This window comes from Siphateles boraxobius, unplaced genomic scaffold (genome assembly GCF_051911475.1).
Source record: "Siphateles boraxobius isolate OS27281-9 unplaced genomic scaffold, OSU_SipBor_1 7, whole genome shotgun sequence".
In the NCBI taxonomy this organism is placed as follows: Eukaryota; Metazoa; Chordata; class Actinopteri; order Cypriniformes; family Leuciscidae; genus Siphateles; species Siphateles boraxobius.
In genome coordinates this window covers 8,280,441-8,424,619 of record NW_027509197.1, presented here as the reverse complement: position 1 = coordinate 8,424,619, position 144,179 = coordinate 8,280,441, and the positions used below count along the sequence as shown (strand labels likewise).

At 40.2% G+C, this 144,179-nt stretch overlaps 5 protein-coding genes and 4 long non-coding RNA genes across 14 annotated transcripts; 3 read left to right on the top strand and 6 right to left on the bottom strand.

The window, feature by feature from the left end:
- Positions 1-12,922: 12,922 nt before the first annotated feature.
- LOC143723862 (nectin-3-like protein) lies at positions 12,923-21,391 on the bottom strand. Its single transcript, XM_077216693.1, has 5 exons — positions 21,020-21,391; positions 19,271-19,582; positions 17,969-18,077; positions 13,312-13,460; positions 12,923-13,130 (listed from the first exon to the last, which is right to left on the bottom strand). Exons 1-5 carry the CDS (start codon positions 21,084-21,086, stop codon positions 13,096-13,098), a joined length of 672 nt encoding a protein of 223 aa, XP_077072808.1. The 5' UTR covers positions 21,087-21,391; the 3' UTR covers positions 12,923-13,095.
- Positions 21,392-38,522: 17,131 nt separating this feature from the next.
- On the top strand, positions 38,523-46,201 carry LOC143723306 (uncharacterized). Of its 2 annotated transcripts, none has more exons than XM_077215496.1 (6): positions 38,523-38,840; positions 39,336-39,662; positions 39,775-39,822; positions 40,078-40,221; positions 40,327-40,364; positions 41,991-46,201. In XM_077215496.1, exons 1-6 carry the CDS (start codon positions 38,618-38,620, stop codon positions 42,300-42,302), a joined length of 1,092 nt encoding a protein of 363 aa, XP_077071611.1. In that variant the 5' UTR covers positions 38,523-38,617; the 3' UTR covers positions 42,303-46,201. The 2 variants fall into 2 exon arrangements, with proteins under 2 accessions (XP_077071611.1, XP_077071612.1); XM_077215497.1 differs by having other exon boundaries at positions 38,523-38,851.
- Positions 46,202-54,182: 7,981 nt separating this feature from the next.
- LOC143723895 (uncharacterized) lies at positions 54,183-56,388 on the bottom strand. Its single transcript, XR_013197190.1, has 4 exons — positions 56,291-56,388; positions 55,395-55,508; positions 55,139-55,238; positions 54,183-54,205 (listed from the first exon to the last, which is right to left on the bottom strand). It is a non-coding gene; the product is annotated as an uncharacterized LOC143723895 (long non-coding RNA).
- Positions 56,389-61,708: 5,320 nt separating this feature from the next.
- On the bottom strand, positions 61,709-87,279 carry LOC143723887 (OX-2 membrane glycoprotein). 4 transcript variants are annotated; one of them, XM_077216752.1, is made up of 10 exons: positions 87,165-87,262; positions 86,367-86,599; positions 83,006-83,118; positions 82,848-82,923; positions 82,449-82,769; positions 80,743-81,072; positions 76,350-76,634; positions 66,089-66,190; positions 63,385-63,445; positions 61,709-63,182 (listed from the first exon to the last, which is right to left on the bottom strand). In XM_077216752.1, the coding sequence occupies exons 4-9, from the start codon at positions 82,915-82,917 to the stop codon at positions 63,387-63,389; spliced, it is 1,167 nt and encodes a 388-aa protein (XP_077072867.1). In that variant the 5' UTR covers positions 82,918-82,923; positions 83,006-83,118; positions 86,367-86,599; positions 87,165-87,262; the 3' UTR covers positions 61,709-63,182; positions 63,385-63,386. The 4 variants fall into 4 exon arrangements, with proteins under 4 accessions (XP_077072867.1, XP_077072866.1, XP_077072868.1 ...); XM_077216751.1 differs by lacking the exon at positions 86,367-86,599 and having other exon boundaries at positions 87,165-87,279; XM_077216753.1 differs by having other exon boundaries at positions 61,709-63,445; positions 87,165-87,192.
- Positions 87,280-92,511: 5,232 nt separating this feature from the next.
- LOC143723166 (uncharacterized) lies at positions 92,512-93,766 on the bottom strand. Its single transcript, XR_013197059.1, has 2 exons — positions 93,648-93,766; positions 92,512-93,539 (listed from the first exon to the last, which is right to left on the bottom strand). It is a non-coding gene; the product is annotated as an uncharacterized LOC143723166 (long non-coding RNA).
- Positions 93,767-94,150: 384 nt separating this feature from the next.
- LOC143723165 (uncharacterized) lies at positions 94,151-102,931 on the bottom strand. The gene is made up of 4 exons (XR_013197058.1): positions 102,557-102,931; positions 95,121-95,431; positions 94,886-94,942; positions 94,151-94,273 (listed from the first exon to the last, which is right to left on the bottom strand). It is a non-coding gene; the product is annotated as an uncharacterized LOC143723165 (long non-coding RNA).
- Positions 102,932-103,555: 624 nt separating this feature from the next.
- Positions 103,556-112,549, top strand: LOC143723997 (uncharacterized). The gene is made up of 4 exons (XM_077216970.1): positions 103,556-103,802; positions 103,993-104,015; positions 104,312-104,349; positions 112,083-112,549. Exons 1-4 carry the CDS (start codon positions 103,777-103,779, stop codon positions 112,260-112,262), a joined length of 267 nt encoding a protein of 88 aa, XP_077073085.1. The 5' UTR covers positions 103,556-103,776; the 3' UTR covers positions 112,263-112,549.
- On the top strand, positions 104,367-110,931 carry LOC143723998 (uncharacterized). The gene is made up of 2 exons (XR_013197215.1): positions 104,367-109,227; positions 109,454-110,931. It is a non-coding gene; the product is annotated as an uncharacterized LOC143723998 (long non-coding RNA).
- A 7,097-nt stretch (positions 112,550-119,646) lies between the features above and the next one.
- Positions 119,647-125,261, bottom strand: LOC143723889 (cell surface glycoprotein CD200 receptor 1). Of its 2 annotated transcripts, XM_077216755.1 has the most exons (7): positions 124,816-125,261; positions 123,871-123,927; positions 121,877-122,179; positions 121,343-121,618; positions 120,612-120,729; positions 120,435-120,498; positions 119,647-120,311 (listed from the first exon to the last, which is right to left on the bottom strand). In XM_077216755.1, exons 1-7 carry the CDS (start codon positions 124,883-124,885, stop codon positions 120,219-120,221), a joined length of 981 nt encoding a protein of 326 aa, XP_077072870.1. In that variant the 5' UTR covers positions 124,886-125,261; the 3' UTR covers positions 119,647-120,218. The 2 variants fall into 2 exon arrangements, with proteins under 2 accessions (XP_077072870.1, XP_077072872.1); XM_077216757.1 differs by lacking the exon at positions 123,871-123,927 and having other exon boundaries at positions 124,816-125,173.
- Positions 125,262-144,179: the final 18,918 nt, after the last annotated feature.

Here is a 144,179-nt window from a genome sequence, read left to right as displayed (position 1 = left end):
GATCTGTACAAAGACGTTTCCTCCATTAGAACCAAAGTGACATGGGCCACATCAAGTGATGTTGATTACAGCCGCTGCAGTATTGTGTCAGGGAAGGAAAACCTGGACTCATTGTACACACTGTAAGGTTGTTCCCCCACCAACAGGGATAGGTTAGGACACGCAACCAGTGAGGAGCCCCGGGAAGAACCGAACGCAACAGGCTTCGGGGGTTAACCCTGGGGTGAAGACTTCCCTCATAGGCCTTATCCTAGTCCATCCTTACCTCACTGTTCCTTAGGTGTCAAAGGTTTAAGAAATAGGGAAAGAGGAAATCAACAATAGCAGACTCAGAAAAGTTTACAACCCTAGTGTTTGAACAAATACGGCTCCACTGTCTAGCAGACTCAGAAAAAGTTCACAATCCTAGTGTTTGAACAAATACTGCTCTACTGTCTTTTGTTTTTTTCTTTCTTACTCTGTGCAGATACCACTGATGACTTCCCGAGACCCATACGCACTGACCTCGTCATCTGCGTATGAAGCCACAAGAAAACCTCAAGAAACAACTTGACCCACTTCTGAGCCAACTATCACAAAAGGATAAAGAAAAGTAAAATAAAAAAATACACAACGCAGAGACTCACATACGAAACCTTCAGCCATCCATCAACATGATCAAGATTGTCGTACCAGTAACATCACAGACACTCTCGCTTCGCACAAGATAATGATCTTACAGAACAGAGTGGCCTTGGATTACATTCTAGCAACGCAAGGAGGAGCCTGCACCATCATCGGACCTGAGTGCTGCACCGGGTTAATGGATCCAACAGAGAACTTGAACAAAATCCAACAAGACATTCTTGATCTTTCAGCAAAATTACACCAGATGACTGAAGTTAATTTTTCATGGTTCGGAAACTTGATTGGGAAACCCTGGCTGTGGATAAAGGAAATAGCAATTCTGCTGTTATTTCTTCTAATAGCGTACTATCTATGCGTCCACAGCATCAAGTGTTTCATTCAACAAATGACTCACGCCCCTCACAAAGAAATGACAGTTCCAAACAGAAAAGACTATTACCCTTAAGAACTTCACGGACCCTAAATTTGCATGTTTGTTTCTGTGTCAGCATGCAATTGCAGAAACAGCAACACAGAAGCATGAGCCTGTAATGATCACAAGTTACAAGAATTTAACTTTTAAGTGTCTCAATTTGTATTTTGTGAGAGTTATTTAGAACTCTCAAAGGGGGAAATGTAGGATTACAAATTTATTTAAATGTTTAATTTAGATTTCCAATACAATAGTATTTTATATTGAGAAAGTTTAGAAATGATGAGACCAGGAAATCTCTGCAAACGGTAGGGGTTCCCAGCGGGATATTCCTGACTGTCCCATCTCAGTACGAGAAGGCTAGGCTTTTCCTGTTCTCGTTGTTTACCGGGTAAAGAGTCATGCTGAGCAAGTTTGAACACCTGTTATTTTATTACTGAGACCATTTGTCTCATCTCAGTACGAGAAGTCTATGCCTTTTCCTGTTCTCGTTGTCTCAGCTCATTTACATGCTTTGTTCATCACAATGTAATCCCTCCCCCTTGAAATGTATACATGAACTCAATGTATACTGCCTTAGTTAGACTAGACTTGACTTGACTTGGGTACTAAGCAGGCTACAGCAAATAAAGAATCCTGCTTAAATAAGTCTCCTGGTTTTCGCTTCTGAGTTTTTCTACACTGAAGAAGGAAGAAGTTTACAACACTACCAAATAAACTTTTGAATAAAAAAACAGTTTAAAAAGTGCTTTTATGCATAGCGTGTTGGTAATGACAGCTAAACCATGGGACGGGTAGAAATTAAGCAAAATAAAGTACAAAATGCATATATGCTTAATCTGTGCATGTAGTTTATTAGTTCAGGTAACATTTAATTCATATGCATATTTTTTAATCAATTTGTGATAAATAATGTTTGAGATATGGCACAACGTGTGAAAACTCTGGTGGCGGACAAAACCAAAACACAGATATTGTACCACAAAACACCAATAAAATGTGATAAAATCATTAGTAAGAGCAGCCATAAAAAAGTCTAGGCTTGTTTTTGTTTATACTAATTAGTGGTGCTAATATGTATTATATTTAATTCGTTTTTAATAGAAGTACACCCTGTGGACAGAAATAGGCCAGAATTTTAACTGTTAAAATTTAAATAAAATTGTTTCACCAATATTTTGGAATTTGTCATGTTGAAATTGAGTAAATGCTCGAAAAAGGGGTATTCATAATTTTATTCTACTTCACTTTGAATGTAATAAGTAATAATAAGTAGTTTTAAATGAACTAAACAATTTGTAATTAGGCATCGAAAATATAAAATATACTGCATCATCAATACAGTCTATGTATTGAGTTTTAATGATGATTAATTGTTTTTAATTAGTGGTTTTAATTAATCATCAAACTGCCAATCATTTCATTGTTGTTAGCTAGTTTGCTTTCACAATTACAACTGTATTGTTACAGACTTTTTTTTCAGAATGCAAGCAGAGGCTGAAAAAAGCTTCTCTTTTTCTGGTATTTCATTATAGGTATTTCACTATAGTCTATTAAAAACAAAATAATCTGTATTTTTTTTAGGAGGAATAACAGAAGGTTCCTGTAAAGTCAGGGTATGGATAAGGTATGGAAGTACAATGATAGGAGCAATTCCAGAAGAAGGGCACTAAAACTAGTCAGTGAATTGACTGAATATGTGGAACATAGGGAGGGGGATGTGGGGGACGATTCGGAGTTAAGTGTTTGTGTTGATGCTTTGGGGGAATCAGACATGGAAAATCAGTGATGAAGAAAGTGACCACCAGAATATTGAAGAAGATGTTGAGGATAAGGAAGTACATGAAGAGGCTGCAGCTTCTGTTGAGGACCAGTCTGATCTTCGAGATCCTTGTAGTCAGAGAGATTTGCAGAGTTCACTAGTACATTGGGCAATTGAATTTGGAATTTCATTAATTGCTTTGTCAGCACTTCTTACCCTTCTCAAAGTCCATCATTCCTCTCTGCCTAAGGATGGAAAAACGTTGCTGAAAACAAAAACAAGATACAACATTAGCAGTATAGCTGGTGGTGTGTTCCATTATTGTGGAATTCTGAATTCTGTTAGGAAAATCCTTGATAACGTTTGGCATACTGTGGCAGACAAACATGTCTTCAAACTACAGTTGAATTTTGATGGACTACCACTCTTCAAGAGTACTAGTACACAGTTTTGGCCGATTATTGGTTTGCTGCAAGGTCACACTAAGGCACCAGTGTTGATTGGTCTCTTTTGTGGTACTTCAAAGCCAAATTCTTTGGCTGATTATCTTCATGATATGGTTCACGAATTAAAAATGTTGAGGGATGGGTTTCTGTTCAAGCAGAAAACGTTCTTTTTGAATGTTGTTTCTGTTATGTGCGATACCCCTGCCCGAGCCTTCATCAGAGGTGTGAAGTCACACACTGGATATCATGGATGTGACAAGTGTCACCAAACAGGTGTCTGGAAATCAAATCGAATGACATTTCCTGAGGTGAATGCATAGCGCAGAACTGATGAGAGTTTTAGGCAACCAACTGATGAAGAACACAACATTCAGCAGTCACCTCTTACAGACATTGGCATTGACATGGTCACTTGTTTGCCTCACGATTACATGCACTTGGTTTGTCTGGGTGTAATGCGGCGTCTTTTAGACTTGTGGATCAGCACCATCGGTCCCTTGCACTGTCGCATATCATCCATTCAAGCTTCCATGGTGTCAGATAGACTTCTTGCACTGAGAAGTTACATTCCAAGTGAGTTTGCGCGAAGGCCTCGGGCAATGGCAGATCGATGTAGGTGGAAAGCAACAGAGCTACGCCAATTTTTGTTTACAATATTCATGGCCTGGTGCACCTCAGGGAAGATGTCAAAATCCATGGCAATCTAGATCTAATATCAGGATTTCCCTTCGAAAATTTCTTAGGAAAACTCAAAAAACTGGTACGATGGCCATGCAATCCTTCGACTCAGGTTATGCGTAGATTGTCAGAGATAGAAAATAGCAACTGCAGTTGTGATGTAGAAGGGGCAATTAAAAAATTGGATAAAGAACATATGGATGGGCCAGTACCAGAGTGCTTCTCGCAACAAGCTCATCAATTTAAAGTTCTTGCGATTGATGATGTAGTTGTGAAGCTCAATGAGAGAGATTCTTGTGTCAGAATCTACAATAAGTTGGTTTTAGTCCAAAACATTGTTGAGGATAAAGGTGCAGTATACCTTGTGGGCAATGAATATAAACAGGTGGAACACTTCTTTAAGTATCCTATTGATTCAAAAGAGTTGGGAATTTATGTGGTTTCCAATCTCTCCACAAATGTCAAGTGTTTCATGACAGGAAAGAAGCTGCAGAAGTATGTGAGATTGCCATTCCGAAACAGATTTGTTGTTGTTCCACTCCTGCATCAAGAGAAATAACTCTGAAGACGCTTGTGTATAATAGTTGGCTGAGGAATATCATTCTTGTCTTTTTAGATGTTTCACATTGTTGTCTGACAAGACAAATGAGTTTGAAGTTGTGCCTTCAGTCTGGATTAAAAATGGAGATTGCATGTGGCCTCCAAATAAGATTGATATAACAAAAGCTGTGAAATCACAGGAGAGTCCTGGAGATGACTGGAAGCCCCATAAGGCCAGAATTATTTTCACTTCAAGTGAGTTGTTTTGCCACCACTTTCTTCAAATAGAATAGTTATATGTAATAAGTTAAAAGTAATAAGTAATAGTTAAAATCACAGTTTTACTTTGTAAATTTATTTTTGTGATGCTGTTTTTCCAGATGACTACAAGGAAGCTAGACATAAATTACCTCTAGCTGTTGATCACACAGACATTGATCAGACCGATGGAGGAGACTCACCAATTACATTTCAAAGAAAAAGAATGTAAGATTTTAGTTTGTTTGTTTATTGTTTTTCACCACATTTACAAATAAAAGCCTATCTTGAAATTGATAAATGTGATGTTAGACCCAAGAACATTCTTTTTCCTGGAGAAGACGACGACGATGATAATGCGATGGAAGAGCACCTGAAAGAACCAAAATCAAGAAAAGGGTAGGAAGCTTCTGCTTTTTATAATGATAATGTATTTTATCACAGCAGATAAATGACTAAGATATTTTGTACTTTTAAGCAGAAGGTATTCTATACCTGATGCTCAGAAAATTGCAAGACATGCCAACAAATTAGACCCAGGAAAGCCAAACTGCCCTAAGCTCTTCCACAGTACTCCTGACCGCCGCAATGAGGAGATGAAAGGCATTAAAGGAACAAAGTCAAAGAAAAAAATTCAGCCTTTTTAAATTACAGTGCATTTTATCAAAGATGTTAAAGGACTAAGATTTTTTGTATTTTGCAGGAGGTATGCTTTGCCTTATGCTCCAGTGATCTCTAGGGAACAGATTTCTCCTGCAGAAGACAGCCTCCACCTTAGTGGCGAAGCCAGAACTGACCTTTGTTCACATGATCAAAGCAGTCCTGACCTTCATTCACATGGCCAAAGAAGCTCTGATGTTAGCCCACATGGCCAAAGCAGTCGTCACCTTCGTCCACATGCCCAAAAGAGTCCCAATCTTCTCCCAAGTTGTTACAGTCTTGTATGCAGATTGCCACAGCACTCCTGAGATCCACTCAAGTCAGCAGAACAGCATTGCTATGTTATCCTCAGGCCGGAATGTTCTCTCTGAGAGTTGTACATCAAGTAAATCAAGCACTGAGACCCTTTTAAGCCATGCCAACGTTGAGGTCAGAAGACCAGCCCACAAAAGTAAAGAGAACCATAAAAAAAGGCACTCCGAACCTTCAAGGCTCCCTGAGCCACACCAGACCATGGACATTGAGCAAACATCCAGTCACCAAATTTGTGAGTATATTAGTGTTTAGCCCTTTTCACACAGAGAATGCACTGATATTGTGTCATGGGATTAGCCTCAGGATCGTCTGATTTTGGTTAATTCACATTGCCAGCGATTTTCCGAAATCTGTGCTAGAAATGTGCAACAGCGATCGAGTACTCGGCCGTGACAGCGATGATCGATCATGAAAACGATGATCGTCTACACATGGCCACATCAAATGTTCTCTCAGCTGGCCATTTTGTTTTTAGGCATTTTGTCACATTTTTTGGGGGGTTGTCCAACCTCTGAATAATTTATGTCTTCTAATTATTGGACAAAAAACTTCCACACACAATAACCTAGAATACTGTTTAACACTTGATGGCTGCTCTGTCAAGTCTTCGTCGTCAGTAAGGAACCTGGGTGTGCTCTTTGATACCAATCTCTCATTTGAAAGTCACGTATCTAGTATCTGTAAAAGCGCATTTTTCCATCTTAAAAATATATCTAAATTACGTCATATGCTATCATTGACAAATGCGGAACAATTAGTTCATGCGTTCATGACCTCAAGGCTAGATTATTGTAATGCTCTACTGGGTGGTTGCCCTGCACGCTTAATAAACAAACTACAGCTGGTCCAAAACACAGCCGCTAGAGTTCTTACCAGAACCAGGAAGTATGACCATATTAGCCCGGTTCTGTCAACACTGCATTGGCTCCCTATTAAACATCGTAAACATTTTAAAATATTGCTGATTACTTACAAAGCACTAAATGGTTTAGCTCCCCTGTACTTGAGCGAGCTCTTAATCCATTATAGTCCTTCACGTCTATTGCGATCCCAAAATTCTGGCCAGTTGATAATACCTAGAATATCAAAATCAACTGCTGGCGGTAGATCCTTTTCCTACTTGGCACCAAAACTTTGGAACAATCTTCCTAACATTGTCCAGGAAGCAGACACAGTCTGTCAGTTCAAATCTAGACTAAAAACACATCTCTTTGGCTTAGCATACACATAACACATTATAGATTGCTATAATTCAAAGTTAGGCTTCATAGTTTAGATCAGCCGGAACCGGGAACACTTCCCATAAATCCTGATGTACTTTGTACATCATAAGAAGGATGGCGTCTATGCTAATATTAGTCTCTCTGTTTATCCCGAGGTTTACCGCAAACCACCGGATCCAGGCCATATCCAGATCTGATGAAGGACCATCACATGGACACGATGACAACGCATCCCTGAAGTGCCAGCCTCATCAACACTGTGAAGGCCTCATGGACACCTCAACAAACTCATCTCCATACCGGCGTGATGACTCCGACCCATAACCAGATGAACTGCATAAATATTGTGAAAGTTTTGATCCAATCTGACTTCTGACCTATTATGCCACCTAAATCATAATCATACACTGTTCGTTCGTTGGCCAAAGGAGGACTGGCCCCCTGACTGAGCCTGGGTTCTCCCAAGGTTTTTTTCTCCATTCTGTCACCTGATGGAGTTTTGGTTCCTTGCCACTGTTGCCTTTTTTTCCGCCTTTATTCGCCATTGGCTTCTGGCTTGCTTAGTTGGGGACATTTAACATTTAATTTTGAATTTAACAATACTATTACAACTTTACTTTCCTGTTATCTCTGTAAAGCTGCTTTGAAACAATTTGTATTGTAAAAAGCGCTATATAAATAAAGGTGACTTGACTTGACTTTAACTTGGTATCTCTAGGTGTTGATGCCATTATAATCTAAATTATTATCTCTGTATGTTTCACACCTTTTTACTATACCTTTCTAATCCCTGCTTGCATCTATTCTTAACTAGTTATCAGCAGGATGGTCAAACTATATTAAATTATTAAAAGTTACTCAATGTCGGGTCTTCTGTTGGGGATGACAGTTACCAATAAATTCTCTCAGAGTGTTGACGCTGATGGCGTTCACATGCGCATTAAGAATTGATTCTATAGTTATGTGCGTTTGAATATATGTGCGCAGGTTTGTAATTCTTTACAAACCATGCCTAAACAAATGACTTGTCTATGAATTTTGATGCAGAATTTTATTTTATTTTATCACTTCAGGTAGTTACGCAAGCCGAAAAATTCCACAATGCTTTATCTGTAGAGTGGTATAGGGATCCTCCATAGGGAGAGGCTAGTTGGCACTTCAGCACTGCATTGTCATCAGGTCCAGGCGAAGGTCCTTCGTCAGATCTGGAAACAGCCTGGATCCGGCAGGCTGCGGGAAAACCTCGGGATAAACAAAGACACTAAAATTAGCGTAGATGCCATTCTTCTTATGATGTAACGAGTACATCAGGATTTAAGGGAAGAGTTTCCAGTTCCGGCTGACCTACTCTATGCAGCCTAATATTGAAATTATAGAAGTCGATAATATATTATGTGATTGTGAATGCTAGGTCAAAGAGATGTGTTTGTAGTCTAGCTTTGAACTGACAGACTGTGTCTGCTTCCCGGACAATGTTAGAAAGATTGTTCAAAAGTTTTGGTGCTAAATAGGAAAAGGATCTACCGCCAGCAGTCGATTTAGATATTCTAGGTATTATCAACTGGCCGGAACTTTGAGATCGCAATAGACGTGAAGGACTATAATGTGTTAAGAGCTCGCTCAAGTACTGGGGAGCTTAACCATTTAGTGCTTTGTAAGGAATCAGCAATATTTTAAAATGTATACTATGTTTAATAGGGAGCCAATGCAGTGTTGACAGAACCGGGCTAATATGGTCATACTTCCTGGTTCTGGTAAGAACTCGAGCTGCTGCATTTTGAACTAGCTGTAGTTTGTTTATTAAGCGTGCAGGGCAACCACCCAGTAAAGCATTACAATAATCTAGCCTTGATGTCATGAACGCATTAACTAGTTGTTCCGCATTTGTCAATGAGAGCATATGACGTAATTTAGATATTTTTTTAAGATGGAAAAATGCGGTTTTACAGACACTAGACACGTGACTTTCAAATGAAAGATTGGTATCAAAGAGCACACCCAGGTTCCTAACTGACGACGAAGACTTAACAGAGCAGCCATCAAGTGTTAGACACTATTCTAGGTTATTACGTGTGGAAGTTTTTTGTCCAATAATTAGAATCTCTGTTTTTTTCAGAATTTAGTAGTAGGAAATTACTAACCAATTTTTTATATCAACTATGCATTCCGATAATTTTGTGAATTGGTGAGTTTCGTTCGAAATATAGAGCTGAGTATCATCAGCATTACAGTGAAAGCTATTTCCATGTTTCCTAATGATATCTCCTAAAGGTAGCATGTACAGAGTGAACAGCAGCTGTCCTAGTACTGAGCATTGTAGTACGCCATACTGAACTTTTGAACGATAAAACATCTCTTCATTTAGTCCTACAAACTGATAGCGGTCAGATAAATATGATTTAAACCATGCTAATGCAATTCCACTAATGCCAACATAGTTTTCTAGTCTATTTAAGAGAATGTTGTGGTCAATGGTGTCAAATGCAGCACTAAGATCAAGTAACTAATAGAGAGATACAACCACGATCGGATGATAAGAGCAAATCATTTGTGACTCTAATGAGAGCTGTCTCAGTGCTATGGTGCGGTCTAAATCCTGACTGGAAATCCTTGCAGATTTCATTTCTTTCAAGAAAGGAACACAGTTGTGAGAATACTGCCTTTTCTAGTATCTTTGACAGAAAAGGTAGATTTGAGATCGGCCTGTAATTGACTAATTCTGTGTAGGATCAAGTTGCGTTTTTTAACAAGCGGTTTAATCATAGCCAGCTTAAAGGTTTTTGGTACGTATCCTAGAGACAAAGACAAATTAATGATGTTAAGAAGAGGATCTATGACTTCTGGAAGCATCTCTTTCAGTAGCTTAGTCTTAGTATTTATTTTCTTATAATAGGGTTGAAAAATAAGCAGATCTAGCAGCTTTTAAAGCCTCTCTGTAAGCAATCGAGCTCTCCTTCCATGAAATCCGAAATACCTCTAGTTTTGTTTTCTTCCAGTTGCGCTCAATTTTTCTGGCTGCTCTCTTAAGGGCCCGGGTGTGCTCGTTGTACCACGGCGTTGGACTATTTTCTTTAATGTTCTTTAAGCGCAACGGAGCAACTGTGTCTAAAGTGCTGGAAAGGAGAGATTTAAAAGTTTCTGTTCTAATATCAAGTTCTGCTAAGCAATCTGGGATGCTGAGATGATGAAACTGATTAGGAAGATTATTGATAAAGCAATCTTTACTGGCAGAAGTGATAGGTCTAACATATTTGTAACATGGAGTTGGCTCTGCAGCCTTGGCTAAATGCAATTTACATGAGACTAGATAATGATCTGAGATGTCGTCGCTCTGCTGCAGAATTTCAACTCTTATGCTTATGCTCTTATGCAATGTAATCGTCTGGTTTTAGCCAGGTTTCTGTCATACACAGCACATCTAGGTTATAATCTGAAATCATATCATTAACTATGAGCGCTTTTGAAGTAAGGGATCGAATATTCAGCAACCCAAGCTTTATCGTTTGCTCATCTGTATTATATCTATTTTTTAAACTTTTAATAAAAGACCCATCTCATCCAAGCCATCACCTGTTTAACCTTCTGCCATATGGGATACGGGAATATCACTGCTTGGACTTCGAGGAAGAAAAATAGTTTCTTTCCCAGGGCTGTGTAGGGTATGAACCAATAAGACACACACTAATTATTCATTATATACAAAGGTTTATGAAACTCCAAAACTAACAGCCCAAATGAACAAACACAAGGGCAGAAACAGTGTCATGTTACAGGGCATGATAAGGAGATTTTACGACCTCCGAGGAATGTGGCCACATACTCAAGAGAGAGACTATGGAAGACAGAAACCCTCTTTAAAACAGACTTTGCTGCATTAATCATAGACTAACTGATCTATAAATGAGCATGCATAAAACTGTGAAAGAAACAGTGTAAATGGTTTACTGTCTCTTGTACTATTAGGTATATATTATGGTATGTATCCTGGTATACAACCAAGTAACGATCAATGTAACCTCACCTGTATCATGCCTCCTACCTAATTAATCCTCATTTTATGACTCACACTTTGATGTACATCACCTTCTTCTAGAATGCAGTGTGGATGTGGTATAGCTATCTGGGTATTTATGAAGGTATAATCTTGCTAGGGACAAAGACCCATAAATCAACTAAGAGCCACTTTCCCTCTCAGACATGTCACCTTTTCGATTGGTCGAGTTCAACCCTTAGGGGAGGATCTTTTCCAGGCTTTATTAGAGACAGTCCACATGTGACCTGCCTCTCTTAGTTCTTTCATCCAGCCGCAACACTGTTCTGGTGATTCTGGGGAACCCCCTCCCCCTCCACGGGGGCCCCAGGGCCCAGCAGGCCTCGATTCCAACCAGATATGGGCTCAGGCAGGAGAGAGATGACTCTCTCACAAAGAACAAAGGACAATCTCAGGAGTTTTTGAACAAAGACTCCAACCAACAACGACTCCAATCACCCATCCTTCCGACTTCCTCACTTCTCCTGGGTGCTCGGCATGGCCTCAACAGGGCCTCAGGCCTTGAACAAACCAGCCATGCGTTCCTGGAGAAAGAGAACTCTCAACCAACTTCCACTTGACACAGCTTGAACCATCAACGACTTAAAATTTCAACAACTTCAAGAATTGTTCCCACTACAAATGCAAGTATTCAATTCAATGAAATGTGAAAATGAAATTCTGATGGTTCTTCTCATAGTCCCTTTTTCCAGTTTCCAATTTAATCTTATCACTAGCCTATTTCTGTATATATGTGTGTTTAGTTTATTTATGTTTATGATTTAGTTAATAAAACTTATGCACTTTATGTATTTGGTTCTGATTCGCTTGCAATACGAAGTCCCTTCACGGTTTGTTCTTGCTACATGCTCATAACGCTGTACATCCTAAGAAATAATTATTCTTCTGTGGCCAGGGAGGATACCCTTTTCTTAGAATAAATTAATAATCAAAAGAGTTCGTTGGACAAACTGATTAATTGATTGTAATATTAATTTAGCCATGTCAAGTTAATCCAATTAACTGACCCAAATATTCATAATTAATCATAACAAGTTATTATTGATATTAATATTTCATATAGCTAGGTTCCATACAGCTGTGACAATACTGAACATGTTAATGTTAATAACATGTTAATCACATCATTGTATATTGATGCTCTTTTTCATCCCATGTTTACTTATCTAATTTCTTGTTATTTAATCCTATCTTATGTTATTTTTTTAAATTTTATATTAACCCCTTGTGTTATTGTCTTCTAATGTTTGGTGTTTGCTAAGCATGGTGACTTTTTGTAGTCTTGTTGTTTACAATGACAATAAAGCTCTATTCTATTCTATTCTATTCTATTTCATTACTCAATATGTCATGAGACTGTTATATACTTTTATATTGTTGATGTTATCTAGCCAGCATCTCAGTTTCCATTGGTTTTAACACATCAACCTTAAATTTTGCTCTTTGAGTGTTAGAATGTTAGGCTTGTAGGAGAAGTGATGTTAGATGTTCCAATTATGATAAGTTTACTATTTTATTAAAAAAATCCATCACACCATCTATTTTCGAAACGGCTTGTCCTTTATAGGGTCACGTTGATGCTGGAGCAATTTAATGAATTCTATATCTACTGTATACAGTTGTTACACATATTCAGTTGTTTGTTCTTAGTTTTCATTTTCATGGACTTTTAGTTTGTATTCATTAGCCACATTTGTTTCTTTGTTTGAGATTCCCGCCACTCATCAGTTTCCATGGACACTGCTTCACTTAGTGTCTGTCTAGTCTTGTTTGAGTTAGTGTTTGTGAATGGGTTGCCATTATCTTCTGTTATTTTGCCTGTAGGATTATTATTAAACCCTGCATTTGAACTATATCCTGATCTTCATCTGTCTGTCTGCAACCTTGCTAACAACAGTGGGGTCCAAAGTCTAAGATCATTGTGAAAAATTTAAACAAAACAAAAAAGTCATAACTTGAAGAAAGTTTATTTTAAGATTCTTAAATTAAGCACAATTTCTTGCTCATTAAACAAATAATTAAATTAATATATTGTTCTTCTAACCTGATATTATAATTATGGTAAATATGTTTTATTATATCCATGATGAAGTTTCATCCAGATAACATCCAGGATGAAGGACTCAAAGCTCAGAATGGTAGGCTTCTGTCTTTTCTCCTAGAAAAGAGATAATCCATGATAAATACTCTAGTCTAACAAACTGCTTTATCTTCTTTCATCAAAACATTCACTCTCAAAAATAAAATAAAATGTGTGGGTTATGTCAGACATTCCACATTACCATTATCTCAATCTCTTGATAAATATTGTTTTTGTAAAGTAAGCAAAAGGAATTCACCTTTTTGCCAGTAGAGTGAGCCGATTCCTGCACCATACTCGTTTGAAGCTTCACAGATATACAGGCCACTGAGGTCAGATGTCAGTTTCAAGAAGAAGAGTTTATTCCCTTCTGTTTTGATGGCATCATTGGGGATAATCTGGTGTGTGCTGCTCAATTAAAAAGAATATGAAATCAGATAAGTGCAGTCTGCTGGTTTTTAGACTGTAGGATGAAAATGCATGCTGCCATCTGAATGCTTAGTAATTTACAAAACCTGGCAAAAGACTGAGTGAAATATTAGGGCCTGTTGTCAGGTTACTCTTAGCTCTTTTTTGAGTAAGCAAAATTGTGCCTAGATATCCACTAATATCCAAATGATTGGATGCAATTCCTTTCCCCATTTAACCATGTTTCTGTTACTATATTTATTACCATGCATTACTGTACATGTTAGTGATGCTCAAGGATCTACAGCAGGGGTTCCCAAACTTTTCAGCCCATGACCCCCAAAATAATGGTGCAGTGATTCGCAACCCCTATATCCTCGGAGGTGGTTAAAGTATACAAACATTGCGTGAAACTGTGCACATGCACTAATAGGCATACTTACAACACAAAATAACACAACAGTCAAAACAACCATTATATTATTTTATATTAAATATTAACATCACCTAATGAGATGGGTGCATAGACGTTGGAACAGGGGGGGCACGGCCACCCCCTAAATTTACACAAGTACTAAAAAAAACAATACAGTTTGTAATATACACACTGATGTTTATGGAAGAGGTAATAATAATCCTTTCCATTATAATTCGACACGTTTTATTAATATCAGATACACATTGTATAAGTAACTTTAATGTTTACTCTATTCTTCCAGTTCACCAGCCAGTACTAGTATTTTGGGAGTGGATGAATTCACATGTTGTGCATCCTCTCCCTCGTTCATTTCACCTAGGGGTTCTATTTAATTACCATTTGTTCATTTCATTCATTGCGCCTTGACACCAGTCCCAAAAGTCCGCGCAAGAAGCATAACTGTACGTTCACACCGCCGCCGACTTGAACGGCAAAGAAACTCTGGCCGCCCTGTCGAGGACGCTTGTCAAAAAGTACAGGGAAGCTTGTTGAAGCTTGTTGACGCTTGTTAAAGCTTGTTGACGCTTTGGTCGCTCTGAAGTACCAGCATTATGTTCGAGAGAAGAGAAGTGTCACAACATGAAATGTAAACAGAAAAACAAGCAATACATTGACACTAGAAACCTTTTATAATGACAGCATTTTTATATTGCCAGCTTTTCGCAAAGAACCGGCCAAAGTAAGGATTGTGCATTAAACATTTGAATTGTTTATTAATAAACTAGTGTTTTCTGTCAGTTTTCGGTTCATTTATGAGACGGGGCCATACAGACTAGCATCCTCTGGAGTGTCTTCAGGGATGTGATGCTGCCCACCTGGAAAGACGCGGCCAGGTGTCGAACACAGCCACAGAGTCCAGTTCTATTCCTAGAAAGGAAACTGACTGACTGGGCAATAATGAGCTATTGGTCCAGTCGACCGTGAGGCCCAAGCTTTCCAGATGGCTGAGAAGCACTGTTCTGTGAGATAACAGTTCTATCTCTGACTGTGCTAAAATCAGCCAATCGTCCAAATAGTTCAGAATTTGCAGCCATTTCACTCTCAAGGGGGTGAGAGCCGCATCCATACACTTCGTAAATGTACGGGGTGCCAAAGACAGGCCGAACGGGAGGAGGGTGTATTGATATGCCCGACCGTCGAAGGCGAATCACAAGAATGGCCTGTGACGGGGACTATCGGGATCTGAAAGTATGCATCTTTCAGATCGAGAGAGATAAACCAGCCCATCAGGCGAATTTGCGCGAGGATTTGTCTGGCTGTGAGCATTTTGAACGGCCATCTCATGAGAGCTTTGTTCAAATAGCTCAGATCTAAGATAGGTCTTAGAGCTCCATCCTTCTTGGGTACGAGAAAATAACGGCTTTAAAAGCCTGACTAGCTCAGAGAAGGAGGTACTGGTTCTATGGCCCCTTTGCACAACAGTTTGGCTATTTCTGCGCGGAGTAGATGCGCTACATCCGCTTTCACTTTCGTCTCGTTCCGTGCTCGAAAGTGAGGGGGACGGCGAGCGAACTGAAGCGAATAGCCCTGTCTTATTGTGCTCAGCACCCATTCTGACACACCTTGAATAGCCTTCCATGCTTCTACATGTATAGCTAGGGGCAGAATGGACTCCGGGTTCTGATCACCGCACTTTGCGGGCTCGGGAAACTGAACCGGAGGTGTGTGCGGGGGCGTGCTCACCATCTGATCTCGGGAACGGCGGCTCGCTGACAGCTGTGATTGTCTGTATCACTTGAGATGACCCGATTACTGGGAATGGGGAACATTTTGTGACGATATTTAGTGCGAGCGAAGCCTGGGCCAAAGTGTTTGTCAGTAAGTGTGAGCGCTCGTGAGCGGGCACGTGACTTACATTCATAACTTGGCCGCTGTGAGGCAGTTGTGGCCGTGCAACAGAGCGGCCAGATAGTAGGCGTGGGCACGTAGTTGTGGGAACGTATCCTACATCTAACACTCAAGCGGCATTCGCCAGCTTTAAGAGAGTGGGCTCTGTGAGAGCGAGAGACACAGGTATAGTGCTTGTGTGTATGGGGTGAACACTGAGATGTGGGCACCTTATCTACACTTATGACACCATCGGCCTGAGCCAGATAACCAGACATTATACCCTTCTTGTGAAGCACCAGGCGTTTATAAGTAAGCGTGAGCGCTCGTAAGCGGGCACGAGACTTACATTCATAGCCATGGGCAGAAAAGCCTCCGTGTTCCGATCGCCACACTTCGTGGGCTCTGAAACTGAACCGGAGGTATGGGCGCGCGTAATACGGCGGCTCGCTGACAGCTATGGCTGGCTGTTTCACATGTGACGTCCCGGTTGCCTTGAACGAGGAACGTTTGAGATAACTTTGTGATGCGCGAGCAGCGCCGGGCGTTCATTTGTAAGTGTGAGCGCTCATGAGCGGGCACGTAACTTACATTCATAGCCATGGGCAGAATAGACTCCGGGTTCCGATCGCCACGCTTAGTGGGCTTGGAAAACTGAACCGGAGGTATGGACGCGGGGCGCGCGCTCTCTGTGCTTGAATACGGCGGCTCGCTGACAGCTATGGCTGGCTGTTTCACATGTGACGTCCCGGTTGCTTTGAACAGGGAACGTTTTGAGATAACTTTGTGATGCGCGAGCAGCGCCGGGCGTTACTAGTAAGCGTGAGCGCTCGTAAGCGGGCACGTAACTTAAATTCGTAACCTGACTGATATGAGGTTGTTATGGCCGTGTGACAGAGCGTGCATAGAGTAGGCGTGAGCACAGGGTTGTGGGCACATTTCCTACATCTAGCACTCGAGCGGCACTTGCTAGCTTTATGAGAGTGGGCTCTGTGAGTGTGAGAGACACGGGGTTATATTCCAGTGTGACCTCAGGCTCCGGTGGTCTCTGTGAGCGGCGCTCCTTGTTGCGCGGTCCAGAGGGCAGAGTGACAGCGTCCGTGGTGAAAGCTTCGAGTCGAACCCGCAGGGTCGACAGCGGAAGCGTTTCACAGTGCACGCAGCCTCCCAAATCCAGGTTGAGGCCTGCGTGGTCTGGACCCAGACAGAGAGCGCAAATCACATGGCGGTCTCCGGTGCTGAGCGGGGCTCTGCACGAGCCGCAGGGAAGGCGAGGCATTTTGAGAAAAACGCTCGCGCTCTTTTAGAGAGAGAGAGTGTCGCAGCGGCGAACACTCACAGGATAATGCATTATAAAGGATACTCGACGCCGGATGGAGTAGCGGGCACGGAAGGCTGAAGGTGGCGAAGACGGCCAGCTTCCTCAGGCGCTTTCCAAAGATTGCTGGTCGCTAGATTCGACGGCGGAAAAACTTCTCTCAAAGTCCAGCGATGCGGAGAGCTTCGCTGAAAATGATGAAATCAGTGACGCAGCCTCTGAGCCTGACTTTTATACGCTGAGCCGCCCCCATTTTGGCGGGCTGTGAGGCGTAGAGGGCGCAAAGCGCCCTCATTGGGCGTGACATCACACGCACCAAGCTCAGTGGTAGGCTGCATCAGTTGCCGCATGGCAGCCAATGAGCACGCAAGATGGCCTGCTCTAGGTCTGCTGGCTGCTGCACTGCGTTGACAATAAATGCAAAATTAAGGATAATTTTTGGCTTCAATATCTCGAGAAAAGATGACTTTACCCGTATCGTAAGCTAGCTTACGCAATACGAGAGAACCTCTCGTAAGAGAACCCCAGTTTTTTAAACTTGATTTTTCAGGTCAACAACAATTGAGATCCTTTTCATACAAAATGTTGGAAAAAAAGGTGAGTATACTATGCCAAAATACAGAACTTTTTCCTATTTTTCACCAATTAAAATTAATTTACCCCAATATTAGTTGGATCAAATTTTGTTATTTAATCCCATTAGAATGAGATATATTTATGATCTTTTAGCTCTGCTTTTACTTTTTTTTTTTACCTTTATATAATCATACATTATGGTAAATGCTGTACATGACAAAACTTTTTTTTTCTTTTGAAGTGTTGATAATTAACCAAAATAATTATATTTGAGTCACATCATCTCTACTTGCATATTATATTTCCTACCTGTGCCATCTGAAGTGTGTAGCTGGAGGATTGGCATCTGCCTCACACTGATACACCTCAGTATTAGAGAGATTTTGGAAAGGTATCACAAAGACCAACTGAGGGGGATCTTTAAAACACACAAACATATGCCTTCAAAGTTCTCACATACATTCCAGCTAAACAAATTCCTGTATACAGTTGTGCAAACAGATTAAATTACCAATCAACAACCAATTAATAAATCAAATAATAAATATGTAAACTGCTGGTTAAAAAGATAAATCAACACTTACAGTATATGCCTATGTAAAATGAGAATACAATGCTTGTGAAAAAGAAGTATGCATAATTGTATTGAATGTGCACTTGTACTGTAATTCAAATCTTAAAAGTCTTTTTTAAACTACTCATAGATAATATATTAATTAAATAATAGGCTACTTAGCATACTTAAGGTTTACACTTTTCATTTTTAAGGTGAACAGTAATTTCAAATTAAAAATTTAACTTTAAAGTACACTTTAAATAATTTTGCTTTAAAGAAGTACACTTATTTTGACGTGTTGTCTAACATACTAAAGCACAAACTGAATTCCTTAATTATAATTTTAACTGTAGTGTGTTATTTGATATTACATTTACAATATATGTATTTTAAATGGACTAAATTGCTAGTTCATTGCGAATATATAGTTACAAATATACATGACATACAAAAGAAATGAAATTATATTTTGGTTCACCATAAATAGGCCTACTTGTCAGTACATTTAACCATATTTTAAAGACAATAGAAGCAATTATGAATAAATTATGTATATAAATATGTAAACAAATATGCATTTAAGTCCTTCTTAAGTGGGTCAAAACACTCTTAAGTTCCACTAATTGCATTTAATATAAATTCAAATTAGAATACATTTTTATTTATTATTAAATAGCAGGCAATTAAGTGCCCCAAAAATATTTAATTCAGTTCGCAATTATGTATTTTATTTCTGCAATAAGTACTCTTTTTAAAAGTATGGTAAAGTGTTCTTCTTCTTTCTTTAGGAAATACTAAGTGTACATAATACAATGTACATGTACATGTACAATACAATTTTTAGTCAAATTAAAACTTGATCAAACCATTTGTACTTTAATTTAGCAGACAATTTTATTTAAAGTTATTCTGTTTATTATGGATCAGTGGAAAATGTGTCATTGTTTTTATGTCACTTCCCCTTTAATTACCAATTAACCAGCTGAGGCAGGAATTGGCCCTTTAGTGTCAGAGATGTGTGCAGTTTGTGTCATACAAAGACTCATGTCACTTACAGTGCACAACGATCTTGTGATCAATCTTCAGTTCCTCTTTCAACATAGCATGTCTGATCACACACTTGACAAGCTGTTGATTCATCTGTACAGTTGGATTACCAATCAGACTGCTTTTGACAGTAAACATCCCATCCAGATGTTTCACAGTGCTGGTCGATAGCTTCACAGAATCAGATAAAGTGCCCAAATGCCATGACACCTCAGCAGCAAACTGCTCTGTGGAAGCTGTGCAGGTCGCCAAAGTAACCTCAGAGCGTCCAGCCACAGGGACTGAATCCACAGTCACGCTCACATTCACGGGACTCGTTGCTGGTGGGGACCATGAATAACTAGATCAGTCAAATCAGTCAATAAAATCGTTTAGCGCATTTTAAGTAGAAAAAAAGGGATCTTTTGATAGTTTTAATTGGCTGGTCAAGCTCTGGTCAAACTCTACTGCCCTGCAGAGGGTTACTGTACTTTAGCTCTAATCCTGGTAAAACTCACCTGCTCCTTTTATAGTAATCATAAAGGACTTGATTAGCTGGTTCTGGTGTGTTTGAATATACTGTAGGGTTGGAGCTAAACTCTGCACGACAATGCCCATCCAGGACTGTGTTTGCCCATCCCGGTTTTAAACAAATAATAAACACTTGTAAATGAAAGCGTTTGCTCATGTGGAATTTTTATTGGCCGTTTCCTGTCAGATGTTAAATAGATATTAGTAAAATGTGTTAAAGATGTTTTACGTTTATGATTTATACTTTTTAAGGATGTTCCCATCTAACAAAAACAAGTTCTTAGAATGTTTTGCTAACATTTCCATTAAGTTAGGAAAGTGGACTAATGTATATTTTTAGAGCATATATATATGGTCACACAATAATAATAGTGTACAGTTGCCAAGGTACAGGGGGTGGGTCAACTTACACACTGGCTCATCTAACTCCACTGTCCCCATTTACACATCGAAGTCAGTGTTATGGAACACTGTTATTTAACAGGAAAAAATTATATTTAAAATGTTCTTATCTTTGCTTTTTAAGTTTTATTTATTATACTTAAAATAAATGTGTATATTATTATTATTATTATTATTATTATTATTTTCAAATGTAGGCCTATGATTTTTGGAAGTCCAATTTGATTACCATATGCAGTTTTAATCAATTCGAATTAACGTAACCTTCTGTCATTTTTTCTCTTCAAAGTGTGCACTTGCAGGTGTTGATTTGGCTAATTTTCTGATAGCCCCATTAAGATTAAGGGTAAACATAATGTAATTGTTAAATAATTATAAAAAATATAAATCTAACATCTGACTAACTAAAAATTAACCTCAAAACATAAAATGGTAAATGGGGGATATAGGCCTATATCTAGAATAAAACAAATAAATTGTCAGAACGTCGTCTCTCAGTTGCTGAATGTCGCGCAACAACGTTGCTACAGCCCTGTCGTGTCTACGTCGTTACAATACTTTTCATCATACAAATAGGCTACTTTCCATATAGGCTATATCAATATTTTTAAGTAATATTAAATATTTTATTTAAAATGTCATACTTTCGCATCAAATTCATTTTGAAACAAGAAGAGCGGTAGACAGTATGGTGATCGATCGGTGATCGAAGGTTCCGAATCCCTTCACTTCGCGCAAAACGCGGCTCCACCGCACCTTAATAAGCTCTCTATAAATGGTGTTGTGTGTAACTTCACCATTCAAAAAGAAAACTAAACTAAAAAAAATAAATAATAATCGCTTACCTTCTGTCTTACTGGTGAGAAGAAAATACGAAACAATAACAGTCGTAATAAAGTGACAGCAAAACATGTCTTATATGGCACCTCATCCGCGTTTAGCCTATAGCCTAAAGAAAGTGTCACATTATGATCATAGGCTATATTGTCACCTCCGTTAAGCTTCACCCCGGTAAGGATTGAATTCAGGGCGGAGTTGGATATATATATATATATATAGAGAGAGAGAGAGAGAGAGAGAGAGAGAGAGAGAGAGAGAGAGAGAGAAAGAGAGAGAGAGAGAGAGAGAGTCCCAACAAAGAAGTTGCTCGCTGAAGAAAAGCACCTCTTCAGAGGACCGAAACTCAAGCTGCTACTGTGAACTCGCCACTCAGCTGCAGTGCGTAAAGACGAACAAGAAGCTGAGCTCGTGACGTGAGGCGCTGTCAAAAGCAGTCATATATATATGCGCTTTTATATATCGCTCATTCAAAGCTGTAATATTATCACTGTAATATTATTATTATATTATAATAACACTGTATTATTATTCTCTCTTACTGTTATATGAAATAATGACATTACAAAGTGAAACTATTCCAGGTGTTTTTCATTGCACGTTTCTTTTTAAATTTTTTTTTAATCTTTCCGTTTATGTTTGTTAAAGTTTGGGGGTGGGGGTGGTAAAACATTTTTAAGGTAGGGCTGGGGGGGGGCGACGAAAAAAGTTTGAGAACCACTGCAGAACCTCTACAGCAACCCGGTACTTATAATGATTTAAACATTCCAGCCAACCCAATATTTTCCCCCTAATGTTTAATTATAATAAAGTTACCAAGAGTGCACTGTGCTTTCCATTCTTTCTTGTACTACAAGCCCACAATAAACAGATTTTTTGTAAACAGAAACCCAAGTTCAGTGAATATTTTATCCAACAGTTTAGATTGAGTTAGTCAATCTAAAACAAGAAAAAAAGGAAAAGTAGTTTTCATTAAATTTGTTTAATTTAAAGACCTTCATGGTGGAGTTATTTCTGAAGAAATGGATCAATATTCTCTCCATTTAGTATCAGTACGTATTTTCAATTGAGCATAAAACAGATTTCACACACATTCCATACAAAATGTTTTTAGCACATTTTGAAACAATAAATATTTAAATCCCTTTAATAACAAAGTATTATTTAAATCTTCATCCAATTCAAAACATTTCTACTCTAAGATCAAGTCAAAGACTTTTTACCATTTTCGAAAAAATTTTTTTTTACAAAGGTCAAGAAAGATTGAGGGAAAGATTTTTTAAGATCATCAATTAACCCTTAAACATATCTTTCTGATCTAAGAAAGATCTAAGTAATCTGCAATTAAAGTTCCAGTGTGCCTGATAGTGTTTAGACGACAGAACATTGACATAGAAATGAAATGGTGATCTGACATAGATGTTGGTGAGACAACTACCAAAAAATCTTCATTTATTACGCTCTTCAAAATAAAAATGATCCAGTCTCGCAGCAGACATTATTTGAATTAATTTTTAAACAAGTGTAGGCTACTATTTAACATAAGCATCCCTCCACACATCTACCAGATTGTGTCTATCAAGTCCAGGATTTAATACTGTTGGCCATTTCCTTGGATCTCCTCACCTCCCTGCTGTTGCGTCTGTCCCTCATCAGTTACGGCTACTCTTATGCTGTCTGCCTCCTCCAGCACATTAGCAATGTCCACATCTTCAGTGTATTGGCATGGTCGCTGCTGATGCTTACGTTGCTGTCATCTTGACTTCCAGCGATGGATTTCAAAAAGGAGCCACTTTGTTTCTCCAGTGCTTGCTCTTTTAAAAGCCTTCGTCTTTTTACTCATGTCCAGATAATTTTAATCGTTTTGGCATTTTTAGATATAGCCTACACTAAAGAAGACTGTTCTAAATCTGAGTTAATTTAACTTAAGTTAAATTTAACTTAAGTTTACATTTAATTTAAGTTAATTTAAGTTTATCAGCTCATTTTTTATGGTGCAATAATTCCAAACGAATGTCAAAAAATAATAAATAAATAAAGATTCTTTCTCTGGCTCCCATCCCACCCTGACTGTGGGAAGCGTGTGAGCGGAGAGTGTGTGATCTTGATCGTGATGTTCAAACTTTTCCTTCTTTTCTGTGTTTTTTTTTTATATTGCTTTGGATTAGATGACAGAAAGTCGGAGTGCTGACTTCTGTCAGCATAAATGATAGAAATGGGCTCAAACTCCGATGGTTTTTCCTGTTTGTCTACTCCCATGCAGTGCTCATGTGATAGGCCTAGTGAATTTTGTTTATTAATTTCTTCAGATTGTTCAATGTTATTTTCTTGATATTGCTATTTATTAAATGCTTATTTGTGCGTTTACATAACGCATTTAAACTGCTGATCCTTGTGGAATACCGCACTGATAGTAATTTTGGCAGAGTGCTGTCCAGTGCATGAGAATCAATTAGCTGATGAGTTGGAAACAGAGGCCGTCTTCCCTCCTCAAAGTGCATTACGACAGCGAAAAAGAAAGAAGGAGATGACAGACCTGTCATGGACACAAAACTACAGGGTGACATTCTTTAACCAAGTGCTCGACTGTGTCATCCGTTCCGTGGAAAAGCGCTTTCTCCTGCTTCGAGGTCATGGAAACGTATTTAGATTTTATGACGTCGCATCTCTTAAAGAAAAGGAGAATATGATAGCTCTTCATGATTGCTTAAGACTGGAAAAGGCCCTGACACATGGAGACTCGCGGGATGTTTATGGGCATGAATTGTTTGAAGAGCTGACTGCTTTGGGCAGTGCCTAGTTGCTTTATTTAAACCACTGGATGCGCTTAAATTCATCTGTGAAAAAGGGATGTAATCAATTTTCTCCAAATGTTTCTGTCGCATTGCGAGTGCTTCTCACACTCTCTCTGTGAGCTCTGGAGAATGCAGTTTCTCAAAGCTTAAACTGATTAAAAATTATCTCCGAAGTACAATGACAAAGGACAGACTTAATGGACTAGCAACAATTGCAACTGGGCACGAACTTTCTGAAAACATTAAAATGAAGGACGCAATCAAAACGTTTGCCGCTATGAAAGCCCGACACGCACACGCAGAGGTAGGCTTTTTTTTGTGTGTGTGTGTGTGTGTGGGCTATGTGTTTCACGTAAATGCGTCTCTATAGCACGCATTGTGTATTATCGTGTAATTTATACGCGAAAATTAGTTTTTACGTGCATATGATACGCAGTTTTTGCGTGCATTTGATACGCCATTAATTGCGTGTAATACACACGCACCCCACACGACTAATGCGTAGCCTATCATATGCACGTACCCTACCACTACTAACCTACCCATGCGTATCATATGCACGTACCCTACCACTACTAAACCTACCCATGCGTATCATATGCACGTACCCTACCACTAACCTACCCTAAACCTACCCATGCGTATCATATGCACGTAAAAACTGATTTTGCCGTATACATTGCACGATAAACACCATGCGTGCTATAAAGACGCATTTAGTGTGAATGGGTTTTAGTGTGAATGGGTTGGTTTATGTGTACCAGTCAAATGAAATTGAAACTTGAAAATTTAAAAACTTGAAACCTCTTAGTTCTGAGCTAAGTTTATATTCTGTAGGGCTACACTATTTAATACAGAATTTGTATTTGCAGGTTGATTTTTTTACTATGCAGAATAAAAAGGGCGGCACGACCGGTTTTTGTCTAACGGCAGTTGAGCTTGCGCCGGCCCTGCAACAAACACACACACACACACACACACACACACACAAGCGCGCGCGCGCACGAACACGAACACACACACACACACACAAGGAGCTAAAAATGACAGCAATATTTCAACACAGTTTCATGCCAACTGAATGCTAAATATGTCTACCGGTGCACAGCCCTGAGCCGGACCGGACGTTCATTTGTAGGCCTACTAAAGATAATTATTACACAATATAGCCTACTTTAGCCAGTGGTAGGCCTTAATAGATAATAGATTAAAATTTAAGCTATTATGTGACGTATAGGCTACATAGACACAATATTGTCAATATTGAGTGTTTTGCTCTAAAATAGTTCCAAACAGAGTCACAGCAGAATGTTTTCGTCTCTGATCAACATAGAAGGGTTTCGTTCTTGAATGATTCAGCATTTTTAACCAAATGCCTGAATAAATAATTCAATTGCCTATTTATAAAGATAGTAATTTGCTTCGTTCGAATAAATCAGCCGTTTTGAATCAATCGTTGAATTAATTAATTAATCAATGACTCACATATAATTTATATGACTTTTTGCCACTTACCGGCGGTTTCAGTTTAATGTTTAAAATAGCCTATCATTTCATTTCCTCCCAAAATTTCATATTTCTATATTCAATAAAAAAAAATTTCAAAACATTAATACATTATTTATGAAGGCCTATTTGAAAACAGTCTGTGTAAATATATCTAAATGCTACTTCAGATGCAGCTTCTGTGTCACTTCTGCTTTGTAAAGATGGATTTGGTCGGATTTCATTTATAACAGTCCTACGTCTTATTACAGTTTTTTTTAATTCGCTTTGGTACTATTTTCACAAGATGTACTTTTTCAAAACTCTTAGTGCTAATATCACAACAGATCATCAAAAGTGCACTTTTTTCAAACATTTCATGTTTTCAATTGTGTTAGTAGCCTACAATTCACAAAATCACAATGTATCCTTTTCACAACACAAAATAATTGTTTCATATGGCAAGCCGTTTTAACTTTTATTCATTTTCAGGATATGAATTCATGATATCAACAATTCAATTTTCACTAGTTAAAATAATAGTTATTGATATCAGGAATTAGATTTCTACTAGTAACAATGGCAATTTTTGATATCAGAAATTACATTTCCACTAGTAACAATGCTAATTCTTGATATCCACAATTAAATTTTCACTAGTTAAATTTATAATTCTTGATATCAGCAACTGAATTTCAACTAGTAAAAACTATAATTCTTGATATCTGTAATTGTATTTTCACTAGTGAAAAGTCTCCATAGGCTGCATGCCATTCAAAATCAATTGTTGATATCAAGAATTGATTTCTTACTAGTTGAAATTCCAATTTCACATATCAGATATACAATTCTAGTAAAAACCTTTATTTTTGATATCAAGAATTCAATTGTCACTAGTTGAAATGTCTATTCTTGATATCAACATGTGAATTGCTACTAGTAACAATGTTCATTTATGATATCAATAATTCCATTTTCACTAGTGAAAATGTTAATTTCTGATATCATGAATGCAATTGTTACTAGTAAGGAAGCCATTTTAGATATCTGAAATTATATTGATATCAGAAATACATTTTCAGATATCAAAAATTAACATTTTTACTAGTAGCAATTAAATTGTTGATATCAAGAATAGACATTTCAACTAGTGACAATTGAATTATTGATATCAGGAATTCGCATTTTTACTAGTAACAATGTAATTATTGATATCAAAAATTATATTTCTACTAGTAAGAAATCAATTCTTGATATCAACAATTAATTTTAAATGGCAGCCTATGGATACATTTCACTAGTGAAAATACAATTATAAGATATCAAGAATTCAATTGTTGATGTAAATAATTCAATTGTTGATATCAAGAATTCAATTGTTGATATAAATAATTCAATTGTTGATATCAAGAAATTCATATCCTGAAAATGAATAAAAGTTAAAACGGCTTGCCATAGTTTCATCTAATTAAATGTTTCATTCACAGTATCTGCCTTTCATAAAGCTCTTACTATCAAACTTTTGATTTGCATCTCTTTTTGTTCAGCTTAATAAATTTGTCTATTATTTAATCCAACTGATCTTAATGGTTAATCAATTAATCCTTTGGTACACCTATAGATTTCTATAGATATTGATTCTATATACAGTTTCTATAGAACTTGTTAATTTGCAATTTCCGATATGGATAACCAGATGTAATGAATTATTTTTACATAAGTGATTTATAGATAATAACCACCACTATGTTCAAAGTGTGTGCACACGCAAGTGTGTGTGTGTGAGAGAGATACAGAGAAATTTGCCATTTGTGAAAACACTGTAAAGCCACCCGCTTCGGATGTTATCACCCGATTGAATGGACATTATCAGCGGTTATCGGCCCATTCGTATGGGTCAGTAGGATAATGTCCATTCAATCGGGTGATAACATCCGAAGCGGGTGGTAAAGCAGAATAGAGTATGAGGGAAACGGTCGATGACTGTAAAACATTAGATTGATTAGAGATGCATCAGTAGAAGGGAGACAGATGGCATCAAATACAGCATTTTACATTACAGTATGTATGTCATACATACAGTGATACTGTAAACAGATTACAATGGTAGAGACTGCCACATTACTGTAACTCAACCTTCATCTGTAAAGGTCTACTACAGTATAGATTCAGTCAAATGGTATAGAGTGAAATCATTTACTTTATTGCCAGCAAACTCTGTTCTAGCACAGAACCTCATGGCTGTGTCATACTTCATCACAGCTTTTGATAACACAGTGCAGATACCATTACAAACATTATGAATTCAATTATATAAGTTAGGCAATGCACGTGTATTTTCTAATGTGGCAACTGTAGTCAGTATTGCTGTAATTATTTCAGCAACAAGTGAGATTTTAAACATTGCATTGTTTGCTGTTGAATGACCTGATTTTTAAAAGTACTAAATTGAAAGAAGATCATACTGTTGTGTTTCTGTGATTAAACCAAACATTCTCATTACATATTACAATAATCCTGTGTTTGAAACATTGATTATGTGGACTGAAATGTGTATTACTGTAATGAAAGCATGCGTTCAGGTTTTGAAAGAATGACTAGCTGCGTTACAAGTGTGATCAGTTTGGATTTTTGTACTAAGAGTTTTGAAAATGTACACCTTACTTGTGAAAATAGTACCAAAGCGGTTTAAAAAATCTGTATTATAGGCTAATTTCATTATACACTGTGTGTGTATATATATATATATTATATATAATGTATTATTTATTTATTATCATTTATTAATTTTAATGAAAAGCACAAAAAAGGATTTATTAAAAATTGTAAATGTAACTTATATATCTTTATATTTTTACATAAGTGGTGTTAAAAATAGCTCAGCTCAAAATGGTAACGGAACGGGTTCTGTGGGCCGCTCTGTGCTAGAAAGTCCAGGGCAACTTTTTAGACTCAGTCTGTCACACACACACACACACACACACACACACACACACACACACACACACACACACACACACACACACACACACAGCTTTGATTTTAGAATAAAGAGATATGTTACATAATTTTTTTTTTTACATGGTCCATTGAGATTTTATGTTTTAATGTTAACTTTTTGTGGACACAAGCGCTGTGATTGGTCTGCTCAAACCGCTCCCTCGGGTTTCACATGCTCCCTCTGCGTGCGTCAAAGCGGACAACGACGCAGAAGTATAAATTAAAACCAATGCGTAGTCTACGGCGTAGAGGCTCCAGCGTATGTCTGACGGATGCTGACCACTGGTGGTGGTTGAGGAGAATTTCCCCTTATAATGTAATCCTTTCTACTACTTGCAATGTGCTATTATTATTGTAAAATCCTCAGATACACGCCTGCTGCACACAAATTGCCTGCATATTTTTTTGCAGATGTGTAACCGATAGTCAGAGGATAAATGTCACAGATTGACTTCTTGGCCGAGTTCAAAGAACACAAATTTGAATGTGCTCTGAACCATGCAGGGTTGCCAAGTGGGGCTATACTATACAGGTGCTGGTCATATAATTAGAATATCATCAAAAAGTTGATTTATTTCAGTAATTCCATTAAAAAAGTGAAATTGGGATATTGTATTGATTCATTACACACAGACTGATATATTTCAAATGTTTATTTCGTTTAATTGGGATGATTAAAACTGACAACTATAATGAAAATCCCAAATTCAGTATCTCCGAAAATTCGAATATTACTTAAGACCAATACAAAAAAAGGATTTTTAGAAATGTTGGCCAACTGAAAAGTATGAACATGAAAAGTTTGAGCATGTACAGCACTCAATACTTAGTTGGGGCTCCTTTCGCCTGAATTACTGCAGCAATGTGGCGTGGCATGGAGTCGAGCAGTCTGTGGCACTGACAAAACTGACAAAAGGTCATTGCTAAAGAGGCTGGCTGTTCACAGAGCTCTGTGTCCAAGCACATTAATAGAGAGGCGAAGGGAAGGAAAAGATGTGGTGAAAAAGTGTACAAGCAATAGGGATAACCGCACCCTGGAGGGGATTGTGAAACAAAACCCATTCAAAAGTGTGGGGGAGATTCACAAAGAGTGGACTGCAGCTGGAGTCAGTGCTTCAAGAACCACACAGACGTATGCAAGACATGGGTTTTAGCTGTCGCATTCCTTGTGTCAAGCCACTCTTGAACAAGACACAGCGTCAGAAGCATCTCGCCTGGGCTAAAGACAAAAAGGACTGGAGTGCTGCTGAGTGGTCCAAAGTTATGTTCTCTGATAAAAGTAAATTTTGCATTTCCTTTGGAAATCAAGGTCCTAGAGTCTGGAGGAAGAGAGGAGCAGCACAGAATCCACGTTGCTTGAAGTCCAGTGTAAAGTTTCCATAGTCAGTGATGGTTTGGGGTGCCATGTCATCTGCTGGTGTTGGTCCACTGTGTTTTCTGAGGTCCAAGGTCAACGCAGCCGTCTACCAGGAAGTTTTAGAGCACTTCATGCTTCCTGTTGCTGACCAACTTTATGGGGATGCAGATTTCATTTTCCAACAGGACTTGGCACCTGCACACAGTGCTAAAGCTACCAGTACCTGGTTTAAGGACCATGGTATCCCTGTTCTTAATTGGCCAGCAAACTCGCCTGACCTGAACCCTATAGAAAATCTATGGGGTATTGTGAAGAGGAAGATGCGATACGCTAGACCCAACAATGCAGAAGAGCTGAAGGCCACTATCAGAGTAACTTGGGCTCTCATAACACCTGAGCAGTGCCACAGACTGATCGACTGCAGTAATTGCTGCAGTAATTCAGGCAAAAGGAGCCCCAACTAAGTACTGAGTGATCTACATGCTCATACTTTTCATGGTCATACTTTTCAGTGGGCCAACATTTCTAAACATCCTTTTTTTGTATTGGTCTTAAGTAATATTCTAATTTTCGGAGATACTGAATTTGGGATTTTCATTAGTTGTCAGTTTTAATCATCACAATTAAATGAAATAAACATTTGAAATATATCAGTCTAATGAATGAGTATAATATCCCAATTTCACTTTTTGAATGGAATTACTGAAATAAATCAACTTTTTGATAATATTCTAATTATATGACCAGCACCTGTATATAGGGGATTTCATTTTGCATAATAGTGACAATAAAATATGTATTTTATGGGAATGGCATATATCAATAAGAAATAGGCTATGCTATTTTCATTCAATTTGATGTAAAAGCAATTAGGAATTAAGTCAGTTATGTTTGAAGTGAATGTAAATCAAGCATAGCGTCAGTTCTGGCAAGTCACGTTAGTCAAGCTCGCATCAGCTGACTCAACTGATCCACGACTACCTATAGGAATGCGACGCCTATCATTGTATACATACATATATAAGCTCCTTCAGTATTATCAGCAGCTATCATGTTTCTCAGGAGCTCATTACCCTCCTCCATCCCCAGCTCCTCCTGTCTCCAGTCAGACTTTGGCATTCTGATTCCCCTTGAATCAGAATAAATTCTCGAATTATGTTGTGCATTAAACAAATAATTAATGATATCTGCAATACATTCATGTTGGTTCTGTTCTGTTTACCCTAAGAGGGGTTATTTCTGCTCTTCCTGCTCTTATCCATGCTAGGCTGGAAGGATGTGCAGGGAGTTCTTGAACAGAACTATACCACCAATCCAAACTCTATGCTAATTGTCAATCGTATTTGACGATAGTGGTCCTGACAGAAACAAAAAAACGCATCTGTAACAGTATAATGGATCCGTGGGGCAGGTCTTAAAGTGACAGAAGCCTAATACTCCTGCTGCCAAATTATGAGATAATATTAAACATATATGGCAGTTTTTTGCCGTGGTATTGCAGGGAATTATTTGAATTTCGAAAGATATGATGAACCTACAAATACACTTTCCGATACATACGCACGCAAACACATACGCACACACTCACAAAGAGGCCGGAGGCGCAAAGGACGGAAAAACGCCCAAATTGCCTCCTTGACTCAGGCAACAGATGGCTGATATCACATGATTTAGTTCCTCTGGAAAAAAAACAACAAGAAAACTCCATAAGAACAATGTCAGTTCCCTTTCGTTGTCACAAGGGTTTCGCTTAGAAAGCCTATCAACTTCGAGTATTACAAAACGAGCCAATGGCAAGGAAATGCCATGGGTCTGCGGAATTTGCATGGCGTAACTCCGCCCCACCTCGTGGGTATAAAAGGAGGAAGCCGGCAGCAAGCAGATATGTTTTCGCTTCGGAGCCAAGTGTATTCTTCTCTCCACAAGCCATCTCTGAATTGTCAGCTTTACAAACGAGTACCTCGAGTGTTGGTGTGACGGCGATCTACGGCGAGAGCGTGCTTCCTGCTGATCTGTTGCAGTGGTCTGCCAGTCGGTGCGTTTCTCCCCGGGTGCTTCAACACTTGAGTTTTCTCTCACTAAAAGAGCTTACACGTGGCACGTCTTTTTAAAGATGTCTCGCCCGTGTACTTCTGGTTGCGGCAGATTGGTATCGGACTCTGATGGGCACGAGCGTTGCATAGTATGTGTGGGCATTGATCATGCTAGAGCAGCGCTCGTGGATGACTCATGTTCTCTCTGTGGGAACATGACCATCGCGTCATTACGGTCGAGACTCCGTGAACTCGCAAGAGTGAGAGTCCCCTCATCCACCCCCCGTCCTGCGGCTGGTGTTCAGGGTGACCTGAGGGTTACGGTCTGGAACAAGGCGCCGACTATGTGTCCGCGACCCCAGCCCCCCTCTTCAATGACGGTGCCCGCTAGTGAACTGCTGATTCCCGCGGGTCTACCCTCTGGTGGCCCGCGTGTTTCAGTTGAAGCTACAGAGGAAGATGCCATGTCTGTTGCAGCATCACTAGGCGGGTTTGACTCTTCTGGAAGTGAGGGCTCGTCACAGCTGCCACCTTCCGGTGTGCATACGGCTGTGCTCGAGTCTGATCCGGAGATGACGGCCATGCTTTCCCGGGCAGCCGCGAGCATCGGACTTGAGTGGAGGCCTCTACCCTGTCCTGAGCGCTCGCGGCTGGACGATTGGTTTTTGGGTAAGGCCGCCGACCCTCGTCCTCGGCAAACCCCAATACCTTTCTTCCCGGATGTGCATGATGAGATCTCGAAGTCCTGGAAGACCCCCCTGTCTTCTCGGGACCGCTCGCTGGTCTCATCCGCCTTTCCTCCCCTCGATGAGGCAGCTGCCCGTGGGTACACTGGGCTTCCCCCGGTTGAACGCTCTGTTGCCATGCAACTATGTCCTCAGAGTGCTTCTTCTCGGGGCGAGCCTAAGCACCCATCCAAAGCCTGTAGATTTTCGTCGACCCTGGTGGCGAAGTCTTACAGAGCGCTGCGGGACAGGCGGCTGCTTCACTGCATGCTATGGCCACTCTGCAGGTCTACCATGCCCAGATGCTCAGAGACATGCACGAGGGTAGGACAAACCCAGAGCTCTTTGATAAGCTGCGCGCCGCGACCGACCTTGCTCTCCGGGCGACGAAGGTTACCGCGCGCTCCCTGGGTTTGGTGATGTCCACAGCTGTGGTCCAGGAGCGACATCTGTGGCTGAACCTGGCTGACATGCGGGACGCTGAGCGGACCCGTCTGCTTAACGCCCCCTTGTCCCAGGCCGGCCTCTTCGGCGGTGCAGTTGAAGACTTTGCCCAACAGTTTTCAACTGCCCAGAAACAGACCGAGGCCATCAGACACATTCTGCCCCGCCGGCCCGCTGCTGCCTCCACCTTGCCGGCCGGGCAGACGCCTCGACCTGTTTCCCGCCGAGAGCGCCCTCCTGCGGCTCCCGCCCCTCCCGCCCGGACCACGCAGCAGCCTCCACCCAGGGCCGGTCGCGGAGGAAGCCGTAAGAAGGCGCCACAGCCCTCTCCTGCCCCGCCCCCCGCTAAACGCCGGGCCAAGCGGCGCTCCTGAGACGGGCTGCTCAGGGATGATGGTTGTGTCTCAGGAGGTGGTAGCAGGACCACTCCTTCCCCCGGTGGAGGGCCGGGGGAGAATCTTTTGTTCTCCACTCCCCGCTGCTCACCCACGGGTGGGCAGCACCCTAATGTGGTTAAAGTCAGAAACAATCCCGTCTTCCCTGAGCTCACAGAGTTCTTGGGCGACACAGAGCGCCGCCCACAAGCCGTGCTCTCCTCGCCCCCCTCTGTCCCAGAGGCAGTTGACACGGCGTGCCGTCCACGGACCGCTTCGCCCCTGTCCCCCTCTGTCGCCAGACCCCTGGCAGAGCAGGCCCCCGCGGGACGACCAGCCTGGTCCTCCCCTGGCCCCCTCTGCCAGGGCGCGGTTGCTAACTGTGCCCCCTCCCCGGGCCGCTATGCTGTCCACATCTGGGCCAGTTACTCCGCTTCGCTGCCCTTCCGGGGGGACGCCTGTGGCTCGCATGATCCCGTTGGTTCAGTTCCTGGGAGCCTGGCTAGAGCTTCCCCGTCTGTCCCACTGGATCGTGCGTACCGTCAGGCTCGGCTATGCGATTCAGTTCGCACGGTCTCCTCCCCGCTTCAGGGGAGTCCGCTCCACTTTGGTCGGTGGCAATTGCCCTATCATGAGAGCAGAGATTGCCACCCTGCTGGCGAAGGGTGCAATCGAGACTGTCCCTCCAGCCGAGATGAGGTCCGGCTTCTACAGCCCCTACTTCATTGTCCCCAAGAAAACCGGTGGGTTACGGCCAATCCTGGACTTGCGCGTGCTGAACCGCTCCCTTCACAGGATGCCGTTCAAGATGCTCACCGCCAAACGCGTTTTCGAATGCATACGGCCCCAGGGTTGGTTTGCAGCGATCGACCTGAAGGACACCTACTTTCATGTCTCAATTCTTCCTCGACACAGACCGTTCCTCCGGTTTGCTTTCAAGGGGCATGCATACCAGTACGCGGTTCTCCCTTTCGGGCTAGCCCTGTCTCCTCGCATCTTCACGAAGGTCGTCGAGGCGGCCCTTGTTCCCCTTCGAGAACAAGGGGTTCGCATCCTGAGTTATATCGACGACTGGCTGATCCTAGCTCACTCTCGAGATCAGGTTTGCGAACACAGGGACCTAGTGCTTCGGCACCTAGCCCGTCTGGGCCTTCGGGTCAACTGGGAGAAGAGCAAACTTTGCCCCGTGCAGAGGATCTCTTTTCTCGGTATGGACATCGACTCGGTCGCCATGTCCGCGCAGCTTACGAGCGAGCGCGCGCAGTCACTGCTGACTTGCCTAAGACAATTCGAGGGCAAGAGTGCGGTTCCACTGAAACTTTTTCAGAGGCTCCTGGGGCATATGGCATCTGCAGCCGCGGTCACGCCGCTCGGATTGCTTCATATGAGACCGCTTCAGCTTTGGCTTCGCGACCGAGTCCCGAGGTGGGCATGGCAACACGGCACGTTCCGAGTACCAGTTACTCCGACCTGCCGTCAGTTCTTCACCCCGTGGGCGAACCTCGGTTTTCTCAGGGCCGGTGTCCCCCTGGCACGAGCTTCCCGGCATGTTGTTGTCTCAACAGATGCCTCCACCACGTGCTGGGGCGCCATGTGCAATGGACATGCTGCTGCGGGCTCCTGGACAGGACCCCAGCGGCTGTGGCATGTCAATTGCCTCGAGTTGTTGTTAGTTCGTCTTGCCCTGCACCGCTTCCGGGCGTTGCTCAGGGGTCAACACGTACTAGTCCGTTCAGACAATACCGCCACTGTAGCGTACATCAACCATCAAGGTGGTCTACGCTCCCGCCGTATGTCACAACTCGCTCGCCACCTCCTCCTATGGAGTCAGAAGCATCTGAGGTCGCTTCGAGCCATCTTCATTCCCGGAGCGCTGAAGTGCAGCCGACGAGCTCTCACGGCTTCGGCCCCTCCCTGGAGAATGGCGACTCCATCCCCAGTCGGTTCAGCTGATTTGGGACCAGTTCGGGGACGCGCAGATAGATCTGTTTGCCTCTCACGACTCGACCCATTGCGCCCAGTTCTATTCCCTGACCGAGGGCACGCTCGGCACGGATGCTCTGGCGCACAGCTGGCCGCAGGGTCGCAAGTATGCGTTCCCCCAGTGAGCCTTCTTGCGCACTCTTTGCGCAAGGTCAGGGAGGACGAGGAGCAGGTCATTCTGGTTGCCCCTTACTGGCCCAACCGGACCTGGTTCCCCGAACTAGTACTCCTCGCGACAGCACCTCCCTGGCCGATCCCTCTGAGGAAGAACCTTCTTTCTCAGGGACGGGGCACCCTATGGCACCCTCGTCCCGATCTTTGGAACCTCCACGTGTGGCTCCTGGATGGGACGAGGCAGGTTTGAGTACCCTACCACCAGCGGTGGTGGCTACCATCACTTCCGCTAGAGCGTCGTCCACGAGACACGTCTATGCGTTGAAGTGGAACCTCTTCGTCAACTGGTGCTCTTCTCACCGAGAAGACCCCCGGAGATGCTCGATCAGTGTTGTGCTTTCCTTCCTTCAACAGGGGCTGGAGCGAAGGCTGTCTCCCTCCACCCTGAAGGTCTATGTTGCCGCCATTGCCGCACATCATGACCTCATCGAAGGTAAGTCGGTGGGGAAGCACGACATGGTCATCAGGTTCCTGAGAGGAGCGAGGAGACTAAATCCTCCTCGTCCTCCTCTCGTTCCCTCTTGGGACCTCTCAGTGGTTCTAACTGCCCTGAAGAGTGCTCCCTTTGAGCCCCTGCAATCAGTCGAGCTTAAGTTCCTGTCTATGAAGACAGCGCTCCTGGTTGCACTGGCCTCCATCAAGAGGGTTGGGGACCTGCACGCATTCTCCGTTGACGAAGCGTGCCTGGAATTTGGGCCGGCTTCCTCTCACGTGATCCTGAGACCCCGGCCTGGATACGTGCCCAAGGTTCCTACCACTCCCTTTCGGGACCAGGTGGTGAACCTGCAAGCGCTGCCCTCGGAGGAGGCAGACCCAGCCTTGGCACTGCTCTGTCCAGTACGCGCTCTCCGCGCCTATGTAGACAGAACGCAGTGTTTCAGGACCTCAGACCAGCTCTTTGTCTGTTATGGTGGGAAGCTGAAGGGAAAGGCTCTCTCCAAGCAAAGGTTGTCTCACTGGATAGTGGACACCATTGCTTTGGCTTACCAGCAGCAAGGTCGACCGTGCCCCCTTGGTGTGACTGCCCACTCCACCCGGAGTGTGGCGTCCTCTTGGGCTCTAGCGCATGGCGCCTCGCTAACAGACATCTGCAGAGCTGCAGGCTGGGCGACACCTAACACATTCGCCAGATTCTATAATCTCCGAGTGGAGCCTGTGTCCTCTCGTGTACTCGCTTCAACCAGCTAGTACCGGACCCGCTCAGGTGTCTTCGCTTGCTCGCCATTCCACTCCACGGACTGGATACGTGGGATATTTTCCTCAGGTGAGCTTCTACGAAAGCCCTGAGCTCCTCCAGCACTCCTGACGTCGGCGCCAGTGTCTATTGCCTGCGCGTCGGCTAGGTGCCTCCCGTGTGCATGGTCCCTCCTCTGAGCGACCCCAACATGTGTATTTCCACTGTAAGCCTCTCTGAGCGTGTGTCTTTCCCTTGGCAAGCCACCTTGCCACCCCTGGGGTTGAAATATTCCACCTGCGGCTGGACACCCCAGTGTTTTCCATATGCTTCCTTCGGGTCATATGTGTATTCTCTAAGTCCCCCCCCCTCCGGGCTGGCATTAATTGCATACTTCCCCTAAGCTTGGGATATGCTTCCCAGTGTACCTTGGTATTCCTGTGATAAATGGAGTCCTTTGTCCAGGCTGACAGGGATCTCGATTTACGCAGGGCACTGGAAGACAGCTGAGAAGGTGGCGTGATTAGACTGGTAACCCCATTCGTCGTCATCCGACGTAACTCGGAGTGACAACGAAAGGGAACGTCTACGGTTACGTATGTAACCCTCGTTCCCTGAGTAGGGAACGTAGACGTTACGTCTGCCTTCCACTTTCCGCTGTACCGCGGGGATCGCCTGAGCTCAGTCTTGGCTCCTCAGCGAAGAAACATATCTGCTTGCTGCCGGCTTCCTCCTTTTATACCCACGAGGTGGGGCGTAGTTACGCCATGCAAATTCCGCAGACCCATGGCATTTCCTTGCCATTGGCTCGTTTTGTAATACTCGAAGTTGATAGGCTTTCTAAGCGAAACCCCATTCGTCGTCATCCGACGTAACGTAACCGTAGACGTTCCGTATATATGACTGCTTTTTGATTATTAGTTCGTTGCATTTTTTATTCTGCTGTCATGTGTGCATCCCTGGTGAGATACTTCTCTACCAGTACAGTTTATTAACTGAACTTCTTTTTACTTAAATTGCTCTGCTGTATTATTTAAACTTGAATAACTCTGAGGAGGACAAGTTAATTTGTACATATATTGCTTGAACTGCATACAAGGTAAATAGCCTATGTAATTTTCCACTCATACAGGACTGCCCTGTTGAGATTGGATAATGAGAGATTCTGATGGAGGGTAAGCATGAATTTTATTAAGGGTTGTAAATGATGATTATTGTTTCACCTAGTTGTAGGCATACACCTATATTTTCTTGTATAAGATAAACAAGCTAGTGAGGATTTTATCCTAATCCTGACCTGACAGCAAAAGGCTATCTGGCTACTTCGACACCAGGGGCTCTTCAGGACCTGAGAGAAAAAACAAACCAGCTCTCACCACAGTATAGATGTGAAAATTGTGGCCAGTGAAAATGCTGAGTGGCTTGTAACTTTGGACAAACCTTATATTCTATCCCCTAAACCTACCCATCACAGAAAACTTTTCAAAAAAACATATTTTACTCTGATTTATAAGCTGTTTTACTCATGGGGACCAAAAATTTCCCCGGACGGACACACACACACACACACACACACAGACACAGACACAGACACAGACACAGACACAGACACAGACACACACACAGACACACACACACACACACACACACACACACACACACACACACACACACACACACACACACACACACACACACATTTGTTCTTCCAGTCACCTGCTGGTTGCATGTTGATGGTTGCATGCTTATGGTTGAATGAGCTTTGTATAATAAGTTCAGATAGAAACGGGGTTTAAGTTTAACCAGGCAAGAACCTGTATTCATAATATATCTTTTTAATATAAATTTGGATGTGTATTAGTTGTTGTTTTTTTCACTTGCATTGTAGAAACAGCAAAGGGTGTTTGTGCTCCAGTAAGGTGTAATAACTGTACATCAAGTTTGCTAAACAACAAAACCACGGAGCAAAAGTGCTCTCCTGTCCAAAATCATTTGAAGCTCACTCACTACATGTGCAAAAGCACACGGAGCAGGATGAGTGCATAATGCGTAGGTAAAGGAAATGGAAACCACAAGTAAAAACAATGTCAGAGTGACAGAAAAACGTGTTCAGTTGTGTGATTTAGATGGTGACTGTGAGAATTATAGACTTAAGTTATATTTTGAGACAATTTTTTGTCATACCTGGCTTGTGTTTAAGATGGATTGGCTATACCCAAGGAAGAAAGCTTTGTTCCTGGACGTGTGTGTAGTTTTCATCCTCCATGTGAGCACTGATGCACAAGGTGAGTTCAAGGTGAGAATATTCTATTGAATTAGAATTGTAGTAAAAGTTTAACCAAATGTGGGGGTGCTGAAGGAATTTTTCAAAAGTAAGTTTGCCAGTGGAGTTAAGAACATAAGTTCAATAAATTTCAAATATATTTTACAGGACCAAGGAATATTTTGAGTGACATAACAAGCAACAATTAAAACCACACCTTAGTTTAGATTTTCAGACACTTTTCATTTGTAGACATTATTGCATAAAAAGATGTATGTTATCAAATTCTTGATAACATAAATCAGTGTATCATTTCAGTGAAACAAAAGCTTAAATGCGAATGCTTTTGTTGGACATTTTTAGTCTGTTTTCTATTAGAACTGCTGCATACAGCAAAGCAGAAAGTTTATATGTTCATTTTCAGCATTGTCTCACATGTAATTTTTTTTAATGTTGTAACTTTACTGTTATTATTGTCTTCATAAAATAAAGATAATGCTGCAATGTTATGTTTTAGGTTATGCCCCCAAATGCCCTGTATTTAAAGTTCAGAGAGGGGCTGTTCATAAAGTCTGTACAAACAAGCCTTTCAGGATCTCCTGCAATCTGAAGTTTTGTGATTATCAGACGAGCAATATTACATGGACTAAAGAAAATTCGAAAGGATGGAATCCAGTGTCTGGAGGTCAAATGTCCTCATCACAGAACTATTCAGCACCTGATCTGTTGACTTCATATTTAACTTTCACAAATATATCAGAGAATCATGATGGCCGTTACAGATGTGAACTGCAGTTACAAAACACGTCAGCAGTTAGCCATTTTATTAATATTTCTGTCTCAGGTAACTATTTTCTATCAACTTTTTGATGTTGACATATGAGATTATGTAATGCCGTCAAAACCAGCTGTGGTGATTATATGAAACTTCAAATTCATTTTAATTTTTTCTTTAGTTTCTTCCACAGATGACAGCCTGGGAGATGAAATGGCTTGCACTGGAAGTAAGAGCAGTTTCAAACTAATCGCATAGTAATGTGCATGTTCTTCTCAAAAAGTTGATTAAACAAAACAAAAACACTATGCCTCAATTCAAGAAATAATAAGTATGGGTGAATTCAGGTAATATGCAAAAGGTTTTTTTTTCCTATTGAGAGGAAAGGGAATAAGTCCCAGTTATCCTGAATGAACCCATATGGATGCGATTTGGATGCTGTGTCAGCTTAGAGTAAACTCTGTTTCTAATTTACTTTTCTAAGTAACAAGAGAAGGAGACAACACTGAGACAGACAACACTGATACCAGCTTTAAGTGGCTGCCGTATCTCTTTATCTGTATGGTTGTAGTGATTCCTGTTTTCATATTGATGCTCATCTTTATCCTGTGTATTAATGGATGTAAAAGTAAGTCATTTTTTTAATTATTATTATTATTATTTTTTATTATTATTTTGAGATATTTAAGTTTTAGCATGATCTTCACTTTTTCCCTTTACTGATCTCTGTCAGCTTTGAGAAGAAGGAAAACACAGAAAGCGCAGGCTCAGGTACGTTTTTATATTACTCCGTTTATATTACTCCGATTAATGTTGTGAGAATACTGTACCTTTTTAATTCTTAAACTACCAGCCAGTGTGCCATTCAGAATAAAATTCAGTTTTTGACTGGAATTTCAGAAGATGCAGAATTGTACCTTAATTTTGATTTTTATGAATGTAGAATAACAAAATTAAATTAAAATACATTAATAAACGGCTATATGAAGTAAAATTTAATAATAAATAAAGTAATAACGTTTGTATAAATCACCCATGAACATGTTATCACGAATGAAATTAATTTACCCATGACATTAGCAACCAATTTAATTGTATTTACTAAACGTATTTATTTTTTTCTGTTGTTCCACATATTGGTCCAACACCACACAATTTCCCATAATATTCTAATTAAACCTTTAAAATTCAGTCAATCAAGAGCAGCTTAAAAGATAGAAACCTTAAACTACACAACTAAGACATTTTCTGTAATATTATGTTAACTGTGTTTAATTTCTTTTAATTGCAGTTTAGTATATTCCGCCTTTCATTCCAATTTAAATTCCCCTCTCATGAACTAAATAACATTATTGATAACACTTTACAATACGGATTCACTTAAATGCATTAATCTGACACAGTGGAATCCCGGTTGTAGAAGGCTGGAAATTGAAATCCATGGCTTAGTGTGGATGTCAAAACAAAAATGATATACATAACAATTAGTTCATAGTCATGTGCCCCAACATGTAAAGTAATAGGATAATGATATATTTGCACATCATTAGATAATTATTAATTAAAGCAGACAACTGGAAGTTAAATACATACCTTTGAACAATTATGGTAATTAACACATTCATCTACACTATTACAATATGTTATTAAGGAATTAATACACAAAGAGACATTTAATTAATAGCAATTCATATTACTTAATCTATTCATCATATAATTAATCATATAGATTCTTTATTAGTTGCTGATAAGAATATATCGTTTCACATAATATCGCAATACAAAAATACAGCAAAATGTATCATGGATAGTGGCAATATGTATTTTGTATAGTTCACCCAAAATGAAAATTACTGTGTGAGAAAAATTGTAAGTTTACAGAGTTTAGTGCAGGTACTACATTAAACTATATATAATGTTGAATATAATGTATAATAATGCAATTAGGGAATATTTGTGGGTCCTGATAATACCAAAAAACGAATATTATTTTTAATACATCTAGTCAGTGACAGAGTGCAAGCATATTCATCTAAAATTATTCTGTTTTCAGCTTCAGAATCATGAATATTTTTATTCTGGTGTCGTCATTGTCCTGTGCATTGGGTTTCCAGCACCAAGTCAACTTGTTAACCTTTTCCCATGTGTCTTGGAGTATCGCAATAATATCGTATCGTGAGTTCAGTATTGTGAAATGTATCGAATCGTGACGAGAGTGTATCGTTACACCCCTAGTTGCTGATGCAGTAATCATTAATTAATGGTTTAGTTCTATCTGTCCATGAATGAATGCATATTAACCATATTGTAAAGTGTTACCACATTATTTATTTCTTAAACAATGAAATTTGCACGACCATATTCACTTTGTTAATAATTGTCCTGTTATGTTTGCAGTATACAGCAACATCTGTCTTGTCGTCACCAAGCCCCAGAGGTCTGACACATGATGAATTTGTCTGTGTCCAGTACTCAGAAGAAAGACATCAGCACTCTCGTGACAACAACACATCGAGTTTAACATCACCACCTGTTCAGTCTACATCACATCTGTCAGATTGTGGGGGTGATGATTGTTTGTCCAACAGGAGAGATAACAGATCAACCCAGGTTGTATATGCATCGCTGCATCACCTCACACCATCATCTACTGCACTCCGTCCGACAAGAGAGGAGTTTTCAGAGTATGCATCAATCTGGGTGTCCTGATATCACCTCTGTGGGTTATACAGTACATATCGAGACAAAGTTAAGCAACATTTTCAAGTCTCTAAAATTTAATAGTTAATTCACAGAATGAGTTTTGTGAAGCTGTACAGTACCATGGCTAACAGGAAGCAGGAGATGTTTTCACACCACACAGTACAAATCATCACATGCCGTTACTTTCCTCAATGCATGACGGAAAATTGCTGCGAGTTCAATGTGGTTTCTGAGTGAAACTCACACCACTAATCATAGGTGTCTCATGCAACAAATCCACATCCTGAAGACATGTTAGTCTACATTTTTGAACTAAAATGAAAAAGTTAATACAGCAACATCTATGTTTGTTTCATAATTAAGGGCCATGCACTTAAAGTACGTAGGCACCTATTGAAATCATGGCGTTCTTATTATTCTTCTTCTTATGTTTCTTCTTCTTACGTATTAAAGTCTATGGCAGACCATAGAACCACTTGCAGGAAAGTTATGAAATTTGACACACTGATAGAGGACCGTCTGATCTGTAACCATAGCAAACTTGGAGTCTCTAACTCAATCTCTCTAGCGCCACCAACTGTCCAAGGTTTCACTCATGTTTATGCTAATAACTGTGAACCATACGGACTAGGAACAAAATTCCTTTTCCCACTGATTCCTTGGCTCAAAATGGTTCAATTGCATCATATGACGTCATCTACCGTCATGAAAATCGTTCCAGCGTTTTGAATTTTTTTTAAAACATACTTTTTCAAACTCGTCCTAGACGGTTGCTCCAATTTTCACGAAAATTTAACCAGATCATCTTCAGACCATGCCAATAAAAATTTGTTCACAAAAAGTTGATTCGTCAAACAGTTCTTGACTACCGCACAAACCAATTTTGCATTGTGCTTGCAAAAACAGACGTAAGGCGGTATCTCTGCAACGCTTTATCGTATTCAGATCACGCTTGGAACATGTCATCACAAGCAGGACTTGAGGCTACTTGCAGCGTTTCGGCACAGCACCACTTACTGGTCCGGAGATATGAAAAATGGCTATTTTTGGTTATAACTTCTTAACAGTTTGTTCAGAAATCATAAAAGTGGTCTCTTTAGATTCAGGGCATCATGACGAGTCAACTGGTATCCATTTTTTTCCATATCATCCATTTTGGGCGTTAGCCATTTTGTATTTGGTAGAAAAATGCTGTATTTTATTAACGCACGATCGTATTGTTACAAAACTTGGTATGGGTCATCGGCATGATGATCTGAAAGAGTCAAAAAAGTTTTGGATCAGCGCCACTTAGTGGTGAAAAACATCATTTACATGCTTATAACTTTGGATTTGGTTGACTTATTTTCACGGGAGTCATCTCCTTACATTCCTGAATCCTTGCCGAGTCTAACGATACCAAACATTCTAGGTTTTGCCTCATGGTTAGCGCAATGTTGTAAATTAGTGTTCAAAAAAACATTTGCCAATATCTTCGAAACCGTTAGACTGATCGAGCCGAAACCACCGTAGGAAGTTTAGAAACTTAGGTCGTTGGTTAAACGCTAATACTCAATAGTCACATTTTTGATAGTAAGTGGCAAAAAAAATCCAATCAAAGTCACCCATCGGTCATTTTTATTCTCTCATACATATATATAAATGTCTATAACTCCAAAACAAAATTAGATATTTTCACCAAATTTGACACACACATACAGGTCCTTCTCAAAAAATTAGCATATTGTGATAAAGTTCATTATTTTCCATAATGTAATGATAAAAATTAAACTTTCACATATTTTAGATTCATTGCACACCAACTGAAATATTTCAGGTCTTTTATTGTTTTAATACTGATGATTTTGGCATACAGCTCATGAAAACCCAAAATCCCTATCTCAAAAAATTAGCATATTTCATCCGACCAATAAAATAAGTGTTTTTAATACAAAAAAAGTCAACCTTCAAATAATTATGTTCAGTTATGCACTCAATACTTGGTCTGGAATCCTTTTGCAGAAATGACTGCTTCAATGCGGCGTGGCATGGAGGCAATCAGCCTGTGGCACTGCTGAGGTGTTATGGAGGCCCAGGATGCTTCGATAGCGGCCTTAAGCTCATCCAGAGTGTTGGGTCTTGCGTCTCTCAACTTTCTCTTCACAATATCCCACAGATTCTCTATGGGGTTCAGGTCAGGAGAGTTGGCAGGCCAATTGAGCACAGTAATACCATGGTCAGTAAACCATTTACCAGTGGTTTTGGCACTGTGAGCAGGTGCCAGGTCGTGCTGAAAAATGAAATCTTCATCTCCATAAAGCTTTTGAGCAGATGGAAGTATGAAGTGCTCCAAAATCTCCTGATAGCTAGCTGCATTGACCCTGTCCTTGATAAAACACAGTGGACCAACACCAGCAGCTGACATGGCACCCCAGACCATCACTGACTGTGGGTACTTGACACTGGACTTCAGGCATTTTGGCATTTCCTTCTCCCCAGTCTACCTCCAGACTCTGGCACCTTGGTTTCCGAATGACATGCAAAATTTGCTTTCATCCGAAAAAAGTACTTTGGACCACTGAGCAACAGTCCAGTGCTGCTTCTCTGTAGCCCAGGTCAGGAGCTTCTGCCGTTGTTTCTGGTTCAAAAGTGGCTTGACCTGGGGAATGCGGACCTGTAGCCCATTTCCTGCACACGCCTGTGCACGGTGGCTCTGGATGTTACTACTCCAGACTCAGTCCACTGCTTCCGCAGGTCCCCCAAGGTCTGGAATCGGTCCTTCTCCACAATCTTCATCAGGGTCCGGTCACCTCTTCTCGTTGTGCAGCGTTTTTTGCCACACTTTTTCCTTCCCATAGACTTCCCACTGAGGTGCCTTGATACAGCACTCTGGGAACAGCCTATTTGTTCAGAAATTTCTTTCTGTGTCTTACCCTCTTGCTTGAGGGTGTCAATGATGGCCTTCTGGACAGCAGTCAGGTCGGCAGTCTTACTCATGATAGCGGGTTTGAGTAATGAAACAGGCTGGGAGTTTTTAAAAGGCTCAGGAATCTTTTGCAGGTGTTTAGAGTTAATTAGTTGATTCAGATGATTAGGTTAATAGCTCGTTTAGAGACCCTTTTCATGATATGCTAATTTTTTGAGATAGGAATTTGGGGTTTTCATGAGCTGTATGCCAAAATCATCAGTATTAAAACAATAAAAGACCTGAAATATTTCAGTTGGTGTGCAATGAATCAAAAATATATTAAAGTTTAATTTTTATCATTACATTATGGAAAATAATGAACTTTATCACAATATGCTAATTTTTTGAGAAGGACCTGTATATGGGCTCACTCTGAAAACACACACAAAAAATGCGGTGGAACTGTGCCACTTGGTGGCGCTATAATATAACAAAACAAGGACATTGCCATTAATTACAATATAATATCATGATATTAAATGCAACACTTTAAGAATGCATTGGTGTACCATTACAAAACTTGGTATGTGTCTTAATAATCCATTAAATCATATTTTTAGGTACTGTATATATTATTTTTCAGCCATTTTGCCTAAAATCATCTTTAAATGTCTTTAATTTCTCATTGTTGCAGTTGGTCTAACACTCCCAGCAATGTTGGCATATCTTATTGTCTTTACGTTTGGCCCCGATAATTTCTGCTTGCAGCTATATTTATTATCTGATTCCAATGATATCGTTTCTCTGTGTCATTATTGTTATAATTGTGTTCTGAACTAAATTGTTTTTGTTATACTGTAGTTATTGGTGTAAAATGGCCTTTACTCTGTATAAATGTACTTACTGTACATCCTGTTGGATTGCTTACAAGGCTATAACCAATATTTTCTGTATTGGGATAACATGTCTGCTGAATTAATATGTGTATATAAATGGAAAATAAAGGAATAAATTTGAAGTGTTATCTATACTTGATAACCTCTTTAGCCAATGGTAATAGAACATTTTTACAAACCTCCCTATAATTTAGGTAATAAATACATGTACACATAACAAAAGAGGCTAAACCTTGGAATCTGTATAGACCATCCATTCTTTACAGCAGTGGGGAAAAGGCCTATACCTGGGTCACTTGCCAAGCATTTATAGAGAAAGAAAAGTCAGGACATGAAGCGTGCTTTTTGTGTTAGAATTAGATCAGCAGAGTAACTGACACATAAAAAGAATTTAGATTCTACATACAAAGAATAAAAAAATAAATAAAATAAAAATTCACATATGCGACTGCTGGAGTCACACATGACAAGTATAGATGGTTGGATATGCTAATAACTGCATGAAGAAAGCAAAAAAAAAAAAAAAAGATTTGGACACCACAGACCAAGAAATGTTCTCCTGTCCAAAATCATGTGAAGCTCACTTTGCAAAAGCACACATAACAGGATGAGTGCATGTTGCGTAAAGGAAATGGAAACCACAAGTATAAAAATAAACAGACCAGTGACAGAAATAAGTGTTCATCTGTTGGTTTGGATGGCGACTGTGAGGACTAGACTGGATTCATTTATATTTTGGAGACCATTTATGACATACCTGGCTTGTATTTAAGATGGATTGGTTATGCCTGAGGAAGAAAGCTTTGTTCCTGCACATGTTTGTAGTTTTCATCCTCCATGTGAGCACTGATGCACAAGGTGAGTTCAGATTCATATATGATGTCTAAGAAAAAATCCACTATTGCTGGGATTTTCGCTGACTAATTCTGGACTCATGAACGTTCAATTAAATTTACTTTTAGTAAAAGTGGAGCCAACTAGCATCATGGCTGTAAAGTTTATACTAAAACTGAATAATAACTGTGTTCTTTTGTCATTGTCTCTATACATTTGCTTCAATGTTATGTTTTAGGTCATGGCCTCAAATGTTCTGTCTTTAAAGTTCAGAGAGGGGCTGTTCATAAAGTCTGTACAACAAGCCTTTCAGGATCTCCTGCAATCTGAAGTTTTGTGATTATCAGACAAGCAATATTACATGGACTAAAGAAAACTTGAAAGGATGGAATCCAGTGTCTGGAGGTCAAATGTCATCATCACAGAACTATTCAACACCTGATCTGTTGTCTTCATATTTAACTTTCACAAATATATAAAAAAAATCATGATGGCCTCTACAGATGTGAACTGCAGTTACCAGACTCATCAACATTTAGCCATTATATTAATATTTCTATCTCAGGTAATTATTTTCTCTTTATGTAACAAATACGTGTTAATACACTGTATATTCTGCTGAAGTGTACAGAATCACCTTGGATGATTACATTAAAAAATTATAATTTTGAACTGTTCTAAAATTATCATTATTTTTTTTTTTTTTACTTCCACAGATGGCATTCTGGAAGATGAAATGTCTTGCACTGATAGTAAGAGCAGTTTTAATCTAAACACAAAGTGATGTGCGAAATGTTCCACATAAAGCTTTGATATGATTGAGTTCATAAAAATAAAATATAATATTATATAATAATATATAATTGTGTTATATAAATTTGGTTGGTGCTCCAACCTTGGACATTGCTTCAACTTTTGGAAAAAGAATGGGGATGCATTTTAGAGACAACAGAAAGAGACACAGATACCTCTGATTCAAACCCATGGCTGCCGTATCTCTTTATCTGTATGGGTGTAGTGATTCTGCTTTTCATTGTAATGCTCACCTCAAACCTGTGTATGATTGGATTTAAAAGTAAGTCATTTTGTCATTTTCATAATTTTGAGATATTTAAGTTGTGGCATGATCCTGACTTTGTTCCTTTATGATCACTGCTAGCTTTGAGAAGAAAGAAAGCAAAGAAAGCGCAGGTTCAGGTACGCTTTTATAAATGACTCTGATCAATGTTGTGAACATAATACCTTTTTAATTATTGAACTACTAGCTGGTATGTCATTCAGTACTAAATTGAAAGCCTTTTAAATCCAAGTTAAATTTTTTTTTAAGTCAGTCAACTGGCTAAATTATGAAGAAATAAAGAAAGTTTTAAAATGGAATGCAATTCATCACTGATAAAAATGATTCTGTGGTGTAGTCAATACTACAGAAAACAAACAAATGTAATTTAGTTAGTTCGGGCAAGAATAATAATAAATAAGAAGTCAATTCTATATTAGTTCTCATTTTAAAATTGTAGAAATTAAAGAATTAAAGCGTATATCGTTAAAAAATTACAGCGTATATCGTTATACGTTATAAAATTAAGTAACCCCATTCCCATCATGCACTGGGGATTTTAAATAATTAATAAGGTTGCATTTTCTCTGTTTTCCAGCTGTATTTACACTGTTTTATCATTGCTTTTGTTATTAGGTTTTGTAACTTGCTTTTTTGTGACATCTAGAGTTCATTTTCTACTCAGAATGACACATATGCTAAAAAAAAATCAACCCAGGCTCATGGGAAATACGTTACTCTGCCTACATTTTTGCAAAACCTAAAATACGTACCTCCAGGTACGTTTCCCTGCACTTTTCGGGTGAAAAGTCCACTAGAGGCGCTAAGTGGTATCATTTTTTCTCCGTTCCAGATGGTTAAATAAAGTTTATAAAAACAATAATATGAGTAATGTACAGACTTCTCAGTAGGCCTATACACTCATTTTAATATAAATTAGGATTTTTTCCCACGCTTCTGAGGTGCCACACAGCCCAGTCTCACGGCAGTTCGTGATATGGTCACGTCATTTAATCTACTGGTTCGTGATACGGACACGTTTATTTCGTTATTTTCGTGATATCAGCATTTTTATTTATTTATTTAATATATTTATTTGTTTACTAATGTAATGCACGATTATTTCTGCCAGTCGGGCAGCTGTTTAATCGACATTTATTCACGATATCTTATCATGTTTATGTATTTATTTTAATGTTATTATTTCGGTCTTATTGCCAGGGACGCTGGACTGCTTTGCTGTTTATTGATTTAAAAAAAAAAAGTATAAACGACTACACGAATTTTATCAGTAGGAAATCGCGTTGAAGGAGTCTCCTTCCGAACACATCGCGATATTTGGCATCAGTTCATGTGTCCCAGATGTTGGTAAGTAGTCGAAAATACACTGTACTAATAATGCGTGATATAATGTATATTCTGATGGTCGAAATGAATCAGATTAGCTCATGTTCAGTCACTGCATTATCTGTCATCTCCACGGAGGCTTTGCGTTTCATTGCTTTCTAATTCAAAACAGGGTGATTAAACACTATCTGTCACGTGACGTGCTACAGGACTAGACCTTCTATCAGTTACTCATATTCATATTAGGTTTAAAGTAAGTTAGTACAATTAGTTCCAAAGTGGTATTTGTAGTAGAATCACAGTAAAAACAACACTTACCTTGCTTTTACCACAGTAGCCTTAGTTTTACTGTGATAGATGTGGTAAAAGGACAGTAACCACAAAACTTACCACACTTTTACCACATTATTTGTAGTTTTAATGTGATATTTTTTGTAAATGCATATTAACCACAACACTTACCATGCTTTTACCACATTATTTGTAGTTTTAATGTGATATTTTTTGTAAATGCATATTAACCACAACACTTACCATGCTTTTACCACATTATTTGTAGTTTTAATGTGATATTTGTTGTAAATGCACACAACACTTACCATGCTTTTACCACATTATTTGTAGTTTTAATGTGATATTTGTTGTAAATGCATATTAACCACAACACTTACCATGCTTTTACCACATTATTTGTAGTTTTGATGTGATATTCGTTGTAAATTCACAGTAACCACAACACTTACCATGCTTTTACCACAGTAACCTTAGTTTTACTGTGATAGGTGTGGTAAAAGGACAGTAACCACAAAACTGTCCGTGCTTTTACCTCAGTATTGGTAGTTTTAAAGTGATATTTGTTGTAAATTCATATTAATCACAACACTTATCATGCTTTTAATGCCAAATAATGTAACAAGAAATATTTGTAAGGTAAATCAGTAATTTTTCCATTAAATAATCCAATATATTTTACATAATGATATTTTCTTTTTTCTTTTTTTTTCAGCTGAAAAGACCAAAAGGGCCTTTCGGACTCAGTCAGCTCATTATTGTTTGAGGAGAAGTAAACGGGAGACGAAAAGCTACAAAGGCAAATATTCGCAATGGTATGTATGTGTTGGTTTTAACCCTAAATCAAACATTTTATCTATTATTTATTTTTATTTATTTTATTTATTATTTGTTGTTTCTTAAACCTTTTCTTACAAAACCCATAGCCCAATCAGTACAAACATAGTCTCAAAGTCTTAATAATTCACAAGATTTAACAAGTTGTCAAATTCGTACAATACTTGTACATAATCATGCAGCTTTTACTTCTTGTGCTGTCAATGGCTAGTGCCTCAATTCCTGTACATATTTATCTCCATATTTGTAAATCAGTTGCGCACCTTCTTGGAAAGTAGTCGGACGTCCCATACACTGTCAGAAAAGTTTATATTAATTGCATTGTATTCATTAAAATTATTACAAATTGGACCCTGTCTGTTGATGTTCCAATGATACATGATGTCTCTCCACAACTCATAACCTTCCTCTGTTTGCAAGAGTGGAAAAGCTAATTTGACTTGTCACATGACATCAGATACTCGATTATTATGTCGTAATCAGATCAGTTACACTGCTGATAACTGTCCCGCTTGCATGTAAATCATGTTTTTTTTTTTAAATAAGTTTATATGATTATTGCTTGCTATTAAAGACATACTTGTTTTCGTAGAAATGACCACATATCAGTGAGCTTATTACATAAATGCATTTAACATTTAATTATGCAATACTCCTTACAGAAAAATATCCCACAGTTATGGATAAACTCACAACATCATCATCAAGTCCTGTGCTGGGCACATTGGGCAACAAGTGTCCTCCAACGTATTCGATCCGTGGACCAGTTCTCCTCATCTTCCCATGGGACACTGACATTCTTCTGGTCTTCATGAAACATCTGTCTCCATGTCTTCCTTGGTCTTCCCTGTCTCCTGCATCCTCCTAGTGGTGTCCACTTCATAACTGTTTTTGGGTGGTGTAGTTTGGGCATGCGTAGGATGTGTCCAGCGAGGTGCTCCCTTTTTTTCTGTCACAGTTTCTGAAAGTCTTTATGTGGAGTCCCACTCTTATGATCTCTGATATATGCAGAACCATTATTTAAGTTTTGGTAAAGGACATATTCATTGACATCCATTAGTTCTAGTCATGCAGCGACTTCATGACAATAGTCAAATGTATATTTCGGCAAGTGTATATAGCAGGTGTTTGTCCGAACAATTGAAGATAGTGAGAGTGTTCAGGAAAACCTTTTAAAACAAGCAATATTCATGGAGTTCTGTTTGGTGCTGAAAGAGTATTACAGAAATGACACTTGACAACTGGACATTATTCTGTGAGTTTGTTACCTTTACATTTAGATGGACTTAATGTCTTACATTTAGCTTCATTAAACCTTCGATTACAGTGGTCACTATTTATCCACTATAACTACATCTATGTTATCATTGTATGACTACCTGGTTAATGTAATTGTAATACAGGCCTACCTGTGAATGTATTTTATAGAAGCATTTTCTTGCTGACATTTATAATAATTAACTATTTTAGGTTTCCTTTCATTTAGTTACAATAAAAGTTACCAATAATCACAAGGATATAGAATTAAAGTTGAGAATGTAAAATGTTGTGCTTAAGTTTTCACCTATTTGTTATTTAAAGGGAAGAAACAAATATATTTTCACATAACAAAGTTGAATCTCATATTGTGGTTTGTAAAAATATAACTTCATCAGCGATTTTTTTAAATAACTGTATGTGTCACTATAATAGATTGCCCCTGTATCTGGATTTTATGTTTTGTTTACAATTATCTGATTTTTATTCTGTTGTGCATTAGTTTTGGCACTACATTTGTCTTTAAACAGTTTGACATTAAATATTGGAATTTGTTTTAAAAATTGTGTGCATTCATTATGCTTTTGTTACATTTTGTTATATAATATACTGGATATACTATACATACATTGTAAATGTTAGTAGCACTTTAGTACATGCAATTATCTTTAATTAAAAAACTGCAAACTACCCTGCCATTGCTTTCTCTTTCAAATGTATGCATCAGTCTAATCAAATAAGCAAATTTGTGTCATGATCATATGAATCCAACGTTTTTGGATGGTAACCACAGAAAGGAGTCTTTTTGTTTTTAAATGTGAGTTTTATAATTTAATTAGAAACAATACATATTTAACAGCCCAAATATTAAATATTTAAGGAATCTATCCCTGCAGCCGGAACCGGAAGAGATCTGTCATCATTTACCATAATTGGGCAAGTAAGTGTGACGCATCTGTTCAGCTGGGTTGTTATCGGCTGTGACTTTATCGCAGAACTCGCTGTGATTGGACTATCTTTTAACCCATATAAAACGGCGCTTCATGTTACAAAGTATGTTTTGGTGTTATTATTACGTTAGTTATACCTTAAGGTAACTAGAAAGTGTCTCTATGTTGTGAGAAATTTCTCTTTTACCGAGATCCCAACCCTAACCCTAAGCATGTCTGCACATTTCAATGAACTACAGCACAAGGCTTCCTGTTCCATTGATATAATGACAGAGATATGTGGGTAATGTAGTTTAAAACGTTTAGTAATGAAACAGTAAATGTTAAATAAATAATATCTTTAATGGGCAACTGGATATCTAAATTTGTTAATTGTGCAAACCTTTATGATATATATGAGGGATAGGTTGCAATTTGATATTTTACTGTGAGCACTTTTAAAATAACCTTTATGCCAGCTTGCCATATATGTCTGAAAACTGTGCCCAACATTATTTAGTAAACATAGCATAAGCAGTTGTCCTTCATATTGTCTCTTTGATACACTAACCGGACTTTGAGTTACAGCCATTTGAAATGTGCATTCTTTTGCTCTTCTGGGGGCCATTGCTGGGCCCCTGAGGGTGGACGGGCAGTACAGTCTACACAGATTTTAGATTTTGAACTATTACTATATCACAAGGATAATGCACCGTTCAGTAAAACAACAAAACAGTGCCAAAATATCCTTTTCACCCCATCTGACTGCTGATTATTTGCCTGACATCAGTAATGTCTATGCTTTCATTTTAAATGCAGTAGTAGATGTACTAGAATGATCAACATGGATCATCTTCAATTATACTTAAAGTGTTTGTAGCAAGATAGCCCACTGCAGCCTCTTGTTATTCACACACCTTCTCTTTATTTCACTGAAAACTGGCATACATTCAAGTATGTGCAACTTTTGCTGCATTGTTGTCCCAAATATCATTAACCACGACAAAATGTTTATGTCCTAAGTAAAATAATTATGGTAATTAATTATATTTAGTTGTTTTTAAATTATGAACTAAGCTAAATAAGAAATTCAAATTTCTCAAATAAAATTCTGTCCCAAACACCACTTTCAATACACAATATTCACCATACTTTATTACACAACACTTTATTTGAGGACACAACATAAAGTTGATAAAGTAGCATAAAGACAAATGAGATTCAAGATAAATAACAATGAGCCTTCAAAAATACATTAACATCAAATTAATCCATTCACAGCTGCTGAAGCCACACAAATGAGTGCCAGAGAATCCTATTCAGTCACCTATGATACAGAAAACAGATTTTATATTGTGTTGGAAAAAATTAATTCAATATCACAGCTACACTGGTTTCTTGCTCTTCCCTGTACGTCTCTATCGTGTTCGTGTTCTTCAGTTTGTTCGTGAAAACAGTTTGTTCAGTTGTGCCCTACAGTACAACTGATGAGCAGAAGATGTGATTACTGATGTGGTGTAGCTTTTTCTCAGAGGAAGACGTCTCAACATCTCATCGTCAGGCGTTCTCCAGTCCTGCTCTGTAAGTAAAACAAAAAACACAAACAATTCAAATTAAACTGTTTAATGGACAGTCAGGTCAGCTTATGTTCTGTGTTATTTAAAGCTACATTGTGTAAGATTTTCTCCCATATAGCGGTGAAATTGTATAAGACTACCAACTGAATATTACTTTCTAGCCCCTCCCATTCCGAGGGCGTTGTAACTCCTACTGTGGCCGTATTATTATGAGTAATCTCCCCCTCGCATTCGTCACGGTGCCACTAAGTAAAGGCTCGAAAGGCGAAGCTTGAATTTCCAGGTATGTCCCTCTTTGGCTAATGTATTTTCAAGATGGAGGCGCAACATGGCTGCCGCCATTCGAGCGACTCGCTCATATGTATTCTGAATGGCAGATTCTACACTTACGAGAGTACTTGATTAGTTGGTGGAAGTAATTACACATGAATGAGCACATATAATTTTGAAAGAACAAAGTGTTTTTTTGCAAAGAATCAACATAAAAAATGACACAGTGTAGCTTTATTTAAAGCAGTGATGGGCTACTCTGGCCCTCAGCGTCCACTGTCCTGCAGATTTAGCTCCAACCTCGAACCATCCTGCCTATTGTCTACAAGTAAACCTGAAGACTTTGGTTAAAATTTTCAGATGTGCTCAATTAGGGTTGGAGGTAAACTCTCCACCTCAAAAAGGAGAACGCAAAAGGGCCAGAGTTGCCTGTTCCTTATTTAAATTTACAAAGCAGCAGTCAGTACATTATATAATATACACATTGAAGTATTTTATATATATAATATTGCAGCACATAATATAAGCTAAGTACTGAAGAAAAACAGTTTAACCCATATAAAAATCGAGTGATAATCTGTACAATGTAAAATTGTCAAGATCAAATTATGTAATGCACAGCATTGTTTGAATACAAGACATACCAATGGACTCGCGCACCTTTCTGTCTTCTTTGGGCACCAGATGTTTCTTCCTCACCCGAAACAAAGGACTTATTCGATTAGCTTGCGTTGATATAAGGACTGGTCTTCCTTCTCTGCTGTAAAACAAGAAAGTCTCCACTTACTCTATGTGCAATTACTATTGTTCTTGAAACATACCAATTAACACAGTTATAATTAAGTTAATTTACCATACGATTCAGGGGAGAACATTTGAAGAGTAAATACTGATTGAAATATTGTAGAACATTTACCTGGGAAGGGCTGATCACGGCAAGATTTGCTGCGACTCACTAGTAGATCTTGTGAGGGTTGGTTCCTAAAAGAGCTGTTGAGTTTGATATTGTAGAGCTTTAAAAAAGATAATCCTGCAAAACAGAAAGGAAGGTCATTTTAATACATTACTTGCAAGTAGTCAGTTTATATATAACTTTAGGATTTATTTATGTAAGGAGTGTTGCATAATTATATATTAAAAGCATTTTTATGTAATAAGTTCACTGATATGTGAGCATATCTATGAATAAAAATATGTCTTTAATAGCATGCAATAATCATATGAACTTAAAAAAGTGATTATGATAACATGACATAATATGTTACATGATAACGTAAAAAAACAACAACATGATTTACATGCAAGCGGGACAGTTATCAGCAGTGTAACTGATATGATTACGACAAAATAATCGGGTATCTGATGTCATGTGACAAGTCAAATTAGCTTTTCCACTCTTGCAAACAGAGGAAGGTTATGAGTTGTGGAGAGACATCATGTATCATTGGAACATCAACAGACAGGGTCCAATTTGTAATAATTATAATGAATACAATGCTATTAATATAAACTTTTCTGACAGTGTATGGGACATCCGACTACTTTCCAAGAAGGTGCGCAACTGATTTACAAATATGGAGATAAATATGTACAGGAATTGAGGCACTAGCCATTGACAGCACAAGAAGTAAAAGCTGCATGATTATGTACAAGTATTGTACGAATTTGACAACTTGTTAAATCTTGTGAATTATTAAGACTTTGAGACTATGTTTGTACTGATTGGGCTATGGGTTTTGTAAGAAAAGGTTTAAGAAACAACAAATGCTTGATAAAATGTTTGATTTAGGCTTAAAACCAACACATACATACCATTGCGAATATTTGCCTTTGTAGCTTTTCGTCTCCCGTTTACTTCTCAAACAATAATGAGCTGACTGAGTCCGAAAGGCCCTTTTGGTCTTTTCAGCTGAAAAAAAGAGAAAAGAAAATATCATTATATAAAATATATCGGATTATTTAATGGAAAAATTACTGATTTACCTTACAAATATTTGTTGTTTCATTATTAGAAATTAAAAGCATGATAAGTGTAGTGATTAATATGCATTTACAACAAATATCACTTTAAAACTACCAATACTGAGGTAAAAGCACGGACAGTTTTGTGGTTACTGTCCTTTTACCACACCTATCACAGTAAAACTAAGGTTACTGTGGTAAAAGCATGGTAAGTGTTGTGGTTACTGTGCATTTACAACAAATATCACATTAAAACTACAAATAATGTGGTAAAAGCATGGTAAGTGTTGTGGTTAATATGCATTTACAAAAAATATCACATTAAAACTACAAATAATGTGGTAAAAGTGTGGTAAGTTTTGTGGTTACTGTCCTTTTACCACACATATCACAGTAAAACTAAGGCTACTGTGGTAAAAGCAAGGTTAGTGTTGTTTTTACTGTGATTCTACTACAAATACCACTTTGGAACTAATTGTACTAACTTACTTTAAACCTAATATGAATATGAGTAACTGATAGAAGGTCTAGGCCTGTAGCACGTCACGTGACAGTGTTTAATCACCCTGTTCTGAATTAGAAAGCAATGAAACGCAAAGCCTCCGTGGAGATGACAGATAATGCAGTGACTGAACATGAGCTAATCTGATTCATTTCGACCATCAGAATATACATTATATCACGCATTATTAGTACAGTGTATTTTCGACTACTTACCAACATCTGGGACACATGAACTGATGCCAAATATCGCGATGTGTTCGGAAGGAGACTTCTTCAACGCGATTTCCTACTGATAAAATTCGCGTAGTCGTTTATACTTTTTTTTTTTTAAATCAACAGCAAAACAGTCCAGCTTCCCTGGCAATAAGACCTAAATAATAACATTAAAATAAATACAAATATAAACATGATCAGATATCGTGAATAAATGCCGATTAAACTGCTTTCTCTGCTGCAGCACGCCTGGCAGAAAGAATCGTGCAATTACATTACTAAAAAAATAAATAGGCTAAATGAAAATGCTGATATCACGAAAATAATGAAATAAACGTGTCAGTATCACGAACCAGTAGATTAAATGACGTGACCATATCACGAACTGCCGTGAGACTGGGCTGTGTGGCACCTCAAAAGCGTGGAAATAATTCCTAATTTATATTAAAATGAGTGTATAGGCCTACGGAGAAGTCTGAACATTACTCATATTATTGTTTTTATAAACTTTATTTAACCATCTGGAACGGAGAAAAAATGATACCACTTAGCGCCTCTAGTGGACTTTTCACTCGAAAAGTGCAGGGAAACGTACCTGGAGGTACGTATTTTAGGTTTTGCAAAAATGTAGGCAGAGTAACGTATTTCCCATGAGCCTGGGTTGAAAAAAATACAACAAATTTTACCATTATTGTGTTTTGTGTACCAAGTATTGAGATCTCTGTGTTTAAGTACCATATTACTTTAAATTTGTAGATACGCTGTATTGTTTAATAAGATGCATTAAAAAAAAACATACATTTCAAATGAATTGCTTAATTCAGTTATGTTGCTTGAGTAAAATGTATTTGAAACAAATTATTGCAAAGTGAACTTAAGTAGAAAGTACTCAACAAACTTTATCTGGCCAAGTTAAAGTAACCTTATTTTCTTTGTCAATTTACTTATCTTGGTTAAGTAGATTGTACCTAATTACATGTGTGAAATTTGCTTAAACTGGCATGCAAAAACTTGCATGAAAATGTCTCCTTGGTTTTTTTTTCCTCTTCAGTGATGCTAAAATGTCCACAGCTATGTAGATGTAAATGCAAATTATTTTCAGAACAAACAGTTATATTAACACTAATTCAACTTAGGATATCATTCACAAACTAATTATAAAATACATATACAAAATAATCATATTAGTGCAAAGAGTGTTACTCATGTTATCACACACATTACCATTATCAATTTCTCATATCTATGCTTCAGACATCCAAAGTTTTTAAAACAGTATTGTAGTAAAATATGCGAATGTTCAAAAGAGCACCGTTTTTTTTACAGTATGCAGATCTTCTGAAGTGTGATGAATTTGTCTGTGTGAAGTACACAGAAGAAACACTGACCACAACACATCCAGCTTTACCACCTGAAACTGTCTACACTTTTGAATATGCATCTCTGAGAAGCATATTCAGGTTGTATATGAATCTCTGCTTCACTTCACACCAGTACAATCATCAGCGCACCGTCAGGAAAGTTATCAATAAGACTATTTTTAAAATATGTTCCCATTGACACAAAGCTTTATGTAGTTTTGTACAATATATATGTTTATAGTTGATTATGCAGTGATCATTTAAAAAAATTTTTTTTATTGTTTTGTGTTCTTTTAGAGGCTTATATTTAATACCCTGCTAATGCATCAGGGTCCGTTTTGTACAGAGCTATTGTAAGAAAACAGCAGACTCAATGGAATCCATTTGTAGATTATTATTAGAGATGTCAAACAGGCAGGAATCAACACCAGCAAACAGGTCAAATGGAGAAAAGGCAGAGACAAACCAGATAACAGGCAATGGTCGGGGCAGGCGGCGAGAAGCAAGGTCCAGTGAACAATCCAAGTCAGGTTAGGCAGAGAACGATCAGAAACGGGGTACACAGTCCAAGGTCAATGTCAATGTCAAGGTCAAGGTCAAGGTCAAGGTCAAGGTCAATACACTGGCATAAACACTCGGTAGTGATAGCCAGGGCAAATCAAGACTTTGCACTGGTGTGGTGCGTTGAAGTGTTTTATGTGTGTGTGTGTGTGTGTGTGTGTGAATGAGATGCAGGAGTTGTGTGTGAATGAGATGCAGGTGTGAGCACAATCAGTCCCAAGTAAGAGGCATGATGGGAATTGGAGTTCGGTAAAGTTTAATATTCTGGAGATGGCTCCCTCCGGTGGTGCAGAGGAGGCAGTACGGGAGCCTCTTCTGTAACAGTTACATACTTTTGTTTTTAGTACGAAAATTTTACTTTGCCGTGATGTGATGAGACTGTCAAAATCTCTATATATTTATATAGAGATTTGTTAGATTTTTCCCCCCTGATTTTTTAAATAAAAAAATTTAAGTATAACCATTTAAACTAAAAAAAATTACACCTGTTTTGACCCAAAAGTGAACTGGACACAATACAATTATGACGATATTTTTTCATCTATTAGATTTGCCTTAAATTATTTCTGTAATTACTTCTGAAGCCTCTTTCCTTCACTCACACACATTTTTCCTTCCTTCTGGGACTGCATTTTGTTAATGAACATGGTTGCATATGCATACACACAATGATTTGGAAATTAAAATGAAATGACAAAGTAATGTCTGTTTGTAGATCAAAATTTTATTGACCAAATAGTCTAATTTTATTTTTAGGGTTTGAAAAAGAAATCCACATTCCACTCCACCTTTTGATGAATCATTGCAGCATGAAAAGGAGATTCAGGCTGTTTATCATGTTTCTTCATCTGAAAGTAAAAGTTGATATTGATGTTGTTTCGATGTCATTTTGTTTGAAAAGAATGTGTAGTTTTCATAAATGTAAACTTTTTGAGCAGTCATGCGTTTTAATTAAGGAATTTAATAAAATCCATTAAAGTCAATGTCGAGTTCAAGCTGGTAATTTTCATATTATATGTTCTTATAAAATTCATAAAATGATTCATTCAAATTAAATTTAGTTATTTTAAAGATTTCTCTATTTTTTAATTAATAAAAAGCATGGAAAAAAACAGATAACATTCAAAGCTTTAAAAATTTGACATTTCCTGGTCAGATACAATAATGGTTGTATTTGAAAAATATTTTATAAACATTACATAATATTGTTTTATAAGCTTAAGTTCCACAGGGTTCAAACAGACCCAAGAATGATATACAAAATAGCTTGATCACATCTACTATGATGTTAATGATCATCAGCATTTGTGTAGCTCAAACAGTAGAGCGTTGGTGCTTTCAATGCCAAGGTCATGGCTTTGATTCCCAGGGAAAGCAAGAACTGAGATAAAATGTGTACCATGCAATGTAAATGTTATAAACCAGCAGATGGAGTCATGCCTCTAAATATTGCTCTAGTCTACCAAAAATAACTAGTACGCATGACTGGAAAACACATAAGTGTATTGTATCTTAAATAAATACAACACTGTTTCGTTTTTGCCTATGTTTCTGAGTAATAAGCATTAAGGGAACATAGTGAAGTGACTTATTCTGCGTGAATGTATATAGTGTAGCTGTATTGCCACATCCTGTCTTTTTCATTTTAAGGCTGTACATACATAGATTATTTTTTCTGTAGTTTTTTAATACCATGGCTGAAAAATGACTCACGGATTAGATAACATTAAGTAAATCTGAATCCTTGTAAGATTAATTAACTGTTACAAATACTAAAAGTCACATCAGGCAGTAACAGCAGTCATATCGTCATGATCCCCAGCTGGAGTGCCCTTGAGAGCCACCAGGGGGCACTCCATCCCAGACTTTTGCCATTCCATCAAAGACTTCATTCAATATACAAGATTATAATAATAAAGGTTTGAATTCTCCTTTGAAAACAATTGATATATAGGCTGTATTGTATCTATATAAATAAAGGTGAATTTACTTGACTTGAGCCTAGATTTGTGCCTTTATTTACGGTCTAGAGCAGTCAACAACGCTAGATGCCGAAAGTCAGAGCAGGTCTACAGATTCTGGGTAATCATAGTTCTGATTTTTGCCGACTAGACTTAACTATTGTCCTGTTCAGATTAGTGTATTCTGGCCTTAAAACTCACATGTCTCAGACTAGAGGAGGCCAGCGGAATCACAAGGCCAAAACAAAGTGTCAAATGAAGCAGAATCTGGGCTAGTCACATAGGACAACCCGCAATCTTCTTATCCTCTCTCTGTGATATCATAAACAAACTCCTGTCTGTTTTCACAACGGAACAAAGCTGGTATCAGCAGCCTGACATGAAAACACAAGGGGCAGGTTAAGATCTATTAATCTGGAACTCTTCAGTGTGAAAATTGTTTTTGGAAACATCACAAGTACTGAAACACATTTTTCCTGGAATATTGTCAAAATTGATTACGCACTGTGAGGAACCAAAATAATGCCTATTCATTAAACTGACATCCCATTTACATGTATGCATTTACTAGAAACATTTTTCCATGTGACTTACATTTTTTATGATTTTTGGCATTGCTAGCAAAACGCTTTACCAGCTATAACATATTTAAAAAAGCTCCAGGCATATTTTGTGTAATTTATTTAATCAACATATGATTTACACAACAGAAAAGAAAATCTGAATATTCCATAAATAAAAATGTAAAAACTGCATCTACTGGACATTATTTTTCTCTTTAATGTCTTGACCACCAAAACTGCATCACATTAAATAGGCGCTGATGTGATGAAATAGACACTCTTTGAAATACAGTAGTCAGCATATGAAGTGGATCAAAACCTTTCATCAAAGTTATACATGAATTTTGAACAATACCTATTCTTGTCTTAGGACAACTTTGATGAACTTTTTGATCCACTTCAAATGTTGACTACTGTATGTCAACTTAATACAGTGATGATATTCATTTCAAGAGATCAATAAAAAAAATCTCCTGTTGCCCTCAACACTTCCAAAGCAGCTATGCTACTAGAATGAAACTCCACATAATAAAGTACACGGTGCAACACAATTACAAAGTCATTTAATATCATAACAAATTCAATAAAATCAAAGGCCAGACTTTCTTTGCTTATTGATGTGAAGTTACAGAAATGCATTACATAAACAAGTCAATACAATTTACACAATAAATACAACATCCATATATCACAAAAGGAAAATAAAGTACTTTATTCCATAATGTGTTGAATAGACAGAATTCTGAGGGATTTTCTTTATTCCAATTAAAGGTGTGGCCAGTACTCTCACATTTTCAAGAATATGGCAGAATTATTTAATATACATGGGATAGAATTAAAACTCTTTCATCTTTTATCAGTTGTTATTACACTGACTTGCACATATGCACATGCTTAAAGCCACATGATTTCCCAGAAAGGAAGCCAGCAAAAATGCAATATTCATCAGCCATTTAATTCCACAGCAGACTGCAGATAATGCATTTCCACTGGTATAGTGAACGCTTGGAGAAGCAGTCACGACCTCTGAGTGCATCTCCAGCATGGTTTAGTTTTCCCACCATTGCTCTGGCCTCTGCAGAATCAATGCGTGGAGCTTGGCGTCCAGCCACACCCTAACCTTATTCTACCCTAGTTTTCTTATACTTTTTTGAGTGGATAGTTATTTTTTTCAGAGAATACAAGAAGTCTTTATCGTACTTTTACATTTAGGGATTCAGATCCCAGACAGTAACATAGTGTCGGCCCACATCCGGGTCGTGTGGAATCCACGTGTACCAGATGTGGGCCGGATCTGGGCCGACACTATGTTGCTGTCTGGGATGCCTTCTGGGTGGGTAAAATAACAGTATTAAAACAGATCAATGCTAACTTAATTAAATTTCCTTCTGTGTCGAGATAATACGCCTTCTATGGCAAACTTCATATTAGTGATGGATTTACAAATTGTTCACAATGTAGCATCTTTCCTCATGTAGAGATGTGTCACTGGTTGGAAAAGCACGGAACGTGATAACAGGAGATTTCCGTCTTCATAGGTGTCTCAGCATATCCGCCTGCCACGGTCAAAAGATCCACTCTGTGGAGACCGATCACAGAAGTGACTGTAACATTATAAGTTGTTAAATGCATGTTAAACCTTGAGAACCTTAAAGAACTTGATTAAGTTCTCATTTCAATAGATCACATCTGAAGGATTGGTGTTAAGGGCAGACAAGGCAATCACAGGAAAGCAGAAATAGGTCACAGGAAGAGGCATTGCACTTCCTGAAGACACCTACATTCAACCGTCTGTTTCTCTGTCTTCTCGGCCTCTTCTCTGTAATTGATGCTCTTCAGTCTCTGCTCATGTAGAACATGTGAACATCACAAACATACACACAAAAAAATCATAAGCCACAGCTATATTGGACAATGGTTTCACAATAATTAAATGTTATCTATTATAAATAGATATTACTGTAAATGTGTTATATATAATGTGTAAATAATATATGTGTGTATATATATATATATATATATATATATATATATATATATATATATATATATAGGGTGCAGGCTGATAGGTCCTTTACATGCAACCTGCAAGCATTCACATTATTGGCCTCTGCTGATCCTGCAGCAAATGAGATTGCTTGCTCAAAATGTAACTAGTCTAGTTCTGTGTATCTATTAGCAGTAGCAAGTCCATACTTGCTCTGTATCAGCAGCAGCATAGCAGATCTAGTCCACCAAGACCAAATACATTGATATTACCATATTGAATAACATGCTAAAACTATTCCGAGTTGTCATGATTATATATATAAATTTATATGGCACAGGACAACAGTCATATATTGCAGTACATGGACTCATATTATAGAATAACTTTAATACACCTTTTCTATGATTTTTTTTAAGTCAGGCTAATATTCTGTGGAATAAAACATGTATTTATTATCTTCTAAATGAAAAAAGAAATGAAAAAGATTTGTTTTAAAATGAAGAGGCTATTTTGTTGTAATTCCCCCCAAAAAACTTAGAACCATTTGGTTGGCAAACATTAGATTTGAAATCATGAAAACCTTAAAAAAAAAAACATATTTGAAAACTATCTTGTCTAAATTACAATTTTAGGGGCTGTTAGCATGGAACACATTTTAACACAAGTGCAGAGGAGTGAAACAAAGATGTGTTGAACATCTTTTAACTTGATGGCATTCTAAAAGCGTTTTCCCCATGCGTGAGATGCTGCACAAAAACAAAATGAAGAAAAAAATGCAACGTCCAGCTACTACATGTTTACATACAAAAATAATGGAAAAGCTAGGAGTCATTGAACCATTAACAAAATAAGTTGTTGTTTGTATGACATAATGAATGATTTTCAAAAATAAATCAAACTAACAGCAGTAAAAAGATTACTTTACAAGGTTTGTCCTTTTCATCCTCTTTGGACAACTTAATTTGTCATTGACCCATGTTTGTTTAAAGAACCAGACTGTAATGAACTCTCTTGTCAGAAGCAGCAGCAGTAGTTTGACTTCAGAATCAATATGCTGGGTGTGTTTACATTAAAAACTAGTGCCACTACAGCGTGTACTGGCTTGAACAAGCCTTAGGTAAGTAAACATCATGGCCGCAAATAAACAATCTGCTACGGATAATTTTAATGAGTTATGTTCACTGCCCTGAGCAAAAGGCCACAAAGTGAAGCTGCACTCATACTATTTCCATGAAGCTATTCTCTAGAGTGTTAATTATTATACTTTCAAAACCGGACATCCACTTAGAGCTCAAACTGTAAAATGTAAGGAAAAGTTCGGTATTTTACATTTAAAGCCTTGTTTTAAGAACGTTTCTGATTGAAATTTGGACAAATGCTGCTGGCCCGAGAATTTTCGGTTTCTGTGGTAGCACCCCCCCACCTCCACAATGGTTTCATAGGGGCACTGGAAGAATCATTCATAAAACGCATTAAACTTTAGTTTACAAAGACGTGAAACTCACAGAGTGGTCTGGGGTGTTCACTGATATGCCCACACAAAAATCGCTGCAAAAGAAGCTTTCCAACAGGTTTTATCATTCGTTGTAAAACTGTGTACCTATTATTCCAAACGCCTCACACCCGTACATTCTTCCGTTGAATTCCTCCTCTGAATATTCAGGTTCAAACCTGTAACTCTGTCCATCAAAATCGATCTCAAAACCATCATCGTCCCATACAAATGTCTCGGAATCCATTTCCAAGTTGACACGGATAGCTTTGATCTTTTAAAAATGTTTGGATAGTGTAGCCTACAATACCGCGACTGCATAAGACTACAGAAAGAATACAATCAACCCCATTTCCATTTCCGGCGGCGGAGAAATTCCGTACCTCACAGAACATCCAATATAAGTCAATGGAGTTGGACAAAAACTACGATAAAACCTGTTGGAAAGCATCTTTTGCAGTGATTTTTGTGTGAGCTTATCAGTGAACACCCCAGACCACTCAGTGAGTTTCACGTCTTTGTAAACTAAAGTTTAATGCGTTTTAGGAAGAATTGTTCCAGTGAACCTATGCAACCATTGTGGAGATGGGGGGTGCTACCACAGAAACCGAAAATTCTCGGACCAGCAGCATGTGTCCAAATTTCAATCTTAACCGTTCTATTTCATCAGAAACGATCTTAAAACAGGGCTTTAAGTGTAAAATACCGAACTTGTCCTTCATAGACAATATTTGCTTTTAATTGTGACAAACCATTTTCAATGACAAAACTTAGAGCACGAGCAAAACTGGCGTCAGTTTGTCAGATAACTGGACAGACATCTGAGAGCACAACAGGATATAGACATTTGTATGGTGGGATCTTAAACTGAAATAGGCTGGCCTGATGATGACCGAAATGTGTCCTTGTATATTACTTTGTATGATTTTGACAAAACATTTTGCTGAGCTGCATGTTTTGGATTGTTCTCATTGGTCTTTAAGATAACTATATGAATACTCACCATTCTTACGCAGGACACACTTCCACAAACAGAAACAGAGGCAGAGGACAAGAAGGAACGCTACTGTAGTCACAGAGATCAGGATAGTAAGTGCCGTGCCAACTGGTGAAAGAAGCAGAGAAAAGCAAAGAGAGCATTTGTTCTCAATTACTATTTCACCTGAGGAATTTCAGAATATTTTATTATTGAATGTTTCTTCAACTTCAGGTACTGTTATGTCACAGGGGTTAATTTTTATAAATCCTTTAAAAAATATATACTTTTGTCCTTTTCTTACAAGAAAGCGTTATGTCAAGGTCTTGGATTCATTTAAATCAAAATTAAATTGTCACTCTTTCTGACAATTTGAAGTTTAGACAAATAGAGTCCCATTATTCACGTCCCAGATTTTGGTCATGTTGATTGCAGTTTGAATGAGCTGTGTTTGAAATGTCCCGATGTGTATAGGCGATGCACTATCAGAAGTTTCAGTTTAAGTTCCGATCCAGTTGATTTATTATTCTCGAGGGAAGAAAGTCATGTGGAATCGCGTGGCATTTAATTCTGAGGAATTAAATGATGAAATAGTCATCTAGCTTTTAGGTGTTTAGATATCTACATTGATAAAGTTTATGTAGTCTATCATCCACACTGTGTTTCTTGTCTGGTTGATTTATGGCTGTATTTAGCTCTGAAGAAGAGTTTTAACTTTGGAGGTTGAAAGCACATCTCTTTGGCTTAGCATACACATAACACATTATAGATTGCTATTATTCAATGTTAGGCTGCATAGTTTAGATCAGCCGGAACCGGGAACACTTCCCATAAATCCTGATGTACTTTGTACATCATAAGAAGGATGGCGTCTACGCTAATATTAGTCTCTCTGTTTATCCCGAGGTTTGCCGCAAACCGCCGGATCCAGGCCATATCTAGATCTGAGGAAGGACCATCACATGGACACGACGACAACGCATCCCTGAAGTGCCAGCCTCATCAACACTGTGAAGGCCTCATGGCCCCAACAAACTCATCTCCATACCGGCGTGATGACTCCGACCCCTAACCAGATGAACTGGATAAATATTGTGAAAGTTCTGATCCAATCTGACTTCTGACCTATTATGCCGCCTAAATCATAATCATACACTGTTCGTTTGTTGGCCAAAGGAGGACTGGCCCCCCGACTGAGCCTGGGTTCTCCCAAGGTTTTTTTCTCCATTATGTCACCTGATGGAGTTTTGGTTCCTTGCCACTGTCGCCTTTTTTTTTTCGCCTTCATTCGCCATTGGCTTTTGGCTTGCTTAGTTGGGGACATTTAACATTTAATTTTGAATTTAACAATACTATTACAACTTTACTTTCCTGTTATCTCTGTAAAGCTGCTTTGAAACAATTTGTATTGTAAAAGCGCTATATAAATAAAGGTGACTTGACTTGACTTGACTTGAAAGGAATATTTCCACTGGGCCACAGAACCGGCCCTCTGTGCCACTAAGCAGATAGCCTGTGTTTTCGGTCGCTCAACGCTGATATTGTTGCTGTGGAGAGGCTTCTGTGGTGTAAAACAAAAACAAAGGAAACCTCTAAGGGTTATTTGGAAGAGCCTTGATGCCAGCCAGTTTTTTAGGGGCACTGAATGAACAATTTCCAGCTGCTTCGAACACTGGAGTAGGCATCTCTACTTATCCCGCCACCATTGGTGATTCGGGAGGTGGAGGCGTCTGACGGGCCATTCGCCCCATCTTCACTCAAGAAGGCGAAGGCAGCTTCAGGGCACTTGAACTTTCTACTTATTGACAGAGCTTTCTACTGTCAATATTTTTGATTACCCAAAAAAGGGCGGGGTTTGTGTCAAATTTTAGATCTACGGGGCCTAAACAGTACTCTTTGGACATCCAGTTTTAAGATGCTAATCATCAAACTTTTAGTGCCACAAAATAAATTCTGGGATTGGTTTGTGACAATAGATCTAAAGAATGCATATTTTCATTTTGAGATTTTGCCAGGACACTTGACAGTTTCTCAGGTTTGCTTTCGAGGTCGAAGTTTACCAATATCGAGTACTTCCTTTTGGCCTAGCTCTGTCCCCACGCACGTTCACCAAGTCCACGGATGCTGCTATGGCTCTGCTGCTACAGATAAATATTTGGATTAGTTAATCAAATTAACTTCATGTAGCTGAATTAACATTACCATCAGTTAATCTGTTCATCCAGCGAACACTCAGTATTGGTCATCTATCAACTCTTCAGAAAGGATATTTTCCATGGCCACAGAAAAATAACTCTTTCTTAGCATGTAGCTGTGATCATAATCATTAAATTGACATTGATTTATAAGCAGACCTACACATAAAACACATAATCACGAATACATGGTAAAGTGAAAGTGACTGAAAAACCAGAACAGAGCAGAAAAATGAAGCTATGAAAAGAGTAATTTAAACTCTAGGAAGAACAATCAGTCCCTTAATACAAAGCTCCTTTGTTATCAATTTAGCACATTGTACGATACTTGCATTTGCATTAGCTGTTGAAGAGGGTCCGGATATACAGTCGAGAGGAGAAAGTCTTGATAGTTCGGTACAATGGTGCTGAAGCTGTAACCGATTTCTTCCACATTGAATGAAGAAGCAATGGAGAACGTCCTGGTTGCGTATGCAACCCACCGTTCCCTGAAGGAGGGAACGGAGGACGTAGTCGACGGTCGACTGAATTGGGAGATCGCTAGAGAGCCTGTCTTCTTCGAGTACTATTGAACGAGCCAATGTAATTGGCATTCGTGATTCGCATCACACACTCCGCCCCCGCGGCGCGGGTATAAATACGGAAGTGGATGCACGCACTAGTTGCTTTTCGCTGAGGAGCCGAGAGTAACCCGGGGTCAGCGGTGGTCCAGCGGTAGTGGCAAGGGGACTACGTCCTCCGTTCCCTCCTTCAGGGAACGGTGGGTTGCATACGCAACCAGGACGTTCCCTTTCAGTCGAGAACGTCAGACGTAGTCGACGGTCGACTGAATTGGGATCACCCATTGAACACGCCACTAACGCTGCCACCTTCCAGTGCCTAAACCAAAGCCTCCTGATGCCCCCGCAAACTTAAGGCGGGGAAGGACAGGGCTTAGGCCAGGGAAGTCACTGCTGTTCCTACAGGACCACTGGGAAAGCGTTCCCCGTACGTTGGAAGGAAGGGACACTGCGGAAGCCACATCCAACCCAGAGGGAGGTAATGTGGAGAATACACATATGAACTGGGCGGAAACCGGGCAGTCTAACATATGGAATGTCACTGGGGTGGCTCCAGCCTAAGACGGGGGGAGACACACCGGACAGTGACGGCAGAGAGACTCTGCCGAGGGAAGACACGGGCTCACCGCAGGGAGCCGTATCGTGGAAGAATACACATATGGGGTCACCGAAGGGACCGCAACATATGGACCCAGCCTAACACAGGTTCCACACTGCTTACGAGTGGTAGGCCTAACACCAGACGTTCCGCACGTCCAACGTCGGAGGGGTGTGGAGGAACTCAACAGGGTTCAATTTTAAGGGAACTCAACTGGAGTAAAAAGGCGCACGTATCCAGTCCATAGGAGGGGAATGGCGCAGCAAGCCGACACTTGAACCGGGCTCACGGTGAAACTGGCTTCATGAGAAGGGAGCCCACGTGAGGCAGCGGTTCAACTAGGTGTCGTCCAGCCCCCAACTCTAGAATCTGTTTTAGCAAAGCATATCGTCAACGCCCAGGCGGAGCACTTTACACTCATCATAGAGGAGCTCAACACCTAAGTGGACATGTTGCATCTCGGATCTTTGCCGAAATGAAGGCAAGCACTAAGTGCAACTTTGCATGGAAACAGCCTTCCCTCTCTGCTGAATTCCAACAGATATTTGAAGAGCTGGTCTGAGGTCTATGACTTGCATTCTGTACACGTCCAAGCGAACGGACAGAGAAGCCAGGGCTGGATCTGCCTCCTCCAGGGCAGCGCTTGCAGGCTCACCACCTGCTCCTATTACGGGAGAGGTAGGAACCTTGGGCACAATCCGAGCCGGGGTCTCAGCTTGTGAGAGTTAGCCGGCCCAGACTCCAGGCACAATACGTTGACCGAAACCGAGCAAGTCCCTACCCTCTAGTAGAGACCACGCGAGCAGGAGAACTGATATAACAGAATTTTTAACTCACTGCCTGCAGTGGCTCAGGGGCAGTCTCTGCAGTGCAGTCGCACCAGGGACAAGGCCCAAGAGGATAAAGAGGGACACAAGGATTTACAAGACCTTGCTCCTCAGGAACCTGACGATCAGAACGTGCTTCTGCATACTTCTGCAACACGATGAGCGTCGTTTAAACACCGAGGCAACATCATTTTGAGGGTGAAGGAAAACAGCCTACTGAAACCCATTTTGCAGGAAAGAGAGCACTGAAGTGATCGAAAGCTTTCAGGATCTCCTCTGGAGAGAAGACGCACTCAACGACTAGGTTCCACTTCTAAAGGCGTAAGCACCTACCCAATTCTAGGGGGTGCTCGCAGAAGTGATGGTAACTATCACATGTTCTTGTGATAGCCACTTGAACCTCCGCGTTCAGATGTAAGACCGCCCGGAATCTCCGGGGGAAGAACGCGTGTGCCATCGTGCCCCGTCCCCGAAAGAGTTTTCAGGGGAAGTCAGGAAGGCTGTTGAAGGGAACCAGGTCTAGTTGGGCCAATAAGGGGCAACTATGAAGACCTGTTCCTCTCCTGACTTGGCACGTAGGTGCAAGCGACGGGCGCAAAAGACAGGAGCATTGCTCAACACAACATGTGAAGATCACTGGGCTTCAGGAGCATTTTCTGCTCAGCACTTGGGTGTGACAAGTTCACTGAGCTTCAGGAGCATTCCTGCTCAACACCTGAGTGTGATAAACTCACCGAGCTTCAGGAGCATTTCTGCTCAACACTTGAGTGGGGAAGAACTTCACTGAGCGACAGGAGCATTTCTGCTCAGCACTTGAGTGTGACAAGTTCACTGAGGTTCAGGAGCATTACTGCTCAACACCTGAGTGTGATAAACTCACTGAGCTGCAGGAGCATTTCTGCTCAACACTTGAGTGCGAAGAACTTCACTGAGCACCAGGAGCATTTCTGCTCAGCACTGCGTGTGACGAATTCACTGAGCTACCTGTGATGAACTCACAGAGCTACAGGAGCATTGCTGCTCAACACCTGAGTGCGATGAACCTCACTGAGTTTCAGGAGCAATTCTGCTCAACATGAAGAGTGATGATTTCACTGACTTGAGCAGGCGCAAGGTGACCATGAGTCGCAGTCACTTTTAGAAGGCTCACTGGGGTTAAACGCATTTCTGCGGGCCCCTGGGGCAGCTGAGACCCAGTGTTTGTCCATGGGTAGTCCGCTCGGTTTACCCAAACACTGGCGGAAAAATAAAACCGGGGGGGCAACTGAGCGGCCCCGGAATGGTCATGACCCAGCCGGATCCAGGGGATGGAGTCTCCACTTGCTCTGGCTATAACTGTCGTGAGGCTCGATGGCGGCACGATTGAGTAAGCGGGAGGAGTGGAACAAGGCGCCCTCAGAAGCGTCTGACTCCAAGGAGGAGGTGACGGGTGAGTTTGTGACATGCAGGGGAAGCTTGCGCAACGGTCGCAATGTCTAACAACTCGAGGCACGAATGCCCGTGTAGTCGGGGGTCGCCCAGGCCCCCGTTAAAACACGCCCTTTGTACATGGCCCCTCTGTTGAAGAGGGTTTGGCAGCAGACCGGGATGAACTATAGTCACACAGGGTGAGCTGCTCTGCCACGGTCACCTCGGGACTCGATCGTGAAGCTAGCGCTGAAGCGGTCACATATGGAGGGAGCCAAAGGCTGCGACTACCATATACCCCAGGAGCCTCTGAAAGTTCTTTCAGTCGGACCCTTTCTCACTTCAACACCAGCTGAACACATTCTCATTGGAGAGACATGTTGGACAGAGTACCTCTCCAAAACTAGAAAAGAGATACTCAGCCCGTGGGCGAGATTACTCTCTTCCAGTTGACCTGAAGACCCAACTGGCTCTGGAGCACTCGAGGGGAAGGACACTGTACTGATACTCCACCCTTAGACGCAACACACAGGATGGCCTGCGGTGCGGGAGGTAGAGATCTGAAGCACATGTCTTTCAGGTCAAAGCTGCAGACCAATCTTGGGCCAAGATGGTCACGACCCACCACCTAGTAGCACGAAGAACGAGTTTACAACTGGCCTTCGTACCGGCTGGAGGAGCGGCTATATCAAATCCTTCGCCAGCAGTATAAGATAAGCACGCACAAGTCAGGAGCACTGCTCAACACTCGGTGTGATGAATATCACTGAATTTTCAGGAGCACGTCTGCTCAACACCTAATGTGATGACTATCACTGACTTGAGCGGGGTAGCCGAGCCTGAGGTGGGGCAGCCAAGTAGAGAGAGTGGTGTTAGTGTGCTGTGCAACACTTACCTGTCTCCACAAGCGGCAGGGGGCGCGTGAGAAGGCGGATGACCGGGTCCTCGAACGCACCAAGCTGCCTGCTGGCGACCAAGGGGGAGCTGAGGGGTGTAAGGCTATACAGGGTCACACCCGCCAGACTGGCCCTCTTGGGACCCAGGAACAGATGAAATTGCTCTCTCTTTGAAGTGTGGGTACCGCTTGCTCCGCTTTTTTTTTTCTTTTTTTTTTTAGGGAGCCAGCGGCGGAACAGACACACACACAAACAAAAGGCTCCACCCGGCCCTCACCCGGGGGGAGGGAGTGATCGTGCCACTCCAAGAGCATCTCCTCCATTCCTGGGCGGCCCGCTCCGGAATGCTTTCGCTGTCGCTTGCCACCTGGCTTGGCAGCGCCTGGAGCGGACTGGGTGTCTCTACTGCGGCCGGCTCCATGCTAAGGCCTGGGTCGAGGCTGCTGCGGCGGGCCAGCAGGAGCGGCAGCCGGGGAACGCCCACGGCGACGAGCAGGCGGAGGAGCTGCCACCGGCGGCGGGTGGAGGCAGCAGCTGGCCACCGGGGCAGGACGTGCCGGATGACCTCCGTCTGCGCTTGAGCGGCAGAGAACTGTTGGATGCAGTTCTCCACCGCGTCGCCGACCAGCCCAACCTGGGAAATTGGGGAGACCAGGAACCGAACCTTGTCCGCATCCGCCATACCAACCAGGCTGCGCCAACGAAGGCGCTACTGGACCACGAAGGTGGACATCGCCAGACCGATCACGCACGCTACGACACCCGCACCACGGAGGGTGAGGTCGGATGCAGTGCGGTGCTCACCTATGAGCGCACGGTCTGGATTACCCTCGTGCATGCCATGGGTGCCCTAGCCTGCAGCAACGCCATGGCATGCAAGAGGAAGCGGCTTGTCCACAGGCTTTGTAAGCCCTGCCCGTCGGAACGGACAAAACCTCACAGGCCCTAGGGGGGAGACGAGGATCCCCCCAAAAGGCTGCGGCCGCCGGACACAGGTGCACCTGTGTCGACAGACCGCTCCAATGGAGGGACACCTCGCAACCCTTCACCGTTCCTCCATCAAGGGTACTGAGGGGGAAAAGCTATTCAGGCAGTTTCTGGCAGAGAAAGATGCTGTTCACCACCTGATAAGCTCTCCATGCATTTCGGGAAAGAAAGGCACTGGGGCGGCGAGCTGAGAACCAGCGCGGCCCGCCCCAAGATACCAAACTCCAGATTCCAACCGAGACTGAACGGGACACGGTGGAGGTTCCACTCGAGCCCGGCAGCCTCGGCGGCCCGTTTCAGCATAGCTGATAATTCTGGATCCGGCTCGGGCAACATTGAACTCCCGGAGGGAGACAATGCAGCCGAGTCATCATCTCTAGAAATCAGCTCACCCTCCGATGCTGCAATCGGCGTCCTGTCCTCCAGGGGAGCCCCGAGTGAAATCGCTGGCCCACCAATTACAGATGGACCAGCAGACAACATAGGAGGCTCCAGTGGTTGCAGTGGAAGGGAGGAGTGAGGAGCCCACAGGGAATGGTTACCGGGCGGGACATCCAACACTATCCTCCGGTCACCCATCCCACACAGCACCCGAGGGTGGGGCATGGTAATGGGGACTCGCTCTCCGCGAACGAAGGCGAGTCTCGCCCTCAACACTGCGACAGTCATGTTCCCACAGTGAAAACATGAGCTGTCCACAAAAGCTGTCTCAGCATGCAGTAAGCCCAAACACGTGACACAACAGTTGTGACCATCAGAGAGAGACAGGGAACGACCGCACCCAGAAACGCACGGGCGGAATGACATCTTGAAAAAGACGCAAACGCACCCGTGTTGCTCTTTCAGAAAATAGGACCGTCACCAGTGCCGGAGCACACAGGGGAATGACCGCGGCAACACTGAACAGAGAACTGAAACAGTGAAGCACTCACTTTTCCGCCCTCTAACCAGCCATCAACACACACAAACATTTAGAAATTTGTTGCTGTTAAAACAGCAGTTGAGAGCTCAAAGCTCGCGATCACCGCTGCACTCGCGCTGTAGAACACCAGCACTGGGAGAGTCTTCCTGAAGAACACCGACACACTCGCTCGTTGTAGACAACAGCACTCTCAGAGACATCAAACGATCGGCTCCGAAGCGAAAGGCAACTAGTGCGTGCATCCACTTCCGTATTTATACCCGCGCCGCGGGGGCGGAGTGTGTGATGCGAATCACGCACGCCAATTACATTGGCTCGTTCAATAGTACTCGAAGAAGACAGGCTCTCTAGCGATCTCCCAATTCAGTCGACCGTCGACTACGTCTGACGTTCTCGACTGAAAGGGAACTTGTGAAGTTAGTTGACTCTGTTATGGTCGAGGAAGGTACACATGGCTCGATGTGTGTGAAGCCTGTCAGCGCAACTGCTGCAGCGAGGCCGGATGGGGTCTCACGTGAACAGCAATCAGGAGCAGAAGTCAGCGAGTGCTGAGGGAATTTTGCGTGGGCTTTTAAGTTCCACAGAGATCACAACTTTGAGTTTTGGCTTGACCAATGAGAGAGTTGCCATTCTTAAGCGGGAAAGTTCCTTTGTTTGAAAAGCTGACTCATTTGTATGATTGGAGTAAGCTGGCAGTTTGTGTCCATTTATACTCTGATAAATATAACAAACACTGCATTCTATGATGTGACTCTACCAAAGTGTGAGTTATTAAACAAGGAATATTTTGATTTGAGAAACCACCTAGATGGGACTACATTAACTAGTTCTACCATCAGACATGCATAACACTATACAATATTAAAAGACAATATACAAACAGTAATGATACACAAAGTGTACTTGGGAAATGCATGTTCATTCATTAGACAGATTTGTAAATTAATTAGTGGAAAGCATTCCATTTCTATGGGACTGCGTGTCTGTCTGTTGTAGCCTGTACTTTTCTGTGCAAGCACCATCTCCCAGCGGAGTGTCTTTGAAGTGTATGAGTTGGGGAAAAGGGTGGTAATTCTCAGTGGGGAAATCAGAATACACAGAGTCTCATGGGTTTGGGGTTGTGAAGATTGTGAACTCTCTTCAAGCAGGTGCAACAGATCCTGCTCTGGGCAGAGAACAAGTTCCACTCTGAGAGCATTTTACATTCCGGGGTATATAAATGTGGGAGAAGACATCCTGTCTAGGCAGGGGCCGAGGCCTGGGGAATGACAACTCGATCCAAAAGTAGTGCAGTCCATATGGCAGATATACAACAGAGCAGAAGTGGATCTGTTTGCCTCCAAGAAAGTACAACCCACTATTCCCTCTGATTCTCCCTCACACCTCCAGCTTTGTTGGGGCTGGGCAGCATGGTACAGGCGTGGCCGAGGTTGCGTCCATAAGGCATGTGAAATGGCTTTGCCTCTAGGGGTCAGGACTCACTCCACTAGGAGGATGGCCTCTTCCAAGGGTCTTACCTGCACATACACTGCATGATGTATGTGCTGAGGCTGGTTGGTCCTTCCCACATAAGTAACCCAGTTCACCGAGTCGGGAATTCAGTTCACTGTGTCGCATTATGCCTGTGCATCTTCTTAAGACAAATTTAATCTGACAGCGCACATTTCTGTCGTCGAGTCTATTTCGTATTCCCATATCATCATGCCACGACGCAGCAACTCATTCCCCTCTCAGGGAACTGGGTTGTATACGTTACCCGAGATGTTTTCAGTTCTGAAAGCTACATTAGGTTTTCATAGTACAATGAACCCATTTACCTCAAACGATCAAGAAAAAAAAATGTATTCAATATAAACCATTGTAAGCAAAGTGCATAATAAAATAATTCACACTCACTTTTAGTGTTCATGGAAACAGCAATGGCATTCTCCAGTCCTTTATGATGAACAAGACATTTGACAGAGATATCCTTCAGGAGTCCAGCCTGGATGGTCAACGTACTGATGACCAGAGTCGTCCCGTCACTCTGCTGAATAGTGGTGGTCAGAGGTTGACCAATGATCCGGTCATTTCCCTCCACGTTCCATACTATTTCAGCCTGTGGCCTTGCGACGGCAGTGCAGTTAGCCTCAATCACACCGGGAGATGCGGTCTTGTAGCTTACTTGAGGTTTTGGTAGGACTGTAAATGTATATGATACAATATATGGGTTTTGTTTCTTACTCCCAGAGAGTTTAGTCTGGGGGTGTAAAACATTTTAAACATTTTATTTAGTCAGGATTCACAGCTACATGTGAATGGCCATCAGTAGAGATAGATGACTTGGACCTGCAGAGTGAACAGTTACAGCATCCTTAAACAGCATTAACATTAGAAATTAACAATTTGTCCACCCAACATTAGACATTTTTGATGATACTCTCTTTGTTGTTAGGATGACAAATGTTTTAAAATCAAAATTTTAGGCTGTTTGCCTCAGCGATCTAAATGTGCTCGTACATATAAAAATGTTTGAGATGGTCAATCAAATAAAAGAACAGAACATGAATTCAAGATGCTTCAGTTTTGAATGTTGAAAGAGTGCGAGGTAAGATTTAAATAGCTAAACATGTAATATTTGACACATGTTTTACAATAGAACTGGTGAAATGCCAACAGTGATATCCATTGTGTCAGGGTTCTGTCACTTCTGTCTGGTTTATATCTTGGTATGATGACAGAGCTCTGACACTCCCGGTTTGTCATGTGTTTGTGTTTAGTCTGGTCTGTTGTGAGCACATGGCTTGTCATGTATTTCCTTGTGCCATGTGCTCTCCTGTCACATCTTGTTATCTCATTATTGATGAATTTGTCCCACCTGGCTACCTCGTTACCCTCTTATGTTTGTTTCTCCCTGTGTTTGCAGTCCTGTGCTGGTTAAGACTAGTTCACACTACATGATTTTAAGCCCGATTTAAGCCCGATTTGCAAATCGTTGAGCTCACCGACAGGTCAGGGTGTTATCGGGTGCAAATCGCGAGGGATTAGCGTGGCGATGAACGCTCGCCAATCTGTTAGTATGAAAGAGCCAACAACGCATCAGACCCTCGCAGACGCCTCGCAGACACGTCGCCGAGCCTAGAAAAATATCTAGCATGCTAGATATCCAGAGCTGTCGCACTACTCAATCTCACTGATGTCATAAGCAACAGCCAATCACAGCAAGGCATGAGTTGAGGTCAGCGGGTAAATACGTGATTTTTGCTGTCAGCTAAACATAAACATGCAGCAACATCTCCGATATAAACATGCTGTACTCACCTCCAACTCTCTCTGTAGCACAGACCTGCTCTTCACGTATGCAGATCCACTCTTTCGCCCATACTCTCTTATTTTTTAATTTTTTTGCGTTTTTTCTCTGAGCAAATGATCGCGCAAACAGTTTGCAGCACTAGTTTCTGTCTGACGTCCATATTCGCGTGTTGTTCTTCGCTGTGTATTGGCGCGCGTGCTGTTTCGCGTCAAGATAGACATTAGATGGATAGATTTGTAGACAAGATAGAATCGTTGGGTGACAGAGTTGTTGTCAACTCGTGTAGTGCGTTACCTCCTGTTGTGGATCAATCACGCTGTGTCGTGTGGTGCAAACAGCTCAACAACTTGAACACTCCTGATTTCTCAGAGAGCAAGTCATGTAGTGTGGACCGCACAGTTCAGCCCGACGTTTTAAAATCATGTAGTGTGAACTAGGCTTTAGTTGTCCAAGTTGTCCATGTTCCTTGTGTTTCCTGATTCTGCCTGTTATCGTTCTCGTTTTCCCTCATGAGGGAGTTTTGTTTGTAGTTTATGTTTGTTTGTTTACTTAATAAATATTATCCATTGTTTCTGCATTTGAGTCCTCGCACCTTTAGTCTACCCATTCCATGACACATTGGTGCAAACTACTCAACTTTTTTTCAAATGTAACTGTTTTAAATTAAAAATACAAGATAAATAATTTCAGTGATTTTAGGTAATTTATAACTAAATGTGTTTTTGACATAGTCATATGAATAAGAGAGTATTTGTGCACATTTTGAAATAAATATAATATTTGCAAAGAGTTAAAATTGACTACTTGTTCTTTGAACTTTTTCTTGATTCACTTAAATCAATTTAAATTCTTTAATTGCTTTAAATAAAAAGACATTTACAAATAGTCATCTCAATGTCAAAGACATGACTATTACCTTGACAGCATCTACCAGCAGGGGCCAACAAAGCCATGCTGAAAAGCTAAACCTTGACCCCTTGATCCCGACACATAGGCTGTGTTCGAAAACTTAGGCAGCTGACTTGTTGCCTCGCTGCCCTATCAGGCAAGGACTTTGCAGGCAGCGTTTTCGCACGAAGGCTTCTGAGTCAGCGTAACAGTTTAATGATCTACAACAAAATAGAGCAAGCTTTGGTTAAAACTAAGTGAATATTTAATGACTACGATAGTAATATCTTGCTAGAAATGACATCATAAATGGAAAACGTTGATCAAAAATTTACATTTACACGGAAACTGACTACCAGCCGCAACTTTCAGATGCGATCTTTATTTTTCTAGCTCATCTGTCAAAGAAATGGAAAGCACAGGATTGGGGGATATCAAAGGTAGCGAAGGATACATCTATGCTGCCTTCAAAAATCTATTAGATGAAGGTATCTCAGGACACAGTAAGTCAAACTAACATTGCATGTGGACGTGCCTTGATGCCTTCCAATCTTGGAATGTGTCCTACGAATGCAGCATTTATCAGTTTTCGGAGGCAGTCGTAATCATACATTGACTCTGAATGATAACCATTTGTGTTGGCTTGAAAACCAAGACTTGGTCTTGTTCAAAAACAGATCTGCATGCCTTCTCTGAGTGTTTACAGCCCACATAGTTTCAGCAGTATTTGAAAGCTACAAAGATGCCCATTCAAACCACAGCACAGCCCAAAAAGTGGTATATGCTTGTCATTCCAACAGAGGATAAGCAATTCACATTCTTACAAATCCATGACACCAGAACAATACAAGATTGGTATGAATAAGAGATAAGTGAATGTAATTAAATTAATAGTTGATATACTGTCATCATTTACTCACCCTCATGTAATTATGAACTCATATGACTTTCTTTCTTCTGAGGAACACAAAAGATATTATGAAAATATTGATTTGAAAAACACAAAATATTTGTTCTTCATACATTGAAAGTCTTGCTGTTTTGGTCCCACTGACTGTCATTGTATGAACAAAAACATTAATCAAAATATCTGTTCCACTGAACTGAAGATATAAAGTCATACAGGTTTGGAACAACAAAAGGTTATAAGTAAATAATGACATAATTCTAATTTTGGGGTAAACAGTCTGTTTAAGTAATCATTGGTGGTCGCATACTCTAGTTTGAACAAATGCAACAGTACAGAGCAAAAGCAATAAGTGAACATCAATCAGAGAGAGACAGGGCACGAGAACAAGAGCAGCACATAGAGAAAAGCACTGTGTAAGTGGAACAGTGACACAGTCATTCACTGACACGGTCTGAATAAATCATAGATCTCACAGTCTCACCCTCCTACAATGAGTTTCTTTCATATCTCTCTCTCTGTCTGTTGTCATCATTTTCTCCAGTGCTTTCGTGTTTAGCCTTGTCCTGCCCTCGCTACCACTCTGTGCAACAGCCCAACCAGCTATATACACCGAGCTGGATTTGTGTTTCACTCAGTTCAGAGTCTAAAAATCAAAGTTTGTTGAAAAATCACCATTGAAAAATACACTCTCAACTAAATAATTGGTTAAAAAGTAAAAAAATTAATAATACATAGAATTTATATAATAATTATGTTAAGCTTGCGTGTTTTAGGTTAAAGCTGTTAAAGGGATAGTTCACCCAAAAATGAAAATTCTGTCATCATTTACTCATGCTCAAGTTGTTCCAAACTTGTATGAATTTTGTTCTTCTGCTGAACAGAAAAGAAGATACTTTGAAGAATATGGGTAACCAAACAGTTGATAGACCCAATTGACTTCCATAGTATGGGGGAAAAAATACTATAATAAAATACTATGGAAGTCAATGGGGTTCATCAACTGTTTGGTTGTGAACAGTAAACACTGCCTATGATTTCAATGGCCATCGTGACACTGATGAGTGCTGTTAGCTCGCTGAGACAGACCAAACTAAAATTAAACTTTTAAAACTTATTGTCATCTTAATGACAAATATTGGCATTATCCAACTAATGAAGATTTCACTGTAACAGTTAGACTAAAACCCTGATGGACTTACCAAAAATAGTAAGGCAACTTGTGGCACTCTTTGTGCCATCCGGGTATGTGTGGAACTCACATGTGTAGCAGGCCTCATCTTCAGCTCGGACTGGCCATAAAGTGAGCTCTGTGTCAGACAGGGAAGGGTTCAAGCTTGCACGGTCCACAAACTCTTCTTCAATTACAGGGTCACTCTGCTTTGCAAAAAATGCAACTTCACGGGATTCTGCTTTATTCACAATCTTTTTCCACAACACCTGCTTGACTTTCTCTGGCAGGGCATACCGACAGGCCAGAGAGGCTTGTTTACCACCCACTGCAGTCTTATTACCCTCTGGGATCACCGTTGCTGTAAAGCAATCAAAATAAGATTATAGTATACTAACAACAATGGCATGACAATATACATGTAATCTGTTATACTAATATGTCCCTAGACAAACTTCATTAAACAATTGAGGTAAACTTTGGAAGTGAGCGATCTAGTTAGACCCAGATGAGACAAATATTCAGGTCAATAGATATAGCTATAAAAAGCATCCAAAATACAACCCCCACATGATCAATGATGTAAAGGAGTGAGGGAAGGACAGTAGTCAACACATCCTCCCTAGTAATGATTGGCAGATGCTGAGCATCCATGAGATGATGAGACCAGCTGGATCTCTGATGTTTCTCATCTACATTCACATTCTCCACCAGAATCCACAAAACTTGTCACATCCAAAAACACAACCATTCTATTTTATTGTTCCCACAATGTTATTTTATATGAGCCAAAGAACAGAAACTGATGAGATAAATGAGCTGATTATCAGTGTTTCAAAGCATATATATATATATATAAACTAAAGTAGGTCATATTACTAGTAAGGACACTTGTCTTTCATTCATTTAGCAGTTGCTCTGCATTTCCCTCTGTGGCCATAGCTCCTTTGTCTTAAACTGATTTTCTATCACACTATAATCCCTTGCTATCAATTATTATCTTTATATTGTTATATTATCCTGTATTTTATACTGTATTCTGTATTGTATTTATTATGAGCAGAAGTTGCAATTGCTGCCTATAAAAAGTACAATCAACGTAGATGTTTAAATCATTTCAACTTAAATTGCATTACACTGACTTGCAAAAAATGAGCTCAATATTGTATACCAAAAAAGTTGAAAATTGCTTGATCATATACTTTTTTCAGTGTAATATGTTTCCTGTGTCTGCTTAACTCAATACATGACGTTATGTAAACCACATAGCTGTATATTACTGACATATTGATATTATTACTTCAATATTTTCTACTTTGAAACAAAAAGTATTGCTAGAAGCGCTATACATATAAACTTGAATTGAATTCAATTGAATTGAATTCAATTGAATTGGACAATGTAATTGAATCACTACACAATAGTGGTGTGTTTTGTTCATGAATGAATCAGCATTTTTTAACTAACTGTTTTTTAGTGAATGATTCAATGACACATTCATCTATCAATTCCTGTATATATCAGCATTTTTCAACTAATCAGTTGTGTGAAGGATACAATGATTTACTCATTCAAACTTGTCACCACCTACTGGTGTAACAATACAATCTGCAAAAGGAGTCAATGAAAAATCCCCACCGTCAGTTAAAGTCTCAGTGTTGTTGCACTGTAATGATGCTCACGACCAATAGAAGTTGGGTAGATGCATTTTCCCAAAATATCTTGCCCAAGACTCACCTGTAACAGTAAGGCAGGTCTGTCCTTCCCTTGAGCCTCTTGGATAAACATCAAAGATGCAAGTGTAACAGCCCTCATCCCTATAGCTGACACGTTTGATGGTGATGGCACTGGCATCCCGTGGAGAGGCCGCTAGCTCCACATGTTGTTGACCGCTCACGCTGTCTTGTTGACCAGGCTGGTAATTGATTAACGTCTGGTTCTGCACATCCAGCCAGCGGATCTGATTAACTGATTCTCCTTTAGCCTTGACAAGCGTACAGCTCAGAGTAAAGGGCTGTTCAACCAGGGCCTCCAGACGTGCTGGAGCCGAGACCCTGCCTGAGACACACCAATACTGAGACTAATTCAAATAAACCACTTACACACAGAACAATGAGACTACTGCAAATCACACACCTTGCAGTCTGGAGACCATTACCAAAGACATACAGATCTGTAGAAATCTTGCCAAGGAGACCACAGACATTTTAGCCTAGTGGAAAGGAAGTATTTCAGTAACTATAGCACTAAATTATTAGCTATAATTGTAAAAAAAAAATTTTTGTCGTTTGTACCTTTTGTATTGAGAGCGCATTTAACAGTCCAGGTTGGTCTTGTGGGATGAAAGTGAAGGTGGTGATTTCTGTCAATTAGAGTTGTTTCATACATCTTACTGAAGGGCTGCCATCTGTGTTCACATTACAGACAAAGAGAAAATTTGTGAAAGTATACATTTGTAAAAAGGAAGGATCACCAATGTAATTAGATGTACAAAATAAGATTTAAAGATTTAAATTAGATTTAAAGATTTGATGTGTGCATTAAAAGGTAACACTTTATTTCAATAGTCAACTTTAGTCATTCTGCTAACTGTAAGTAACTTTGCAGCAACATGTCAACTAACTGTCATTAGAGTATTAATAGACTGACTGCTTAATATTTGCTAACACTTAGCAACTTAGCAAGTTGCTAAGTAACTTAGCAACTAAAAGTCAACTTGTTCTACTAACCCGAGCCGTCTACTGACAGTCTACTACACTATACTAATACTCCAATGAGAGTTAGTTGACATGTAGTTGAAAAGTTACTTATAGTTAGTAGAATGTTTAATGTGGACTTTGAAATAAAATCGAAAAAAAATTGTAACCCATTAAATTCTTAGTACAGTAGCTACATGTAGTTAAAGACACTTAATATGAAAGAGGGACCAATTTACTTTGCTTACATATTTCTTTACCAAAAATACATTTTTTTTAACTTGATGATGTCACAGTCCTCGTCTGCACCTGTTTGTTCTTGTCTGCACTACACTACCCAGAATCCCTCTTGTCTCCACACCTGAACTCACTCCTTCAGTTACCAGCCTGTTCATCGTTATCTTCATCCGTGTCACCTGTCTTCACCTTGTTATGTTTGATTTGTATCTGTATTTAGTATCCTTCTGTTCAGTTAGTCTTGGTCGATCGTTGTCTATGTTACCTTAGTGTATTCCCTGCCTGCAACTGTTTATTGTTTTGTTTAGAAGTAAAAGTGATTGTTTCTGGAAATCCTCGTCTCCTTGTGTTTCCCGCAGATACACACCATGACAGAACGACCGACCAAACAAACAAGATGATCTGGGAGCTTGTTGGACAGATCACGGCTTTGGCGATGGAGAGCCGCGATCCATTCCAATACACATGGGGGTTCGTTCCCCTAGTTGCTTCTTCCTCTCTGAGCGACGAGGTGATAAAGGCTTGTTACCGGCTTGGGGCCCAGGAGGTAGATCCACGGGAACTCCCAGACATCGCTGGTCTGGATTGGAGAGAGGCCCTCTCTAGATGTCTGGACAGCTTCATCCCGTGGCACGCCATGTCTCCATCAGAGCTTCACGTCAGCCACGTCCAGCCAGAGCTTCACGTCAGCCACGTCCAGCCAGAGCTTCACGTCAGCCACGTCCAGCCAGAGCTTCACGTCAGCCACGTCCAGCCAGAGCTTCACGTCAGCCACGTCCAGCCAGAGCTTCACGTCAGCCACGTCCAGCCAGAGCTTCACGTCAGCCACGTCCAGCCAGAGCTTCACGTCAGCCACGTCCAGCCAGAGCTTCACGTCAGCCACGTCCAGCCAGAGCTTCACGTCAGCCACGTCCAGCCAGAGCTTCACGTCAGCCACGTCCAGCCAGAGCTTCACGTCAGCCACGTCCAGCCAGAGCTTCACGTCAGCCACGTCCAGCCAGAGCTTCACGTCAAGCCAGAGCCGAGGCCCTCTTCACCGCTGGTCCCGTCCAGCACAGAGCCTTAACCGCTGGTCCCGTCCAGCACAGAGCCTTAACCGCTGGTCCCGTCCAGCACAGAGCCTTAACCGCTGGTCCCGTCCAGCACAGAGCCATCACCGCTGGTCCCGTCCAGCACAGAGCCTTCACCGCTGGTCCCGTCCAGCACAGAGCCTTCACCGCTGGTCCCGTCCAGCACAGAGCCTTCACCGCTGGTCCCGTCCAGCACAGAGCCTTCACCGCTGGTCCCGTCCAGCACAGAGCCTTCACCGCTGGTCCCGTCCAGCACAGAGCCTTCACCGCTGGTCCCGTCCAGCACAGAGCCTTCACCGCTGGTCCCGTCCAGCACAGAGCCTTCACCGCTGGTCCCGTCCAGCACAGAGCCTTCACCGCTGGTCCCGTCCAGCACAGAGCCTTCACCGCTGGTCCCGTCCAGCACAGAGCCTTCACCGCTGGTCCCGTCCAGCACAGAGCCTTCACCGCTGGTCCCGTCCAGCACAGAGCCTTCACCGCTGGTCCCGTCGAGCACAGAGCCTCCTTCACCGCTGGTCCCGTCCAGCCCAGAGCCCCCTTCACCGCTGGTCCCGTCCAGCCCAGAGCCCCCTTCACCGCTGGTTCCGTCCAGCCCAGAGACCCCTTCACCGCTGGTTCCGTCCAGCCCAGAGACCCCTTCACCGCTGGTTCCGTCCAGCCCAGAGACCCCTTCACCGCTGGTTCCGTCCAGCCCAGAGACCCCTTCACCGCTGGTTCCGTCCAGCCCAGAGACCCCTTCACCGCTGGTTCCGTCCAGCCCAGAGACCCCTTCACCGCTGGTTCCGTCCAGCCCAGAGACCCCTTCACCGCTGGTTCCGTCCAGCCCAGAGACCCCTTCACCGCTGGTTCCGTCCAGCCCAGAGACCCCTTCACCGCTGGTTCCGTCCAGCCCAGAGACCCCTTCACCGCTGGTTCCGTCCAGCCCAGAGACCCCTTCACCGCTGGTTCCGTCCAGCCCAGAGACCCCTTCACCGCTGGTTCCGTCCAGCCCAGAGACCCCTTCACCGCTGGTTCCGTCCAGCCCAGAGACCCCTTCACCGCTGGTTCCGTCCAGCCCAGAGACCCCTTCACCGCTGGTTCCGTCCAGCCCAGAGACCCCTTCACCGCTGGTTCCGTCCAGCCCAAAGACTCCTTCTCTGCTGATTCCGTCCAGCCCAGAACATTGTGCTGACCCAGTCACTCTCCCCATTAATTTTTTTTTTGGGGGGGGGGGGGGGGCATAGACTCTTGCCGTGGACACCCAAGGGCCCACGGCCACCAGAAGGGTCTTCCCCGCCGTGGCTGCTCGAAGGGTCTTCCCCACCATGGCCACCCGAGGGGTCGCCTCCGCCACGGCCGCCCGAAGGGTCCTCACCGCCGTGGCCGCCCCAAGGGTCCTCACCGCCGTGGCCGCCCGAAGGGTCCTCGCCGCCCGAAGGGTCCTCACCGCCGTGGCCGCCCGAAGGGTCCTCACCGCCGCGGCCGCCCGAAGGGTCCTCACCGCACGGACTCCAGGATTCCCACCCTCCCACCCCTGTTCTAAGGTGTGAGGTCATGCCTACCGGGAGGGGGGAGTAATGTCACAGTCCTCGTCTGCACCTGTTTGTTCTTGTCTGCACTACACTACCCAGAATCCCTCTTGTCTCCACACCTGAACTAACTCCTTCACTTACCAGCCTGTTCATCGTTATCTTCATCCGTGTCACCCGTCTTCACCTTGTTATGTTTGATTTGTATCTGTATTTAGTATCCTTCTGTTCAGTTAGTCTTGGTCGGTCGTTGTCTGTTACCTGAGTGTATTCCCTGCCTGCAACCGTTTATTGTTTTGTTTAGAAGTAAAAGTGATTGTTTCTGGAAATCCTCGTCTCCTTGTGTTTCCTGCCATACACACGCTGTGACAGATGATCTGGTTTGTATAGAAAAGGAAAACCAACTTACAAGATGTTTATGTGTTATTTAATAATTTTCACGACTTTATAATTTCTAAAATAAATGCATAAGAATGTATATTTGTGTCCAAACCAAAGACTTTAGTCTTGATGTCAATGAATATTTCAGAAAAACACATTAAAGTGTCTTTGAGCGGTGTCATCTATAACTACAACATTCATGATATTATTTCTTCAACTGTTTTAAGAGGTCAAAATTATTCCACAAGGATTATATCAACATAAATAAATACATGCTTAGTTTAGACAGAATTTGCTGAGACTAGTAAAACAGTTGATTAATTTTTTTTATATAACATATTTTATTTTATTTTTGTATATCTGAATCAAAATAATGTTTACACGTTTAAATAAAATGTAAGGATAGTAAATGTTAGACCTTGTTTTTAATAAACTGATCATTTATTAATGCTCGAATAAAAATGGTAAAATTATCAAATCATCTGACAGTGCCTTTTAGATATCAAAATGAGGATAAAGTTTGATATGTAAGTAACCTAAGATGGTCAGACTGTTACATACCTCTTTGTGGTGTAGATTTCTTCTGCTCTCAGCTGTACATGCACAACACACTCTTCAACACACTGATTCAACTGGACTGCAAACACCCATTTATTTTCTCCACCCATACTAACACACTGTATATACCAAAGTCAAGCACGTGATGGCTCTGTCTCAATACTCATTGAGCTGCCTACTTAGACAGCATTGTCAGGCATCATAGGCATCTCAGCTCGCACACACATACTCAAATGGCACCAGTGCCCAAATACGAAGCTAAAATTTCAAATTAAACAGCCACATTATGTATAAAAATATATTTTAGCTTGTGTATGGGCTACATGTTTTTATATTGTACTTATACTGTAATAATTATACTCATTTCTGTGGTGACAATTTTGATAGTCCACTTTAGACATTCTAACTATAAGTAACTTTGCAACTGCATGTCAACTAAATTTCATTAAAGTATTAGTATACTGTTTGCTTAATATCTGCTAGCACTTTATTTTGATGCTCCCCCAACAGACATTCCACCGACTGAAAGTAACTTTACAACTACATGTCAACTACTAACCCAAACTATGACACCTAACCCTAACTTAACCGTCTACTATACTAATTTACCAATGTGATTTAATAGACACGTAGTTGCAAAGTTAGCAGAATGTCTAAAGTGGACCCTGTTGACCCTTACCTTCGCTTTTAACCAACCCTTAAACCTACCCATTTCCCCAAAGCTGTTCCTAACCCTACCCGTATCCCACCTCAATAGCAGCACAAGTGTTTTGAAATACAACATGAATACAAAAAGTACATTGTAAGTATTTTTTAGTGTGTACATACGTAGTACACTTTTACAAAAACACCTCATATAAAGTGTGACCCACTTTTCCATTTAATGCATTGTTATATCGGTGTCAGGTCTTGGGGAAGGAGAGAGTGAGGACAGAGAAATAAATGGGCTCTATTTAAAGTTTTAAAAAAAACTACTCTGTAGGTAGAACACAGTCCAGGGTCGGCGGTGACAGGACTGGAGCAAAGTACGGCAACCTGGCTGAACAGGAAAGGAAAACAGGGCAAGGCAGGTAGGACACAACAGAAACCTGTACAGGGAAAACATCCACAACAATCAAGCACAAGAAAAAGCACACCGAGGAAATAAATAGGGAAGGAAATGAGGAAGATAATGAGAGAGTCCAGGAGGGGCAAATAAACCAATGACCAGGTAACAAGTTGGTAGGGCCAAGACTGACAGAATGACACATGATACAGAAACAAACAAAAAAGCCATGTGCAAAAGGCACATAAAAAACAAACATGACAGAAGCCATGGGTTCACACAAACACATATGACATGTAGAAGAGCACAACAAACAAACTTTCATCAACCAAGTGTAACAAGACTGAGTAGTGCATGGAACATGGAAGTCTGGACTGAAGTGTCAGAACCCAGACACCATGCTCTGAACACCCAAAACATAAAACATGAGAGCCCACGGAACAACTCGAAGCCATACATTCACCAAAGAATAAAACAAACAATACATTAGTGTCAGGAACCTGCTGTCACGAATAAACCAAGAATGCAACTAATCAAGGTGACAGAACCCTGACAGGCAGGCACAATGGAAGCTTTGTCTGAACTGTAGTTTATTTAGCATTGGTTGATGTTAATTTAATATGTATGCCTTAGTTTAATACACAAGGACTCGGTTTCGCAGATAGGGCTCAGATTAAACCAGGATAAGGCCTTAGTTTAATTAGGACATTTAAGTAGCTTTTATAAATGTGCCTCAGAAAAAGACATAAGGGCCTATGGTGTGCATCTTGAGACTAAACAATGGCATTGACATAAAATATTTCAGTGCAAGTTGTTTTGGTAACACTTTAGATTACAACCCGGAAGGTACTGCGTAATTAACACGAATAAGTATCTATTAAGCCTATACAGTATGTATTGGTACACCATTATTATAAAAAGGTATGCAGTGTATGTTCTTGCTAAATTGCTCCCAAATATAATATTGTTGTATCATGATAGTATAAGTACCCCTTAGTTCTATAATACTTACAGTATAAATCATTTTGTTTATTCTCCTGGTTGTTACTCCTTTATTCCCCAAACTTTACATACTGTTCCTTTATACTTACATGCAAGTACTTTATAGGTACACTACAATTACCAAAGGTTACACTGTAAAATCGCTTTAATTACACAGTACTTTCCGGGCTGTAATCTAAAGCGTTACCGTTGTTTTCAGTTAAAACAACTCAATAATGTCATGATCCTGGTTCTTTTCTCTTTTCTCTCTTTTCTCTCTGTCTCCATCTGCAGGCTTCTCTCTCTTCCTATTCCTCTTGCTCACACACATCTCTTATCACTCATCTCCTTCAGCTGGTTCTCGTTCTCTCTCATCTTCGCACCTGCTCTCTATCTCCTGTCATTAGTCTCTCTATTTCTAGTTCTCTCTTTCTCCTCTTCTCTGTCAGATTATTATTGACCGTCACGTATGCTATTTACTATAGTGGTTGATCTACAGAAGTCTTGTCCTGTCCTGTCCTTTTCTTTGCTGTCTGATTATTATCTGCTGTATGTTACCTGATTTGTGCTGTGCCCAGTTTCATGGTGTGGAGAGTTGCCGAGAGGTCGACGCCTCACCTGTATCCCTGGTCTCGCCTCACACGAGCCTTTCGGACCTGCCGCTTGAGCATCTCACAGCCTCAACCAGAGAATTATTGTGAACTATCGGCCATAGCGGCTTTGCCTTGTTTCTATTAAAGAACTGTTTCACCTGCTATTCGCCTTCTGGATTCTCTCCCTCTGCATCCTTGACAAATAATGCATTTAATCTGCTACTAGGTTTAAACATTATCTGTGGAACCAGGGTATATAATCCTAATATGATACAAATCGAAACTTGAATTGAAACTGTAAAGAGACCTCACAGCTCAGGACTGTTCCCACTCTGACCTCTAGTGTTCAAAATGGGACTGACAATTTTACTCAAATCTGAATTGAAAAGGAGGAAAATAATCTACAAATGTGGTCAGTTTTTTGTCCAGAGATTTAGGTTTTATTTTGCATGATCTGTTTGCCTTGGTCTATCTCAAGTAGGATTCCACACCACTGTTAAGGTGCTTATTATAAAAACTGTTCCATTACCAAAATACAACAGAAGTAGGCTACAGTAGAAAAGTAAAAATGAACAAATACAGTAGTGGTATTTTTGTTAGCCATCAAATGCTTTCCGCATTGGCACACTTAAGTGTGATTTCTTATCAGTGCAAAAGAGACTTAAAATACTCTGTTGATTTTAATCTTACATATAAGTGTTATACATCATTCGATCCTGTTAAGTGTCAATTTTTTTGTGTATACTCACAATAAAAACAAAGTGTTGTGCTTTTTGTCAAATAAAGAGAAATAAACATGATGCGAGCTTTGCCTTCTCTCTGTCAGTGAAGTCGCGTCCGTTTGAAAACGCGTCCGAAAATCAACTGTAACTCCGCGAATACTTGTCACACAGGCACGAGATGTTTTTCTTGATGAAGCTTGAACTCTCTTCTTTTAAATGAAGTAATTTATATAAAAAACAAATATTCTCAGTTAATGTAATCTGTATGAAAAGAGAGAGGTGTCAGTCTTTTTCTTTTCAGCTCATTATACCTCATTACGTGTTAATTTGCCACGCCCACGGAGAGCGCGCGGTATTCAAACGCAAATGATCTGAGGCAAGCCATGCAAACATGTCAACGCCCACATCAGCTGATAAAACAGATCAAGTTTAATAAGAATCATGTAGTTTACCTCGTCTTGCTGCGCTGTGAGGAATAATACTATCTAATAATCCTGGAACATTACCTCAGAAGTGCTGGTAGTTTCATTTCGAGGAGCAATGGATCCAGCTGATGTAGAAAGTTATTTATTAAGTGCGTTGTTCTAATCGCGATATTGAATAGTGTCTGCAAACCGCAAAAAGACTGTTTAAATATGAATTGCTGTCTGTGTGTGAATGATGAATGAACGACACAGGCGTGCACGCTGTTGTTTACTACAGTTCTACAGCGCGTGTATTTGCCGTTCATTCACTCTCGCACCTAATTAGTAAACATTATTTTTACTTGAACACATCCAAACTATTTTGCTATAGCCTACTGAGATGAGTAGATTTAGACTGAAATATGTTGAAATAAAATGTCTGTATAAGCAACAAACTGCAAATTAACATATATCATAATATATCTATAATATATTAACATATATCAACATATATCATGTTATGTTACATACTAAATATGAATGTTTAGACAATATTTCGTTGATTAGTTTTGGATAGATTACTGTAAAAAAGACTAAATAGGTAGCTTTTGTTCACCAATTTCTGCTCATAATTATGTTAAATATACTATAGAATGGGATGTTTTGTCAAAAATAAAGTAGGCAGGCTATATTGGATTATCAACTAAGATGTTATTATAGTGTTTGTTCCAATATTCAAACTAATGAATCCTTACCTTTGAAATACGTATGATAAAACGTATACTTTTTACAAAGAAAGAATACACTTGAAATATTGTTAAAATTGTAAGTGTTGCTGTAATTGTAACCTATTTGTAATTGGTTACAATTTGTAATTGTAATATATATATATAAATATATATATATATTATTTTGTCCTCGCATTCTTTGGTACCCAGTGACACACCTGTGTGAAAGGCTCATTATGCGGCACATTATCCGGTTATTGTCTTCTCAGGTGTGAACACGCCTCCACGCATATTGCCTTTCCAAAAAAAAAAGTGTCTTATAAAATTTAAATCAATGTATTGTTTTGTGTAAATGATTAGGCTGGATGATTTTCAGATAATTTTGAAGCAAAAACTCTAGGCAACAACATCCATTAGTCAAAAGTCTTGTGGACACATATTTAGTATGTGTTTTGTGGCCTTATTTCAGAAACTTTAAGTTTTAGTTTTTTCAATTACCATGCATAAACAATATTCTCTCAAAAATACAAACATGTACATACATCTTGCTCACATATTATGGTAGCCCTGTTTGTGCTAAATAGAGTGTAATAACACCTTTGCCATGTTTATAAGCAACTGAAGAAAGCACAAATGTCAGGGCATGTCAAAACATCTCAAGGACCCCAAAAACACCTTAGACCCCAGAGGGTTAATAATAAGACACCACAGTAAAAAAATAAATCAATGTTTCCCGTAACTGAGATGACAACAAAAAAGCATGTGCACCAATTTCAGCATAGCAGCCTTGACCACAACACACCACAGATGTCAAAAACTTGTTGGCCTCATCTCTCACAATCACCAGACAGTATTCAAATTTCTTTGAAAGTCCTCAAGTAGTCACTGGTCACTTAGTTAGTTTTATTCATTGTTTAGTTTGTTGGTTAAAGGTGCAACACAATCTGCACACATTTAATAACTGTAACAACTACAGCATTTTCTCTATAGTTATAAAGAGGTCAGTTAACCACTGTTGCTAGATCACCACAGAGCTGTTGAAACCAGGGTGACATTGTCACTAGATTAAGAGACTTCAGTTTGACAAATAAGCCATTTGCTCTTGCAAACAGTTGTACAATGATAGAAAACATTAATATCAAGTGTACAGGTTTTCAAAGATAACTTTCAGCATATGAAGTATTTGCATTGACAATAATAATAATAATATAAATTCAAATATATACACAAACACATACTGCTTGCAGCACTACTCAGAATGGTCACACATTATATTATATGTCTTTAACTATGTACTTAAATTTAGAAAAATAGCAACACTGTTTTTTTGCATTTTCTGTTGCAAAACACTTGTGCTGCTATTGATGCGGGATTCAGGTAAGGTTAGGGACAGGTTTAGTAATATGGGTATATGTTTAAGGGTGGGTTAAGATGTAAGGGAAGGGTAATTATAGATGTAATTACAGAAATTAATTACAGGTGTATTTATATGCAGATGTTTTCAAAAATAAGTACAATGTAAAAAACAATTAAGTATACAATAAGTGCATTGTAGAATTTGCAGCAGTTAGTTAGTAAATAGTAGTTAAATGCACTTAATATAAAGTGGGACCCACAGAACAGTACAATAATAATAAAAATTGTTATGTTGCTAATAGATACCACAAATACAAATACAAAATGTGTTCTGACATTTTACACAGCAATTTCACTGTCAGTGGTAAGCAAAGATTTCAGCGGTGACCTATCAAAAATGTACAACATCTACACTTAAAACATATGAACAGCAACAGAAAAAAAATCACTTAACCATAAACCGAAAAAATTAAGGTTTTTGTTGAGGGAACCAAGGTGGTGTTAACTTCCGGTTTGGCCTACAACAATGCATCATCACTTCACTTATTTCTAAGGAAAAACAGAGGTAGTTTATTCACTGCGGCATCATCATGGGTTTTCACCTCTTTACAAATTAAGGGGCCGTTTAATTGTATTATCTGACATCCTTCTACCCACCTGTGACCTTTTATTTCCTTGAATTATAAGCTGCCTTATTTGCATAGATGGGCTCTTCTGCAAAACAGAGCAAAATCTGATTAGGTAGTAGCATTTCAAAGGATTATTCTTATTTTTTTTCACACTGTATGCTCAGTGTTCTGTTCCTGTTTTGCCTGCTTTAGTTCTCTAGTTTGTTTCCCTGATTATAAATTAGTTCCCACACCTGTTCCATTTTATCCTTGATCACATGTATTTAACCCCTGTGTTTTGTTCAGTTCTTTGTCCAGTATCGTCATATCACATATTAACCAAGTTTCTGGATTTTCAGGTTTTGTCATTTTGGAGCATTACCAGACTAGTTCATATTGACATTAATTATAATGGAAAAGAGGAAAGAACGATATGTAGGATTAGTATAACATGAGGGTGAGTGTGTGATGCATTGAAAATATATATTTTTTTTTTAAGTAGACCTATGATTAATATATAAGAGAGAAATAATAAAATACAATAAAACTAACCTGAAGTGCAGCAACACTTTTTTCTACATTTAAAGATGAAAATAGTGGCTACAATTAAGAGGATTGCAAGTGCTGAGCACACAGGTATTGCGATCAATGCTGTGCCAGGAACGCGGGTTTCTACTGCGAAAGGAAAAGAAAGAAAACAAGATCTGTATGATATATGTATATATGTAGCATTTTCCAGTACATTGTAGTCATGTTGATTTTGTATTTTTGCTACTCTGTTGCTTAAGGCTATGTTATTAAAAAATCGTATTTTATTTTATTTTGGAGCCTTTTTCAGCCCGTACCACACCCGCGACAAACGCTGCCTATTGGGTGATCAGAAACATGACTTGCATAGTTAATGTGAGGCAAAGGGGTGGGAATATGAAAGATATTTCCTAAACAAAACCTTGTGCTGTTCCTTATTTTATAATACTGTTACAGTGTTATTCAGGCCTTGGAATGAATGAATTAATTAATTAATTAATTAATTATTGATATGACCTCTTTAAAATGTTTAACTATACTTATTCTTCATGGGGAAGTGACATGTTGCTTTGCATCTTGCATAATATCCACCCATCATTTTAAAAGTTTTTGTCATGAATTTGTTGGTGACTAAGCAAAGTGTGAAAAGGCTATTAATCAACATTTTCTTTGTTATATGAATGAGGCATTCATTTTTATAAGGAGTAGAATGTGCTTTTAATCTAATGTTCACATTAAATGATGTGAATGAAAAGGTACCTGATGGTTTCAGTGTTGTGGTGTACAGTGTGCTGTTTGGTGGTTCAGTCTTCAAGTCTTCAGCAGAAAAAAACAAATGATCAGATTCATTACCAAAGAATACACATTCCTTACAGAATAGATTGATAATATTGTAATTGACTATAGCTTCTACCAAAGATAATCACTCGATCATCCTATTGTCTGATTATCTTGAGAAATGACCTTAAGTAATTTGTAAGATATAGAACGATACCATTAAGTACTTGAAGAAAAACGTGCTCAGTCTCCATCCTTAGATCATTGAAAATGATGGTGCAAGAGTAGTTCCCAGAGTCTTCATCTTTAATATCTTCAATGTGAAGTGTACCATTCTCCATTATTTGCATCCCAGTTCTCTTGCTAAACATTTCATTTTTCAATGCTTTTCATTTAGATTGATCCTGGCCAGCAGAATGGTTTGGTTGATTGTGTGGTATTTCCATTCGATTGAATGAATGGTTCTCAATGAAAATTCATGGAGATTAAATATTACAGTCTGTCCCTTCTGTATGGATGTGTGTATACCTTTTACAAGAGAGATAATCAAGATATTAATCGATTAAAGCAGACATGTTAATGGCACATATTGCAGTCAAACCATTCATTTTAGAACAACATTCCTAAATATGTCTTTATTAAAACATTTAACAATGACCAACATGTTGAAATGATTGGAGATGGTTTGCTTCAGAATTGAGTTTAAAAAGCTTTTGCACCAGTACATGTTAGGAGTCAATGAGACAACATGTAGCAGTTAGTTAATGAGCGTGGATGGAAACATCTGTGAAAACTGTGGAACAAATCTAGTGGATGATTGGAAGATGATATTTAGTATGTGTTTTGTGGCCTTATTTCAGACACTTTAAGTTTAAGTTTTTTCAATAACCACGCATAAACATTATTCTCTAAAAAATACAAACATGTACATGCATGTTGCTCACATATTAAGGTAGCCCCGTTTGTGCTATATAGAGTGAATTTACACCTTTGCCATGAACATGTTTATAAATAACTGAAAAAAGCACAAATGTCAGAGCATGTCAGAACACCTCAATGACCCCAAGAACCCCTCAGACCTCAGAGGGTTAAATGAAGTAATTTTTATAAAAAACAAATATTCTCAGTTTATGTAATCTCTATGGAGAGAGAGCGCTGTCAGTCTTTTTCTTTTCAGCTCATTATACCTCATTACGTGTTAATTTGACACGCCCACGGAGAGCGCGCGGTATTCAAACGCAAATGATCTGAGGCAAGCCATGGAAACATGTCAACGCCCACATCAGCTGGATTATAAAACACATCAAGTTTAATAAGAATCATGTAGTTTACCTCGTCTTGCTGCGCTGTGAGGAATAATACTATCTAATAATCCTGGAACATTACCTCAGAAGTGCTGGTAGTTTCATTTCGAGGAGCAACGGAAAAAGACAGCAAAAAGACTGTTTAAATATGAATTGCTGTCTGTGTGTGAATGATGAATGAAGGACACAGGCGCATGCTGTTAATTACTAGTTATACAGCGCGTGTCTGTGCCGTTCATTCACTCTCGCACCTACATTAGTAAACATGTTATTTTTACATGAACACATCCAAACTGTATTGCTATAGCCTACTGAGATGAGTAAAAAAAGACTGAAATATGTTGAAATAAAATGTCTCTATAAGCAGCAAACTGCAAATCAACATGTACAGTATATGCTAATCATAAACATGATACAGGTATGTTACAGACTAAATATGAATGTTTAGAAAATATTTCGTTGATTAGTTTTGGATAGATTATAAAGTTTTTACTGTAAAAAAAAACTACTGCCACATTAAATAGGTAAGCTTTTATTCGCCAATTTCTGCTCATATGTTAAATATACTATAGTATGGGATGTTTTGTCAAAAATAAAGTAGGTATATTGAATTATCAACTAAGATGTTATTATAGTTATTGTTCCAATACCTTTGAAATACGTATGATAAAATGTATACTTTTTCAAAGAAAGAATACACTTGAAATATTGTTAAAATTTTAATTGTTGCTGTAATTGTAACCTATTTGTAATTGATTACAATTTCTATACATATATATATTTATTTTGTTGCATTTTTTTTGGTTGCCAGTGACACACCTGTGTGAAGGCTCATTATGCAGCTCATTATGCAGCTTATTATCCGGTCATTGTCTTCTCAGGTGTGAACACGCCTCCATGCATACTGCCTTTCCAAACAAAAATTGTCTTAAAGTGTCTATAAAATTTAAATCAATGTATTGTTTTGTGTAAATGATTAGGCAGGATGATTTACAGATCATTTTGAAGCAAAAACTCTAGGCGACAACATCCTTTAGAGCAGGGGTCGGCAACCTATTTGTCATAAAGTGCCATTTTTAAGTTTCCGAGTTCATCACTGTGCCAATAACCCCCCCCCCCCCCCCCCCCATGCATAAATAAACATAAACATATTTTAAATATTCATAATGGCTAACACAGAAATAGTACAGAAATTAAAATGTTTCTCATGAAATTTGTTTTAGATTTGTCATCTTTGTTTTCAGGCAAAGACTTTGAAGAACAGATTGGACCTGTTCATTCGTGTTTTTACTGACTTCTTTCAGTTTTGTTAAAAGTGTTACACTTCCACTTGGCAACATAACTGCATCTCACTACTTTTAATGAAGACAACTGTGTGTTGAGCTTCATTATGTAAGCTAAACTTTCAGTTTCATTTGCGCAGTTTGCACGTCGGCTTGCTGAAGAGATGCGTGTTGCAGCAGCGCTGTCATATCTATAAACCGGGAGCCGTTATAACACTCGCATGTTTTTTTTTTTTTACCAATTTGGGAGGAGTAAAATTTACATTTGTGACTTCAACAAGCATATATAGGCTAATGCATATATGCATTTTGTACATTTTCATCTGGAATATGTAAAAGTGTGCTCTCAATCAGAGGGCATTTGTCTCACGATTGGATAACTTTCCAATCAGAGAAAAAACATGAAGTGATCAGGTACGATAGATCGGGGCAGATCGGGGCATAGGCGAGGGGACTCCACCTCATTTGAGGCACTTGAGTCTCGACCGCGCATCTAGAGCGCTGTCAGCCGGCAGCTCGACGGCACACGGCACGCTGAACACTTAAACCTTAATAAGAAAGGCAAGACGAACAGCGTGCCGACGTAGTCATGCTCTCAGAGAGAACATAAACCACCCACGAGCACAGTTTCAGCACACTTAAGCCCTGGCATGTGAAACAGTAATCGTGGCCGTCAGATGAGGATAGGAAAAGTCTGAATACAGAAACACACGGTTTGAATGACGTCTTGAAAAAGACGCAGTGTCAAACCGTGTATGCCGTGTATCTTTCAGGAAAAACTGCTCTCTCTGGTGCTGAAGCACCCAGGGATGACCGCGGCTACACAACAGGACGATAGTGCAAGCCTGATATGAGCACACACATTCTCATTGAAGGCGCAACATTCTGAGCTGTGAAAACAGCTGTTTTGCCGGCTCTCTGTGAGATCGCGGCCAGTGCTGTCTGCGCTGTAACACCAACACCAGCTTTGAAGAGCCGTTCTCCTGAAGAGCAGACTCGTTTTCGTCTTTTGAAGTTTAACACTGTCAAAAGATTGTAGAGCAGGAACAGTAGAACCACTCGGCTCCGAAGCGAAGACAATATGAGATGCACCTGTTGCTCGTTATATGCTCGTGCTGCAAGCAGAGCAGCTGATGCAATTATCGCATGCCAATGTGCATTGGCTCGTTTTAATACGCTTCCCCCTCTTAACTCCTAACCCTAACGCACCAAGAGGGGGGGCAAAGGGCACAGGTGGGAGAGGCTGTTCCAGGACCAGTGGCAGCTGTTCCAGGGGAACGAAACGTTCTGGAGAGATGAACCTCTCCAGCCGTGAAAATTTTCCTCTGGAGCAGTCCCATGATGAGACGCTAAAACACGCTTCGATCAGGTCTGTACTATCGACGGACAGCCTCTCCATCCTGAGCGAACACTCTCCTATTCTTATTTTGCTATAATAAAAGATAGGTTGTATCGAGTGACCCAAAACACTCAGACAAAAGAAGATACAACCCAATTATTAGTACCACAAAGCTGCCGGGAAATGCTTTTCCAGGCGGCTCACTGCAATCCTATGGCCGGGCATTTAGGAATGGCAGCCACGTTAAAATGACTAATGACCCAATTCTTTTGGCCAGGCATTCACGATAACGTACGTCGATGGTGTGCGTTGTGAATGTCAGCTGGTAAACCCACCGACTGTCCCGAAAGCCATTGCGCCCTCTTCCATTGATGCAGGTCCCCTTCAAACGAATTGGTATGGACCTCATCCGCACGGGGACATCGCTTTGCATTAGTCTTGGTGGACTATGCAACGCGATATCCCGAAGCAGTTGCACTCCACAGCATCTCCGCAAAGAGTGTGGCGGACGCGGTGTTTCGTTTCATCTCCCGAGTGGGACTTCCGAAAGAAATTCTCACTGATCAGGGGACAGCGTTCATGTCACGTACGTTATGCGAACTGTACAAATTTTTGGGGATTAAATCGATTCGCACTAGTGTCTATCACCCACAAACGGACAGGCTAGTCGAACGGTTTAATTGCACATTGAAAACAATGATTCATAAGTTAATTCACGAGGATGCTAAAAATTGGGATAGATGGTTGAAACCCCTCTTGTTCAATGTGTGCGAGGTCCCGAAAGCCTCCACGGGGTTTTCCCCCTTCTACTTCTTTACGGTCGTCAGCCCCGCGGGGCACTTTAGGCAAACAATAACATTTGAGAATGAAGCGAGGATGTGGCTTGAAAATAATGTTTTAATGCACTGCACGCGGCGAAGGAGCATCGCAAGTCACTTCAGGAGGAGGTGTGCATTAATGTTGCTAAACAGTGGCATGCTCATCATCCAAAAAAAATACCAACGATCCATCAGGTATCATCCCAAAATGCACAGTGCAGCTGACTACGGCAGCTGGTTTAGTCCAAAAATTGTTTGGTTTAGTCCAAAATTTGGTGCGCACCCGAGTGCGATTGCTGCTTTCTCACCTGCCCAAACGAATCGCACCAAGGGGGAAAATGAAGTTTTAATTTTTGCGGTCTAGTGTCTGGCCATCAGATGGGTCTGACGGGAGAGAGAGCTGGAAGGCGAGCAGCACGTAAGTAGGTGAAGTGCATCGGGAGAGAAAGTGCTTATATTGCTCAAAATTATTAGCGAAGTGGCAAGGGCCTTTTGAGGTCACAGAGCGAATAGGAGATCTCAATTATGAAGTGACTCGGATGGATGGGGAGGGGCACGCCAGATATACCACCTCAACCTCCTCAAAAAATGGAGTGAAGAGGAATCAGTGACGCTAGCGAAGGTAGTGAGTGGAGAGCTGATTTAGTAAAACTACAAGCTGAATTTGCGGACGTGTTTTCGACCCTACACGGCCGAACCAATTTGATCCAGCACCATATTGAGACAGAGCCGGGAGTGACAGTGCGCACTCGGCCGTACCGACTGCCTAAACACAAAAAAAGTCGTTCAGGCAGAATTGGAATCTATGCTGGACTTGGGGTAACAGAAGAGTCACACAGTGACTGGGCGAGCCCGATAGTTCCAAAAACCGACGGCTCGGTGCGACTACCGCAAAGTGAATGATGTGTCAAAATTCGACGCATATCCAATGCCTCGGATTGACAAGCTACTAGATCGGCACGGCTCGATTTTACTCGACATTGGACTTTTGTCCAACAAAAGGATATTGGCAAATCCCCTTAACTCCAATGTCCTAAGAAAAAACAGCCTTCACTATGCCGTTCGGATTGCACCAATTTGTTACACTTCCTTTTAGGTTGTTTGTGGCACCAGCCACGTTTCAGCGACTCATGGACCAGGTGCTTCGGGCCCATGCCACATATGCCACTGCTTATCTAGATGACATCATCATCTATAGTAACGACTGGCAGCGGCATATGGGTCATTTGTGGGCTGTCCTGAGATCGCTGAGACTGGCTGGTCTGACGGCCAAATAGATCAGTGTGTGCCTGCCTGCCATCTTTATTGAAGTTTATTGAAAAAGTTGTGTAAAGAGTTTGTTTAAGAGAGGGCGCTGAGCGCAATTATTATTTTGAAGTATTATTCTAATAAACAAGATCCACAGCAAGCCGACCCCGTCTCCTTCCTTCTAGAAAATATGAACTTTGCTACACTGATTACACGTTTAATATGTCCTATACTGTATGTTTGGTGGACTTTGTGCACAATAAATGGTTCTATCAAACTAGACTCATTAGTGAGACATGTACATGCTTAGCCACATCCGTTGAGACCTTTCACACAAAGACAAAAATGTAGGCCACTTTAAAACAGAGGCTCAAGACGGAAAAAAGCTATTGTCACTCCGATAAGTCATTAATTAAAACCCAAATATTAATTTCCATCTTATAGGCATCTTAAAGGCAGTCATAACCCAGCTAACAGTTCATGGAATATTTTTTTCAGATTAAAAAAAAAATTATACTTGTTTCAGAACGTTCAGAGAACATTAAATAGTAATGGTCCTATAATGTCTGCAAAATTATACAATAGAATGTTTCTGTCACATTATGTTCAACCTAGTTCCTTTGTCATGGACTTTTAGTTTGTTTTCATCTTCATCATTTGTTCCTTTGTTCAGTTTTCTCGCTCCTCATCATTAGTTAATATGTGTCAGCTGTGTTCTATTAATCATCCTCATTTGTGTTTGCTATATAAGTTGGCTATGTTTAAGTGTGTGTTGCTGAACCTGTTTGCCTGTCTTCTGGATTGTAATTAAATATTTGTATTGGATATTCTATATTCTTTGTCTGCCTTTATTTAACAATTTTTTTTAAACATTTAAAGAACTGGACATTTTTAACATTCAGAGAATATTCAGAAATTACACTTTTTTGTTACTCTGTAAGCAACCTTACCGTAACATTCTTTGAACATAATTTTGTTTGCCCATTTTAGGCAAACAAATTTATGTTACATCTTCCCCAACTAGTCATGATCAACATCTTTCCTAAAATGGGTTGTTGTTATATGATTAGAGGCTTATATGAAAACTTCAACCACCCAAAATACATGCTTAAAAATGAAGTATGCAAAAGAGAGTTTTCCCAGTGAGGCCATTGAATAAACATTTTGGGCTACACCAAAGGACCCTTCAGTGAAAAGTTCTTAAAAGAACCATTTTATCTTAGTGTGAAGAACATTTTAATTTTCCGAAGAACCTTTTTCCACTAAAGAACATTTTGTGCAATTGAAAGGGGGTGTTCATTATGGAGCCATAGATGCCAATAAAGAACCTTTAGAAAAGCAATGTGTCCACATCTCTGTGTTTAAATTCACCGCTGAAACCTGTGATCCTAAATAACGTATGTAATAAATCTGCTTTCATCTATAAAGACTGATTATTGCTTATTTCTTTGGAAAATAAATCACATTTGGTACTACTTAACAGCATCGTATTATAGTAAAAATGATACTTTGTTTTCTGAATAAAGATTAATGTTAAGAAAACCCATGAGTTACATTCAGCAAATGTTCATAAAACAGATTGACAGGCTGTCATAAAACAACATTTAATGTTTAACCATAACCCAACATAAAAATAATATACATAAGGGTATAACTCTTACCCAAAGTAAGCTGCAAGAGAGAAAACAAGATGATGCACTGATAATTTTTCATCCCCTCTGAAATCCACCGTAAAGAAACGTGTCTGACATCAAGGCTAAAATTGCCAAATACCTGCTGTCTTGACTGTTCAACAAAAGTGTGCTCTACTTTTGTAACATCCTGATGGCGGAAAGTGCTACAAAGTAGAGCTGTTTTTTCTGGATACACTGTATTTGACTGAATTCTTGGTGTGTGTACCCCCCTTGAAAACCATGTCACATGTATTTTTTATTTTTTATTTTAATTTTTAATTTTTTTGTGCATTAAGTGTTTTCTTTTCATACTGACCCCTACAGGGCTAAGAATGACAGTGAAGAGAAAGAGTCTCATACGGCTTATCTGATCGCAATATCACAAAAAAAAAACATTTAATGTGCTTAATTGAGCTTAAGGCATGAACTTATAAGCAGATTGCAAAATAAAGTCAATAATATTTTTAAATATTATAAAGCAACTTATGGTCAATAATACAACGCAGATCATTGTAAGAGATTTGTATGTAATTGTATGTATGGTGTGGTCTTGAAGGAAATGCTTAACTTCCTGTGCCAAACAATAATCAACTGTCAGAAACCAAACATCACATCTTTGAACACAAGACGGTATGATTAATTGTGTTATTAGCATTTAAACATATATGTATGTGAACATACATACATATAAAGAGGAATTAACAACAATTAGATAGTTTTGAGGAACTTTTTTTCGAACTACTCATCTATATTCAAGAATATATCAGACACTGTATTGTCTGTTTTTCCTGGTGGCAGCTATTTGCATACATGTGTGAAAAAAAACAGACCAGTCTCAGAAAAGCTGTCGTGGAATAACAAATAACACACAAATATGACATATATGAGATAGCAGAATGACCAATTATAGAGGTGTAAATGCGCACGTGTCTTCATTTCATGCACTCGGAGGCAAATGAAAACCACAGAACACAGGAAATACAAGCAAAAGGGAAACCGTCTGTTGTTTGACTGCTTTACACTGAACCACTCTCTCCATCCCTCTCTTGTTTTACTATATCTGTCCTTTCACATCTTATTCTGTCTGATTGGCAGGTTGGAAACTCTGGAATTTTGACCTTACTTGCAGTTTCAGCAGTCTGCAATTTGTGGTCGTAGCATTAGTATTTATACCGCGGCAAACAAACCATATTGAGCTTGTTGGAACTATGGGCAATTTAAGTTGCAAGCGAAGGTAGGGCATCTGTAGAGCTTGATTATTTACTGAGATTATGTACTAGAAGTCTATTTAGGTTCTGTTTTATTATTAATATTATTATTATTACTGGGAATTAGTAAGTAATCTAAGTTATGTTGGAAAGTCTACTGGCTGAGTGCTACTTTTTGTGCATGTTACTGTATAATTTACATATTTTTATCCTCAGGAAGAAGAAACTTGAAAGCGCTGGTAAGAGAATTTACTCTGATAATAATATACTCTGAAATAGCATGTTCCAGCTAATGTATTATTAAGGAAGTGCCTTTTTACTTGAGTAGGCAAGCCTTTGGCAGAGATTCAAGCATGCATTCAGTTTTATGTCAAAGTTCATTTGGTTCACACAAAATGCAGCATTTCAGTAGCTGACAGTCAATTTTGTGAGGATGAACATTCAAGGACAGCTATGATACTCATTGTGTACAATGAATGGCTACATTGTGAAGTGACTATTTATTAACATGTAATTTGTATGTTTTGTCTATCAGATAATGACAATCAGAGAGCAACAGCAGCAGACACACGGGTAAGAATGCCAATAATTCATAATGTTATGAGTTTAATAGACTGCTTATTTGACTCTTAAAGGGTTAGTTCACCCAAAAATGTAAATTCTGTCAGTAATTACTCACCCTCATGTTGTTTCAACCCGTAAGACTTTCGTTCATCTTAGGAACACAAATTAAGATATTTTTGATGAAATCTGAGAGCTGGCTCACTCTTTCATAGGCCGCAAGGTAATTGCATCTGCCGGCCCAGAAAAGTTAGTAAAGACATCGTTAAAATAGTCAAGTGACTACAGTGGCTCAACCTTAAGTTTATCAAACGACGAGAATACTTTTTGTGCGCAAAAGAACACTAAAATAATGACTTTATTCAACTATTCATTTTCTTCCATGTGGGCCTCTGACGTGAGTCCACGAGAGCACCCACAAAGCATGCCCGAGAACTGAGAAGATGACGCTGATTTGATGGGAAAGTATGAAAGGAAAGCCATTCATTTTGCGGCATTGGTAAGGTCCTTTTACGTTTTCTCGTTGGTTTCTCACGATTTGGACATCCAGGAAACGCACACTTTAGAACCATTTTAAACAACACATCGAGACCCATCTGCGTCATCTTCTCAGTTCTTGCGCATGCATCGTGGCGCTCTCGTGAACACACGTCAGAGTTATACTAAAATAATACATTTAAACTGTGCAATTAAAATTATATTTTCATTTTATATACATGTATACAGTATGTGGCTTTTTTTACATCTGTAGTACTGATGTTCAAATTCGCACATCTGATAACATCATGTTAAAACACGAGGATGTTAGTTTAGATCTTTGTCAGTTTTATCCATAGGTGTTTTTGGTTCCTTCTCAAAAAACGGTTGACATGTTGGCTTGTTTTGCATTTTGGGGATTCATGAAGTCTCCTATGAATGAGTCTTTTTAATGTAGTATTCAAATGATAAACATTTAGTCACAGTGTTTTTCCTGATTCTCCAAATGATGCTACCGATGTGACAGAAATGCTACAGGTGGGAAAGTATGTCAAAGCGAATGACTTGAGGTGAAACTTACGTAACTTACGATAAATGTATGATGCTGGTACGCCTAAATTAAACAAATAGAAACCTTGAATATAGTCAATGTAAAGTTCATAATATATATATTTTACAACATTTATAAAAGCATATAAATTATGTCTGGATTACCCCAATATAAATCTTATTCTTCAGTGCAGTCTATGTCAAAAACATGAAAACAAATGCACACTATACAATTACTTACTAAATGCAGTTACCTGAATGAGCTTAAGACAACAAATTTATATTCACTCTAAGCCTGGTCAAAATGTGGATGTTTCTTTTCTCTCACATTGTATTTCTGAGATAAAAATATGGATGACTGAAAACTTTTTGTGCCTTAATAGTGATAAGACTGATGTTCTCCTCATCTTGGCTCTCCTCATCAGCTTCGTAAAGATGGTTCACTAATGTTAACCATAGATGGCTCTGTTTTGGAGTTCCAATCGAAATAAAAAAATGTTTGAGTTATATCTGATTCGAGTTTGTCTTTGACCCACACAAGCAATATATTGTTAAGAATTCCTTTTTTCATCTCAGAAATATTGTTAAACTTTGCCCTATGCTATCTTTTCCTATGACTGAGAGGCTAATCAAAACTTTTGTTTTTTTCCCACATTGATTACTGCAATGCACTTCTTGCTGGGGTTTCTAAAACCACACTCAGCAAATTGCAATGTGTGCTAAATTCTGCTGCTAGGATCCTGACTGGAGTCAGAAGAAATTAACACATTTCTCCAATACTCCTTGCACTGGCTCCCGGTCAGGTTCCGCGTTGATTTTAAAATCCTTATGCTCACACATAGGAGTGCATTGGAGTGTAGGTGGTCAAAGGTTAAGGTGTTACGGTGTTTTCAAGTCAATGTATTCATGAGATACAATGCACATAAACATCAGCACAACTTGTAATTATGAGTTTTGGAAACTTTGGATTTTTTTTCACAACACAACCAAATACAGAAACGCGCTGCAAATAGAACAGACCACAACGGAAATGTTTCCAGGGGACCCCAATAAGTGACGAACCCGGGTGGGACATGCTTATAGCTCAAAGTCTACTTTTTTTTTAAATTTAATTAAATTTTTTTACTCCTTTTTTTGTTGCAAAACATACAGAGATGTTTATGAATCAGAATCAGAATCAGAAAGAGCTTTATTGCCAAGTGTACTTGCACACACAAGGAATTTGTTTTGGTACTGAGGCTTCCAGTGGACATATACAAATACAAATACAACAAGAAACATAATACTACAAATTATAAGGATAAAAAATAAAAATATAAATATATGAGAATAAAAGTATCACAGTTGGTATCACAATTTTGTATATTGTATACATACAACTTTGTATACAATATACAAAATGTATATGTTCAATGTCATCAGAACACAAATGAGAAAAGAAGAGTTAACAATGAAAAAAATTTAAAAATTTAAAATAAAGAACATGATGGTAAGATATTAATCTATATATCAGTTACATTGTACAAATTTATGCATCTTATGTTTAAATTAGTTTCATAGGAAATATTAGGTAATGCAGGGTCCAAAGATGAGACGGCAAGTTTTAAAGTTGAGACCCTTACACACAGATATAACGTGTATTTTAAAAACTTAAAATGTATTTTTATTTGCAACAGTTATGTTAACATAAATAATAAGAAATGTCTGTCGTAAGAACAGCTATTTGGATACGTTGTCTTTCGTTGCTCCCTTCACCAAGTACGTTCGTGCTCACTCCAAAGTGCTCACTTCAAGGGCTCTGCCCTGCGAAGGGAGTAGGGCATAGGGACACTCACAAGCTATAAGCATGTCCCAGCCGAGTTCGTCACTTATTGGGGTCCCCTGGAACATTTCTGTTGTGATCTGTGCTATTTGCACCGCGTTTCTGTATTTGGAAGTGTTGTGAACTTTTTCAGCGCATTTCTGTATTTGCTTGTGTTGTGAGTATTTGGAGACACGTGTTTAATGTTAAGGTTGGTATTGGGTTTGTCCAGTGGGGGGCGGTGGCGCACTTTGTTTGTGGGCTGTAGCACTGTTAAAAACATAGAAGAATGTGCAGTGTGGGTGTGCTTGTGTGTGTATTACTGGCTATGCTACAGAGATGATTCTTAATAAAAAAAAGACCATACAGAAGTTTCTGTTTTCTCCTTGGTATCTACAATACAACATATGGCGACGAGGATAGAGGCCAGAACTTTGGAGCTGCTCTTTCCTGAGTGCAAATAATGAGCAGGATGCCAACTGGGTGAGCTGATGAAAGTTAATAGCTACCACCTCAAGTACTGACTGAACATAAGAATGGCTGGCATGGTGGGATACGTGACACCATTTGATAATAAGTCACAATCATGGGAGGAGTATTGTGAAATATTGAACCATTTTTTCATGGCAAATGATTTTGAAGAACCAGAGAAAAAAGTCCTGAGAGACCGGGATCAAAAAGTTATGAGGATCTGGTGAGTTTGCTGAAAAATCCCTTTAATCTAAAGCCCAGTGAAATAGTTCAAAGGTGGAAGTTTAATTCACGTAATAGACGCTTTGATGAAAGCATAGCAGAATATGTGGCCGAACTGAGGAAGCTGGCACAAGATTGTAATTTTGGAGACACACTCACAGTTATGCTGAGAGACAGATTAGTGTGTGGTGTTAATGATGACAGCATACAACGGAGATTACTGGCTGATGATGGACTGACATTTGAGACAGGGCTAAGGAAAGCTCAGGCTATTGAAGCTGCTAATAAGGATATGGCTGATTTGCATAAAGATAAAGGAAATCGAATGGATACCACTGTTTTCAAGATGGACACAGGAGAACAAAGTAAATCGAGTGTTTCAGGAATATGCTATCGATGTGGTGGAAGTAACCATGGGCCAAAAGACTGTAGATTTGCCAACGAAAAGTGAAAAGAGTATGTAGAATGAAACCACAAGAAACTGGTGTTGATAAAGACAGGAAATTTTGGAAACGGGGGAGAGGAAATCAATCAAAGAGGACAAATTATCTTCAAGAAGAGGAGGACGATCAGTCTGAAGAAGTTTTCACTGTGTAAAGAGACACCACAGACCCATGTACCCCCTATTACACAGACACTATTTGTAAATGAATGCCCTGGGAAGTTTGAGATTGACACTGGATGTAGTGTGACTGTCTTATCACAGATGGAGTATGGAAAAATGGAAGCTAAAAATATCTTGGCTGAACTCAAAACAAGCTCTCTCAGTTTAAAAACATACACAGGACAGTCAGTGCACGTTCTAGGTACCACCAAGTTTAAAGTCAAACACAAAGGGCTTATCAAAGAACTCACAGCTGTGGTAGTGGCAGGATCTGGGCCTAATTTATTAGGACGATCATGGCTCATACACCTGGAACTCAGCTGGGAAAAAGTGAATAAAATTAAAGACAGCTCAGAGTTGTTGCAAGACATCTCAAGGAAACATGGAACAGTTTCCAAAGAGGAACTTGGAACATTAAAAGCAGCCACTGCTAAGATTCATGTACCAAGTGATGCAAAGCCTAATTTTCTTAAATCAAGGTCACTGCCTTTTGCTATGAGAGAGAAAATTGAAGCTGAACTTGATCGCCCGATTAAAGACCATATTATAGAGCCTGTGAAATTCTCAGAGTGGGCAGCACCTGTTGTGCCTGTTTTAAAGCCAGATAGGTCAGTAAGACTTTGTGGAGACTACAGAGTAACCATTAACAGAGAGTCGTCACTGGAGCAGTATCCCATTCCTCGATTCCTTCTTGTGATGCATCAGCGTACGGTGTGGGAGCCGTGTTAGCACATCTCATGGCAGATGGAACAGAGAGACCCATTGGGTTTGTATCACGAACATTTACAGTAGCAGAAAAAAACTACTCGCAGCTGGAGAAGGAGGGTTTAGCTGTAGTGTTCGGGTCAAAGAAATTCCATAAATATCTGCACAGACCATAAACCTTTACTAAGTTTACTGAATGAACTGAAAGCTGTGCCACAAATGGTCTCTCAAAGAATTATGAGATGGGCAGTGATGTTGGGGGCATATGAGTATGTCATTTCTTACAGAGTGGGCAAGGACAATGGAAATGCCGATGCCCCCAGTCGTCTGCCTGTTCCAGAGATTCCAGAGAAAGAATTGAAGGAGGCTAATGTCTTGATGTTGGACAGCGTTGTTAGTCCTTTGACGACATCAGAGCAAATCAAGCACTGGATAACTCGAGATCCTGTCCTCTCTAGAGTGTGTGAGTATGTGCTTAAAGGTTGGACTGATCACAGTAATACAAATGAATTTACACCTTATAAACAGAGACAACAAGAGCTCAGTGTTCAAGACTGGTGTGTGCTGTGGGGAGCCCGCATCATCATTCCAGAGAAAAGACGTTCAGGGTTCCTGGAACAGCTACATCAATCTCACCCAGGTATGTCAAGAATGAAAGGCCTGGCCAGGAGTTACCTGTGGTGGCCAAATTTAGATGCTGACATCGAGGCCAGAGTAAAAGATTGTACTGTGTGTCAAGAACAGAGAAAAGCCCCTGTGGGTGCACCACTTCATCCTTGGGAATGGCCACGACAGCCATGGAGAAGAGTGCATATGGACTATGCTGGTCCATTCCTAGGAAAGATGTTTTTAATCTCAGTTGATTCACTCAGTGACTACTCTTGAGTGCCTCAGAAAGAGTTTCAGTACTCATGGCATTCCTGAAATGATGGTGTCTGATAACGCTCAGTGTTTTGTAAGAGAAGCAAGCAAAGCATTTATGTGTAGGAATGGAATAACACATTTTACTTCTGCCCTGTATCATCCGTCATCTAATGTCTTGCTGAACGGTCAGTCCAAATTTTTAAGGACCTCATCAAAAGAAGTTCTGGGAACACTATGGAGACCAAGTTGCATTGAGCATTGTTTAGTTATCATATTACACCCCAGTCTACCATGGGATTGTCACCTGCAGAGATGAGGATGGGGAGGAAATTGACAAAAAAACCTAGACAAAATGCACCCTGACTTCACCAGCAAAATTGAATTGAAACAACAAGTTCAAAAAGAGCAACATGACCAACATGCAAGATCTCGCTATTTTGAAGTAGGAGATACGGTGCACACTGGGAACTTTGCGACGTCATGTTGATCAATTATTCAGTCGACAACAAAAAGAGATTAAAGACTTTCAAGCTGCTTTGGGTGTTCAACCTTATGATTCTGATGTTGTGTCAATGCAATGGATGCTGATATTAAAATGCCAGAATCACTCAGTACGTCGACAACACTTGAATCAATTCCAACTTCAGATAACTGGGTGCCTGAGAGTTCGAATTCTGGATGTCAAAGCAATCAATTGCCAGATTCACCCAGTGCTGAGCGAATGCGTGAAATGACTCAAACTGCAAATAGAAATGAGCCTGAGAGTGCACCGTTTGGATGTCTACGACGTTCAGTAAGAGAGAGGAAACCACCAGCATATCTTAAAGACTTTGTGACAGAAGAAATAGTGTCATCTAAAAGAACATTAGAACCTATTGAATTATGAATGTTATGAATTGTATGATGTAAAAAGAAAAAGAAAAAATATCATCACTGTAAAATTGTCCTTGAAGATTTTGTGTCTTGGGGAAGGATTGCCTCTAAGTTAAGTGGAGGGGAAATGTTGTATGTTAAGGGTGGTATTGGGTTTGTCCAGTGGGGGGCGGTGGCGCACTGTTTGTGGGCTGTAGCACTGTTAAAAGCAGAGAAGAATGTGCAGTGTGGGTGTGCGTGTATTGCTGGCTACAGAGATGAGTCTTAATAAAATTTTAAAAAAGACCATCCAGAAGTTTCTGTTTTCTCTGAATTTTTTTCTTGGTATCCAAGATACAACAACACGTGTGTTGTGAAAATAATGAAGATGTTTTTTTATGTGTTTTCTTCAGCTGCAGCACATTGAGCTCTCTCGGACACCGTAGAAAAAAAAACTATGCCAAAATGTATTTAAAATAGGCCTACATTTATTTCATACTAACTATAATACAAGCACATTAATATATTTACTGACATATTACTTGAGACTTACTGATATATTATAATTAAACTTTATTTGGAGTTCTTCTTTATTGCACAATCCATATTTCTTAATATTAAGCCTGTTTAATATCACTATTAGTAAGGATAGTATGATCATTGTATAGTTTAAGTGCAAGATATTTAAAGTTTCCCTAAAGTACACTTGCAATAGTTACACTTTAGCACAATCAAATATACTTCAGTATATCTTTAGCTGCACCTCAGCACTACTTCTGGATAACTGAAGTGCATCAAGTACAAAATTAGTTTGTTTCAATTTAGCAGACTTTAAGTATACTTATTTAGTATACTGTACTAAAAGTAAAATTGCAGGGTATTTATATTAAGTACATAAATATGTCAAATGTATTTGTAGTATACTTACCATAAAATAAATGTATTTAAAATAAATTTTATTAGCCTATATTTATTTTTCACTATGGGGAACTAACAAGGAAAAATAATTGTAATGCATTTATTAATCTGAGTTAATTACAATTTCTACTTCTTTAATCCACACAATATGAAAAAAAATCCATATACAACTCTTTATTTTTCTTTCACACACTAACGCAATGGATACTGAATTTATTTTCAAATGCAAGTTATAAAACTTCCTCATCATAATTCGCAGGCTTGTGTTTTCTCTCTCCACAGACAGAAGATGTCCTCTATGCCTCTATTGACCACACTACCATCAATCCAGAAAGGCCTATTCGAGACTCGGAGGACACCGATTGTGATTATGCCGTTGTAAAGCTCCCTCAAAAGATAACAGATATGGCCAAACAAAAAAGCTGTGAGGACTGTTCAGATGATTATGTGCTAATGGGCTGAGAATTGAAATGCTTATCTGGCTGAAATCAGCACATTCAGCCGGAATGTACACCTGAGATACACAAACACAACTTTGAGCGCTTGTTGACTTTGTATAGACTGGGAATGACATTCAGGGTTTTTAATTATTAGTAGTAGTATTATTATTATTATTATTTTTAATTAATTTATGGAGTTTTTTTATTTCAAGTCTGTTTTTTGTATACATGAAGTGATATTTTGATGCATTGTAAGTAATAACTGCCTTTATCTATGTGCACAGTGAATAAATGTGTATATTATCTTTATCTTCCTGAATGTGTATGTGTTATATAAATTTAAAAATGAAACTCAAGAGAGATTTATTTTTTTCCTAATGATTCCTAGTCAGTTCCCTTTCAAAAGCTACAATCGATGCTGCACTGCTCAGTGCATTGGGAATGTCTTTAAACGCTGTGAATATAGTGTGGAAACACGTTAATAGAATTGAGCCAGAGGTATTATAGCCTCGGTCGGTGACGTCATAAAGATGTTTATAGCCTCGTTTATGCGCGACACGAGGCTATAAATAGATGAGCTCCAGCTGCATCGTCAGGTCTTTTGTTTTCAGACTACTATGTGTATGTGTGCACTATGTGTATCAAGCAATCTCTCTCTAAAAAAACTCACTTCAGATCTTTATTAGGAGTTAGTGTTCAAATCTGGCAGTGTGCAGATTTCTCTCTTTCTCATCTCTACATAAAAGTAAAAAGAGTTAAAGTTAAAAGAAATCAGCCAAAAATGAGTCAGCATGTTCTTCGTCCATGTTCTTCGTCCTATGTCAGAACTGGACATGCTTACTGCTTTGTGTGTTTGGGGGAGGAGCATGCGCCCATTGCATTAGAGTCAAGCGAGTGCGAGCATTGCAAGCTATTTACTGTTAAAATGCTTTGTGGTCGTCTTGGGTACTTTCAGTCCGCACCCACACCCCATCGCACTCCATCGTGGGGCTCTCGAATGGATTTGGCTGACGTGCAAGAGACGGGTCCGTCCCTTTCGCTTGCTCGCTCACCAGATCCACACATTTCCTTGCGTGATCCGGAAGTGCGCTCCGGTGCTTCTTTGGCTCACGCGGGGGACGATGATGAATCTCTTGGGTCTGCGGACTTCGAGCAGCCATTCTCTGAGCGTTCTTCGCACGATAATAAATCATTTGAGGAAATACTCGAGGTGGTTACACGCGCGGTGGCCAGGTTACAGCTTGACTGACCTCGGGAACAAGAGACCCCCAAACGCAGTAAGCTAGAGGATAGGTTTCTGTCCAGTGGCAAGGGGGAGGGACCACAACATCAGTATTTCCCCTTTTTTGAGGACCTCCATGATGAACTAACTAGATCATGGAGTAAACCGCATACCTCGCGTATCTTCGTGCCTCGACATCGACTTTTTCGGCTATCGTGGGTGCGAAATCGCGCAGGTATGTGGAGGTGCCCCAGGTTTATGAGATGCTTGCGAGCTATCTCTCGCCTGGGTCTGCATCTTCGCTGAAGAAACCTACCCTCCCCATGAAGCCGTGTAGAACAACATCGGCTCTCATGGGTAAAGCTTACCAAGCTGCAGGTCAGGCTGGTGCTGCGCTGCACACCATGGCGGTGTTACAGGCATACCAGGCTGACCTCAGGGGGTGTGCGGGGTGCAGGGGGAATGATTGATGAGGAAGCTTTCTCTGAGCTTCATAGAGCCGCAGACCTGTCTCTTCGTGCTACCAAGCAAAAAAGCATTGGCCGTTCAATGTCTGCTTTGGTGAGCACGGATGAGCATCTGTAGCTCAATCTGTCTGGCATCAAAGATAAAGAGAGAGTTTTTTACTTGATGCCCCGATCTCCCCCTCTGTTTTTTTTTCTTGATACAATTAACTCTGTGGTCACCAGATTTAGAGAAGTAAAAAAGAACACGAGGAAGCATTTGTCCAGTTTCTTCCTTGCCGCACTCAAGGGGAGGGGCCATCGGCCACCCAACCTCTCCCCGGTCCTTCAAGACCTAGAAGCAGAGTGTGGCGAGTCGCGCTCCCCATCATAGAGACTGGGGACCGGCTCATTGCACTAAGCAACCTCCTAGGGCGGACCTCAGGAATATTATCTAATAATAAAAAGAAGTCGTCCTGATGGTCTTGCGCCCAGTCTAGTGGGGGTAGCCCCCCGCGGGACGGGGCATGTCAAATATCTGCTCACCCCGTTCCGCTGCCCTCACGAAACCTCTCCATCTCCACCGTCTCTGGCGATTCAGGGGGCAGCGGTTTCCAGCGAAATGTTAGATGTCCTGTTGCTTCCTGCTGTCGTCCAGGACACAGGACATCTAACATCCCCTCAACACGAAGTGTTAAAACTAGTACCAATATCAGAGAGTCTGGCAGTGTGGAAACTTCTGCCAGGCATTTCTGTATGAGTATTAAGCACAGCACAAATAGGATACAGAATCCAATTTATTCATCGTCCTCCGCATTTCAACGGTGTGGTCTCCACTTCCGTGAAGCCGGAGCTGGTGCATTTACTGTCACAAGAGCAACAGTACAATCTCTACTGAGCAAAGAGGCCATAGAAAATGTTCCTCTTCCAGAGAGAGAGTCAGGCTATTACAGCAGATACTTCCTGGTTCACAAGACGGATGGGGGGTTGCGTCAAATCTTAGATCTTCCAGGCTTAAACAAAATGGTAATAGCGCTCAAGTTCAAGATGTTAACAGTCAAGATGATCGTGTCGCAGATTCAACTTCACAATTGGTTCATCGCGATCGATTTGAAGGATGCATACTTTCAAATAGAAATATTGGCACAACACAGGAAGTTCCTGATGGTTCGCTTTCGGGTGCGAAGCGTACCAATTTCGGGTTTCTTCGGCCAAGCCTTGTCACCCTGCACATAAACAAAATGCATGGATGCAGCACTTGCTCCATTAAGACTCCAGGGCATTCGCATTTTGAATTTCATAGATGACTGGCTAATACTAGCACAATCGCAAGAGATGGCGCTTCAACACAGAGACATCGTGTTAGCTCATCTAGTTTCTCTAGGGCTGAGAGTCCATAAAAAGAAAAGCGTTCTTTCTCCTGCCCAGAGAACGACTTATCTCGGGATAGTTTGGGATTCGATCACGATGCGGGTACATTTGTCCCCCGCTCGAATCGAGAACATTCAGCATACCCTGGGTAAAGTCAGGCTAGGCCAACATCTCACTGTTCGTCAGTATCAAAGAGTGTTAGGTTTCATGGAATCAGCAGCCATGGTGATCCCTTTGGGGTTGTTGCACATGAGACGGTTTCAGTTGTGGCTCAGAAACAGAGGATTTCATCCAAGGGCCAATCCTCAAAGGCCAATAAAAGTGACGTGCTGCGGGCTTCGTACAATAACTATGAGGCTCAGACCCCGGTTTCGTGCCTTGGGTCTCACTCTAGGGGCGCATTGTCGTCGCAGACTGCTAACGACAGACGCCTCCCTGACAGGCTGGGGAGGGGTCTTAAGTGGTCATCCAGCTCAAGGGGAATGGGAGGGTCATCAGCTCGATTGGGAACATAAATTGCCTCGAGCTGATGGCTGTATTTCTGCCACTGAAATACTTTCTCCCTCAATTGTAGGGCTCTCATGTCCTAGTGCGGGTGGACAACACAGCGACAGTTTCTTACATAAATCACCAGGGAGGTCTGCGCTCATGCAATCTGAACAGAATAGCGAGACAGATTCTTCTCTGGGCCCAGGACAAGTTCCTGTCATTCCTGTCAACTATCGATGGGGGAATGGAAACTCCACCCAGAAGTAGTGAAACCAGATCTGGACCAGATTTTACGAAGCGGAGTTGGACCTCTTCGAGTCACCCAGCCCCCCTGGATGCAATGGCACACACATGGCCCTAAAAGCACCTGCATGCGTTTCCTCCAGTTGCTCTGTTCCCGGACGTTCAAGCCAGAGTTCGCCAACTAGGGTCTTGCCTCTTACTGATAGCGCTACATTGGCCGAACAGAATATGGTTCTCGGAAATAATATCTCTCTTCAACGGCTCGCCATGGGCGATTCCGGAGAAGAGGGACCTTCTGTCTCAGGCGGAGGGCACAATATTTCATCCCTGGCCGAACCTGTGGAACCTTCATGTTTGGGCACTGAGGGGTACCAACTGAGGGACACTGGGCTTTCCTCTGATGTTATTGAGACCATTCTGAGTGCTAGGGCTTCCTCCACTAAAAAGAATTAAGCCAGTAAATGGGGTGTTGTTGAAAGATGGTGCACGGCACATAATGCAGATCCGGTTAACTGCTAGATTGCTTCAGTTCTGGATTTTTTGCAGGAAAAGTTGTCAGCAGGCATGCGCCCTGCCACTCTCAGGGTTTATGTGGCCGCTTTTCGGCTTGCCACGCCTTGGTGGATGGGGAGCCACTCGGGAGGCATCCTCTGCTCGCTCGCTTCATTCTTGGGGTCAGACGAATGAGGCCTTCAACAAGAACCATGCTATAGTCCTCGAGGGTCTAGTTGAGACCGCCTTTGAACCTCTAGAGTCAGCGTCTGACAAACTTCTGACCCTTAAGATGTTTTTTCTAATGGCAATAACTTCTTTAAAAATAATCGGGGATATGCAGGCTCTGTCAGTCTCGCCATCCTGCTTAGACCTTGACCCAGGAATGGTGAAAGTGATTTTGCATCCTCATCCTGACTACATGCCTAAGGTTACTTTTTTGACTGCTCATCCTGTCACTCTTGAGACCTTCTGCCCTCCGCCATTCACAACGCCGGAACAGGAGAGATCTCACAGACTCTGTCCAGTCCGTGCTCTTAAGGCCTATGTCCACCACATTAGCCAGTGGCGTAAGTCAGAGCAACTGTTCGTCTGTTATAGGGGCCGCAACCAAGGGGCTGCTGTCACTAAGCAGACCATGTCACATTGGGTCAGGGATGCTATTGCTCTTGCCCATGAGGCGCGCGGTCAAGTTCCGCCAACGGGTCTAAGGGCTCACTCCACCAGAGGGGTCGCCTCCTCTACTGCCCTGGCAAGGGGTGCCCCTTGCAATTTGTTTGTGATGTGGCAGGCTGGTCCTCTCTGCACACATTCATAAGATTTTATAGTTTGGTTGTTCATGCTTCTCCGGGCTCTCACGTCCTGAGTCGACATCACAAGCTAATGTCTGAGGCCTTCTTGCGTTCTTGTGAGCACACCTACACAACTGTAAGGGGTCCAGACATCTCCAAGCACGGCGGTGTGGGCATTTTTGTTCCCAATGCACTGAGCAGCGCAGCATCGATTGTAGCTTTTGAAATTGAATGCTCGGGGTTACTTAACTGTAACCCTTGTTCCCTAAAAAAGCGGAACGAGATGCTGCGCTGCCTTGCCATGCAGAAGATGTCCCAGGACTGCTCTTCAAACAAAAATCTGACGATGCAGCTGGAGTTCGTCTATTTATAGCCTTGTGTCGCGGGTGCGCGTTGATGACATCACCGACCGAGGCTATAATACCTTCGGGTCAATACTATTGATGTGTTTACACACTATATTCACAGCTGGTCCCGTTTAAAGACACTCCCAATGCGCTGAGCAGCGCAGCATCTTGTTCCGCTTTTTAAGGGAACAAGGGTTACAGTTAAGTAAACCGTTCTCACTCATCAAAGAAGAATCAAATGTGTTTTGTATGATGAACACATTTTTCTTTAACATACACTGTAAAAAATAAACTTTTGTTTGACGTAGAAAAATAAGTGTGTAACATTTTTGGTTTAGTCAACTCAAAATAAAAAGCTGTATTATTAATAAAGCTGTATTAAGTGTCAACTTGTATATTTGGTTATCACAACAAGTTGAATCAAGGAAAATCATAATAACGCAACATTTTACGTTGTAAGAAAGTTAAAAACTTGAGTGAAACAACAACAGGGCTAGTCGTCACATGTGTCGTGTAACTACAGGTCCAATCACACAAATGTGTGTTGTCTATGTTTTGTATAATGATTTCAAACATCCATTTCAAAAATCTTAAGTTATTGTTTTATGAGTTATGCCATCCAAACTAAAATTCTAGTATCATCAAATGCTGGGTACACAAGTGCACAAAACCACACTGACATATAATCAGAAAAAATTTAATTACTTTTAATGAAGGAACATTTTAACTGTACTTTTAATAAATATCAGGGGCAATAATAGGGCAAGTATTCATATTCATTTCGTATGTTAACTTTAAAAACCCCAAAATGGACTGTCTATTTGCGTATGTTGTGACAACTTTCCCTATATGTGACATATGTGACATTCCCATATGTGTTTTTTGGTCAATAATGGTAGAAATGTCCAGATAACTTTTTATATCAAAGCCGAAAAATGTACCTGTACATGAATCAATTCTCAGAAATAAATCTACTATGAGAAATGTTTAAGTAAAACATTTTTAAAGTAAAACAGACAAGTTTTTGTCTACTAATAAACATTGTGAGGGAGAAATCTGCTTTTCGTGTTGTATGCTATGTAGAGTGCGATAGTAGAAGTAGCTTGTAAGACAAAGGTACAAAGCTTTACAATCAATTTGAATCAAATGAAAATTTACTCTGTCATGGTTCTTGGGGAATCCCACGACAACTTCAAAAAAGATGTTGATTGGCATCCCACCAGTTTCAGTTTCTGCAGGAGTATCTGTGTAATATCTGAGGGCGTACCTGATCTTCTGTTTCCAGTTACAGGCATTCAGATACTGTAAGTATACAATTGCACCTAAGTTTCCACATCGTTCCACTGAATCAACCTGAATCAAGGGGTCAGTGTGACTGAGTGTGTCTGACTCACCATCACCTTATCACAAATCTCACAATGTTACATTCTTATGTAACACTAAGGGGGGTAGGTAACAAGTAAATGCAGGTAAAAAGTCACATACTCAATATTTAACATTGATCATTTTTGGCCTATTAGAAAGGCTGATTTTTATAGATACAACCAACATCAATGGTTAGAAAAAATACTCTACACTCTTAAAAATTATGCCTCTTACTGTCATAGATGGTTCTACGAAGAACCTTAAGTATCCATGGACAAAAAGGGATGCCATAAGAACCATTTTTGGTTCCCCAAATAACCTTTCAGTAAACAGTTCTTAAACTAAGCATGTTTTTCTTAATGTGAAGAACATTTTATCAATCAATAAAAATATAAAATAAAAATGATGTTTTTCTACTGTTAAGATCATTCTTTGCAATGAAAAGGCAAAATGGATGTTAAAGGTTCTTTATGGAATCATAAATGCCAATAAAGAACCTTTATTTTTAAGAGTGAGTCAGTGGAAAACTGTTATTTAGATTATTTATATGTTCTTCACACTAAGACTTTAAGAATTGTTCACTGGAACATTCTTTTAGCGGCAAAACAAATATTATATGACATTGCTACAAAAACACTTAGGCTACAGTATTTGAAACCTTTATTTTTTAAAAGGTTGAGTTGATGTATTAAACTCAAAGACCAAATACGAACCTATGCAATAATGAAATGTGAAGTGATAAAATGTATTTACAAAATTTGAATTCTGTGCAATATGTAAAAACTTTAGTATTATTAGTGGACAATGGGTAGATGTTTACCTTTTACTCTCTGAAAGGAAAGATATGTACAAATGTGAAAAGAATGATTTGTACAAATGATTAATATCTAACCAGGCACTGTGTCTACAAATCTACATATTAGTGATATCACTGATTCTGAAGTTGTCCCAGTCATTCTTGATCATATACTAAGTACTATGTACTATGTATACATATACAAATGTTCCTCTATCATTAACTTTCATGCTTTGACTCAGTGTGACTTTTGCTCCTCAGTCAGGCGCTGTTTGCTTTGGGGATGCTCTCATGAGATGACTGTTTTTCCACTAGTATTGTTTTTCATGTGCAATTTTAACCACAGACATGTCCTCTTAATTCTCATTGCTCTTCTGGTATCCTGTTTCATCATGAAAAATGAGTGTGTGCTGTGTCGTTCAGGCATTGAAGAGTTCAGCTGAGGAGTTATAGATGGAATTTTCTCGCTGTATATAACTTGCATAAGGCTCCACCTCTTCCACATCAATAGGCTATACACACAAACATAATGCTTTAGTGAGCAATACAAAGGAATTTAACAATGGACCTTACAAAGTGAACAACTGAGTTATGTGTACTATACTAAACAAACAGGTTTGACAGAGACATCTCACCTGGGGTGGTTTGTCTTCAGCTGGTGGTGAGATTTTGGATTTGCAGCAAAGCATCTTCAATGAACTAAAGAGAACACAAAGACAATTAGGTATCGATAAGACATTTCTGTATTAATTAGTCATCATACCATGGAAATCGATTCAAAAGCAGTGAATCAAAGCAGTAAAATAACCCACCTTATGTTGAGTTTTCTGCGTTGTAGGAAAACCATGACCAGAGACACAAGAATAAATAAAACAACAGAGCCAGATGATATGGCAATAATTTCCCATGGATATGTTCTTGGTTTTTTACCTGTAGAGAGAGAAGATTATTTCCCTTGTAATAATAATTAATGTTACACAGGTTACATTTTATTTGAAGGTGTACTTGTTACAGTGTAATTATACATTTACTAATTTACTAATATTAAGTAACAACATGTACTTACTATAGATTTAGGGTTAGGATTAGGGTTTAGTTTAAGGTTAGATTCATGTAATTAGGCATAATTTACTGTTATTACTATAGCAAGGACATGCAACATGTAACAAGAACACTGTAAAATAAAGTGGTAACATTATATGTAATATAGCAGAAAAACAAGTTTCACCCCCATTTGTTAAAAAAATAAATAAAGTCAGTAACACTTTACAAAAAGGTCTAATTTGTTAACATTAGCTATGGGTGAGTAACAAACTATGAGTGAAATATTATTAATGTTAGTTTATAAAATATAATTGTTCATTTTTTATTCATGTTAGTATTAATACATGCTGTAGAAGTATTGATCATTCTTAGTTCATGTTAAATAATTCATAAACCAATGTTAACAAATGAAACTTTATTGTAAAGTGATTCCATAAATCTACTGATCCACTTAAAAAAAAAACTATTGTCAATTCCTTTTAAAATACAGTGCATTCACCTTGTGTTGCGATCTGCAGTGTGCTCTTCTGTTGCAGAGAGCCGGACACAGAGGGGTATGAGGCCACACAGATGAGGTTACTGATGGTCACATCATCAGGAAGATATACTCGATTCTCAATTAAAGATGTGTTAACATTCTTGACAGAAGGGTTTTTGAAGGAAAAGTGCAAGGCAGGTTCCCAGTGAAGAGTGGGTTCCAACTGTTTATATGAGGCCTCACAGACAGCAATCCTCTGACCATTTTCAATGGCCAGATAAGTTTTCAGGCGGGTAACTTAAAGACAAAAAACTTTAATTTAATTTGAATATCAGTATAATAATGTTGTCTTCATTGCTGTCTCTAAATACAATTTTTTTGTATATAGAATTGAATTCTTCACTGGCTCATGATGAATACAATGAAACAGAGAGATGTTAGTAGTCTACCACTGAATGAAACTAGGTAACATCAGTTGTTAGTGTAAGTGGAATTATACTTAACCTGTTTTTAAAAAATTACAATAGTGTTACAATGATTTGATGTTGTACTCACCGCTTACAGAGGCATTTACAGCAATGCTTCCTGCTTTATATGATAAATCACAAGAGTAAATTCCTTCATCTTCCATTGAAATCTTGGGAATGAATAATGAAACTCCATTTGAAGTGTTGAACAGACTCTTTCCATCATTACAAGTGTCGTCCAGTTTGGGTGACAAACCAAGATAACATTTTCTGCCCTGCATACTGATGTTCCACACAATAAAAATTAATTCATTCCATTTGACATCAGTGACACTATTGTCGCACCATAAAGTCACATTGCTGCCCTCCACAAAGATCTGCTCTTTGAAATCTGAAAAAAAATAAAAAAATTTAAATATATGTAATCAGAATAAATATTGGATTAAGTAAAAATTCTGTTTACTAAACAGATAAATAAAACTGTGATCTGCATTTGATATTGTAAATTAATATATATAACATACATATATACATATAAGTAAATTCAAATATAATTCAAATATATAAATATACACTTCTGGTTAAAAGTTTTAAATAATTAATATTTTTTAATTTTGTTAAAAAAAGTCTCTTATGCTCACCAAGTCGGTGTTAGTTATATAAAAATGCAGAAACTAGTATAAACAATTATAATATTGTGAAATGGTATTACAATTTAAAAAATGTTTAAATATATTTCTGTTTTAATATATAAGTGAAATGTATTCCTGTTGTGACAAAGTTGACTTTTCTGCATTATTACTCCAGTATTCAGTGTCATATGATCCTTCAGAAATCATTCTAATATGCCAGTTTTAATAAGAAACATTTCTTATTATTATCAATGTTGAAAACTTAATAACTTAAAAGCTGCTTAATACTCTATTTTGGGTAAACTGTGATACACTACCATTCAAATGTAAGCATTAATAATAATAATAATAATAATAATAATGATAATACTTTAGTTATTTTAAGGATGCATTAAATTAATAAAAACAGACAGTAAAGACATTTATAATGTTACAAAAGATTTCTATTTCAAATAAATGCTGCTCTTTTAAATGTTCTATTCACCAAAAAATCCTTGAAAAAAAATTGTAATTTCAACAATATAATGTTTTCAACATTGATAATAGTAAGGACCATGATTAATAATTGAGTATAAATAATACATTTTCACAGAAATCAGCATATTAGAATGATTTTACAGGAGTAAATTACAATTTAAAATATATTCAAAAAAGACAACTGTTATTTGTAACATTACCGTAGTACATTACCGTTTTACTGTATTTTAATAAGGTTGATTAGTTAACATTAGTTAATCATATTAACTAACATGACCTAACAATGAGCAATACATTTGTTGCAGTATTTTTTTAATCTTTGGTAGTGTTAGTTAATAAAAATACAGCAGTTCATTGTTTGTTAATGTTAGTTCACAGTGCATTAACTAATGTTAACAAATACAACCACTGATTTTATTAACATATTAGTAAATGTTGAAATTGATAATAACTAAGATTAATAAATGTTCTTAAACATTCTTAGTTCATTCTTATTGTAAAGTGTTACAAAAAAAAAAATGTTTTCCCTCTCCACACTAAACTTATCTCTCCCTGCCATGCCAGACTAGTTTTATCCTTTGGTGTGTCATTTCCTTTTTTAACCCTACAATAGTTACAACACACATAACAGCTCTATCTGACAAAAGATGTAACACTATTGGCACTTTCCATCAATAGAGTTCACTTTACCGTCTCAAGACTTTTTTAAAGCATAAGAAGCACAGTTTTTTTTAAGAACTATGTTAGAGGAGTAATTATCTCCGCATGAATAGCAGCTAGTTTAAAAACATCTAACATATGTATTCCCCCGCAAAATTGCGATTCTATAAACAGTTAATCAATTTTTTTTCTTAAGGTCAAGATCCTCTCTCACCTTTTATGCGAGTATTTCGTTGTAACCTATTCATGAAAAGTGCCAGTTTATTTATGTAAATTTAAAAATTATAAATTATAAAAATGTATATCGTCTGACCTGTCAGTTTTTTTTCAATCAGATCATCTTGATTCTGATGTTGTGCAATGGCTTCTCCTAGGACAGTTAGTGCACAGCATGTTAGTAACCGGTTAATGTGAGCACTCGGCACATGGAAACAATCATTCACTCAAGTGAGTATTCCAGTTAATTTCCGTAATATTACTTTAGTAAGTGTGGGATATTGAAGGCTTAGTACATTTATTTATCACATTTCTTGTTATTGTTAGTCAGAGGTGTACAGTTTTGTACAAAGATTAGACAAACATTATTATATAGCACAAGAGGAACGAGCCCTAATTCTGAAGAATATGTAGTTTGAACACCTGGCCTAAAGCAATCTATCTAGCGCACTCAATGGCATTATTGTATACAGTCACACCACAAATGTCATTTGGTTCCAAGTAAACAGCTACAGTTTCTTTTCAGGTGCTTCTGTCACCCTCAAAAACCTCAGCAATTCATCTCCCCCCAAGAATCCCCCCTGAGAGGAAGAGCGATTCGTCATGGCATGTCCTCTTAAAATAGCAACAAACACATACAGAAACAAACACAAAGCCTTCACATGCACGTGATAGAACAGATTCCTCATTCTGGTATACATCCATTATGAGCTCCATTGAAGCATAAGTTCACTGTAAATGTCTTTGCATTTTAAGTTCAAGAAAATAAAAATAGACTTTTTCCAATTGATCAAGTTAAGCCATCGTGATTCACTTCACACTTTCAATATACTTTGTCTGACTGAATTAAACAATTGTAAAATTTTCATCATTAAGCAAATACCCAATTATTTTGGGACACTTATGATATGAATTTAATATGAAATAAAATATCAAGTCAAGTGGCATCTGCCAACAACTGATGCTAGACTAAAAAGGCCAACTCGTCCGTATAGGCCTAAAGATCTAAAGATTATCATATTAAAATGAAATTAAATCTTACCTCTTGTGTGACTTCTTGCCAAAAAGATACTTAGGAGGACAACTACCGTCAATGTCTTACTGTTCGCCATCGTTACAGTACAAATCTCCGTCAGACTCCTCTTCGCTCACCTTTAAATGTAATTCTTTCTCTGTACTCCCGGGTTATGCGCACTTCTATACTTTTAATCAAAGTACCCTTTTCAAAAGCACTGAAATGCCAAGCATTCTCTTATTTTTACAATAAACTTAGACTGACTTTATCAAAGTCTTAAGAATAAAGTAATGCATGCTGATTTTTGGAGCTTCGGAAGTTTTTCACATCTGTTCATCTCTCTATCAAACTTCACTCATTCTCTCTTTCCCTTCTCTGAGTTCTCCTCCTTTTGTTTCCTTCAGCATTGTGACGCTGTTGTACACTCCTCCATTTTTTTTTTAGCATTTCATATTCTTCTCCCACATGAAAATGCTGACTTCCTGTCTTGTTAACCACGGCAGTCATGTGAGAGCGTTTTCTTAGTGCAAAAAGACTGCAGTTTGGCATTGTGTGAGGGGTTGATAGTGATATTTATTGGTTAATTTTGGTGTTTTATCTAGCTGGTAGAACGAATAGAGTAATGTGACACAACATCTTTTGTAATCTATGATTCAAAAGAGAGATCATTAGTCAGTTTGGATCATTTCAATTATTAATTAATTTTAATTATACAATTATTATTATTTCTCTCACAATTTCTGACAAATGAATGACATTCATTTACAGTGAAGAACAGTAGCTGCATGGAGTTCCGATAATATGCGTATGAGGAATTATCTAAACCAATTTGAGTGTTTGAATGTGTTGATGCGTTTGGAACTTTTGCGGCTAGACCGAATGCATTGGCCTGTGATCTGAGCATGTGGTGAACATTACCAATATTTGTTCACTAAAATGTTATATTATCTAGAATTTATATTATAAGAAAACTTTTCATGTTTTTCTTTCAGACGTACTGGCAGTCAGTTGTTTTGTGTTATTATTCATTCATTTTACCATTGTAAGTAAGTCGAGGCAATGAGCCAAGGCTAATGTGGCTTTAGATGATATCTTACAGCTTCCTGTAAGAAAAATAGCCTATTTCAACAAATAAAACAAGTGGCTTAGCAGCAAGATAAACTGTATGACAGTATTAAAACGTATTCTTCTATTTTAGTTAACATAAAAGTTTACACAAAATAAGATATGTTAACTGTTTTGCCTAAGCAATGAAATTCAATGGGGTCTAAAACAACTTTGGAAATAGAGAGAGAAAAAAGACATTTTCCATAAAAAAATAAAAATAAAATTATATATATATATATATATATATATATATATATATATATATATATATATATATATATATATATATAATAGTTATGCATCCCCACAATACAAATATATATGTTTTATTCAACATACTGAACCATTGTGCCGCAAAAAATATAGTGTGGTACTGATCTCAGTGGGTTGAATTTTGGTGAAGTTTAGGTGTATAATCATGTAGCAAAGTTTCAGTTACTGGACAATCCTTGCATGTTGAATGAGGTTATGAAAAACAGCTCAGTCAGTTAATTCTTGTGCAGATGTTGTGCATAGTTCAGCCAGATGCAGTCACGCAGGATGTGGTTAGCCATGCCCCCCTTCAATCACATGAATATTAGCCATTGTCAGATCAAATGTGTTGGCGTGGTAAGATGTCAGATGAAGTGCTACAGATTAGAAAAGCACACGCTCTTTGTAATCTGCAATGCAGTCAGAAATAACCTTTTTCTGCTGACATATAACAAAACCTCCATTATCAACATCTTCCCCTGACACAAACACCCAACTGCTCTTGATAGTTCTTGGTTTACCTCTCTGATGAATGTATACATTAGCTTTAAATAGAGCTTTAACCACACAACTTGACCCTGTAAGCTCCATGCTTACTAAAAAAAATCCACCTTTAAACAATTCCACTTATTATTAGTGGGGTTATTATTAGTTTGGAAAGAACAGTCATCACCCTTAAAACGTTTGAGAATGAGCTGGCAGCAGCTGCTAAGGAAGTTCAACTAGAAATCTGTTTAAAGTAAATTATAATATAAGACTAATATATGCGGTTTACTGTGGTTTTCTCAGACCTGAATGAACAACTGTGGTCTTCTATGTCTCCATATCATGGTTATAAGTTTGAGATGGCCACACAAGATATTACAGTTGGTATATTACAGTATGTGTATAATCAGAACAATATCAGGGTTGGAGATGCATTAGTACATTTAAACTTTACTTGTAGACAACTTGTACTTTTGAGACACACATAAATACACATGTCTTCTGAATGCCATATATCAGTGGAAGAAAATCTTCCCAGAAATCACCTTTGCTAAAGTGGGCCAGAGGAAACTATATTGCTCAGAGGTTGCGGTTTGATAGTACATGTTTATTTAAGTATCAACTTAGATTTGTAATGAATAGTAAATTGACATTGTAATAAAGATAGCAACTCAGAACATTTGGTCCTGGAAGAATTTGATGAGAAATGTTTACAGGCCCACTGAAGTGCCTTGAAACGCGCAGCTTTGTATGATGCGTTGACGTAATTTCCACTAAAACAGGAAGCTAAGGCGGGACACATTGAATGGCTCCTCCCCTTTTCAAATAGCCAATAGCGTTTAGTTTACCTCACAGATTGCAAGTCTTACTTGACATCACCATGGAAGCGAATCCAAGCGCTGATGATATGTTGGATTCAATAGTAGTGGTGTGAATAAATTCTAGCCATTTCATTATTAACCAATCAACAGTTGGAAAATGGAATAAAACTCAAGCGTTTGAGCAACCAAACACACATGTCCAACCATTATTGCTCTGTGAAGGGTCGCTTTTGCCAGCTGCTTTTATAGCATGGGGCGGGATGCTTTAGATTCTAGAGAGCATTTGATTGGAAAGATGATGTGATGAGAAGCTGAAGTCCGCGGTGATGTCATAAAAATGTGATTCATTTTAATGGAAGTGAGAGCACTGTTGGGGTAGTTACTCAAAAAAAGTAATTAGTTACTAGCAGAGATGGGGGACTCGAGTCACATGACTTGACTCGAGTCGCAAATTTAAGGACTTGAGACATGCTTGACTAAATTAAGAAAATGACTCGACTTGACTTTGACTTGAGATCCAATGACTTGAGACTTGACTTGAACTGTATGACTCGAGAATGACTTGATATACATTTATCATCGCAACATCAATTGATGAACAAAAATGAAAGCAACGGAACCATTGACGCCAGTCATCAGATTCTGCGCGATTGCGTGACACAAGCCCAGAAAAAACATACATCGCTGTGAGCGCGCTAAATACAAAAACATCTCCCAGCATTGTTTCTTTTTGGATATAAACACTAGAAATTGACTATATTCATACAAGAAGATTTGCTGTAGGCTACGCATAATAACTGACAAGGGATATCGGACGACCATCACAACCTCGAACAGTCGAACTTCATTCACCACGTCTAAAAGTAAGCTATGGCTTGTTTAACCTGTTTGTTATAGTTAATTTGACTATCTTTAAATCTAGAGAGAATATTGGTCAAAACAGCATGCCTCTTTATACACAATTATGTTTTCAAATGTAGCTTAATTTTGTCAATATTTAAATGATAATTAATGATGTCATATGTTTTGTATAACATTTGCCACATTTCTTTTTAAATCATGCTTTAAAGCCAAATATGTCGTTCTTTCCAATGACAAAAAACAACATAGAAAACTGTTAATGTGTTGTCGTGTTTTATGTTTCTCTTAAAGCTGGGTTAGATGTTATCAGGGGTTACATTAGATGTTATCAAAATGCCAGCAGAATTAATATTGCACCCAAAATTCAAAATGTGGTGAAAAAAATGCCCTAGTATGAGTTATTTTCATAATTATAACATATTATATTAAAAATATTTCCAGAATATTGACGCGATTGCAAATGTGATGATTTTATAAAACAGTTCAGTAGGCCTAAGAGTGAATATTGTGATGTGACATTTAGACATAGCCTAATATTCCAAATATTTTCTGTTTTTGCTCGATTTCTCCAATGACAATAGTTCCAAACAAGCCACAGAAAGAGCTCTGCGTATTTGTGATTCAGTGACCTAGTTGCTTAGTTCCAGAACGAATCTGCCGTTTTGAACATAAGTTAAATATTTATTTTTTCATGCTTTAATGTTGGTCTAATTTCAGTTACATTTAGATTTTTATTGTAGTAACCACTCAGCTATATGTGGAAATGCATATATAAAAAAAAAATTTGCAAATAAAACCATAGTCCACAACTTCTGTAGTTTTAACTTATTTTAATATATAAATTCAGTGAAATCGTCAAACGTTTGTATGACTTGCCAGTGACTTGTGACCCAAGCTATGACTTGACTTGACTTGCTTGACATAAGGCAGTGACTTGACTTGACTTGACTTGCCTTTACAAAAAATGTACTTGGACTTGGTTGAGACTCGAAGGTTAAGACTTGAGACTTGCTCGTGACTTGCACATGTGTGACTTACTCCCACCTCTGGTTACTAGTTAGTTACTTCTGTAAATTGTAATGAGATTACTTTACTAGTTACTGCATTTTAAAAGTAACTTCACTACTTATTACTTTACTTTCCCATTTCTTAATTTACTGTGTAGATACATGGACAAAAAACATAGCCCTATCATCACTTAGCCTGTTCGCATAGTGTTTATTGTATAAATGTATACAAAATGGCATGTCAAACCATATGAAATAACAATATCCCTGTCTGCACAAAGAAATATGCCTCAATGTAAAATCCAAAAACAACAGGATAAAGGAGTCTATGGTGGGGTCATTTTAAAATGGGGTCAACTCTTGGATAACACTGGGAAAGTGTGCCTTTCCAGGGGAGAGGAACGCTGCGGAAGCCACATCCTGCCCGAGGTAACATGTGGAGAACACACGAATGGACTGGCCGGAAGGACTAGTGCAAGATATGGAATGTCACTGGGGTGGCCCCAGCCTGGAAGGGGGAGGCTACACCAGACAGTGACGGCAGAGCGGACTCAGGTCAGGGAGCTGGTCGTGGAAGAATAATTATATGGGATCGCCGCAGGGATCACCACATATGGAATCCAGCATAGACCAAGTTACACAAGCATACGAGCACTAGGCCTGGCGTCAGACGCTCCGCAACGTCTGACTGCCGAAGGGGTACGGAGGAACTCTACTGGAGCAAAAAAGCACACGTATCCACTCCATGTGGAGAATTTCAGTGTTATCGGCTGGTTGAAGTGAGCACACAGGAAGAAATCGGCTCAAAACGTAGGCTATGAAAGCTAGTGAACGTGTTAGGTGTCACCCAGCCCGCAGCTCTAAAGATATCTTTCAGCGAGGTGCCGTGCATGAAAATGCATGCAGGTCCCCTTGTATAACCGTGTATGTTCTTTTAGGAAAAACTGCTCTCTCTGGTGCTGAAGCACCCAGGGATGACCGCGGCTACACAAACAGGACAATAGTGCAAGCCTGATGTGAGCACTTAAGGCGCAACATTCTGAGCTGTGAAAACATCTGTTTTGCTGGTTCTCTGTGAGATCGCGGCCCAACGCTGTCTGTGCTGTGACACCAACACCAGCTTTGAAGAGGCATTCTCCTGAAGAGCAGACTCGTTTTCTTCTTTTGAAGTTTAACACTGTCAGAAGATTGTAGAGCAGGAACAGCAGAATCGCTCGGCTCCGAAGCGAAAGACAATATGCGACTCACCTGCTGCTCTTTACATGCTCACGCTGCAAGCAGAGCAGCTAATGCAATTATCGCATGCCAATGTGCATTGGCTCGTTTTAATACCCTCGAAGTAGATTGGTCTCTCAAGGCGATCCCAATTACGTCGTCACGTCGACGTTATGTCGAACATGAGCGACTGAAAGGGAACATTATTTTCCCCTTGGCTCGCTCTCCTCTGCCTCCTGGAGATGTGGCTGCCAGAGGCGGTAACATACCAAATCACAAATCACAAACTCCTATTAAGGAATTTTTGTGTGTTGCAATTATCACAATACACAAAACAGAAAGCTATGAGGCTATGATTCCATATCGTAATAACACTTGTCCAGGAAATGGAAAAATGTTTTTCTGTCGGATGTTGGCTTGAGAGTATTTTATCTAGTATTTTTCTAAACCTGGGCGGTTCAATGGTCGACAAGGGAAGCATGTCTTCTACAATGAACTAGCCTGTTCATTTCCTTCCAAGACTTGAGAAAAGCTTAGCTTGTTTAGGTGGGGTCGGCTGCTGAGTGACTCCTTCAAATGACCATCAAGCAGGATCTTTCGCCAGAAGTTTTGTATTGCCATGCAAAAAAGTAATATTGTTACTGTAATCTGTTACTTTGTAACTCGTTACCCCCAACACTGAGTGAGAGACTGTAAGTTTTGAATGCTTATATCTCCTAAATGCTAATTTTGTGATTGTTTTGGAACACACCAGCTTATTCATAACCTCAAGGCTAACATATTCATACTAAAAGCTAAAAAAAAATTAAATTTTGTTTTCAGTGGGCCATTAAGCTTATATTGAATATTTGACTTTTGAATGTAGACTATGATATCTTGATCTTGATAACTCTGGGCACAGTCATTTTCTGAAGTAGGATTTTGAATTTCCAAACATAATGCTTTATTATGTTTATTATAATAAATAAATGTTTGTTGGAAAATCTGCCGTGTTTCTCTCTCTCTCTCTCTCTCTCTCTCTCTCTCTCTCTCTCTCTCTCTCTCTCTCTCTCTCTCTCTCTCTCTCTCTCTCTCTCTCTCTCTCTGCCACTCTCTCTCTCTCTCTCTCTGTCTCTCTCTCTCTCTCTCTCTCTCTCTCTCTCTCTCAACACACACCCACACAAACATATATTTAATGTGTGCGATGTGTTAAAGTTAAGAGCACAAGCCACAAACAAACAATCCACTCAAATGTTACTGCGAAGACTGTGTCACTTACGGCAAATCAGATCATCTGTGGCAAAATGCAGTGTAGGAGCATGATGTACTTTCGGTTGTGTGAACGTGTGATCATGTATCTCACCACTTCTCTTCACTCTATCTTGAGAACAGAAAAGAGCCGCCAGTTCTCTGCCAGCAGAGGATGGAAGCAGTTGCAGGCTAACCCAACCACATGCTGTAAAAGAAAAAGAGAAAAACAGCCACAGGTTTATTGTTCTCACACCAGTGAATTTTATGAAATTGTATCAGTATAATAAATCATTGACACACATAGGTGATTAGGTTAAAAGTCTTTAAAAACAAACTTAGAAAGTAATCCAACAAATATTGACAAAGAAATACAACTGATGCATTAATGTAAACATAGACCAGACAAACTCTGGGTGAATGTGAGGAACTAAATGACAAACAGCTGTGATGATGATTTGTGTCCATGGAAACAATTGAGGCCTGGGAAATTCAAATACATTTATTAATTTAGCTGACGCTTTTATCCAAAGCGAGGTCGCACATCTCTGGAGCAACTAGGGGTTAAGTGTCTTGCTCAGGGACACATTGGTGTCTCACAGTGGATTCAAACCCGGGTCTCTCACACCAAAGGCATGTGTCTTATCCACTGCGCCATCACCACCCCATAAAAATAAATAAAGGTACACGTGACTAATGAAAACAAAATCGAAACTAAGAATGAACACAACTGAATAAGTGCAGTCATTCACTTCACTATACGTTTGAGTGTGTTAGAAAAACAAAGGTGTTTTCATAAAGTAAGAGAAAACACAAATGAGATCAATGCCTCTCATCAAGTGGGGGTGGGAGGGGATCGGGGGACTGAGTCCAGGAAAGTGAATTTCAAGGGGGGATAGGGTTCCAGTTCAAAATGTTCCATCTTTTATCCATATGCAATAGCTTCCAAACACTAGGCCTATGCACATTTTCATTAAAACTTTTCATTCAGAATGTTCATTAAGAAAAATTTTAGCCTATTGCTTTTCTATTGGCCATTTATTGGGGGTATGTCAGTCTGCTGCCGGATCAAATTAACAACCAGAGAGCGCAGCAGTCACTGTCACTCTGCACACAGACGATATAGATTTTGAATCTGTTGGCAGCTCGTTTTAAAAGGCTCACTGCTCACAACTCTGTTATTTTCTCATTTAATGCTAGTGTGTACTTATAAGCTTTTCCTGAAAGTCTTGTAGTTGAACAGTTAAGTTTTGTTTGCACCTTTTTTTTTTCATTTTTGCAGGCTATTAATTTGTTGGGTAACATACCCTAGCTCATGCTGCTTAGCTAGCTGCTAGTCACACTTAAGTTGTGTAAGACTGGAAGAACTGGTTGATGGAATCAACCTCACCACATGTCTATAAGACAAAGGACCTTGCTTGCACATTAACATTTGAACATCTCACACACACACACCCAAGGCACCTCAGTGGGAAGGAAAAAGTGTGGCAAAAAACGCTGCACAACAAGAAGAGGTGACGGGACCCTGAGGAAGATTGTGGAGAAGGACCGATTCCAGACCTTGGGGGACCTGCGGAAGCAGTGGACTGAGTCTGGAGTAGAAACATCCAGAGCCACCGTGCACAGGCGTGTGCAGGAAATGGGCTACAAGTGCCGCATTCCCCAGGTCAAGCCACTTTTGAACCAGAAACAGCGGCAGAAGCGCCTGACCTGGGCTACAGAGAAGCAGCACTGGACTGTTGCTCAGTGGTCCAAAGTACTTTTTTCGGATGAAAGCAAATTTTGCATGTCATTCTGAAATCAAGGTGCCAGAGTCTGGAGGAAGACTGGGGAGAAGGAAATGCCAAAATGCCTGAAGTCCAGTGTCAAGTACCCACAGTCAGTGATGGTCTGCGGTGCCATGTCAGCTGCTGGTGTTGTTCCACTGTGTTTTATCAAGGGCAGGTTCAATGCAGCTAGCTATCAGGAAATTTTGGAGCACTTGATGCTTCCATCTGATTTCATTTTTCAGCACGACCTGGCACCTGCTCACAGTGCCAAAACCACTGGTAAGTGGTTTACTGACCATGGTATTACTGTGCTCAATTGGCCTGCCAACTCTCCTGACCTGAACCCCATAGAGAATCTGTGGGATATTGTGAAGAGAAAGTTGAGAGACGCAAGACCCAACACTCTGGATGAGCTTAAGGCCACTATCGAAGCATCCTGGGCCTCCATAACACCTCAGCAGTGCCACAGGCTGATTGCCTCCATGCCACGCCGCATTGAAGCAGTCATTTCTGCAAAAGGATTCCCGACCAAGTATTGAGTGCATAACTGAACATACTTATTTGAAGGTTGACTTTTTTTGTATTAAAACACTTATTTTATTGGTCGGATGAAATATGCTAATTTTTTGAGATAGGAATTTTGGGTTTTCATGAGCTGTATGCCAAAATCATCAGTATTAAAACAATAAAAGACCAGAAATATTTCAGTTGCAATGAATCTAAAATATATGAAAGTTTAATTTTTATCATTACATTATGGAAAATAATGAACTTTATCACAATATGCTATTTTTTTGAGAAGGACCTGTATATGGTTTTAATGTGAATGTGATTATCTTTAAGGATTGTTTAGTATCATTTTAAAGGTCTCAGGGTGACTGAAACATAATATCTCATTCCCAAAGAAGTAAAACAAAAGGTAATAATGTTTTTAAGAGTTTAGGAATAACTGGCACACAAAGGAATGTGGTCTCTAGGCAATCCCAAAGGTGTAAATTCATGAATGCTAATTTCCACTATTCTTAGCAGATGGTCAACTTCTACCCCCAAGTAATGGTGGGGGAATAAACTCAAGTTTTACATATCAAATAAGGTCTGGCTATATAAGGAAAATGCAACAAGAGCTCAGGGCTGTTTTCTGTATTCAGATTAGCCCGTGTGGTTGAGGGTCTCGCGACTCTCAGCTCACGTAGCCATACAGTGTCGGGTAAAGGATTTTCCTCTTTGTTCTAGAACATTTGATGGTTTGCATTGGTTATCTTTCAATTGATTATGGAATTGTAATAATACATTTACCTGACATAATAAATTGTTATAGTTGATTATTCTAACAGACTTTGACTTTATTTTCATTGGAGTCAAAAGGAATAGTCAAACATTAATGTATATTTAATGATGCACAGATATCATTGAAAAACCTTTTCATTTTATGGAGTCAGATGAAACAAGTTAATACATATGATAAAATGTATTGCATTTAATTAAAAATCCCTTTGCCATGGGAAGAGACGGAACACGCGTGAGACCTTCACCGCTAATCGAGTACCGCCATTGGATTGAATAAGATAGCCCTACGGTTGATAGTCTCTAGTCAATGAAGTCGGCACTGAAGTCAATGAAGTAGGCTTTTGGATATAATAATTAGACCAGTTTTTATTAAACATAAAAAATGCATAAGTGGCTCATTAAAAAACAGGCACCTTGTCCTTCACCCTCCATGCAAGCTGCCTCTGTCGAGCTCAGCACACATCCTAGTAACAGTGAACATGCTGCCTCTGACAAGCCCAGTACCCCTGCTTCCAACACCGAGCAGAGCCTTGTTGCATCCACAACGGTAAATCCTCCAAACGCATGTCCTCCAAAAAAATCCACATGCACCATCCTCCAGCTCTGCATCTGTGTCAGAGCCAGCAACATTCTGCCCTCCCCAAAACAGACAATCCTCCTCCAGCTCTAGTGTGTCTGTTCCCCCTGACTTAGATGTGTATAGCCCATCCCAGCCCAAGCTAAGTAGCTATCCTAATAGCCCATTTGGACAGGCTCTCAGGTGTTTCAATGCGGGCTGGTATCAGTCTAGACCATGGCTCGAATATTCTATCTTACATCACTTAAGGATGCCAGCTTTTGCTTTCCCTGCCTTAAATTTAGTGTCTCCAATTCGGAAAGAGATGACGCATTCACAAAAGTAGGCTACACCAATTGGAAAAAAGCGCTGATAAAAAACAGTGGTTTTCAGAAGCATGCCAACGGCACTGCGCATTTCAGAGCCATGTCTGCGTAGCAGGAATACCAGTGCCGGACAGAGAACGTTAATACCATTGTTCACCAGCTTGGTCAAACTCACATAGAAAAAAAAACAGATATTATGTAAAAAGTATTGGGGAAGTTATTCAGTTTCTGGCGGTCAATGAACTTGCTCTACGTGGGCACAATCACGGGGGTGGGGATGAGAAAGGTCTTTGAGAATTTGGCTATTTGATTACACCCTCCAAAAAGACCCTAAACTCGCAGAGATTGCAAAAAGCATTCCCGAAAATACAAAATACAAGTCCAATTTGATTCAGAACGAGATAATTCAAACTCTTCCAGAAAATGGTACTGAACGACATCCAGACCAAATATGAGGAAGCCGACTCTCCTGGCCTTTGTATTAAAAGTGATGGTACCAGGGATCGGTGTAACATTGAGAATTTGTCAGTCATCATTAGATTTATCCGCAACTCGATCCCAGAGGAACACCTAATCGGCCTCATTGAAGTGAAACAGCTTGATGCTGAGTATGTGTGTGACCAAATTATCTCTAATCTGTCTGACCGGGGTACAATGGTGACAATTTAGTGTCTCAGGGTTACAATGGTGACAATTTATTGTCTCAGGGTTATGATGGTGCTTCTGTCATGTCAGGAGTGAGGGGCTTTTTCAGTCAGGCTTTGCTGAAAAAACAAAGTGGGTAAAGATATCCCATATGTGCACTGCTGCAACCACCAACTCCATGTGGCAGTGGTACATGCAATGCATGCAGAACCTGTGGCAAAGAAGTTCTTTGACTGGTCCAGTTCACTGAACATATTTTGTCACAGACATAATGTTGCAAATAGAAATAGTACACCCACACTGAAAAGACTACTAGAAATTTGCTGGACCAGTCATTATAATGTCACCAAGTCTATTTTTCACAATGAGGAAATCATCAGGAGGCTTCTGTCTGAGATAGCAGAGGATGACAGTGCTCCATTTGACATTAACACAGAGGCATGTGGTCTTTTGACCCAGCTTAACAAACAGAACTTCTTTGACACTGGCAAATTTCTAATGCATGTGCTTGGTACGCTGAAGCCAGCCAATTAAATTCTGCAGTCACAAACAGTGGATTTGTGCACTGCAGGGGAAGTGGTGACAGCTTCCCTGGTCACACTGAAGGAGATGCGATGCGATTCATTCTAGGAGGAGCATTTCTCTCAGTGTGGAAGTAGGCCTACCAACCCACCTAAAAGGAGACGGATAGTTAATTCACAACTTGTCAGTAGTGTTATCTTGTCTACAATAGGCCATGGGTGGTGACTCTGATGACCAAACTGCTCCCAATCAGACTTTTAAAAGGGCTATGTTCAACATCCTTGATAGGGCTATTGTGGAGATGGAGACACTATTCTCTCAAAGAAATGTTGATTTAATGAGGGCAACATAATTTCTCCTACCAAAAGTCAAGTCAAGTCATCCTCATTTATATAGCGCTTTTAACAATGTAGATTGTTTCAAAGCAGATTTACAGAGATAAACATATAATTTAAGGTAACAGAGAATGGTTTGGTTTTATAGTGGTTCTTGAAAGTTAGTTAAGTTATGTTAGGTTTATGTTTAAGTTAAGTTAGAAAGTGAAGTTAGTTATGATTGATTCACTTCCGTCTAAATGATCATTTGTTATTAAATTAGGGGCCGCTAAGACGACACCGTTCTCTCTAAAAAGACTTTAAACGCGAACCTGTGATAGACGCTGATGGCGTTCACATGCGCATTAAGAATTGATTCTATAGTTATGTGCATTTTAATATATGTGTGCAGGTTTGTAATTCCTTACAAACCATGCCTAAACAAACTACTTGTCTTGTCTATAAATTTTGATGCAGAATTTTATTTTATCTTATCACTTTGGGTAGGTACGCGAACCGAAAAATTCCACAACGCTTTATCTGTAGAGTGGTATAGGGATCCTCCATAGGGAGTGGTTAGTTGGCACTTCAGCACTGCATTGTCATCGGGTCCAGGCGAAAGTCCTTCGTCAGATCTGGATACGGCCTGAATCCGGCAGGCTGCGGGAAAACCTCGGGATAAACAAAGACACTAAAATTAGCGTAGATGCCATTCTTCTTATGATGTAACGAGTACATCAAGATTTAAGGGAAGTGTTCCCAGTTCCGGCTGACCTAATCTAAGCAGCCTAACATTGAATTATAGAAGTCTATAGAGTGTTATGTGAATGCTAGGTCAAAGAGATGTGTTTTTAGTCTAGCTTTGAACTGACAGACTGTGTCTGCTTCCCGGACAATGTTAGGAAGATTGTTCCAAAGTTTTGGTGCTAAATAGGAAAAGGATCTACCGCCAGCAGTTGATTTAGATAATCTAGGTATTATCAACTGGCCGGAGTTTTGAGATCGCAATAGACGTGAAGGACTATAATGCGTTAAGAGCTCGCTCAAGTACTGGGGAGCTAAACTATTTAGTGCTTTGTAAGTAATCAGCAATATTTTAAAATTTATACGATGTTTAATAGGGAGCCAATGCAGTGTTGACAGAACCAGGCTAATACGGTCGTACTTCCTGGTTCTGGTTAGAACTCTAGCGGCTGCGTTTTGAACTAGCTGTAGTTTGTTTATTAAGCGTGCAGGGCAACCACCCAGTAGAGCATTACAATAATCTAGCCTTGATGTCATGAATGCATGAACTAGTTGTTCCGCATTTGTCAATGAGAGCATATGACGTAATTTTGATATATTTTTAAGATGGAAAAATGTGGTTCCCTTTCAGGAACGTCGAGCTGCGTGAAACGCTGCGGGAACGCCTCTTGCGTTGTGCGTCATGAAGCACGTATGGAATCAGCCCAATGGCGAGACGGAACGTCACGAGTGACGTCATCGACCAGGAAACTATAAAGCACACCCCTGAACACAATGGCGACAGCTTCTGTTGTCTTCAGCAAGCGCTCTGTGTGTGAATCTGTCCCTGTGTTTTTGTCTGTTCTTAGTGATTGCTAGGCAGGAGTTTTTCACTTAAAAAAACTATATATATATATACACATATATCAGTATGACGAGCGAGCAGCAATACAGAAAGTGTGTTCCCCCCTGTACTCGTTTTCTCACGGGTAGGGATACACACGATCTATGTGTTGTTTGTTTGGGAGTGCAGCATGCCCAGTCAGCTCTCGAGGGGGCTGATTGTGAGCATTGCGAGCGTTTTCCATTAAGAACGCTCCGCTCCCGCCGATCACTCTTCGAGGAGAGTGGTTCGGTTCGCGCTCCCCACGGCTCGGGTCCCGCTTCTGTCGAGGCAGAGCGGCGGCGCCTGTCGTGGGGATCGCAAATGGATCTGTCAGCGGCAGTGGCGGATCTAGAAAATTTTACATGGGGGGGCAAAGGTGTGGCAAGAGGTCTTGGCAGGGTGGCAGGGGCAGACGGTGGGAATCCCTATATGTGAATTGCTTTAACAAAACAAACACAAAAACAAAGTATTATTGTTTAATCATGCCCTTACACACTACAAAGGTTTTTAATTCACAACAGGAATAAGCCCAGTGCAGTGTTCAAACAAAACAAAACGTGCATATTTTAAAAAGTAAAATTATAAAAAGCAAAAGGAAAATATAAAAAAAAAAGTACAATAATTGTGTCCAAGGACTTTTAGCCTTAATGGTTAGGCTCCAGCTACTTTCTTCAACTACTCTTGCCTGCAAAAGTCAATATGTGAAAACCTCTGGTTATCCTTGTATTGGGGTGGAAAGGTACACAGAAGTCACGGTTCGGTTCATACCTCGGTTCAGACATCACGGTTCGGTACGATTTCAGTACAATGGAGTGAAAAGCAAAACAAAAATGCAGAAGGCATTTTTATAAATGTCTTAAGCCTTGTATTTTTTAAATAAGTTTTATTAATAAAGGCATAGAACCAGTTTATTTGTAGTGCACTGACAATAGTTTTATATAATTTAATTCGTTTATTAATTAAATTAATAAAAAGACAAAGACCTTGCGATGTTTTGAGAAAGCTTACGAGTTGTTTTTTAAAGTACAGTTTTTGGATCATCAAAGTTAGGGGGCAGCGGGGGGGCAAGGCTCTAGAGTGGGGGGGCACCTGCCCCCCTTGCCCCCCTGTAGATCCGCCCCTGGTCAGCGGGGTTTGAGACGGGCTCTGCCTTATCTCAGCCTTTACCTGCCAGTTCCAGTGCCTCAGTTCCGGGTGTGGAAGCACGCATTGCGGTTTCTTCCCCCCAGGCTGAGGCACCAATACTGCAGCTATCCAGTTCTGAGGAGCTGGATGTTGTCAGTATTGAGACAGGGGATGTTGAGGACTCGTCACCTCATTCCCCTGAACACGAGGAGCTTATGGAGGTGCTCACTCGTGCTGTGTCAAAACTAAGCATTGAGTGGCCAGCTGTTAGGCAGGAATATGTTTCTAAAAGCAAGCTTGACGAACGATTTTTGCCTTCCCGCGTTCAGCCTCCACGGCGGTGCCTTCCATTTCTTCCCAATCTCCACACCGAAGTGTCGAGGTCGTGGAAGAGACCCGCCTCTTATCGTGTGTTTAGCCCCCAGACTTCCACATATTCTAATATATCGGGGGCTAAGTTATATGGTTATGGGGCGATGCCCAAGGCGGAGGAGACTCTAGCTAGCCATCTTTCTGCTGAGTCTTCCTCGTCTCTTAAGAAACCAGCTTTACCCACCAAGCCTCTCAGAAATACTTCGGCTCTGGTGGGTAAGGCTTATTCGGCGGCTGGTCAGGCTTCGGCGTGTCTGCACACGATGTCAATATTGCAGGCATACCAAGCCGATCTTTTAAAAGATATGAGTGAGAGTGAGGAGGTCAGCACTGACGTGGTTCGAGAACTGCGTCAGGCTGCAGATTTATCTCTGCGTGCCACCAGGGAATCGGCTAAACTAATGGGCCGTTCTATGGCAGCCCTGGTGGCCGCAGAGAGACACTTGTGGCTTAATCTGTCTGATATGAAGGATAAAGAGAAAGCTTTTCTTTTGGATGCTCCACTTTCTCCATCTGGTTTATTCAGTGACGCGGTAAATATGGTCATAGATAAATTTCAGGAAGAAAAGAAACAAACTGCAGCTTTTCAAAAATTCCTCCCACTTAAAGTTCATGTCCCAGGGTCTGCTGGGCGAGGGCAGACCAAGCCGTCGACAAGCTCCTCACATAGGGCGCAACAAAGGCAGAGTGTCGCGTCTCGTGGCCCCCCTTCTAAACAGTGGGAACAGACGCGACAGTCTCAGGCGAAGCCTTCTAGTGGTAAGAATGATCTGAGGACAGCCATTATGGCTAGGAAGGCTTCGTCTAAGAAGTCCTGACGCCACTGGTGTCAGGATGCTGAGGGTGGTCCCCACCGTGAGAGGGAGGTGTTCACCGCTTCAGACGGTGCCCGTTCTCTCACGGTGCCCTCAGGGGTCCCTTCTGCCAACCCCGCCTTTGTGTCGGGGCGCAGACGGGCCCAGCGAGCGCTTTCCCAAGGGACGCTCGCCCCCTCTGAGGAGGGGTTTAGAGCAGTCAGACCAGTCGTCCCCTGCCGGTGCGCCGTTACAGGGCGCTGTGTCTGCTGCTCAAAATATTCCAGAGGCCAGGCTCGAGAGGCTGGTACCCTTAGTAGATTTTCTGGCAGAGTGGAAAAGTCTTCCAAAAATATCTCAGTGGGTTCTGCATTCGATAGAAAGGGGTTATGCCATTCAGTTCAGATCTCCTCCTCCTCGATTCAACCCAGGCTCTGGTAATGGAACAAGAGGTGAAAACGCTCCTTCAAAAGGAGGCTATAGAACGGGTTCCTCCTCCCAGCAAGGAGTCAGGTTATTACAGCCGATATTTCATCGTTCCAAAGAAGGATGGGGGGTTGCGTCCAATTTTAGATCTGCGCCTATTAAATCGTGCTGTAGCCAAGCTCAAATTCAAGATGCTTACGCTAAAGCAAATCGTGTCACAAATCAGGTCCGAGGACTGGTTTGTCACGATAGATCTGAAGGACGCATACTTCCACATCTCCATCCTTCCGCAACACAGGAAGTTCCTGAGGTTCGCTTTCGGGGGCGAAGCGTACCAATATCGTGTTCTTCCGTTTGGCCTAGCTTTATCTCCCCGCACGTTCACGAAGTGCATGGACGCAGCGCTAGTCCCGCTGAGGCTCCAGGTCGTTCGTATACTGAACTACATAGACGATTGGTTGATTCTCGCTCAATCGCAGCAGCAAGCGGCTCGGCATCGAGATGTCGTCCTCGCACACATCAAAAAATTGGGGTTGAGGCTGAATGCCAAAAAGAGTGTTCTATCTCCATCACAGATAACATCTTTTCTGGGGGTACTATGGGATTCTGTGGCAATGCGGGCTCGCCTGTCGCCTGCCCGCATCGCTTCGATTCTCTCAGCTGTAAAAAGAGTAAAGCTAGGCCAGTTGCTTACTGTAAAGCAGTTCCAGAGATGGCTGGGTCTGATGGCAGCAGCGTCCAGTGTTATACCCTGCGGCCTGCTGTACATGAGACCATTACAGTGGTGGCTCAGGACCAAGGGGTTCTCCCCGAGGGGAAACCCCCTCCGCGTGATCAAAGTTACACGGAGTTGTCTCCGTGCTCTGGTCATGTGGAGGGATCCTTGGTTTCTGTCCCAGGGACCTGTGTTGGGAGCTCTTTGTCGTCGTGTAACGCTAACGACAGATGCTTCCCTCACAGGCTGGGGGGCGATCATGAGTGGTCGCCCAGCCCAGGGTCTGTGGCAGGACCATCATCGATTTTGGCATATAAATTGTCTAGAGATGTTGGCAGTGTTTCAGGCTCTGAAGCACTTCCTGCCAGACCTGAGAGGTCATCATGTTCTTGTCCGGTCCGACAACACATCGGTGGTCTCATACATAAACCATCAGGGGGGTCTGTGCTCTCGCGCGTAATACAATCTGGCTCGCCGGATCCTTCTATGGTCCCAGGGGAAGCTTCTCTCATTGAGGGCGATTTATCTCCCGGGGTATTTAAATCGGGGAGCGGACATCCTGTCGAGGCAGGGGCAGAGGCCCGGGGAATGGAGACTCCACCCCGAGGTGGTGGATCTCCTTTGGATGCAGTATGGTCGTGCCGAGGTAGACCTATTTGAATCCAGGGAGACATCACACTGTCCACTGTGGTTTTCTCTCAGTCATCCAGCCCCGCTGGGGTTGGACGCTATGGTGCAGGCGTGGCCGAGGTCACGCCTGTACGCCTTTCCCCCGATTGCTCTGCTCCCAGGAGTTCTGGAGAGGGTTTGCCGAGACGGGGTCAGTCTATTATTGGTAGCCCCGTTTTGGCCGGCCCGAGTATGGTTCACGGACCTAGTGTCTCTTCTAGACGGCTCTCCTCTGGAGATTCCGATCAGGAGGGACCTTCTCTCTCAGGTGAGCGGGTTGATACTTCACCCCCGCCCAGAGTTGTGGAAGCTATGGGCTTGGCCTCTGAGGGGGCCCAGCTCGTAGGGGCTGGTCTCTCAACCGAGGTTGTTGAGACCATCCTTCATTCCAGAGCTCCTTCCACGAGGAGGTTATATGCCTTGAAGTGGAGGCTCTTCACTTCTTGGTGTGGAGAACACCTGTTGGACCCAGTTAACTGCCCAGTGGGTGCAGTGCTGGAGTTCCTGCAGGAGCGTTTCTCCTCAGGGCTATCCCCCTCCACACTGAAGGTGTATGTGGCGGCACTTGCTGCTTACCATGTCCCTTTCAGTGGAGTCTCTCTGGGGAGACACCCATTTATAACTCGCTTTCTTCGTGGTACTTTGAGGCTGAGGCCTGTAGTCCGCACGAGGGTGCCAGCATTGGACTTAGCTATCGCCCTAGAAGGTCTTTCCCTAGCTCCCTTTGAGCCTATTGAAGAAGTTGCTGATAAGTTTATTACTTTGAAGACTATTTTTCTCCTTGCCATTTCTTCTCTTAAGAGAATCGGAGATATTCAGGCTCTCTCGGTTACTCCTTCGTGTTTGGAGCTTTCACCTGGGATGGTGAAGGCTTTTCTCCACCCCAGGCCAGGTTATGTCCCTAAGGTTCCTACCAATGTGGCCAGACCTATAGTTCTGCAGGCCTTCTGTCCTCCTCCTTTTACATCATCTGATCAGGAAAAAATTAATCTGCTCTGCCCTGTTCGGGCTTTAGATGCTTACGTCCACAGAGCTGCCCTGTGGAGAAAATCGGAACAGCTGTTCGTTTGTTTTGGACCACCTAAGAAGGGGTCCCCAGTGTCTAAGCAGAGGATGAGCAAGTGGGTGGTTGAGGCCATCTCACTTGCCTATGAGTCGGTTGGTCAGCCTTCACCTTTGGCTGTCCGAGCTCACTCTACCAGGAGTATGGCGGCTTCCAAAGCCTTATTGTCAGGAGTCTCCCTCCAGGACTTTTGTGATGCGGCAGGCTGGTCCTCACCGCATAC

Coding starts and splice junctions, on each gene's coding strand:
- LOC143723862 (XM_077216693.1), bottom strand. CDS start 21,086: ATGTTTTGCTGTCACTTTATTACGACTGTTATTGTTTCGTATTTTCTT. Junction 18,078..19,270: donor TCACAAGATCGTTGTGCACT/GTAAGTGACATG, acceptor TGTGTTTTAAAG/ATCCCCCTCAGTTGGTCTTT. Junction 13,131..13,311: donor CTCACTCTACTGGCAAAAAG/GTGAATTCCTTT, acceptor TCTCTTTTCTAG/GAGAAAAGACAGAAGCCTAC.
- LOC143723997 (XM_077216970.1), top strand. CDS start 103,777: ATGGGCAATTTAAGTTGCAAGCGAAG. Junction 103,803..103,992: donor AATTTAAGTTGCAAGCGAAG/GTAGGGCATCTG, acceptor TTTTATCCTCAG/GAAGAAGAAACTTGAAAGCG. Junction 104,350..112,082: donor CAACAGCAGCAGACACACGG/GTAAGAATGCCA, acceptor CTCTCTCCACAG/ACAGAAGATGTCCTCTATGC.
- LOC143723889 (XM_077216755.1), bottom strand. CDS start 124,885: ATGGCGAACAGTAAGACATTGACGGTAGTTGTCCTCCTAAGTATCTTT. Junction 121,619..121,876: donor TGTAAATGCCTCTGTAAGCG/GTGAGTACAACA, acceptor TTTGTCTTTAAG/TTACCCGCCTGAAAACTTAT. Junction 120,312..120,434: donor CTGAAGACAAACCACCCCAG/GTGAGATGTCTC, acceptor TTGTGTGTATAG/CCTATTGATGTGGAAGAGGT.
- LOC143723306 (XM_077215496.1), top strand. CDS start 38,618: ATGGAAACCACAAGTAAAAACAATGTCAGAGTGACAGAAAAACGTGTT. Junction 38,841..39,335: donor TGTGAGCACTGATGCACAAG/GTGAGTTCAAGG, acceptor GTTATGTTTTAG/GTTATGCCCCCAAATGCCCT. Junction 40,365..41,990: donor CACAGAAAGCGCAGGCTCAG/GTACGTTTTTAT, acceptor TTATGTTTGCAG/TATACAGCAACATCTGTCTT.
- LOC143723887 (XM_077216751.1), bottom strand. CDS start 82,917: ATGTCTGTGGTCTCCTTGGCAAGATTTCTACAGATCTGTATGTCTTTG. Junction 82,770..82,847: donor AATGGTCTCCAGACTGCAAG/GTGTGTGATTTG, acceptor GGTGTGTCTCAG/GCAGGGTCTCGGCTCCAGCA. Junction 81,073..82,448: donor GACCTGCCTTACTGTTACAG/GTGAGTCTTGGG, acceptor ATTGCTTTACAG/CAACGGTGATCCCAGAGGGT.